We start from the raw sequence: 121,896 nt of genomic DNA on the forward strand, positions 1-121,896 counted from the left end.
CAGAAATCTGGTCTCAGCCTTAAGTCAAATTACTCACTCTAGAATGACTCATTGTGAACACACGCACGACTTTGTTACCAGGTGCATGGTGTGTGTCTTGGAAACAGGTTGGCAGCGTGAGACATGGAGTCGTGCAGCAAGGTAGTGTTCGATCTACTATTAATAACCTTTTTTTTTCCCGTCAGTATTTTTGATTTCATTTTCATTTGACATGTCAGATTGTTATTTTGCAGCAACGCTGGGACCCTTTGCACAGCTTAAAAAGTGTCCATGTCAGTGAACGTTATCTTGCAAGAAGGTAATACTCCGGTCAGAAAACCTTGACAGTATACACTCTGAAAAAGATTTACAATCGACTGTTCGGAAAGCATAACGATTATATGTTGAAATGATTCCAAGCGTTAACCATCCAAACAATCCTGGAGAAACCCTTATTTTTTAGGTCATGATGAGGTTAAACTTCGATCATTAGTGGAATATCAGCTTCAACTTTGTATGATTGTTTTATTCGTCATGCAGGCAGCTCCCAGATGTTCCAAATTTGTCCAGATTCACCCAGCTTAATAATAATAGGGTGGGGTTCACGATGTTCTTTAATAATGTCAATAATTCAGTTGAACTAATAGGATTAGATTCCACACAACACATGTCATGTTTTTGTATCGTGATACTTTTCCTGAAGGGCTTTAAAAATCTCATTTCTATCCTCCCAGATAAGGCACATTCGTGGCCCTGTATTTCACTGCTGTTTAACAGAGCTGTACCTCCAGAACAATGAGATTATCTCAATTGCAGGTATTTCTCAAGTATAGCATCACACCCATGAACGCCCTGGTTACCTGGTCAGGGTCTCTGAGCTCAGTTAGGTATCTGTGTGGAATTTTGCATGTTCCCCCCATGTCTGCTTGAGTTTTCTTCAGGTTTTCCAGTTTCTTCCTACTATCCAAAAACAGAGCTTGGTGTATTGGCTACACTAAAGTGAGTGAATGTGTGTGTATATGTGCATGATGCCCTGCAGTGGACAGACTGTGTCCAATGTTCCCAGGACAGATTGCAGATCCACCACAACCAAGATAAAGTGCTTACTGATGAATGAAGGATTCTAGTAGCATCGTCATTTCACCCCGATTGTAAAACTTTCTAGCAATGCATGTGCTAAAACCTCATGTTAGAAACCAAAAGCTTTAAAACATCTCATCTCATTATCTCTAGCCGCTTTATCCTGTTCTACAGGGTCGCAGGCAAGCTGGAGCCTATCCCAGCTGACTACGGGCGAAAGGCGGGGTACACCCTGGACAAGTTGCCAGGTCATCACAGGGCTGACACATAGACACAGACAACCATTCACACTCACATTCACACCTACGGTCAATTTAGAGTCACCAGTTAACCTAACCTGCATGTCTTTGGACTGTGGGGGAAACCGGAGCACCCCGAGGAAACCCACACGGACAACATGCAAACTCCACACAGAAAGGTCCTTGCCGGCCACGGGGCTCGAACCTGGACCTTCTTGCTGTGAGGCGACAGCGCTAACCACTACACCACCGTGCCGCCCTCATGGCAGTGTATGTTAATGTAATATATAGATTTAGGCACTGCCTAAAAGCAGAGCTCCCATCTGTTTCTGGGTTGTAGAATTTTCTTACGTCATAGCCAGCCTCTTTTGTCTCATTTCTTTACCGTTATAGTTACTATACTGTTTCCTTATGTTGTCCAAAACGTCGGGCGACAACAGCGACAAGTTACTCACTACTATACTGTCCCGACTACTAATCTACTTCACACTTCACTACTCACTTCACTAGTTGTTGGGTTTCCTGTGGTGGCAGGCACGCACAGGACCGAAACCATCAGAAAACAACTCGATGGGTTTCTTTATGTATCCACACTCTATGCCTATGGGGCTCCGCTCGTGAGGGCCAAAGGCCCGTGCAGGAGCTCCGCTAGGAAGTGACAAATTAATTAACCAATCAAGTATTGGTTTATAGTGGGAGGGACTAAAAATTTATCACCCTAGGCCTCCTCGAAGGCCAATGTGAACTTAACCGCGAGTCGGCACCATTGGTGCGGCAGTGAAGTCATCTTCTAGCCGCTATAGCGTTCATCAGTAGTGTTAGCGAATGCTAATAAAGCAGTGTTATCGAGAGCAAGTAGCACAGGTTAACAACCAAAAAACTAAGATTTCTGTTTCAAGACTCTTCTTCTACGCACACTCGCCACAGTATTTTTCACTCAGTATTCATTTCCCTGTGTAATTTACTTAGCTACTTTTAAAATCAACATCGACAACTACACACAACGGCGCTACCTGGCAGCCTGCCGCTAATTCCTTGCAAAATTCTTTGCCCTGTTGCTTTTTTAGTGTGTCTGCCTAAGTTTCGGCTGAGCTGAAGTCCCAGATCTAATAGTAACGGTTCGCCACTGCTGTACAGCGCTCCAAATAATCGCATCTGAATCTGTGATGTGTGTGGTTTTTTTTTTTTTTTTGGGTGGTGGTGTTGTGGGGCACTGGAAACTATTGGAAAACACCCAGAAGCAGTGTCAGCATGGTGTGTGAATTCTAGCTCTGACAGTTCCTCAACTCAAGACCATAATTGCTCTCAACTAGAAATGTGCATAGGACTGTTTTTTTCTTTCTTTTTTTCTTAAAAAAATAAAAATCCTAATTATCCAGTTAGCATGTTGTTTGTTCTTCCCTGTGATATTCTAACAAATTTCTCATCTCATCTCATTATCTGTAGCCACTTTATCCTGTTCTACAGGGTCGCAGGCAAGCTGGAGCCTATCCCAGCTGACTACGGGCGAAAGGCGGGGTACACCCTGGACAAGTCGCCAGGTCATCACAGGGCTGACACATAGACACAGACAACCATTCACACTCACATTCACACCTACGGTCAATTTAGAGTCACCAGTTAACCTAACCTGCATGTCTTTGGACTGTGGGGGAAACCGGAGCACCCGGAGGAAACCCACGCGCACACGGGGAGAACATGCAAACTCGACACAGAAAGGCCCTCGCCGGCCACGGGGCTCGAACACCGACCTTCTTGCTGTGAGGCGACAGCGCTAACCACTACACCACCGTGCCACCCTCTAACAAATATATGCCGCTTTTCCACTACCAACGCGACTGAGTTGGGCTGAGCCGTGCCGTGCTGAGTTGGGCTGAGTCGAGCTGAGTGGGGCTGTTGGAGTTGCATTTCGACTACAACCGCGCTGAACCGTGCTGGCTGGAAGTGGGCGGACACATTGGGTGGAGTTAGCGAAAGTGGGTGGACGTCATGTCGTTAGGCGGCGCAAACAGTGACATCAGTGACCTTTTAAGCGGTAGTCTCACGACCCGGATAGTAAACAATAAACATGGAGGACATGGAGTCGTTAGTGTTGCTGGTCTTGGTGCTGTGGCTTGTTGTCACCGACAACGCCAACAGATACTGGCAAGAGCGTATAGATGAGGCGAGGCGCATAAGGCTTCAGAAATTCTCGTAATTCGTAATTATTCTTCTTCCGGGTTTACGGTGTTTACAGATCCCAGCGTGCTCGCGGGGCGTGTGTGGGCAAGTGAGGACACTCCTCCTCACCAATCAGTGCACAGGGGAGTGTCTGCTCACGCCCCCTGCCTCACTCGGCTCGGTTTGGCTCGCTTCAGCCCCACTCCAAAACCGTGCGAGTTTTGGGTGCTGAGTAAGGCTGAAGCGAGCTGAGTCGTGCTGCTCTGAGGTAGTCGAAACGCGAGCCGTGTCAGGCTGAAGTGAGCTGAAAAAGGGTAGTGGAAAAGGGCCAATAGTTGGCTCAAATTTTCCCAAAATAGAAATAAACTAGCAGATGAACTAAAGCCACAGTTATCCTGACCAGGCAGTTACTAAGGATAAATGAATGAAAGCTATATGTTGATGGGAGCGGCACGGTGGTGTAGTGGTTAGCACTGTTGCCTCACACCAAGAAGGTCCGGGTTTGAGCCCAGTGGCCGGCGAGGGCCTTTCTGTGCAGAGTTTGCATGTTGTCCGTGTGGGTTTCCTCCGGGTGCTCCAGTTTCCCCAACAGTCCAAAGACATGCAGGTTAGGTTAACTGGTGACTCTAAATTGAGCGTAGGTGTGAATGTGAGTGTGAATGGTTGGTTGTCTCTGTGTATCAGCCCTGTGATGACCTGGCGACTTGTCCAGGGTGTACCCCGCCTTTCGCCCGTAGTCAGCTGGGATAGGCTCCAGCTTGCCCGGATGGATATATGTTGATGGTAAATGACTCACTGGCACAAACATGGAAGTAAAAGCCACGTTGTTGTTGTATGAACCTTTTGGCAAGTTTTTTTTTTTTAAAGAAAACCCACGGGTGGCACGGTGGTGTAGTGGTTAGTGCTGTCGCCTCACAGCAAGAAGGTCCTGGGTTCGAGCCCCGGGGCCGGCGAGGGCCTTTCTGTGTGGAGTTTGCATGTTCTCCCCGTGTCCGCGTGGGTTTCCTCCGGGTGCTCCGGTTTCCCCCACAGTCCAAAGACATGCAGGTTAGGTTAACTGGTGACTCTAAATTGACCGTAGGTGTGAATGTGAGTGTGAATGGTTGTCTGTGTCTGTGTGTCAGCCCTGTGATGACCTGGCGACTTGTCCAGGGTGTACCCCGCCTTTCGCCCGTAGTCAGCTGGGATAGGCTCCAGCTTGCCTGCGACCCTGTAGAAGGATAAAGCGGCTACAGATAATGAGATGAGATGAGATGAAGAAAACCCACACACATCCTACTCATCTGTATTTGTATCTGTTAGGAACGCATTATCGGTTTATTATGAATAATGTATTGGTATTCAGTTAAATACAGTATACCCAAAATGACTGCAGATTCATTCATAACAAGATGTTATTGCCACAAGAGGGCACACATTTCCCTCAAATACTAGTTAATCATCACCACTCTTCTAAAGATGATGATATATGTACAGTATATACGTAGACTGTACCCCAGCGCCAATGTCTCCATATTCATTTCTTCCATCCTATCATTCTCTCAGAACCGTTGTCATTTTAACGTGCTATTATGTTACAGTGATTATACAGTGACTCACTATAAGAACAAATGGAAAAACATGCACACAATCATATATCATATACTGAACAAAAATGCAGCTAAACTCGACTCAGATGCATCCTTACTATCAAATGAGTTTAACATGTTCTTGTGAGAAGTTTGCCCTGTAAAATGTTCTCCAAGGAAATAAATCCATGCTGGACCTCACACATTGTGTTTTGGGGTTTTTTTTTCGTTGTTTTTCACTCTCTTTGACTTTCAGGAAAATCAAAACAAATGCAAAGCAGTCACAGTGTGTTCACGAGAACGCGCCTAAATACCAAAGAAGCCACATTGCGCTGAACATATACACTCCTTGCCTGTTTTTTTTTTTTTTTAATTATTATAATTAAGCCTAAGTTTGGACTGCTAATCCTGTAGGATTATTAGATTGGTCATGCTGTACAGTATGTGCAGAGGAACACACAGGGCGTGCTAAGCAGCGTCCAAACTGAGGCTGCTTCCATTAAGCCTGTTTCTTTTCACTTGCATGTCCCTTTTACCCTGCAGAAAGTTTCTGACAGTCCATCTGTTAGTCATTCATTGAAAATCTGGTCTCGAGTAAGTTTACCTCTTAATCTCAGACATCTTTTCATTTTAGCTTCTATTTCCCTGAATTTTATTTTTACTTCTTTAAGGAAGAGGGGCTTTGGACACTGGAAAGACCTTGGCCTGCCTAAGATGTCAAGCATTTATCAGTGGAACGTTCGCCACTTTTAAGGAGCTCCAGGAAAGTTTTAAACTTTCCTATATCTTGTGTTAGTTTTATATTATGACTTTTATATTGCTCAGACCTGAAGAGTATGTCTGAATTCCTCTTCTCGTTCATGAAATGTCTTGTTAAAGAGAGCAATTTCAAGGATTATTAAAAATCAGCAAAACCTGTTTTTCCCCCCCTTTACGCTCCATCTGGGAAAAGGATCTGAATATGGCATTACAAGAGAATGTGCTGGACCTTAAAATAGGTACGGCATGAACTAAATTAGGAGTTCCCATGCTATCCTATTTGTCTCCAGTGTACATTGCAGATACAGTATGGTGTTTCTAAACACATGGAGTTGCTTAGTCACTACCAAGCATGAGTTAAGAAAAGGCACAGAATGACAGTTAAATATGGAATAAATATTAAAAAATATATATATATTTAAACGGGGCGGCACGGTGGTGTAGTGGTTAGCGCTGTCGCCTCACACCAAGAGGGTCCGGGTTCGAGCCCCGTGGCCGGCGAGGGCCTTTCTGTGCGGAGTTTGCATGTTCTCCCCGTGTCCGCGTGGGTTTCCTCCGGGTGCTCCGGTTTCCCCCACAGTCCAAAGACATGCAGGTTAGGTTAACTGGTGACTCTAAATTGACCGTAGGTGTGAATGTGAGTGTGAATGGTTGTCTGTGTCTATGTGTCAGCCCTGTGATGACCTGGCGACTTGTCCAGGGTGTACCCCGCCTTTCGCCCGTAGTCAGCTGGGATAGGCTCCAGCTTGCCTGCGACCCTGTAGAACAGGATAAAGCATCTAGAGATGATGAGATGAGAGATATTTTAAACTTTATGACTTGGAATTGGAACGCGGAGGCACTGTGATGTAGTGGTTAGCGCTGTCACTTCACAGCAAGAAGGTTCTAGGTTCGAGCCCAGTGGCTGATGGCAAGGGCCTTTCTGTGCGGAGTTTGCATGTTCTCCCCGTGTCCGCGTGGGTTTCCTCCAGGTGCTCCGGTTTCCCCCACAGTCCAAAGACATGCAGGTTAGGTTAACTGGTGACTCTAAATTGACCGTAGGTGTGAATGTGAGTGTGAATGGTTGTCTGTGTCTATGTGTCAGCCCTGTGATGACCTGGTGACTTGTCCAGGGTGTACCCCGCCTTTCGCCCGTAGTCAGCTGGGACAGGCTCCAGCTTGCCTGCGACCCTGTACAGGATAAGCGGCTACAGATAATGGATAGAACTGGAAAGCTTTATGTGAATGCATAAACAATGCTCACAGTTTTCTTTTCCTTTGCATCGATTAATTACTTAGCTTTTCTAATACAGTACTTTAAACGAATTCATGGATTGCTTCAACAAAAAAAATGTTAGAATTAATGTTCAAAACAAATTGGCAGTGAATATTGCTTCACTCTTCAAGGTATTGCTTGAGTTTTGTTACAGTCTAATTACTCCTGGTGTCAGAGGTTACATAATGATACACAAACAAATATAGTAAATATTTGGGGGAAGCCATGGCCTAATGGTTAGAGAAGCAGCTTTAGGGACCAAAAGGTTACTGGTTTGATTCCCTAGACCAGCAGGGATGGATGAAATGCCCTTGAGCAAGGCACCTAACCCCTAACTGCCCCCCAGGCTGCTCTGGGTATGTTGTATGTCACTCTGGATAAGAGTGTTAATGTAATGCAATGTATAGTAAACAAGAACTCTGTTATATACTTAAATCTTCATGTTTTAGGACTTAATACCTGGAAAGCTCTAAGATCCTAATGGGATTCCAAATAAATTGCTTTCCTAAAGGCAGGTCAATTACAGACTCACAGACAGCACACACGCTTTTCTTCTTCGTTCATGTACAACTTAGATTTTCTCAGCCAGCATTTATACGAGCCTTTTTATTTCATAAAATTCTAGAATTAGTATCAAAATATGTTTTAGCAGTGAATATTACTTCACTAGTTAAAGTGCCATTCCACCATTGGATGTATTCTTTGGCATAAAATACAATATATTTTGACAACATATATAAATGGTATCACTAGACAGAGAAATCTTTTAGCTTCAAAATGATATATCAAACATAATTTTTTGACAACGATAAGTATATTAATTTTGCGACCAAAGTCACCTACCCTTTTAATTTCCGCGCGTGATGTCATCGGCAGGTTCCCCTTCTTGTGTACCACGTGACGTGGCACATATTATCAGCAATGGCGGATAGAACGCGATAAAAATCTCATTCTCATTATCTCTAGCCGCTTTATCCTGTTCTACAGGGTCGCAGGCAAGCTGGAGCCTATCCCAGCTGACTACGGGCGAAAGGCGGGGTACACCCTGGACAAGTCGCCAGGTCATCACAGGGCTGACACATAGACACAGACAACCATTCACACTCACATTCACACCTACGGTCAATTTAGAGTCACCAGTTAACCTAACCTGCATGTCTTTGGACTGTGGGGGAAACCGGAGCACCCGGAGGAAACCCACGCGGACACGGGGAGAACATGCAAACTCCACACAGAAAGGCCCTCGCCGGCCACGGGGCTCGAACCCGGACCTTCTTGCTGTGAGGCGACAGCGCTAACCACGACACCACCGTGCCGCCTGCGATAAAAATAATACCAATAAATCTAGCTAATACCAATAAATCTAGCTAACTGAAAGATTAACTCACTTTTTCGCAATTTTTTTGGCCCCCATATACGAGGAGAAATGACTCTCTCACTTTGGGGGTTTCCTGGTCTAAAAATAGACCGACACGTGGTACACAAGAAGGGGGACCTGCCGATGACATCACGTTTCACTACCGCGCGGAAATTAAAAGGGTAGGTGACTTTGGTCGCAAAATTAATATACTTGTCGTTGTCAAAAAATTATGTTTGATATATCATTTTGAAGCTAAAAGATTTCTCTGTCTAGTCATGTTGTCATAAAATATATTGTATTTTATGCCAAAGAATACATCCAATGGTGGAATGGCACTTTAAGGTAATCATCATCAAAACATGCGGTTTGGTTAATATGGGACGGCCTTGGGCTGAGGTGCCCTTGAGTGAGGCACCCAACTCCCAACTGCTCCCCAGGTGCTGTTAGCATGGCTGCCTGCTGCTCTGAGTACGTGTGTGTTCACTGCTTCAGATGGGTTAAATGCAGAGAGGAATTTGACAAGCGTGTGATGAATAAAGTTCTTCTTCATTTAGCGTCACTGCTCTCGGAGGCTAGCTAACGTCATGCCTCTCTCTGTTCTCCATGCAAAAGCAATCCACTGACATTTCAGATCATGTCATGAAAACGTAGATGTTGTTCATGTTTATAAATATAATAATAATAAATAATAATAAATTTATATAGCGCCTTTCAAGAAACCCAAGGACGCTTTACAATTATAGACAAAGAAAAAATAAATAAATAAATGAATGAATGAATAAATAAAAAATAAAAAGTCCACCAAGTAGGGGTCAAGATGTAATTCCAGTGGTGTAGCAGCCACAGTCCCACCAAAAGGAGCATGAAAACGAGTCCCACATCTCCAGCACTGCCGCCGTGACACCGTCAGCAACATCACTCGAACACCATGCCATGGATCCACAAAGCGAGCAGAGAAGCTCCGCCACGCAGAGCGCTGGTGTGTCCCAAACCGCCTGCACAGCCGTCGCGACGCCACCGAGCAACATCGCTCGGAACATCACGCCAAGCGTTAAAAAGCGCAGAGCGCTGGACACCCACGAATGTTAAATGAGCAACGAGCTCACTGCAGTCCACAGCTGGGAGTGCAGGTATCGCCCACAGCAAACCAAGGCCTGGAGGGAACCAACGCCCAAAACTGGGTCCGGAGCTACACCACAACCGGCGGACAAAACACTCAAACAAACATCAAACTACACAAACACACAGAAAAAAAAATTGAATAAAATGAAAATTGAAAAAGAAATAAAATAAAAATAAAATAAAAAAAGCTCTGGTGAGAAGCGGCAGCCAGAATGCGCACGACATACTCTCAACCGGAAACGGAAACGAAATAAAAAATAATAATAAAAATATGTAAAGCAGTGGATTTCTACACCAGTGCAGTAGCTAATGAAGATCTTGTGCTTTAACATACTAGTTTTGCAGCACTTCTATAACTGTTGGCTCTTTAATAACTGCCACAGTTGTTCGGCTGTTGCTTTGGATAAAAGTAAACGTGCTATGTTAGTGCCTTTACAGAGCTCTGTTTTAACAGTTTTCTTGAACTATATAATGTACATATTTCTCCTAATCCCTTAATAGTGCTTCCTGGTGTGTTGTAAGCCAACATTCTTTAAGTAATTCACAGAGATGTACTTGCTCTCAGGTCACATTTAGCCAGGAGGCTTGTTCTTTTCCACTGGAAGAAAGACCGGCAGTGGGCGGGTGAGCTACTGCATTCTCTTTCACTTAAAAAGGCAAAGTTCACATTGAGGGGAGCTTCTGTATGTTTCATCCATCCATCCATCTATCCATCTCATTATCTCTAGCCGCTTTATCCTGTTCTACAGGGTCGCAGGCAAGCTGGAGCCTATCCCAGCTGACTACGGGTGAAAGGCGGGGTACACCCTGGACAAGTCGCCAGGTCATCACAGGGCTGACACATAGACACAGACAACCATTCACACTCACATTCACACCTACGCTCAATTTAGAGTCACCAGTTAACCTAACCTGCATGTCTTTGGACTGTGGGGGAAACCGGAGCGCCCGGAGGAAACCCACGCGGACACGGGGAGAACATGCAAACTCCACACAGAAAGGCCCTCGCCGGCCCCGGGGCTCGAACCCGGACCTTCTTGCTGTGAGGCGACAGCGCTAACCACTACACCACTGTGCCGCCCCATCGAATAAACTTTCATTCTAAATACAATCAAGCTTCACACAGATCTACTCTTTCAGAAAGAAAAAAAAGTTTGCTTGTCACTATGGACTACTTCTACACCTTTAGTGTGTATCCTTTCTTGGGAAAATGTAGTGTAATGAACATTCCTCATTCCTATCTACAATGTCTTGCATAATTATTCACCCCCCTTTAACTTTTCCATATTATACGCTGCAAAAAATGATATCTTAGCAAGTGAAAATAGTTGAAACGATCTCGCATTTCCTATTAGAAGAATACAAGACACTAATTCTGAGATTATTAAACCAAGTTCTAGATCTCAACCAACTTATTCTAAGATGTCTTATCAAGTAAAAATATCTGTCCATGCAGCAAGATAATTTCACTAGTGCGAAGTAATTTTCTCCTCAAATTCAGTTTTCAGTTTTTTTTTGCAGTGTAGACTACATACAGTCATAGAAACTGGAGTTAAAATGGATTTGATTGGGAATTTTAGCCTTTGTTTTATCATTGTTGTCACTGCCGAACCCGATCTGGGATTGAGGCGAACCGTGTTTGGTAGACTTGGCCAGAATTGGAGCAGTAGGGTGGCCGGTTCCTCTCTGTGCACTCACACGTGTTCACACCTATGGGCAATTTAGAATCGCCAATTAGCCTAACCCGCGGGTCTTTGGACTGTGGGGGAAACTAGAGCACCTGGATGGAAACCCACACAGACATGGGGAGAACATGCAAACTCCAGACAGAAAGGCCCTCATTGACCACTGGGCTCGAACCCAGAACCTTCTTGCTGTGAGGCAACAATGCTAGCCACTACACCACTGTGCTGCCTTAGATATTTAGCGATATATATATACACAACGGGTTTACTTTGATATTTTGCTCATGTAGCTACATTTTTCAGAATCAGAATTACTTTATTAATCCCCAGAGGGAAATTCAAATTTGCTACCAAGCTCCTGAATCAAGAAGAAGGAAACATGTCTAAAAATAGAATATAAAATCGTCTGAAAAAAGAATAAATAAAAATTTAAATAAGTTCAATAACAAGTAAAAAAAAAAGAAGTGATTTTATATACAATGATTCCTATATACAGTACATATATTGCACCTGAGTTAAGGATACAGTATACATGGTATATATAGTTTGCATTTCAAATTTATTTGGACTCAACAAGACATGCTACCATCTTTACGCTTTTATTAAACCAAAATCCAGTAAGGATGATTTGATAAAAAGGGAAACTTGGTAGTCTGAGTTCATTTAATTTGAGTTTTCGCTAAATAAGATTCTATGGACATCTCCTCCAGGAAGCTCTGCGTCAAGATAAGAACATTTTTATGTTCTCGTGTAACTCTTTAAAAGACTGTCTCTTGTGTAACTTAGGTAGGGTACACCCTGGACAAGTCATCCAGGTCATCGCAGGGCTGACACTTCGAGACAAACAATCATTCACACCTACGGTCAATTTAGAGCCACCAATTAACCTAACCTGCATGTCTTTGGACTGTTAGGGAAACCGGAGCACCTGGATGGAAACCCATGCAGACACCATGCAAACTCCACACAGAAAGGCCCTTGTCGGCCACTGGGCTCGAACCCAGAACCTTCTTGCTGTGAGACGACAGCGCTAACCACTACATCAACCTTTGCTTTATACAACATGCCTAACATTTGAAGACGCAAAATATTTTAATTGTGACACAAATACCAATTAACTGCATTAATATTCACCCCCCCACCCCATCCCCATACCGTACGGTATGTCCTACACATTTTAGTGTTTCCTGTCTTTACAACTCAGGAAGTGAACTCGATGATTATTCAACTAACGCGTGTTTGAGAATAGAAAACACTAAACTGTGCAGGGAACCTGTGTCCCGGGTCAATAGGTAAAACCACCATTGGCTGGAATTACAGCTAAAGTCTTCTGGGAGATGTCTCTATCAGCTTTGCACATCTGGATCGTGATAATTACAAGGCACTCTACACTACATCCACTTTCCCAGGAGAAAATTACATAGTAAAAATATAAAAGAGGTACCCTTAAGGGTGCCACCCAGGAGACAAGAGTGCAAAAGTATGGAATCAATTTTGTGCCAAAATGTTCATACAATACTTTTGAAATATCAAACAAAAACGACAAATCAAAATACAAAAAAAAAGTCAATTTTTTTAGACTGGCAAACAAATTATTCGTGTAATCGTGCAAAATATCAGTCTATTACTCTTCAGAAACCTTTTATTTTTGTTCCGCATCTTTCTCAGTTTTGTTTGACGTAATTTATTTTGGTTGCGATTCCAGCTTTCTCGTTTGCGCTCCCTGACTTTTTGCTTGCAGTTTTGGCACAAACTTCACGTGTGGGTGGGCTGTCCAGGAATGCATTCCCATTGGCTAACTTGCGTTTGACTGACAGCTACGCTCAGCCATTCCCCGGAGGCTGTTGCGGCCATTTCCTCCCCGGATTCTGGCGGACTGTTGCCCCTTTTCCACCAAAGCAGTTCCAGGGCTGGTTCAGGGCTAGCCTGGGAAATCCCATGCTGCTTTGCACAATCGTTCCGATCTGAAAAGACAGCATGGAAACTATGGTCTAAAGGCTCACCTGAGTTAGGGAGCCAATCAGAGAGTGGGGAGGGGTGGAATGACGGTGACGCGTACTACTCGACAAACGGAAGCTTGTAGTTTATTTGGGACTGTTTACGGATCACATTTAACATGGCGGCGAGCGATACGAACCAAACTTTCGATCAAGCTTTAGACACTGTTCTGAATAGTTGAGAGCGAAAGTTTGTTTTAAAAAAAGAACAGTGTTTGGCGTTACAGTCTTTCTTCGCCTCTTCGTCGCTCTAACTACGTCACCGGGTACAACTGCCATGATTGGCCATGGGCTACGTATACGCCAAATGATAGACATTCGCAACATCCAATAAACGGCCGTTGACAATCGTAAACCACACCTCCCCTATGAGAAATTCAATAGGCGGATTCCAGACAATATTTCACTTGTGATATGGTCTGGTGTTAACCAGACTAGTTCGGGGCCAGTGCTTAGTTTGGAACCGGGTTTTCTGTTTCCACTGACAAAAAACTGGCTTTGGGCCAGAAAAACCGGTTCCAGGCTAGCACCAACTCTCTGCTGGGCCAGAGGAAAGAACCACTTACGTCAGCGGGGGGGCGGAGTTGTTAAGACCAACAACAATAACAAGACCACGAAAGATCGCCATTTTTAAGCGACGAGAAGCAGCAGCTGTACAAACGCGAAGTCATCCATTATTATTATTGTTGCTGCTGCTTCTTCCGTGTTGTTTTTGCTTCGATATTCGTGCCAAGGTTTATTCGTAACTTCCGTATACGGTGACGTAACTGACGTTTATAGCGACGTAATGACGTGGCTCTGCTTAGCACCGCGAGCGATGGAAAAGCAAACTGGTTCTCAGCTGGGTCGCAAGTTGAACGAGTTGTGAACCAGCACCAGCACTGGAACTGATTTGGTGGAAAAGGGGTATGTTTGACGAGTGACCGATCCATTGACGGTAAACAAGGATCGAGTGGACTTCAGTGGCGACTATGATATTGAATTAATTCAACAAAGTGTAAGTGCGGGACAAATGTGTTGTATGTGTTGCAGTAGTGCACATTATGCAGGCGTGTTTAACGTTAGCAAGACAGCTATTATATTATTATACGGGTAGTGGAGCCAAGGCTAACATTTGACTTTCCACGAAACACCTGCATAATGTGCACTACTGCAACACATACAACACATTTGTCCCGCACTTACACTTTGTTGAATTAATTCAATATCATAGTCGCCACTGAAATCCACTCGATCCTTGTTTACCGTCAATGGATCGGTCACTCGGCAAACAGTCCGCCAGAATCCGAGTAGGAAATGGCTGAGCGTAGCTGTCAGTCAAACGCAAGTTAGCCAATGGGAATGCATTCCTGGACAGCCCACCCACACGTGAAGTTTGTGCCAAAACTGCAAGCAAAAAGTCAGGGAGCGCAAACGAGAAAGCTGCAATCGCAACCAAAATAAATTACGTCAAACAAAACTGAGAAAGACGCGGAACAAAAATAAAAGGTTTCTGAAGAGTAATAGACTGATATTTTGCACGATTACACGAATAATTTCTTTGCCAGTCTAAAAAAATTGACTTTTTTTTGTGTATTTTGATTTGTCGTGGGCGGCACGGTGGTGTAGTGATTAGCGCTGTCGCCTCACAGCAAGAAGGTCCGGGTTCGAGCCCAGTGGCCGGCGAGGGCCTTTCTGTGCAGAGTTTGCATGTTCTCCCCGTGTCCGCGTGGGTTTCCTCCGGGTGCTCCGGTTTCCCCCACAGTCCAAAGACATGCAGGTTAGGTTAACTGGTGACTCTAAATTGACCGTAGGTGTGAATGTGAGTGTGAATGGTTGTCTGTGTCTATGTGTCAGCCCTGTGATGACCTGGCGACTTGTCCAGAGTGTACCCCGCCTTTCGCCCGTAGTCAGCTGGGATAGGCTCCAGCTTGCCTGCGACCCTGTAGAACAGGATAAAGCGGCTAGAGATAATGAGATGAGATGAGACATTTTGGCACAAAATTGATTCCATACAAAAGTGGCTTCAATAAAGAGTGAGATAAAAATAATCCCAGAAGGCTATGTTGGATATCTGGAGTGGGTTTATGCACCGTGATTTTATTTTGCTTTACTATTTTCTGCTCCCATACATGACCTAGTTTTTTTTTTTTTTACGGCCGACGTCAAATAGCTCAGTCACATCAGGCCAGATGTCCAAAACCGCACACAGTATCCCATGGTGGCGTTTTGTTAATAGGCGTCCTCTGGATTTGGGCTTAGGGCGTGGCCTGGGTTCACCTCAAAGCATGGAGTGCCGGAATCCGAGTGGGCGTGGCCGGGTGCGCAATACGTCGAGCTGTTATTCACCTGAGCCGAGGCGTATATAAAGTCCAATACATGACGGGTCAAGTTGAGTCGAGACTGCAGCTTCATCATCATCATCATCATCCTCTTCTTCTTCTTCTTCATCTTGGCCAAGCGCGCGGCTGAATCCCTTTTCCCAGAGCCATGCGCGTGCACATGGATGAATCGCGCAACCTCCTGTTTCTGTTGTGCGTTTTAATGAAGACCAGCACTACTATGAAGAACGATGCTACGGAGATTGTGTATCCCCGCATGGCCGAGGATCCCGCGGAAGAGCCCGCGGATGAAGCGGCTCTGAATCGCGCGCGCGGTGGAGGCAGAGGGTCCGAGAGCGCGCCGCGGGATCGAGCCGGTGAGTGCACGCGCGTCTCATCAGTGCTCTCTTCACACACTCCTTAGGGCAGCGGTTCTCACAGTGGGGGCCAGGGACCCCCAGGGGTCCATAAAGCATAGCCAGAAGGGATCCGTGATTTGTTTGTTTGTTTGTTTGTTTGTTTGTTTGTTTGTTTGTTTTTGGAAGTGGTAGAAATCATAACCTACAAAGTTATGACTGTGTACACTACCGTTCAAAAGTTTAGGGTCACCCAGACAATTTTGTGTTTTCCATGAAAAGTCACACTTTTATTTACCACCATAAATTGTAAAATGAATAGAAAATATAGTCAAGACATTTTTCTGGCCATTTTGAGCATTTAATCGACCCCACAAATGTGATGCTCCAGAAACTCAATCTGCTCAAAGGAAGGTCAGTTTTATAGCTTCTCTAAAGAGCTCAACTGTTTTCAGCTGTGCTAACATGATTGTACAAGGGTTTTCTAATCATCCATTAGCCTTCTGAGGCAATGAGCAAACACATTGTACCATTAGAACACTGGAGTGAGAGTTGCTGGAAATGGGCCTCTATACACCTATGGAGATATTGCACCAAAAACCAGACATTTGCAGCTAGAATAGTCATTTAGCACATTAGCAATGGATAGAGTGGATTTCTGATTAGTTTAAAGTGATCTTCATTGAAAAGAACAGTGCTTTTCTTTCAAAAATAAGGACATTTCAAAGTGACCCTAAACTTTTGAACGGTAGAGTATATTTAGGGGTCCAAGCACCAAAGTCAACTCAAATCTAAATATCTTCCATCAGAGGAAGGTTCAGGTTTAGAAAGCTGTCTGGCTTCAAAAATAAATAATTTTGGAAAATTTTAATAATGTTCAAGAAATCCATACTGAAGGGGCGTCTGGCTACATAAATTTGACTTAAAGTAAAAAATATTAGATTAGACTAGATTAGATAGAACTTTATTGATCCCTTTGGGAGGGTTCCCTCAGGGAAATTAAAATTCCAGCAGCATCATTACAGGATAAACAGAGAATAGAAAATAGAGAAAAAACTTCTAGATAAATTAAATATTTACATATACAAATATAAAAAGAATAAGATATGGGGAAGAGAGGAAGTAGTGGGGGGGAAAGGAGCCAGCAGGAGAGATATTGCACTTTATATTGCACATTGTCCAGTATTGCTTTTTGTCAGGCTAGGCTGCTGCTCCTTCCCGTCCTCTGTCCTCCTGTTCCCCCTCCTCCCCCCAGAGAGGAGTTGTACAGTCTGATGGCGTGAGGGACAAAGGAGTTTTTAAGTCTGTTCGTCCTGCACTTGGGAAGGAGCATTCTGTCACTGAACAGGCTCCTCTGAACCCACAGGGGTCTATTGCCTGGAGGTTGGTGATATTGTTTGTTTTTGCTTTGCTCCCCCCTGCCCCTCTTTTCAAACTGGCCTTATTGTGGCGGAGATCATGATCAGTGACTAAGTCATTATCGTTATACGCCCAGCTGCTTCCTGGAGTTGAATAAGCGCAACGATGCAAGATAAACACAGTTTAAACATTTCCAACGTCGGTTTAAATGAAGTCAGTTTTATATGATGCAAATTGTTTGGAATGTACGTTTTTTGACGCAGCGTAACTGGGTTGGGATGGCGCCAATAAATAAATAAATATAATCGTTCATATTTGCCTGCGTACCTAATATCTGAACAGTTACATAATGGCGATAAAATAAATCTGTACTGTGATTTATAAGCGGGTCCGAGGACATTTTTTGGAAGGGTTCCCTAGTCGGAGGGTTTGTGAACCTCTGTCTTAGGGTGCTATGGACACAGGTGGAACTTGGATTAAAAGAAACTTGGAGGAAAGGAAGAAAAAAGCCAATTAGCTTAATCTAATTAGGACAGTAAGGTTTTTTTTATTTTTATTTTTTGATCGTAATACTTCGATTGTAGTCAAGACTTTCACTGTATCATTAATCTGCGATGATAAGTTCAGAGAATCTAACAGTTATTTACGAGCTAAAAACCACTCCTGCTGTTCTATCAAACCGACTTCGCTCATTTCTAATCGCAACGTTCAGTTTCTCCCACCACTTTTAAAGTTTACCCATGTTGTCAGATATAAAGTGACTATCTCAGTGAGGTTCTGAATGAGTGAATAAGTGTATATGGATGGATGACACACTCTTTTGGCATGCACCCATGTTCACTGGCAAAGATGAGAGAATTCAGAGCACAATACCTGCTGACTGAATCCTGTCAGGCTGTGTGAATGGTGCTGCATCTCAGTTGCTCATGTCTCCGGTCAGCACCGTGTTCGTCTTGAATCCCTGCTACCTGAAGCGGGGAGAAAGAAAGGCCTGTCCGCTCTCCATTCATCACACGCTGTCATAGAGAAGGGGGCTCATTGTTGCTGAGGTGTGTGTGTATGTGTGCTTGGTGAAAGCAGCTTGGCTTGGGTTGCGCTGTCAGGTGGTGTAGCCCGAGGGGAGAGGAATGTTCATAGTATCAACAGCAGCGCTAATCAAACAATGGATTAGACTTTTACACAACATTCCTTTGTGCGTTAAACCATTTCCTCATATGCTATAGAAAGGCATGTAGGTGGGGCAGTGATACAAAGTGAAACTGTATAATGAATGCATTCAACTTTGTTCATATGCATACCACGACTGTGCTTGATTTCTGTGTAACCCATAACAGCTTTTCTGTATAGCTAATAGGATCTCACTCACTGGTTATATATTGAATTCCAAGTGTATATGGGTAAATATTTCATAACATTGCACTATGATGGACTTCATATGTCATATGATTAGGCTAGTAGGTATAAAATGTCTAAAAATTGCTCCTCACTGTCTAATTCCAGATCCAGGGCCGATGGGTTGCAGAGAACTGCGCTCTACGAAGTACATCTCGGACGGCCAGTGCACCAGTATCAACCCCATTAAAGAGCTGGTGTGTGCAGGAGAGTGCCTCGCTGCCCAGATGCTCCCCAACTGGATAGGTGGATATGGTAAAAAGCCGAGGAGCCGCCGGGGCAGCCAGGACTGGCGTTGCGTCAATGACAAGACCCGCACCGAACGCATTCAGCTGCAGTGCCAGGATGGCAGCACCAGGACCTACAAGATCACAGTGGTGACCGGCTGCAAGTGCAAACGTTACCTGAAACAGCACAATGAATCAGCAAACAAGTCTGAGAGCATCACTCAACGTCAGCAGATCCACAAGCCCAAAAGCAAGCGGAAGCATCGAAATAGAAAAGTGAACGGGAATTGGCACGAGTCGGAGTCCTGAGCCATCGGGCTCTGAATGAAAAGAAAAAAAAAAAGACTCTGGACTACCTGTGAAAGAAGGACTGCAGAGCTGAAGAGCTCAGGAGTAGAGCACATTGATTATCAGGATAACATGTTGAATGGAAACTGATGGCTATTCCAGACGTAGTGGCTTCAGATCAAACTCAGCCTCCAGCAAAGTGCCATACAATCACTGCTCGTGCTTCCTATACTATCCATACCGACTTTATGCCAGAGTTTGGCATTTCAGTATATTGAAAATATCACCTGACCATGACTGTCTCTCTGTGAGAAATCATAGCACTGGCTATACTCTCCATCGAAAGCCAGATGACCCTGAATATCTCGTGTTTGAGAACAATATAGCTGTGTAAATAAAGTAAATACAGTCTGTGTGTGTAATGTGTGTAAATATAAAGCATTTAAATATGTAACTGCAAGATATTTAGTTACTGTTAGCAAGTATACATTGATGTAATATATTTTATATTGATGTTCTCATCATGTGGGTCATCTAATCCTTCATATACGTGTTGTAATTTTATACAGGCATTATATTGCACTATTTGATATGATGGCAATTTCACTGTTTTTGTGTAAAAGTATTAAATGGTCATAATTTGGATACATGTCATTTTTTTGGTCTGTTTTCTTTGGTCTTCTTCCCTTTTAAATTGTCAGTTTGCAACACATTAACGGTTGCCATTATGCATAACCTACACAAAGATCATACACACTTATTAAACATTGAATCTACATTACAGGCATTTAGCAGATGCTCTGATCCAGAGCAATGTAGAACATACGCAGCCTGGGGAGCAGTTCGGGGTTAGGTTCCTTGCTCAAGGGCACTTCAGACATTCCTGCTGGTCCGGGGAGTCGAACCGGCGACCAGCGGATCTAGACATAAGAGATCTGAATTCAGTTTGTGAAATATTTTCATCCATCCCGTCCTACAGGGTCGCAGGCAAGCTGGAGCCTATCCCAGCTGACTATGGGCGAGAGGCGGGGTACACCCTGGACAAGTCGCCAGGTCATCACAGAGCTTCATATGTACATCTTATACCTATTGAGAATTAACCAGCTATGTTTTCCTAAATACTTAGTGTTTGTGTATACAGTGGTGTAGTGGTTAGCACGGTCACCTCACAGCAAAAAGGTTCTGGGTTCGAACCCAGAGGCCGGCGAGGGCCTTTCTGTGTGGAGTTTGCATGTTCTCCCCGTGTCTGCGTGGGTTTCCTCCGGGTGCTCCGGTTTCCCCCCACAATCCAAAGACGTAGGTTAGGTTAATGTGGGACGGTCTTGGGCTGAGGTGCCCTTGAGCGAGGCACCTAACCCTGGGCGCTGTTAGCATAGCTGCCCACTGCTCTGGGTATGTGTGTGTGTTCACTGCTTCAGATGGGTTAAATGCAGAGAGGAAATTTCACAAGTGTGTGATGAATAAAGTTGTGCTTTCTTTTTCTTCTTCTTTACTAGTACACTAAGAGCTCATTCATTCGTTTTCTCATCTCATCTCATTATCTCTAGCCGCTTTGTCCTGTTCTACAGGGTCGCAGGCAAGCTGGAGCCTATCCCAGCTGACTACGGGTGAAAGGCGGGGTACACCCTGGACAAGTCGCCAGGTCATCACAGGGCTGACACATAGACACAGACAACCATTCACACTCACATTCACACCTACGCTCAATTTAGAGTCACCAGTTAACCTAACCTGCATGTCTTTGGACTGTGGGGGAAACCCGAGCACCTGGAGGAAACCCATGCGGACACGAGGAGAACATGCAAACTCCACACAGAAAGGCCCTCGCCAGCCACGAGGCTCGAACCCAGGACCTTCTTGCTGTGAGGCGACAGCGCTAACCACTACACCACCGTGCCGCCCTCATTCGTTTTCTATACCACTTATTCATTACGGGTCAGGGTGAGCCGGAGACAATCCCAGCTGACACTGGATGAGACAGGTTGTCAGTTTATTAGGGCGAACATAGAGACCTATGGGAAATTTAGAGTAGCCAGTTGACCTCATCCGTATGTATTTGGACTTGGAGGAAACAGGCACAAGGAGATCATGCAAACTCTACACCCTGGCAGGTTCGAACCCAGAACTTGCTTGCTGTGAGGTGACTATTCAGAGAGAATCCTTTATTTTTATTTTTTATTTTTGAAAGACGGCAACAGAACACTAACAGGCAGCACCATCTCACATCTTATCATTATCCACATTATAACATCACTGTGTTGGCTTCATCGTTGCTCTATAATTCATGATACTTAAGAAATCTAGGCAACATACCCTCAACATTATAATATTTATTAAATGAATATGATTTAACAGCGGGCGGCACAGTGGTGTAGTGGTTAGCGCTGTCGCCTCACAGCAAGAAGGTCCGGGTTCGAGCCCCGTGGCCGGCGAGGGCCTTTCCGTGTGGAGTTTGCATGTTCTCCCCGTGTCCGCGTGGGTTTCCTCCGGGTGCTCCGGTTTCCCCCACAGTCCAAAGACATGCAGGTTAGGTTAACTGGTGACTCTAAATTGACCGTAGGTGTGAATGTGAGTGTGAATGGTTGTCTGTGTCTATGTGTCAGCCCTGTGATGACCTGGCGACTTGTCCAGGGTGTACCCCGCCTTTCGCCCGTAGTCAGCTGGGATAGGCTCCAGCTTGCCTGCGACCCTGTAGAACAGGATAAAGCGGCTAGAGATAATGAGATGAGATGAGATGAGATGAGATGATTTAACAGCAGTAAGAGACCTCTGGGATGGCAGATGCCACTCTGTGCCACCCATGTAACCACGCCCCTTTTATAATTAATAATAATTCATAACAACGAGTAGTCATCTGTCGAAATTATATGCGGTTTGAGGACTAGTAGAATATATTTCTTTAATAATAATAATAAAACTCCATTAAAATGGCATGCTGGGACATTTAGCTCCCTGAGGTGTTATAACCGCTTGTGCTTTGCTACCATGCTAAAGCTAAAGTAGCACAGGCGTCTCTGTAAAGGCTGAATCCCAAATGGCTTCCTACTGCCTTTATAGTGCACTACACAGGCTGCAGATGGTATTATTTCATCGCTCCTGAAGTGAACAACTACAGGGAGTTCGGAGTTATATGGAACTAAGTTTGAATGCTGTCCGTTCTGGTTATTTAAAGCTATTTAGAGTTATGTTTGCTGGTTGGATTAGCCGACTAGCTTCGGGTTAAAGAGGGAAGAGCGGCGGCCTGGCGATCCGGGGCTTTTCCTGAAATTCGAATCCGACCACTGTGAGGGAATGACGGGGCGCGATGCCGTGGGTTTCCCGGTGGCGGTGGTTCTGCCGGCTGCAGGTTGTGGTGAAAGGACAGGGCTGCCGACCCCCAAACAGTTCTGTACCTTCCTCAACAGACCACTTATCAGCTTCACCATGGAAACTTTTGAAAGGTATCTCCATAGCAAGCTGATATTTCTCATTCAGACCTTCCTGAGCCACGCTGTGAGAGAAACCAGTGAGATGAGGTTATTAACACCAGCATCTCATTTCACATGTTTAAAGCATGTGTCTGTGAAATCCAGACCTGTGGTGTGTGTTTTAAGTTGATGTAAGCGCAATGCATTCTGGGTTACGTAGTTTCTACAGTCTGTGAGCCAAAATCCACAGCAAGGCATGCTTATTTGGGCCACATCATCACCTAGTGACTAGACTCGATTACTACTTTTGCAAACCACTAGTAAAGATAAGCAAATATGTGCCAGGAATCAAGTGTGGATATACGTAGTAGTGGGGATGGGTGTGCCGGGGCGGCACGGTGGTGTAGTGGTTAGCGCTGTCGCCTCACAGCAAGAAGGTCCGGGTTCGAGCCCCGTGGCCGACGAGGGCCTTTCTGTGCGGAGTTTTTGCATGTTCTCCCCATGTCCGTGTGGGTTTCCTCCGGGTGCTCCGGTTTCCCCCACAGTCCAAAGACATGCAGGTTAGGTTAACTGGTGACTCTAAATTGAGCGTAGGTGTGAATGTGAGTGTGAATGGTTGTCTGTGTCTATGTGTCAGCCCTGTGATGACCTGGCGACTTGTCCAGGGTGTACCCCGCCTCTCGCCCGTAGTCAGCTGGGATAGGCTCCAGCTTGCCTGCGACCCTGTAGAACAGGATAAGCGGCTACAGATAATGAGATGAGATGAGATGAGATGGCTGTGCCAGGCTAGTAATCTCTACTACACAATGAGGTGGTCATATTTGTCTGGGTCATACAATTCTATGTTATATAGCTGACCCGACCCCGGCCCCCCATCACAGTCAGGAACGACAATGTGGCCCCCAGAGAAAAAGTTTGGTGACCCCTGACCTAGTCGTTCAAAGATGAGAGGAAGACATCAGTGTAAGGGTAGTATCTCACTGGGCTGCGACTAGTTTGAGACACAACAATTGCGATAAAATATGCGAATTAGCGAGAATTTTCACTTGGAATCACGCTGAAATTGATATTCGCGTATTTTACCACAATTGTTGTGTCTCCAGCTAGTCGCAGGCTGTCGCAGCCCGGCTTTCCCTCAGCAGGCAGGGAAGTAGAGGAAGCCTCACGGGAACTGACTTGAGAAGGGTTCACGATGGTTTTGCAGCTATTTTGAGAGAAATTTTGTCGCACGAATTTTTTGAACATGTTCAAAATTTCAGCGACGAAGGAGCGACACTTTGCGACTCATGCGAGGAACTTGAGAAGCCCTGCGAATGTTTCAAGACACTTTTGAAGCTCTCTCGCGGATGACGTTCACAATTTGTCGTAAGCTGTCGAGCCTGCGACTAGTTGGAGACGCAACAATTGCAATAAAATATGCAAATTAGCGAGAATTTTCACTTGGAATCACACTGAATTGATATTCGCATATTTTACCACAATTGTTGTGTCTCCAACTAGTCGCAGGCTGTCTCAGCCCAGTGAGATACTGGCTCGCACTTCCTGTCTCAACTTGCACTTCCTGTCTCACGGAAACTGACTTGAGAAGGGTTCGCGACAGCTTTGCGACACCAGCGAAGCATTTGTGGCTATTTTGAGAGAAATTTTGTCGCACGAATTTTTTGAACATGTTCAAAATTTCAGTGATGAAGGAGCGACACTTTGCGACTCATGCGAGGAAATTGAGAAGCCCCGCGAATGTTTCAAGACACTTTTGAAGCTCTCTCGCGGATGACGTTCACAATTTGTCGTAAGCTGTCGAGCCTGCGACTAGTTGGAGACGCAACAATTGCGATAAAATATGCAAATTAGCGAGAATTTTCACTTGGAATCGCATTGAATTGATATTCGCATATTTTACCACAATTGTTGTGTCTCCAACTAGTCGCAGGCTGTCTCAGCCCAGTGAGATACTGGCTCGCACTTCCTGTCTCAACTTGCACTTCCTGTCTCACGGAAACTGACTTGAGAAGGGTTCGCGACAGCTTTGCGACACCAGCGAAGCATTTGTGGGTATTTTGAGAGAAATTTTGTCACACGAATTTTTTGAACATGTTCAAAATTTCAGTGATGAAGGAGCGACACTTTGCGACTCATGCGAGGAAATTGAGAAGCCCCGCGAATGTTTCAAGACGCTTTTGAAACTCTGTCGCGAATGATATTCGCAATTTGTCGCAAGCTGTCGCATCCCAGTGAGATACTACCCTTAAGGGTTCAGTCAAGTCAAGTTTGTTTGTATAGCACTTTTAACAATAGATATTGTCCCAAAGCAGCTTTACAGAATCTGAATAACCCAAGACATGAGCCAATTTTATCCCTCATCTATCCCCAATGAGCAAGCCTGTGGCGACAGTGGCAAGGAAAAACTCCCTCAGACGACATGAGGAAGAAACCTCGAGAGATCCCAAAAGGGAACCCATCCTCATTTGGGCACCAACAGACAACATGACTACAACATTAACAGTTTTAACATGAAGTCAGTTTCGTTGATGTTATAACTCTTCATTGATGGAAACTTGAGTGCAAAACTGTTCATGACAACTGCAGTCCTAAAGTTAGCAAGTCAGCTGTAGTCCTCAGCATTACTGTAAGTGTCCAGAGCGTCTTCCAAGTGTGACTTTCAACTGTCCGTATGGGGCCGTCCTCTACAGGAGCGATGTGATGAGACTCCAACCAGACACAGGGCATCAGGATGGATTAGGCAGGTCCGGGGAGCAGAAGAGGTCAGAATCTCGATCCCAGGATTGGCGTGTAACTCAGAGGGACAGATTTTTTTTGGGGGGAGAGAAAACACAGGTAGTTAGGTATGCCCAATGTCACCTGAATAAGTAGGAACAGTATACATATTGCACTGAGTACAAGCAGGGACTCCGGCAAAACTAACTATGACAGCATAACTAAAAGGGGAGAGCCAGAAGGTAACACAGGCATGAGGGAGCCCCGGGACATAAAGCAGCAGCCACGACACCATCAACAAACTCGAGTGAGCAAGCGAGTGCTCTATTTAGGGCATCCACATCAGATCCATCCATTATCCGCAACCGCTTATCCTGTTCTACAGGGTCACGGGAAAGCTGGATCCTATCCCAACTGACTACGGGCGAAAGGCGGGGTACACCCTGGACAAGTCGCCAGGTCATCACAGGGCTGACACATAGACACAGACAACCATTCACACTCTCATTCACACCTACGGTCAATTTAGAGTCACCAGTTAACCTCACCTGCATGTCTTTGGACTGTGGGGGAAACCGGAGCACCCGGAGGAAACCCACGCGGACACGGGGAGAACATGCAAACTCCACACAGAAAGGCCCTCGCCAGCCACTGGGCTCGAGCCCCGAACCTTCTTGCTGTGAGGCGACAGTGCTGTCCACATCAGATTATTAAAATAATATTTATTGGCTGGTGTTGTGTGTTTTTATATCAAATACACTCCATTCATCTAGCACGAGAGTTGAAGAAGAGTTCACTATCATGCTAGCTGAATGGAATATATCTGATATACCACGAAAACAGCTATTATTGTTACCTCGCCCAGGACGGAGTGAGGTATTGTTTTCGGTGGGGTTTCTTTGTCTTTTTTGTTTGTTTGTTTTGTTAGCAACATTACAGGAAACCGGCTGGACCAATCTTCATGAAACTTTCAGGATAGATGCACATTGATCTCAAATAGACCCTCCAACATTTTGAGGGTCATCCGGTCAAAGTCACCAAAAAGGTCTAAATCGTTTTTGGTGCAAATGGTGTCCCAATGTCCCGAATATGTCCCAAATCACTCCTTACTCACTACATGGTGGACTATATAGTCAGGTCGCCATTTTCTAATGCTGTCCGAATGTATAGTGAGCATTATTACACCCTATATAGTACACTCAGAGTATCTCACAATGCATCACGAAAAGTAGTGCCACGGCAAAGAAGTAGTTTTACCATGTAATTCATAAGCTTACTATATAGTCCTCTATATAGTAATTCCCTGTATAGTGAGTAGGGTGTAGTGAACGAGTGAGTGATTTAGGACACAACGTTTATAACCAATCAGCACTTGGACTGATCAAGTTCGATTACCCGTTCTATTTCTTGACAAACTTTTGGAATTAATCAGAACTAGAAACGAAATAAGAGAAACCTCGTTATAACTTCGTAGTATCGGGAGATAATCAACAGATCAAAAGATAAATGAAATTCACCTCGTGGTTCGCCAAGGCTACAGATTCGATATCAAGTAAGTGGTGTTTATTTTAAGAAAATTCACCTTTTGATTATAACAGCAGGGATGAGAGTTTTCCGGTTTTCGGCGGATTTCCACTTTTTCCGAGTAAAAATCGACCTTTTTATATTATGCCAAATCCGTTGAGAATTTTTTTTTCATTTATTGAGGGGGGGTTGGGGTATGTTCCTTCGTGATACTCAAGCGTAATTCATTCCTACGACAATGTTACATGTTTACATTTTCGCCATCTTTAGTCTCGCTAAGTCTCGCGGTAGAATACGTGTTCTCTACAATGTAATTGGCCAAAACATTGATGGCGAGAGCATGATAGCCAATCATAACAGTTCTTACAAAAGTACCCACATCCGTTCTATTTTATCGAAACTTGCACATGTTCATCGTCGCTGCTCTTCAAAAATACGTTTCTCTTTCGTGTCGGCTTTTTTACTCAAAATGCCGAATACAATTGACAAGCGAGACGAAGCGAAGGTACGTGAAATCGATGATGGTATAAAAAACAAGTTTAGGTGGGATTGGTTGGATTGTAAAGTTACGATAACTTCAGTAGATGGCAAGCATGAACCCGTGTCTGTTACCATCGGCGATTTCGTTAAGAAACTCGACATCGCAGGAAAAGCACTGTGTACTGTGTGTGATGATGGTGCGGTTAACTACCGATCAAGAAGACTGAAAGCATTTGAGAGCCACGCTGTAACCGCAAAACATCGGAAGCAGGCATTTTTATTGAAGAGCAATTATTCATTATCGAGTGCTTTTCAATTGAGGACATATGGTAGGGAGAAAAGGTCAGTCACCCTAAGAAATTTTATTTAATATACAACCCCGATTCCAAAAAAGTTGGGACAAAGTACAAATTGTAAATAAAAACGGAATGCAATAATTTACAAATCTCAAAAACTGATATTGTATTCACAATAGAACATAGACAACATATCAAATGTCGAAAGTGAGACATTTTGAAATTTCATGCTAAATATTGGCTCATTTGAAATTTCATGACAGCAACACATCTCAAAAAAGTTGGGACAGGGGCAATAAGAGGCTGGAAAAGTTAAAGGTACAAAAAAGGAACAGCTGGAGGAGCAAATTGCAACTCATTAGGTCAATTGGCAATAGGTCATTAACATGACTGGGTATAAAAAGAGCATCTTGGAGTGGCAGCGGCTCTCAGAAGTAAAGATGGGAAGAGGATCACCAATCCCCCTAATTCTGCGCCGACAAATAGTGGAGCAATATCAGGAGTTCGACAGTGTAAAATTGCAAAGAGTTTGAACATATCATCATCTACAGTGCATAATATCATCAAAAGATTTAGAGAATCTGGAAGAATCTCTGTGCGTAAGGGTCAAGGCCGGAAAACCATACTGGGTGCCCGTGATCTTCGGGCCCTTAGACGGCACTGCATCACATACAGGCATGCTTCTGTATTGGAAATCACAAAATGGGCTCAGGAATATTTCCAGAGAACATTATCTGTGAACACAATTCACCGTGCCATCCGCCGTTGCCAGCTAAAACTCTATAGTTCAAAGAAGAAGCCGTATCTAAACATGATCCAGAAGCGCAGACGTCTTCTCTGGGCCAAGGCTCATTTAAAATGGACCATGGCAAAGTGGAAAATTGTTTTGTGGTCAGGCGAATCAAAATTTGAAGTTCTTTATGGAAATCAGGGACGCCGTGTCATTCAGACTAAAGAGGAGAAGGACGACCCAAGTTGTTATCAGCGCTCAGTTCAGAAGCCTGCATCTCTGATGGTATGGGGTTGCATTAGTGCGTGTGGCATGGGCAGCTTACACATCTGGAAAGACACCATCAATGCTGAAAGGTATATCCAGGTTCTAGAGCAACATATGCTCCCATCCAGACGACGTCTCTTTCAGGGAAGACCTTGCATTTTCCAACATGACAATGCCAAGCCACATACTGCATCAATTACAGCATCATGGCTGCGTAGAAGAAGGGTCCGGGTACTGAACTGGCCAGCCTGCAGTCCAGATCTTTCACCCATAGAAAACATTTGGCGCATCATAAAACGGAAGATACGACAAAAAAGACCTGACAGTTGAGCAACTAGAATCCTACATTAGACAAGAATGGGTTAACATTCCTATCCCTAAACTTGAGCAACTTGTCTCCTCAGTCCCCAGACGTTTACAGACTGTTGTAAAGAGAAAAGGGGATGTCTCACAGTGGTGAACATGGCCTTGTCCCAACTTTTTTGAGATGTGTTGTTGTCATGAAATTTAAAATCACCTAATTTTTCTCTTTAAATGATACATTTTCTCAGTTTAAACATTTGATATGTCATCTATGTTCTATTCTGAATAAAATATGGAATTTTGAAACTTCCACATCATTGCATTCCGTTTTTGTTTATAATTTGTACTTTGTCCCAACTTTTTTGGAATCGGGGTTGTATGAACATTTTGATAATTAATAGAACTTAAGTTTAATGCGAATTTAGTTTGTCGTTGTTGTCGAACATGAATTATAACCGTACCCTTGAATGTAGAATGTGATTTTATTTTGAATTCAAACAATACTCCTATTGATTTGATCCACATTTTCATGTAAATATATAAAAAAGACAACAGATATTTTTTATCTACTACAGCTCAGATTGCAGGAAAAGTGGTTTGTAAGGCCTTATTTTTCAAAATTTTCCTGAGGGGATATCCCTCCCAGCAGCGCTCGAAACTAACGGTGTCCCGATGTCCCGGGGACCATAAAAAATGTCATCGGGACACAAAATTATCATATCTGGGACAATCCCGGGACAATGGAAAAAAAACAGATCTAGAAAAAAGTTCTACATTAATATTATTTACAAAGCCGTAACACATACGTAGACATTCACCTAATTTGTCAATTTTAATTTTAAAACGTTAACAGCGAAAAATACATAGTAGCTACACTTTCGATGCACCTGCATCCGTAGGCTACAGAGCAGCGCATTCTGTTCTAGAATCTTCGGCCGCATTATATGGACTTGGAATGGAATTGCTACCGCACACGCTGCGCCGACTCTTGCCAGAACAAAAATGCTGAAGTGGTTGAAGCGGACCGACCGCGGGGAAGAAACTGAAAGCCCAGACATAACGTCTCCGGGACCTTCAGGATCCAAAGCGTCATCGCCTGGTCTGCAGGCAACGCTATATAACGTGTCTAACACTGTTAGACACGTTATAAAATACAACAGGAATGATGTGGATGATATTGACGGAAGATAGCGTTCAACAGAATAAGTGAGTTTTCTTGGTGTCTTTCTAGTTCAGAAAGTTTAGTCAGTCAGCAGCACAACTAGGCTCGGACCCTGGCACTATGTTGATATTGCTAACATTTGCACCCACGCTTCGGCAGCGAAAGTTCATAAAATGGATAACGGAAAGTTCATAAAATGGATAACGGAAAGTTCATAAAATGGATAACGGAAAGTTCATAAAATGGATAACGGAAAGTTCATAAAAATGGATAACGGAAAGTTCATAAAAATGGATAACGGTAATGGTGAAAATTATAAGTTGGCCTTATAAGTGCCAACAGATATTCAAGGTATAAGTAGATGAAATGAACATAAAAGGGGTCTTATTTTCAACTAAAGTGTACTGCAGATGTCGGGAGTTGAAACATTTTCTGAATGAGCTAGTTGGCCCCTTTAAATAAACGGGTATCTATTCATACAGTGAGATCGCCAAAGTTTAATAAACTGAAAATGCAATAACTGTAATTTTGAAGTAGATGATGTATAGGACATGTGTCGCTTGTGTCTTGTGACTTATTGTAAAAATGATATAAGGGGTTCAAAATCGCATAGTTACAAATATAATAGTAACTTCATATGATGGGCGGCACGGTGGTGTAGTGGTTAGCGCTGTCGCCTCACAGCAAGAAGGTCCTGGGTTCGAGCCCCGTGGCCGGCGAGGGCCTTTCTGTGTGGAGTTTGCATGTTCTCCCCGTGTCCGCGTGGGTTTCCTCCGGGTGCTCCGGTTTCCCCCACAGTCCAAAGACATGCAGGTTAGGTTAACTGGTGACTCTAAATTGAGCGTAGGTGTGAATGTGAGTGTGAATGGTTGTCTGTGTCTATGTGTCAGCCCTGTGATGACCTGGCGACTTGTCCAGGGTGTACCCCGCCTTTCGCCCGTGGTCAGCTGGGATGGGCTCCAGCTTGCCTGCGACCCTGTAGGGCAGGATAAAGCGCTAGAGATAATGAGATGAGATGAGACTTCATATGATAATATTAACCACTGGTTATTTCAGAGAGGAAAAAAATGGGGACACTATTGCTTCCATTCGGGACAATACAACACAGAATTCGGGACCACTGGGGGACACAAAGAAAAAAAGTTAATTTCGAGCCCTGCCTCCCAGACCCCGTTGGCTCTGGGTGCCTTCATCGCCCTCGCATACCTTTATCCTGTTTTCTGCTTTTTTGATGACCACCCACTCTCGTCCCTGTAACAGCTTTTGTTTGGTCCTTCTGAAAAGTCAGATAAAAAGTTTTGTAAGGGCTTTTTGGCAGATATTTAGAGTCTTTACATTACACTTATGAAGCAAAATGTTCTCATTCGTATTAGTGACCTTGAAAGAACAGAGACCACACTTGTGAGATTGAATCAGTTGTTATAACACTAAAATAAGTGCTACTGGGCGAGGTTTGTTTGCCTGGCAACACTTGTTATTATAATACATTCCTTTCAGGTGTTCAACACATCTTTCTCTTTCAGAATTCTCTCAAAAGCTTCCGTATTTAACAAAGCAAACCTGGCAGCCGTATTTGTTTACAAATTGTCACAGTCGCTCGCTAGCGCGGAAGTTTTATGTCTCTGACGTTGACATCATGTTGTCTTGACAACCATGCAATATCGTAAACCATATTCAACGCTCGTTCTCCATTGGGTAGAGTGACGTAATACACGTAGGATAAGCGATATGCTAACAATATTGCATGCCGTCAATAGCCTGGCAAGCCAGACTAAATGTGAATATTTAGTCTGGCCTCAATCCATAGACATTTCTGACGGGTGTAGGAGGAACAAACCGCTGTCTTTCAAACTGTCTCTGTGCGTATAGGCCAACGCTCTGACCAATCAGCGCAACAGTGACTGTGACGTAGTCAGAGCGACAGAAAGCAGTGGGGGAGACCTTGAAATAAATAATTTTTCAAAATGCGTATTAATTAATAAACAGGTTCTAGATATTAAGAAGTTTGGAGATAATGACCACAAGTTTGGAGTCTGTACCACATACACTCTTTTTTTTTTCCAAGTGTTTTTCAAGGGTTTGCTTAAACTGTTTTTGAGAGTTTTTATTTAGTGGTGTTTGGTGAAATAATTTCCCTTAAATTTAAAATAACGGGAAAATAAGAAACAATCAAAAAGTAATGTTTCAAAGCTGTTTATTAATTCTTCGTACTGCACAAACTAGCCCCATCCTTTTGGCTACGAGCGGAGCCAGCTGGTAGATCAGACTTTTGCCATAGCCGGTCGGCAAAACGGCGAAAACGTCCTTCTTGAAAAGGAATGAGCGGAGAGCCTCTTCCTGCTCACGTTTCAACGAAAACTCCAAGTCTAATTCTTCTAAAACTGATTCCAAAGCGGAGTCAAACGCGCGCTGTTCACTAGCCGTAGCCATCTTTCCTGCTGCGCTTTCTCCAGCGTCGCACAGCTTTGTCGTCACTCCTGCAAAAGCCCGCCCAAAGAATCCAAACAAAAACCTTGCGTTGTGATTGGCGGGCACGATTTGATGCCCGGGGTGTTTTGTTGATATGGTGCGAGACTAGACCCACTCGCTAGGCAAAAATATTTTTGGCCGCTAGGCGGGTGGGTCTAGTTTACTAGGCTATGCTATCAAACCAAATGAACGGAACCCGCTAGAAGGGTTTTCGTTCCATCAAAAACATGTCCTGTATGGATAATAATTGTTGTTCGGCAATATTTTAAGGCAGATTATTTGAACTTGCTGGTCGTCTTGGGTCTTTCTGTGTGGAGTTTGCGTGCACTCCTTGTGCCTGTGTGGGTTTCCTCTGGGTGCTCTGGTTTCCTCCTACAGTCCAAAGACATGTGGATTATGTAACTGGCTACTCTAATGCTGTGTTCACACTTATACCGGTACGAAAGTGGTATAACTGTATCGATACAAAGTATACCGGTACAGTTTAGTGCATCTGTCCACACTAGCGAGAAATGTTTGCGGTTTTCTTTCACGGAAGTTGAAATGCGCGTGCGCGAAATGTTTCCGTGGTTACCGAGTAACTTCCTTCCGAGAATATATGGCGGATGAAACAACGTGTGTGTGCTTTTTGTTGTCAATGTACAGTCTGTATTTCTGGTGGGCATTTATTCAGTCGAATCGTATAAAACGCGCGAGGCAGTTCTCCCCCCTCACTTTCTCCCTCTTCCCTTCTCTTCCCCTCCCTTTCTCCCTCTTTCCTTCTCTTCCCCTCCCTTTCTCTCCCTTTTCCCTTCTTCCTCCCTCTTTCCCCCTCCCTCCCTCCCTCCCTCCCTTTCTCCCCCCTTTCTTTGCTCCATGTAGCTCCACGGTCATTTTGAGCCATTTTGACGTTTTATTTACAGCTGGAAAGCACGGGCGTATTGTATTGTATGAATAACCCGGAAGACGTAGGAATGGTTCATTGCGCATGTGCATTATATTTGTATCGATACAGAGCCGCTTCATCTGTCCACACTACAGCGAAGCTCTACAGTACCAATACGAAACCCATACATTTGTGGGTTTCGTACCGATACAGTTATACCGCTACAGTACCGGTATAGTTGCTAGTGTGGACAGGTGTCGCGGTACGAAAGTAGTTTCGTATCGGTACAAAATCCCTAGTGTGGACAGGGTATCAATTGCCCAGAGGTGAGAATGTGAATGACTGCATGTCTGTGTTCACCCCGTAGTAGATTGACCTGTCTAGGGTGTATTCCGCCTCGCCCATTGTCAGCTGGGATTGGCTCCAACCAATCTACGGCTTGAAGTGGTATAGAGAATGAATGGGACTGAGCACATCAGCCAGACCACGGTTGTTTAAAAAAAACAAAAAAACGCTGCATGGTATGAAGAAGCAAAGCTGAGACTGATTTCTTTCTAGCCCAAATTGTAGATTCATTCAACGTCATGTCAGGGGATTGATGGACATGACTGATAAAACTCATCATGGGCAGTGATTGAGAAATTACATGTTAGTGCTGGACGAAAGCACCTGATTTTATATATATATATATATATATATTTTTCTTTTCTTCTAACAGAATCCCGTGGATCGACAGCATCGTTGTTGTAGTTGCTAAGGAGAGCCATGATCTGATGCTGCACATCATCCATCAGTTTCATCATACTAAAGTGAAAGTGGTTGAAGGGGGACCCACAAGACATAGATCCATTTTTAACGGACTTCAGGCATTCGGCGAAAGCGCAGAGGGTCCTGTGCTTCCCAGGCCGAAGGTGGTCATCGTCCACGATGCTGTGCGTCCATTCGTAGAGGAGGACTTTCTACTCAAAATCACGCTGGCAGCCAAAGAGCAAGGGGTTAGAACATTCTGCATGCACAAAATGTTCATCTGTGTGGCTTCTCGTTTACTTTTACAAATACACTCACGGCCCACTTGAACAGGAATACCAGTACACCTGTGTGTTCATGCACTTATTCAGTCTGTCGATCATGTGGCATCAGCTCAATCATAAGATCATGCAGATGCAGGTCACAGTTAATGTTCACATCAAACATCAGCCATTTCAGTGACTCTGTGGTATGTAGTATGGATAAACAGAGTGGGATGAAAACCAAAGAAAGAAAGAAAGAAAACATCCACTGAGTGGAGTAGTTCTGCAGAAATAGAAGAATAGAATGGCTTTATTGTCACTGCACAAATGTACAACGAAATTTAGTTCATCATACGGGAGCAAAGCCGCTGTGTACCGTACGTGTACGCTGCTACTCTTGGGCACTTCAGCCCAAGGCCTTCCCATGTTAACCTAACCTGCATGTGTTTGGACTGTGGGGGAAACTGGAGCACCCGGAAGAAACCCACGCAGACACGGAGAGAACATGCAAACTCCACACAGAAAGGCCCTCGAACCCAGAACCTTCTTGGTGTAAGGCGACGGTGCTAACCACTACACCACCATGCCGCCAAACGCATTGTTGGTTTGAGATGTCGGAGGAGAACTGGCAGACTGGTTTGAGCTCAAATAATCACTCTTTACAGCTGTGGTGAGCAGAAATGCATTGTGCTGCTGACAGGACATTGGGTAATTGTATGAACAAGAAGGTGTACGGGTTATTTTTTTATTTATATTCAAGTGGTCAGTGAATGTATAAGGCAAAGCAGATTTAGTATGGCTTTAGCTTCCGTTACCTAAGCGACGCTGCGGTCAAGGTGCAGAGAGAGCAGCTCGAACCAGAATATCAGCTGCTTGGTCAAAATGGAGACGGATATCTAGTCATTTGACGAATCAAGGAATTCCCTAGGCCTGTACTTGTATACGGAGCAGAAACATGGCCGATGACTGACTAGGAACCTTGAAAACATGGTGAAGAGATGTGATTGATTGATTGATGATGCCCTTTATTGTCACTAGTCACATGTACCAGCGAAATTAGCCGTCAACCTGTCCGTACATATACAACATACAATTGACATAGGGTAGACAGGACAGGAAGACAGGGATGAAGATAAAAAGGAAACACAACATGAGGAGAGATAAGGAAAAAAAGAAACCCCCCCCCACTATGCTCCTGTCAGGAGTACAGTGTGGGAACATTTAAAAAACCTTTGCACATAAGCACACAACAACACAAGTACACTTTAAACACGGGACTTGAGGGGGGGAATCAGGGGTGGAGGGGAGGGGAGGAGGTAATCCAGTGCAAGCAAGCAGCCGTCTGCTCCTGCATCCACGAAGGCGCTGGTCACGCACCCGCTTGTCACACTGGGGGTAAAAATGGCGACTGCGGAAAGTTAGAGAAGGAATGCGAGAGATGTGATTGCCAGATGCTCCGATATATGGCAAATATACATTGGGAAGAAGGAATATCAAGTGAGGAAGTGATAGAGAGATGTCAAGTGGAAAGCATACGGAATTTAATGAGAAGGCAACGTTTGAGATGGTTCGGGCATATCAAAAGAAAAGACGAGAGTAGTGTGGTACGGAGAGCAGCAGAAGCTGTAATTGATGGAAGACGCCCCCGAGGAAGGCCCCTGAAAACATGGAAGAAGTGTATAGAGGAGGATCTGAAAGAACTTAACCTCGAAGAAGAGATGGTCTATAACCGACTGAGATGGAGAGCGCTCATAGCTCATCCAACCCCATGAAATATGGGAACAAAAGGACGTTAAACGATGATGATGATGATGATTAGCTTCTACCAGTTTTCATTCTTTTTTTTTTTTTGGAATGAGGATATGAGTGTTTCTTCGGTTCACTCAGCTTTAGATTAAGCCAAACCATGGTGCTAAATTTTATTGTTAAAAGAACAATTCAGCACTTTTAACCCTAATCTCTAGCTCCTGCATCTATAGTGTATGCATGGGCGGATCTACCGGGATGGCATAGGGTGGCAAATGGCACCCTAAAAGAAAGCCTTGCCACCCCTGCTGCCACCCCAGTTGGCAGCAACAAATTCAAAAAAAATTTACGGCCAATTTGACATTTACATGCGCGAATTTCCAATGCCCGACTGTGGCGAATGCAGCACGAGATAATGCCAGAGATTGGTTGTTTTGGAAAATTGAGAGGCGCGAAGCGAGGGAGCCAGGAGTCACGAGGAAAGGAGACACGGGAGGAAAGAGGTAAAAGCTGATTAACTATCTATCAAGAAATGAAATTATAATGAATGAACAGTGCTAGCACAGTTGCGATGCTGATTTTGAGAGGATAAAAATCAGGTTGGAGAACGTTATTTAGCTAACTATACATGTACTGTGAAGCGTTTTGCTGAGCAACGTGGAAATCGCCGCATTCAGCTGTTGTAGGCATGACAAGTTCATGCTATGCTCACTGGTGAGCCTTTACAAAGCGTGAGAAAAAAAAAACTATAAAATGTGACACTGGTGTAAATGGTTTAAATCATGCTGAACTTGAAGCAGTGTCGTTTTAGTTTTTTAGTGTCTGTTCTTTTGCATATACAGTATAAAACTGTCCAGAAACGGTATAGACCTCATCTGAGAATGTGTGTTCTTCATGAACAATAAAAGCATGAGATTAAGTTTGTCTGTATGAGTCTGTGAATGGCAGCCCGTGCCCTTTTGTAGTGTATACATACTATTTGCCATCAAACTGTGATAACTGTGATTAAATTCAGTATACAGTTAGGTCCATAAATATTTGGACAGAGGCAACATTTTTCTAATTTTGGTTCTGTACATTACCACAATGAATTGTGAACAAAACAATTCAGATGCAGTTGAAGTTCAGACTTTCAGCTTTAATTCAGTGGGTTGAACAAAATGATTGCATAAAAATGTGAGGAACTAAAGCATTTTTTAAACACAGTGCCTTCATTTCAGGGGCTCAAAAGTAATTGGACAAATTAAATAATTGTAAATAAAATGTTCATTTCTAATACTTGGTTGAAAACCCTTTGTTGGCAATGACTGCCTGAAGTCTTGAACTCATGGACGTCACCAGACACTGTGTTTCCTCCTTTTTAATGCTCTGCCAGGCCTTTACTGCAGCGGTTTTCAGTTGCTGTTTGTTTGTGGGCCTTTCTGTCTGAAGTTTAGTCTTTAACAAGTGAAATGCTGCTCAATTGGGTTGAGATCAGGTGACTGACTTGGCCATTCAAGAATATTCCACTTCTTTGCTTTAATAAACTCCTGGGTTGCTTTGGCTTTATGTTTTGGGTCATTGTCCATTTGTATTATGAAATGCCGACCAATCAGTTTGGCTGGATTTGAGCACACAGTACGTCTCTGAATACCTCAGAATTCATCCGGCTGCTTCTGTCCTGTGTCACATCATCAATAAACACTAGTGACCCAGTGCCACTGGCAGCCATGCATGCCCAAGCCATCACACTGCCTCCGCCGTGTTTTACAGATGATGTGGTATGCTTTGGATCATGAGCTGTACCACGCCTTCACCATACTTTTTTCTTTCCATCGTTCTGGTAGAGGTTGATCTTGGTTTCATCTGTCCAAAGAATGTTCTTCCAGAACTGTGCTGGCTTTTTTAGATGTCTTTCAGCAAAGTCCAATCTAGCCTTTGTATTCTTGAGGCTTATGAGTGGCTTGCACCATGCAGTGAACCCTCTGTATTTACTTTCATGCAGTCTTCTCTTTATGGTAGATTTGGATATTGATACGCCTACCTCCTGGAGAGTGTTGTTCACTTGGTTGGCTGTTGTGAACGGGTTTCTCTTCACCATGGGCATTATTCTGCGATCATCCACCACTGTTGTCTTCTGTGGGCGTCCAGGTCTTTTTGCATTGATGAGTTCACCAGTGCTTTCTTTCTTTCTCAGGATGTACCAAACTGTAGATTTTGCCACTCCTAATATTGTAGCAATTTCTCGGATGGGTTTTTTTCTGTTTTCGCAGCTTAAGGATGGCTTGTTTCACCTGCATGGAGAGCTCCTTTGACTGCATGTTTTCTTCACAGCAAAATCTTCCAAATGCAAGCACCACACCTCAAACCAACTCCAGGCCTTTTATCTGCTTAATTGAGAATGACATAACGAAAGAATTGCCCACACCTGCCCATGAAATAGCCTTTGAGTCAATTGTCCAATTACTTTTGTTCCCTTTAAAAAACAGGGTGGCACATGTTAAGGAGCTGAAACTCCTAAACCCTTCATCCAATTTTAATGTGGATACCCTCAAATGAAAGCTGAAAGTCTGGACTTTATGTCCATGTCCATTATATAACTATAACTTGAATATGTTTCAGTAAACAGGTAAAAGAACAAAATTTGTGTCAGTGTCCAAATATATATGGACCTAACTGTATATACGTCTGTAATACGTCGCCACCCCTTAAAAATTCCTGCCCCCCTCTTGCCACCCCATAAATATTTTTCTAGATCCGCCCCTGAGTGTATGTGCAATCACCCCAGACAAGAATTTCATTTCAGCACATGTTTTCAGTGCTGTGGAAAAAACCGGAGGCCTGTTGACCCAACACTCAGTTTTAATGTAAGGCTAAGGGCAGTTTCTGAGTCCTGTTAATTAATGTCAGAAGATACAGACAAGTAACAAATTAAAAGAAGAACAAATGAAAGGTATCATAATAAAGTGCTGGGGTATAATCCTATTCTCTTCTGTTTTTCACGACATCCCACTAATGCTTCATTACACTAATGGATGAACATGAGTCATTGAATGTGCGCTTTTGACAATTTCATTCCCTACTGAATAGTCTTACCCATAGATAAATAAAGATTGCTTTATTCACTGTGTTTCTATTGAAATGCAGCCAGTTAAGCAGGCTGTGTCTGAAGCTCCTCAAGCCAGGCCTCAATAATGAATCTTTTCTTGCTTTCTTTATTTAAAATTGAGGTTAAATGAGCCGTTTTTTGAAGCTGCCACAAAGCATGATAAGATTTTACTTGCTCGGTTGCATTACTCACACACACGTACACGCACGCGCACGCACACACACCTGTCTGGAAGCATCTGCTCATTATCTTTCTTCACAAATTTATTTTGATTTTTTTCTTTGTCATCTCATCCATCTGTATATATCAGTATAACTATAGAACACAAACTCAAAACTACCTAAGTATTAAGGTTTTAGAATGAAAGACTTCATAGACAGTCCGCCACCCCATGTGGTTTAATCCTAATGTTAAACACTGGCACAAACCACTGGCCCGTGGTTTCAGGCTGAAACCTTTTGACCAAAAAAATTCATGTAAGCGTCCTGTACATGTTTCGCATAACAGTTTATTGGCTGCCCTAACATCTGCCCTTAGGCTTTCGTTATAAATAGGCTTTCTAAACTGGTTTAATGTTCTTTTCTCAGTCTAGAGAAGCGTGTCGGAAAAATTGTCCACGGTAATCGCGCATACGTCGACAGATGTGGTCGAAAAACCTTGGCGTGTTCCTAATTCTTTAGCTCTTCCACTTGCAATGTTAAATCATTCACTGACTACGCTGGAACTAAAATATTGTGGACCCCTGTTTACAGCGTAATTTTGCAAAAATGTGAAAAGTTTGCGTCCTGTTTTATCTCAAATCCCAAACAGTAATTCGGCAGCACGCACATTGAGATTAATGTTTCGACCGACTTGCCGAAACGACCCACAGTCCCGTTGGGATTGTGTCATTTTTATGAGGTGAGTGAGAACCGATGAGAAAGACGTCAGAAAGAAGACTAATTCCTGCAGGTCACATCGCTACCCGAGTGTGTGCTTTATAGCATAAAGTGCTGGAAAGTCTGCCACTTGTCTGATTTTATTTCTGTTTCTTCTTTCTTAGGCTGTTGCCAGATGGCCTTCATTATCTCTCCATTAGTCCTGATTATAAAGGAATGTCAGATTGAGTGCAGAGTCGTCCATAAAACCCGAGCAGCTTGAACAGCATTACTTTACTTTACACAAAACGTACTACTAATTCACTCCTCATAGTCTCATCTCATCTCATTATCTCTAGCCGCTATTACCTATCCCAGCTGACTACGGGCGAAAGGCGGGGTACACCCTGGACAAGTCGCCAGGTCATCACAGGGCTGACACATAGACACAGACAACCATTCACACTCACATTCACACCTACGGTCAATTTAGAGTCACCAGTTCTCCGGAGCACCCGGAGGAAACCCACGCGGACACGGGGAGAACATGCAAACTCCGCACAGAAAGGCCCTCGCCGGCCACGGGGCTCGAACCCGGACCTTCTTGCTGTGAGGCGACAGCGCTAACCACTACACCACCGTGCCGCCCACTCCTCATAGTGATCAGCTAAAATGGATAAAATATAAAGCGCTCAGCATACTTCCTGGTTGGCTTATGGGTGCTATTATTTACAGGGGGAGCTATGTACTTAGGCTTAAACTGTGAATTACTAAATTCTTCCTCAAAAGCTGCTTCCTAAGAGAATCTCCAGGAAAAGAAAGGAAAATGGTAGCAAACGGTAGTTCAAGTGCACGTTCACGTCTTAGAAATCACCCTGACTTGCAGTGAGTTATGTTTAAAAGTATCTTTAATGACGCATTTAGGTTGGAGTCATTATTTTGATGGTGCTTTGAGAATCTGAAATTCACTCAGGTATTTCTTCTATTCCAAAAGGCTTCTGGAGCCATCCGTCCTCTGGTGTCCACGGTGATTGCTACCACCTCTGAAGACTTCCTGGACCACTCACTGGAGCGAGCCAAGTACAGGGCCAGTGAAATGCCCCAAGGGTTTCTCTACGATGTCATCTATCAGGCCTACCAAAAGGTAAGAAAATGTCTGTCTCGCATCACGTTTGAGTCCTTTTGTTCACACAAAAATGTACTATACCAAGAAAAAAAAAAGACTTGGATGATGTACTATTTTGGCTGTCCCATCATGCACCAGCACTAGGAAGGGACTTGTAGCAGTTAATGACAGAATTGTATCCGTGGTGCTGCTTCTATCTCTAACTGTAATTCTTAAAGGGCTCCTGACAGCAAAATTATTCTCTAAAATAGGTTTCTGTAATAAAACTACAAACAGCACTGATCACTTTCATGATAGAACTAACCACCAGCAGAACAAAATCAGTAGATTTGTCTTTGTGCGAAGTTGCGTCAATCTGGCCAAGCGCTAAGCTGCTGTCGGTGGCCGCCATATTTGCCGTGACGTCACATGCAGAACGACTGCTCGGCCTTCAAGGCAGCTATGGCCGACGAAACCGAGCGATTTTCTGACCAGTCTTCAGAAACTGAGGCCCTTTTTGAGGTTGACACTGGACATGTCGGATTACATGAAGACGAAGCAGTGGGTGGCATTTTGCCTTATCGTTTTGAGCCGTATCTGGACGATTTGCCTGCAGAAGGCAAGATTTCCGACTCGGACACAGACGACGATGGGCCCAATGCAGAGGACGTCGTGATCCCAACTGACATCGGGAGGCTCCAAAACACTGAATGGTAATATAATAATAATAAATCTAGTCCTCTGGGGGGGCATGCGGACAATATTACCGCACTGATTTCATTTAAAAAAAATATGCTCTCTTGAAAGTTCATGGTCTTTTAGATTTGGGCCGTTTTCTCACATTTTTATCTGATAAGAATAAAAACTTCTATGAACTGATGACATTCAATTGCATGTTAGGCCTATAAGGTCCAGCCACGGGCGCAGATAGAGGGTGGGACGGGTGGGATTCATTCCACCCAGATTTAAATTCACCTCGTTCGGTCCCCCTCACTTATAGGGAGGAAGAAACGTCTATGCTGTCTTTCTTTGCATAAGGCAAACCTCACGGAAAAATCAAAAGACTAATTACCATTTGGTTTATTGAGGTGCACAGCAGTACATACATAGTTGCAACAACTCACATAAAACAAAACAAAGACTGATATTCGGTTGGTTGAGCTGCGCAGACTGCACAGGTTGCGAGCTCGAGCTTGGTTGCTATGGTTACCCACAACAAGTTTGACAGGCATATCGGGGACAGCTCCTAGTTCAGGACCCCAACACAGCATGATGAAGGGTGCCAAACCGAAAAGGCAGAAAACGATTGCATCGTTTTTTCAAAAAACAACGACTGTAAGTAAACTGTGCCTTACTTTATCATATCACCTTGCAATTTTTTGATAGTCTGTTCAAAGTAATGTCGTAGTGAAAGTAAAATCGTACGGAGTAGAGATGCCTTTCTGGTAGCCTCCTTCTTTCAGTGGTAGCCTGTAGATACAGTGCTCAGAAGGCAGTTTTAATGTTTAATCTGGCGTTCCCTGCCATAATTTCAGCGAGCATATTGTTTCATAAGGAAACTTTGCGAAGAGTTGTTGACTGACTGCCGCTCACGCAACACACAGGCATAGTTAGAAAGTCAACACATGTTGACAACACATGTTGGGGGTGGGGTTGGTTTGCTGGCAGCTTTGTCCCCCCCAGTTCAAAAAACGTATCTGCGCCCCTGGGTCCAGCCAACACGGTATTGCAGCGGAACTGTGGCAGAGCATTGAATCATGAACAAATTCACCTATTGCTATTATTTATTAGTAAATATCTCATTACGGGGCAGCACGGTGGTGTAGTGGTTAGCGCTGTCGCCTCACAGCAAGAAGGTCCAGGTTCGAGCCCCGTGGCCTTTCTGTGCGGAGTTTGCATGTTCTCCCCGTGTCCGCGTGGGTTTCCTCTGGGTGCTCCGGTTTCCCCCACAGTCCAAAGACATGCAGGTTAGGTTAACTGGTGACTCTAAATTGAGCGTAGGTGTGAATGTGAGTGTGAATGGTTGTCTGTGTCTATGTGTCAGCCCTGTGATGACCTGGCGACTTGTCCAGGGTGTACCCCGCCTTTCGCCCGTAGTCAGCTGGGATAGGCTCCAGCTTGCCTGCGGCCCTGTAGAACAGGATAAAGCGGCTAGAGATAATGAGATGAGATATCTCATTACAAGATGGAGATCTACATTGAAAAATCATCAATCAACAACTAATCAAACAAGTGTCACATGTCTGTCAAACAGAGACCCACCTGTCATTGGGAGACCACATGTCCCGTGTCCGGCGCACTTGTTTTGCCCACTCTTCGCGTCTGATGGGATCCTTGGGAAAGGTATACAGACTATACCCGGCTTCCCTGGTGTTTGAGCAAAATCCAGCCACACAACGAGCAGGCATATTCACCAAAATAAACGACTCAGACGCAAAAATATTCACTTGCAAAGCACTGGTGAACAACGAGAAGCTGAGAAAATGTCTGTCCGTGGTTCTGCATGTGACGTCATATCCGCCTTCTTCCTCGGCCGGGGGTTGGCTCGCTATGATATCGATTTATCTGCGTGGTGAGCCATTCAAAACGATGTTTGTTACTATTCTGTCGCATGATGTGTGAAGTAAATATGTCATTTTATTCAACTCAATATGGCTGACATTAACAATTTAACATATTTTTTGCTGTCAGGAGCCCTTTACTGAACGTGTAAATTTAACTGTAAACGAAAAAAAAACCATAGTAGAGTGTTCTAGGACTTAGCTAGCCAGTGCAGTCCATAAAGTATAGTTTCCATCATGTGCATTTTTATCCCCCGCTGGCTGAAAGGCCCGAAGGCGGATTATGTCGTGATGATTTCCATCCGTCTGTCCAGGGAAGGGTGCTCACCTTCTGAAATCAACTCCTCTCACAATTTTTGAAGGAATTTCACGAAACTTGGCAGGATTCTTTGTTATATGTCAGTAATACGCATATTGTAATTTTGTTAAATTGGATCACATTTTACCAGAGTTACGGCCCTTGATTAACAAAATTATACTTTGACAATTTGATGAGAGTGTGTTTTTCCTTCTGAAATCAACTCCTCTCACAATTTTTGAAGGAATTTCATGAAACTTGGCAGGATTCTTTGTTATATGTCAGTAATACGCATATTGTAATTTCGTTAAATTGGATCACATTTTACCAGAGTTACGGCCCTTGATTAACAAAATTATACTTTGACAATTTGATGAGAGTGTGTTTTTCCTTCTGAAATCAACTCTTCTCACAATTTTTGAAGGAATTTCATGAAACTTGGCAGGATTCTTTGTTATATGTCAGTAATACGCATATTGTAATTTCGTTAAATTGGATCACATTTTACCAGAGTTACGGCCCTTGATGAACAAAATTATACTTTGACAACTTCATGAGTGTTTTCCTTCTGAAATCAACTCCTCTCACAATTTGTGGAGGAATTTCACCAAACTTGGCGAAAGACATTGTTATATGTTGGTAGTACGCATATTGTAATTTTGTTCAATTCGGTCGCATTTTACCAGAGCTACAGCCCTTGATTAACAACCTCGTATTTTCAGAATTTCATAAAGGTGTGCTTGCCTTCTGACATCAACTCCTCTCACAATTTTTGGATGAATTTCTCGAAGCTTGGCAAAAGGCCTTGTTATATGACGGTAATACGCATATTGCGATTTAATTTCGTTTGTGAAAATGTTACCAGAGTTTTGAGCCTTGATTAAATAACTTGTATTTGACAATTTCATGAGGGTGTATGTTCTTCTGAAATCAACTCCTCTCTCAGTTTGTGGAGGAATTTCACCAAACTTGGCAAAAGGCTTTGTTGTATGACAGCAGATTGAAATTTCGTTTAATTTGGGCAAATTTTTACCAGAGTTATGCCCTTGATTATTAACAAACTTGTACTTTGGCAATTTCATGAAGGTGTGCTTGCTTTCTGAAATCAACTTCCCTCACAATTTTTATTATCCTCCACTGGCCGAAAGGCCCGAAGGCGGATTATGTCGTGGCGATGTCCGTCCGTCCGTCCCAGGAAGGGTACTCGCCATTCTGAAATCAACTTCTATCACAATTTTTGGAGGAATTTCACGAAACTTGACAGGATTCTTTGTTATATGTTGGTAATACGTACAGTATATTGCAATTTCGTTTGGTTCAGTCGTATTTTACCAGAGTTATGGCAGATTTGCTCTCGGAGCACTCTTGTTAAGATCATCTCAAGTTGTTTGAATTAGAGATGTAACTGAACATGAATAGATTTGGAATGAACACGTATTGTGTTCTAAACAGATACAGACACTGTATGTATAGAGATGCACTACTCATTTATTTTTAGACTCCTTGCCAGAAAAGTTCACAGGGCATCTGGTTGAGACTACAGGTGTACGTCAGGACTGGGATCCTGCAGGACACAACAAAAGTCATGAATGGGAGGTTTTGGGACGTTTCATTAAAGGGATCCTCCAGCGGATTTATTCTCAAACTTATTTTAAGTAAAAGTAGTTGCAGATTTCAAAAATCAGACTTTCATTTTCGGAGACCAAATAGTGTTCGAGAAAAATGAATTTTCTTTAAAATGCCAGATGGGCTTCCTGCGGTGGTGACGTATGCGATGACGTCAGGTAGCGGTCGCTTGGAGCAACTAAGCTGTTTATATTCTCTGTCTACATCGTAGTTTTGCTAGTTTTACAAAGCATTTTACTGAATTTATCAGTTTTTAAATAAGTGTGCCTCATTGTGTAGCATATAAATCAGGGATGAGAATTTTCTGCGGATCTGCGGAATTCCGAGTTTTTCCCGCCGACAATGTCATTTTTGTGAAACGTGTAAATCCGTTGAGAAAATTTCGGGGGGGTAGGGGTCGGCGCGAGGCGAGGCTTGTGGTGGCACAAGCAGGCAGGACCGACCGACCGACTGCCCGCCAGCATCTTTCGGCAGCGCTCGTCGCAAAATTAGTTGCAGCTGTGATAACGGAAATCGTCATTGCTTTCTTCAATATTTATGCTAACGACAACTCACGACAATTTCCGGCAACGTTTTGGCGCTAGTTTCATCTCACTTCTACAATTCGCGGAGAAACAAGCTATACGTACACGGTTTTGATCACTTCTTAAAGGCGTCACGCAGTGGCAATAAAAGTCGCATTATTCTGCACCAGAATGCTTTCGAGATTCGAAATAAATCGACCGTCGATTTTTCAAAAGCTTCCCGCGGTTGTAATCGGTCCTTATTTGGTCATGCCCATCACTTGAAATTTCCCGCGTTCACAGCGCCCCCTCTCGGTCAATGGAACAGCTGCGTGACGTCATACCAGTAACCACTCGGTGCAGTTGCAACGGCGGACACACCAGAAAATAGGAGCGATGCTGAGGAAATTAGCTTTGATTTTACCGATACAGAAGAAGAAAATGGCCCACAAGTAGAGATTTTGACAGCTGAATGTCCTGGTGGTATCCGGCCTTACAGATTTGAACCTGAGCGCTCATCTTCAGAAGAAAATGAGGACAGTTCTGACGACGACAGAAACGAAGACTAGAATGAAGAAGACCGGCGACTTGAAGACTTGTTTTGGTTGGTTTCTCTGCCTAAATCACTACTTGTGTGTATTTTTAAAGACCATTTTCACTTGAATTAGAATGCTGTGTGATTAATCTGTGATTATGTGTAATACTGATAGCTGTAGGGGGTGAAAGTATAGCTAGAAAGATTGAATTCTAGCAACTTGACAGCTTGCGATCTCGCGAAATGCAGTGGGCCTTCTGATACAGTAGACCCCTTGATATTCCAGCTTTCATCATTTTCCTTTTATTGCGGTTGATTTTAACTTGATATTCAGTATGTTATAGGCTGGGAGTATTGAGCTTTGTATTGTATTGTTTAGTAAACGTACAATCGTCAGTAATAAGTGATAATTATTAGTTAAAGGCAGCTCTGTGGCATAAATCTTTCAATTAATCTTCTGTCATCCATTTGCTAAAATTATGTGCCACATATGTTATCAAGACAACACTTCATGTGACAAAGAAAGATATGACAAATACATAAATGTATGAAAATCATTTTGTGCAATTAATGATTGATACATAGAAACACTTAAAACATGTTTTTAAAAAAATTTTTTTTTCTATCAATACCTAGCCATGACCTTGAAATCAGATCCATTGATAACAACAGTCACAAATAGTGTTCAGTGTTCGTTGTTACAGCCAAACACAATACACCGATTAGGCATTTTGTATCACAGAATATTAATACATCATTTCATAGTGTTTTGAGTGTTCAAAACTATCCACAAACTGAATAAATCCACAAAATCCGCAATGTAAACAACTCTGGTAAACGCACGCCATAGAGAAAACATGGGGACAGGCCAGCATCACCCAAGGGAGGTTACTGGTATGACGTCACACATAAGTTGACCTAGTTAACGGCTGGCTGCCTAAATTTGTCTGTGCGCGTCAACTTTAAATGCTTGTAGCGGGCGCATCGTGACACTGAGATCGCGGGAAACCGAGGGGCTTGAATAACCCACCAAACCCGACATTTTGACACATTGATATAGCCTGATTGCTGAAATTACCGCACGACGCCTTTAAGTTCTAGTTATTTTGGTTAGTTTTCAAAGTTACTTCGCCAATATGGCGAAAGTTTTGGACCGCAAAAATGAGGATCGTGCCAGGGAAATCGATAAATCGAATGGGATAAAGAACTGTTTCTGATGGCCATGGCTCGATAGTAGCGTTACCGTCAGATAGGGACACAAACTGTGACGACGTGCCTGACGGAACATATCCAAAAAGTGGACGTGCCGGGAAAGGTTCTGTATATTCTGTGCTCAGATATGATCAATTATGGAAACAGAGGCGCTAGAAACATCCAGGAGCACATCAAAACAAAAAAGCACAAAGGTACGTTTTACTTAAATTGTCAAAGATAGAGTCAGGAGGAATCTAATATATCGTTACGGTTACCTCCATTATCGCTCACGATATATATATGTGTGGGAAAGTTGGCAGACATTTCAGAGTTTTTTTAAATGTCCCATTCTCATCCCTGATAAATGCCACAACGATGCTAAAAAGAAAGCACAAGCTGGAACTAAACTGCATTTTTGCAGAGAAAATGCAGAGTGTGCTTGATCAGCTGGAATGGAGCGTCACCGACAGAAACTGGATCAGACACGAGACCTCGCACTGCAAAATCTTTTTTCTACATGATCTACGGAAAGTGTGTGTAGTGTGTGTGTGTGCCTGCACTCTCTAAAATCTTGGTTTAAAATGGCTCAACTCGCAGCGTGACATGACACTTCGTGCTATAAAAATCTTTTTTTTTTTTAACATGATCTATATGGTCCCAGGTAGATTAACAGTGTATATGTGTAGGTTATTTTCTATTTATTTATTTATTTATTTATTTAAAGCCATCTTTCTGTTGTTTAGTGTTATGCCTGTACTTTAAGGAAAAATCCAAACTGGATAAGCTGGATGTCAGTATTTATAATCAATATGTGATCTTTTTTTTTTTTTTTAAGATTTTTTTGGGCTTTTTTTTTTCACCTTTATTGGATAGGACAGTGTAGAGACAGGAAACGAGTGGGAGAGAGACGGGGAGGGATCGGGAAACGACCTCGGGCCGGAACCGAACCCAGGTCCCCGGACCCACGGCACGGCGCCCCATCCACCCGAGCCACGACGCCCCCAATATATGATCTTTAGTGGTGCAAAATACTTAAATTTATGACTCAATTCTGAGTCATCAACATCTGGGCCTATTTTATTTGGCTAACCGTTTCCTACATTACTTACAATGCCACTCAAATGCACACTTATAGTGTCCCCAGTGGGAGCTCATGCCTGCATATAAAGAGACCAGTGCAACAGCACTTTAGTCCTTTTGTCTGACCAGCTCTCTCACTTCATCCTTTCTCTCTGTTCAAACACATCAGGTTCCATAACTTCAACTTTCATGCTAATACCATCTCCAACATAATCATGCTCATCTCATAGTTTACAAGTCGAGTCTCGGTTGTAATGACCCTAACCCATAACTGCGTCATTACTTGTTTACCGTAATACATTATGGGTGATACCTGGGGTCAGCTCCGCCGTATTGTTTACTTTCGCCATTGTTAAACACTGCGTTGTTCTGTCTAACCGGTTTTAACCGTGCCTAAAGTGAATTGCTGTGTGCCTTACTGTGTCCCCACAACAAAGAGAACTCCTAATTTGAGCTTTTATCAGCTGCCAGAAGAGAAGAAAGAAATGGATAAGTTTAATCCACAACGAAAACCTTCCAACTGAATCGAAATGGACGAGTGTTTGTAGCTTATATTTCTCTGGTGGGAAAAAGACGTACTTAAACTGTGACCCAGCGATATTTCCACGGTCTGCGGAACGGCCTTCGGTTATAGAAGATTATAACAATCGACACTGTTCATCGTCTGAAACTAGCGATATTCCAAAGCCTGTAAAACAAAGAAGCATTCTTCGGCCTTTGCCTCTTAACGTACCGAAGCACTCGGCAGCCAAACGAGCCTGCCGGACCGGTAAAACTCTCAAACTACAAAGGGTTCTCTTTCAGGTTATGTATAATGTTCAGTGTACCTCACTAGCGGCATTTCCTGAAAAAAATGCATTAATGCTGAACATGAGACGGCAGATCAGCAGGTTTCCAAAGTTTTTTTTTTTTTTTTTATTAATTTATTTTTAAATTTTTGGTAATGTTTCCTGATATCAAGTTTTATTTAACTAATCACTCATTTATCACTCGGACTGTTATTCGCCCACGAGCCCCCCGCGAGAGCGCTGCTCCACGCCAATTCCCGATATTCAGATAGATTTGTTTTCTTGATAAAGTTTAGCTGGTGCAATATACATCCTCAGAAATCAGACATTCTAGGATTTGATGATGATATTGTACAGTGTGGCAGACTCGGTCTAGACTCTTACCTTCTCACCGAGCTTGATTTGGATTCCAATTTCCCTGCCGTAAACCCTCGACACGTTCTCCACCTCTTTAAATCACCAGATTCACTGTCCTCCACGACAGAGCACGGCAAACTCGCTCCTCTCACATCGCTCTCATGTACAACCCCGATTCCAAAAAAGTTGGGACAAAGTACAAATTGTAAATAAAACCGGAATGCAATAATTTACAAATCTCAAAAACTGATATTGTATTCACAATAGAACAGACAACATATCAAATGTCGAAAGTGAGACATTTTGAAATTTCATGCCAAATATTGGCTCATTTGAAATTTCATGACAGCAACACATCTCAAAAAAGTTGGGACAGGGGCAATAAGAGGCTGGAAAAGTTAAAGGTACAAAAAAGGAACCGCTGGAGGACCAAATTGCAACTCATTAGGTCAATTGGCAATAGGTCATTAACATGACTGGGTATAAAAAGAGCATCTTGGAGTGGCAGCGGCTCTCAGAAGTAAAGATGGGAAGAGGATCACCAGTCCCCCTAATTCTGCGCCGACAAATAGTGGGGCAATATCAGAAAGGAGTTCGACAGTGTAAAATTGCAAAGAGTTTGAACATATCATCATCTACAGTGCATAATATCATCAAAAGATTCAGAGAATCTGGAAGAATCTCTGTGCGTAAGGGTCAAGGCCGGAAAACCATACTGGGTGCCCGTGATCTTTGAGCCCTTAGACGGCACTGCATCACATACAGGCATGCTTCTGTATTGGAAATCACAAAATGGGCTCAGGAATATTTCCAGAGAACATTATCTGTGAACACAATTCACCGTGCCATCCGCCGTTGCCAGCTAAAACTCTATAGTTCAAAGAAGAAGCCGTATCTAAACATGATCCAGAAGCGCAGACGTCTTCTCTGGGCCAAGGCTCATTTAAAATGGACTGTGGCAAAGTGGAAAACTGTTCTGTGGTCAGACGAATCAAAATTTGAAGTTCTTTATGGAAATCAGGGACGCCGTGTCATTCGGACTAAAGAGGAGAAGGACGACCCAAGTTATCATCAGCGCTCAGTTCAGAAGCCTGCATCTCTGATGGTATGGGGTTGCATTAGTGCGTGTGGCATGGGCAGCTTACACATCTGGAAAGACACCATCAATGCTGAAAGGTATATCCAGGTTCTAGAGCAACATATGCTCTCATCCAGACGACGTCTCTTTCAGGGAAGACCTTGCATTTTCCAACATGACAATGCCAAACCACATACTGCATCAATTACAGCATCATGGCTGCGTAGAAGAAGGGTCCGGGTACTGAACTGGCCAGCCTGCAGTCCAGATCTTTCACCCATAGAAAACATTTGGTGCATCATAAAACGGAAGATACGACAAAAAAAGACTTAAGACAGTTGAGCAACTAGAATCCTACATTCAACAAGAATGGGTTAACATTCCTATCCCTAAACTTGAGCAACTTGTCTCCTCAGTCCCCAGACGTTTACAGACTGTTGTAAAGAGAAAAGGGGATGTCTCACAGTGGTGAACATGGCCTTGTCCCAACTTTTTTGAGATGTGTTGTTGTCATGAAATTTAAAATCACCTCATTTTTCTCTTTAAATGATACATTTTCTCAGTTTAAACATTTGATATGTCATCTATGTTCTATTCTGAATAAAATATGGAATTTTGAAACTTCCACATCATTGCATTCTGTTTTTATTTACAATTTGTACTTTGTCCCAACTTTTTTGGAATCGGGGTTGTAAAATTAATCTAACATCCATCATATCTCTCAGCTCCCGACCTCGGCTATCCCCCACAATTAGTTGCGGTAAACAAGTGATGACGTAGTTCTGCTTGGGGGCTATTCGGTGCAGCTGCCTTGTATCGCTGCATTTCATCGTGTTCTGGAGTTCCGAGTCCAACGGTTGCTTTCCAAGTTGGATTTCTCCTTAATATGACAATCAATGTCTCTGGAAAATGGCGAGTGAGAAAAGAAACTGTTGGTCTTTTGTTTTTAGGAGGCAAGAGTGAAACCTGACTGTTCTCCCTAATGTTTGATGAATTTAAAATTCTTGTAAAGCGCCGTTGTCACTGCACTAGTGACGGGTTCTCTTGTGATATCAGTACTGTAGAGTACCGCTAACTTCTCACAGGATATTTGGGGGGGGGGGGGGGGGAGTAAACACACCAACCAGTTTATTAGCACTAGAATTGCTAAACACAGCACACGTTTTTAAATCTAAACATATTTAATGTGTTTCACTTAAAATTTTCAGGACAAGATACAGTGTTAAAGAGAGCAGGTTATGAGATTCAGGTTTTTTTTTTTTTTCAAACTCTCCAAGGGTTCACCTTTACGGCCATCTTTGCCTGTGGTGTAGAACATAAGAGTTCTTGAGTACTGATTGTCACATCGCTTTATAAATGAGAATGAAAGTCCCAAGATGTCTGACGTGGTGAAGAGGTATAGTCAGGCTATCGAGGTATGTACATGGCTGATATAATGCTGACATATGATCTAACACTCCTGGGCCTTTTTGCACTCATCTCCTCCAGTGGTGAATGTATAGCTCTTTGCTTTGAAAACCAAAGGTTATATACCGTATCTTCTTGCGGAAGGCATGAAATAGTGCAGACTTTGTTTTTAACTTAATTTTCTCTACTTTTGTTACTCAGGGTTACTGCAGTTTGTCTTTTAAATTAAATAATAATAAAAAAGTCAGTGACAGTGATTTTTAAAATGTGGCCAAGGGCCATGTGTCAGAGCTCTTATAGCAGTCCTTTCTGCATGAATGATGTATTCACGGTGTGACATCCTTTGAGAATGATGGAGCCATTGTAGAGGCAAAAGAGAAACCCAAACCCCAGTGTGTTATACTTTAGAGAAGGCCAAAATGCCAAGGGTTAAATGACTAAGACCTGGTGGCTATTTTTTGAGAGATTCTTTCTCTCTCTCTCTCTCTCTCTCTCTCTCTCTCTCTCTCTCTCTCTCTCTCCCCTTCCTTCCTTTCTGAGATATAAACATACGTCTTTGGAAAAAATTAAGAGACCATTGCAAAATTATCAGTTTCTGGAAGCAGGAAAAGTGTAAGGATCCGAGCGACTTTTGACAAGAGCCAAATTGTGATGTCTAGATGACTGGGTCTGAGCATCTCCAAAATGGCACATCTTGTGGGGTGTTCCCGTATGCAGTGGTTAGCGCCTACCAAAAGTGGTCCCAGGAAGGAGAACCGGTGAACCAGTGACAGGGTCATGGGGGTGGAAGGCTCTTTGATTCACACAGGGCACGAAGGCTAGCCCATATGGTCCAATCCCACAGAAAAGCTACTGTAGCACAATCTGCTGAAAAAGTTCAGAAAAAAAAGAAAAAGCCTTCAATATCCATGACCCTGCCACTGGTTCACCAGTGTGCAAAGCAGATTTTGTTTTTTTTTAAACACATTTTTTGTTTCCCACATAATTCCATCTATGTTCCAGATGTTATTTCATAGTTTTGATGTCTTCAGTGTTGTTCTGCAATGTAGAAAGCAGTCAAAATACAAAACGGTCTTAGTCGTTGCATCCAAACTTTTGACTGGAGCTGGAAATGGCTTTAGTCACAGTGGTGATCCAACATTGTTTGTGCATTATGACATAGTGATTGCTTGTTGTTAGGACCTGATGATAACAATAAGTTTCTTTGCAAAGCCAAAGGGCATGAATGTAAAATGGTTAATCAGTTTCATGTAAGTGGTAAAAACCCCATTCTGATAAACGGCCATTTACAGAAAACATACAGAAAAACCTATGACTGAGTAGGTGTGTCCAAAGTTTTGACTATGTATGCGTTTTTTCAAATGTACAGTTAGGTCCATATATATTTGGACACTGACACAAATTTTGTTTTTTTACCTGTTTACTGAAACATATTCAAGTTGTAGTTATATAATGGACATGGACATAAAGTCCAGACTTTCAGCTTTCATTTGAGGGTATCCACATTAAAATTGGATGAAGGGTTTAGGAGTTTCAGCTCCTTAACATGTGCCACCCTGTTTTTAAAGGGACCAAAAGTAATTGGACAATTGACTCAAAGGCTATTTCATGGGCAGGTGTGGGCAATTCCTTCGTTATGTCATTCTCAATTAAGCAGATAAAAGGCCTGGAGTTGATTTGAGGTGTGGTGCTTGCATTTGGAAGATTTTGCTGTGAAGAAAACATGCGGTCAAAGGAGCTCTCCATGCAGGTGAAACAAGCCATCCTTAAGCTGCGAAAACAGAAAAAACCCATCCAAGAAATTGCTACAATATTAGGAGTGGCAAAATCTACAGTTTGGTACATCCTGAGAAAGAAAGAAAGAAAGCAAGCAAGCACTGGTGAACTCATCAATGCAAAAAGACCTGGACGCCCACAGAAGACAACAGTGGTGGATGATCGCAGAATAATTTCCATGGTGAAGAGAAACCCGTTCACAACAGCCAACCAAGTGAGCAACACTCTCCAGGAGGTAGGCGTATCAATATCCAAATCTACCATAAAGAGAAGACTGCATGAAAGTAAATACAGAGGGTTCACTGCACGGTGCAAGCCACTCATAAGCCTCAAGAATAAAAAGGCTAGATTGGACTTTGCTAAAAAACATCTAAAAAAGCCAGCACAGTTCTAGAAGAACATTCTTTGGACAGATGAAACCAAGATCAACCTCGACCAGAATGATGGAAAGAAAAAAGTATGGCGAAGGCGTGGTACAGCTCATGATCCAAAGCATACCACATCATCTATAAAACACGGCGGAGGCAGTGTGATGGCTTGGGCATGCATGGCTGTCAGTGGCACTGGGTCACTAGTGTTTATTGATGATGTGACACAGGACAGAAGCAGCCGGATGAATTCTGAGTTATTCAGAGACATACTGTGTGCTCAAATCCAGCCAAACTGATCGGTCGGCGTTTCATAATACAGATGGACAATGACCCAAAACATAAAGCCAAAGCAACCCAGGAGTTTATTAAAGCAAAGAAGTGGAATATTCTTGAATGGCCAAGTCAGTCACCTGATCTCAACCCAATTGAGCATGCATTTCACCAGTGTTGGGCAAGTTACTTCAAAACTGTTTTGCATTATTTATTACTTGTTACTGTCATTTTAAAGTAATTAGTTACATTATAATATTACTGTATTTAAAATGTAAGGAATTACACTACTATTGCATTACTTTTAAGTTACTCTCACCAAAATAACTGGAAGTATGGATTTGGCAATCTAATTGAGCTCAAGCCGCTCAATTAGCTCATCACACATCCAGTGGAAGGTGATGTGGTATCTGACTGAGCTCGGCTTATGGTTAAAAACACTAGAATATAATAGCCACAGTGACGGCTCATGGCACAATACAAGGAACAATCATCACAAGAGCAGACAAAAGGTGAAAGTCTGGCAAATTGTGATAGAAATACTGTAACTTTAGGCCTATTCATATTAACATTAATTGAACTGTATTGTATTGTAATGTCTAAAGATATGACAGGATACAAAATTAGCATTTCTATGCCTTTATTGTTTTCAAGTTTACAGCATTAAGCATAGTTTATGCTTCATAAAAAAAAAAAAAAGATTAGCCCTAAGGGATATGACTCCATTTCAGAAATTTAACAAAAATGAACATATTTATGGCAAATCGTAGCCTACAATAAAACTGGCCTGAAAAAAACCCACAAGCCTTTTAAATCACGGCTAGACAATGACTATTAGCTATATGAGGCTACCCAGTCACATTTCGAAAAACGGAATTAGAAATAATAAAATCAAAGTGCTTTTAATGATATTGAAGTGCTTAGGCCTGTTAGCCCTCGAAGGAAAGGCAGCTCAATCACTTTAGTCTGACTTCCAACCAGAAAAAAACCTCAGTTATACAGGACAAAAATGTAAACAAACTGTCAGCATATCTTCAACAACATACCATACTCCGCCACAAGTCTCCGAACCTCTTGAGGCTGAAGGAGCATCTCAGAGCAGCAGAACGTTAATTTTGGCTGCTTTGTGATTTTATCGCCACTCTCATCCTCCGCTTGCTTCCTTGCTAACTTCATGTTACTATGGCACCTCTGTAAATACTTAGTTAAATTACTGGTGCTATTTCGGGAAGTGGACCGTTCTTTAGCACACAAAGTGCATTTGACTACGATGTTCTTCACATCCTTATTTTTCACAAACTTAAAGTAATGGGCGTGTGCCCATCTGGAGAATGTGCTATCCGCCGTTAGATCAGCTGCAGGTTCACTCATCTCTCTCTCTCTCCTGTCTGACTAGCCTAAAGGAAAAGGAAGTGAAACATTTTGCCCGGACGTTTCACCTCTGCTGATCTCGCGTGATTTTGGCGAATTTGTATGAAGGAAAAAAAAACCACCACTTCATTCCAGGTTAAAAATGCATTGTAACGCGCGTTACTGACATTTGTACCGAGTAAAATATTACCAAATTTTTTTCTGTAATGCCTTACATTACCGCGTTACTGCAAAAAGCAATGCATTACAGTAATTTGTTACTTTTGTAACGCGTTACTCCCAACACTTCATTTCACTTGTTAAAGACTAAACTTCAGACAGAAAGGCCCACAAACAGCAACTGAAAACCGCCTGGCAGAGCATTAAAAAGGAGGAAACACAGCGTCTGGTGATGTCCATGAGTTCAAGACTTCAGGCAGTCATTGCCAACAAAGGGTTTTCAACCAAGTATTAGAAATGAACATTTTATTTACAATTATTTAATTTGTCCAATTACTTTTGAGCCCCTGAAATGAAGGGATTGTGTTTAAAAAATGCTTTAGTTCCTCACATTTTTATGCAATCATTTTGTTCAACCCACTGAATTAAAGCTGAAAGTCTGAACTTCAACTGCATCTGAATTGTTTTGTTCAAAATTCATTGTGGTAATGTACAGAACCAAAATTAGAAAAATGTTGCCTCTGTCCAAATATTTATGGACCTAACTGTAGATGCCCTCCTGCCATTGAGCAATGCTGGTTGATTGGAAGGAAGTGTGTGTGTGTGTGTAAATATATATATATATATATATATATATATATATATATATATATATATATATATACACTAAGTAACTTTAAAAACGCACATTGATAAAACTTGCTGAATTCGTGCTGAGTTTATCTCAAGAAGAAAAGAAATATATCACAATGGAAAAATAACTTCGTTCCGCCCGAATAAATTCCAAATCTGTGCTCAAATCAGAATTTAAGGGAGTTGTACTCAGTAACGTACAATATGACTCGGGTAGTCAATGACATGGACAGGCTTTAATTTTCAAACAAATTTTGCATACACTGTACACACACAATCTTGCCTATAAATACCCGGGGGAAATGATGGGAAAATTGTCATTATTGAAGATGCCACGCCTAAGCCAAAATCAACGTGAACAGGCCATCGGGATGTTGCGTGCCGGAAATAAACAGACAGAGGTCGCCCGGCACTTCGGTGTTCATCATTCGACCATTTCCCGTTTGAGTCAGCGTTACAGACAGACAGACAGGGAGCACCAGGGATCGTCCACGCCCTGGTCAGCCTCGAGTCACGACGCCAGTTCAGGATCAGCACATCAGGCTAGCTCACCTCCGTGACAGATTCCTGACCCCCTCAGTCACTGCTGCTGAGACCCCTGGACGACACAGACCCAGAATCTCCAGCATGACGGTCCGAACATGGACCAACTGTCACTTTGAATTTTTTTGTTGTGAATTAATTCTTGAGTTTGACAATAAATGTCCTTTATCAATGTTTCAAGATGTGTGTGCATTACATACAATATCATAAATTTCAAATATATGCATGGATCTAAAGTGATATTGTGTTGAATTCCATTGTGCGTTTTTAAAGTTACTTAGTATATATGTGTGTGTGTGTGTTTTACATGGTTGCGTGAAGATATGAAGTTTATCTTCGAGTGGTGAATATATGCATATATTTGTTTAATATATCGTTATACATTTTTATAAACATATAAAATATTTTTCAACACGGGAAGATAAACTTCATATCTTCGTGCAACTCTGTAATGTTCTTTATATTATATGGACCCATTTACAAAAAAAAAAAAAATGCACAGGTTATTCAAAATTTTAATTTTGAACTGGTTCGCCATTTTGACAGTGCTGGTCTAGTCAGCAGGAAAACACCGGGAGTGATGTCGTCAGAGTGAAATATCAGAAAATATATCACTCAGATCCGCGATGTATTTCATATGAAAAATGCGAGTTTTTCAACACGAGAAGATGAACTTCATACCTTCAAGCCATCGTGTGATTTTCTTTTTATTACACAGACACATTCACAAACAAAAAGTACCCAAATTTATCAAAACAATTCCTTGATTTCCTTACGAGTGACCTATTGAGAATTTTGTCACGGTTTTGGTTCTCCATGTCCCGGATGTGGCACGTATGAAAAATTTGAGTGATGTATTTCTCAGTAAACCATTAGTTTCCATATAATATAAAGGCTGTGGGTAACTTGAGTCAAATAAAAATCTCATTACATGTGGTCAAAAGGCAACAAAACAAAACTCGGGGATTGACACAGAATGGTTTGAAAGCTAGCATGCTACATGTTTGTGGTAACTCTGGTTTTCAGACGAGTGAGTGAGTCTATCCTTCCATGTTTTTCATTTTGTTTTGAAGGGATACTTAATCCATATGTTTATCTTTTTCCTCTTCTGGGTTCTTCTCGGTCATCAATAATAGATAAGTGAAATAATTTCGCTATTTCCTGAACACAAACACATGGATCTGTTGTTGCTTTGCTTATGTCCTGATTTCTCTCCACAGTGCAGCGAGTTTGACTTTGAGTTTGGCACCGAGTGCCTGCATTTGGCCCTGCAGTACAGCGGCACCAGTGCCAAGCTTATTGAGGGACCACCGACACTGTGGAAAGTAAGAGACGAGGCCTTCACTTTACTGGAATTTAATGCACATCACATTTATTCATCCAGTCCACTTTGAGTGGATCTTGCACTTTTTTAATTTGAGTTTTGCTCCTTTTCAGGTGACCTACAAACGAGATTTGGCTGCAGCAGAGTCAATTATCAAAGGTATTATTTAAATTTTGTGGTTGCTCCAACAAACAGACTCTGGTCGAAATCAACGTGTTTAAACTACTGTAGTTTATTTTTTAGTAAACCAGAATCGTGGATCTGGAAAACGTCAGCCGTACGTTCTCGGTTTAGAAGGTGCTGTGTTTTATCACTGTTCAGCGATGGTTTGATTTGTGCGCATATTTACGTGATGGTGTTGGATCGATGCTTTAAGGGAACTTTCCATGCTGTCAGACTGTCCCCCTGGCTCTTCTGCCCAGGCATTACTCTGCGCTTGGAGGGCAGCCCTGTAACATAATGCCAAAATGGGTTTCGAGTGGAAAAACAACAAAAAATGCTTTAAGACCCCTTCCCCAGAGAGCTTCACTTTCAGCTCCCAGTTAACTGCTTTCTCAGGTCAGCCTTTATGGTGTTGGATCTGCGGCTGCATTTGATCTTTTCAGAAGAAAACAATCTATCTTACGGTGGAATTTGCATGCAGTTGCATTTATGTTAAAGCAAAAGGTTAGATGAGTCGGTTGCGCCTAACTCTGTCTGAATCCTGGGTCTGATTATCTACAGACTAAACTCTGACCCTTTGATATGTGGGAGGTATTTCGACCACAAGGAATGCTTGCTGGGTTTTATTACTTGACCCTCTAAAAGTTTATTTTCTACCCAGTCCTTGATTGCTTGCTTTATACTGTTGTTTAATGTTCTCGGAGAACCCCGGGAAAAAACAAAAAAACACCCAAAAACGTTCACTGCATAGATCAATGCAGCTTGTTAACGGACATTTCTGAATGAATATAGTAAGGTATTTAAAACGAGCGATGGTATGGCTTTTATTTATTAACTGGAAATGCACGTTTTTCTAAGATTTTGCTTTTCACAGGTGCATCGAGTCTGAATTAAGCACTCTTCTGTTTTGCATTATTCAAGCTCAACATTTGAGCCGTTTCTCATTTCCAGAGACTCTCTCGCTGTCAGCGTGCCTCATCTCAGGAGCCATGGCGGAAACCGTTGAGCTTTCCAGCAGGCTCCAGAAAAACCTGGAATCCCACCATATGGTAATGAGAGTGATTTTGTAATACGTCAGGGCACAATGATTATGATCATAATGTCTATATGACCTCATTTCCCTGCTCAGCAAAAGTAGCATCTGCTTGGGTGGCCTCGGTGTGTCAGATGTTCCGAGGCTAATGTATAATGCATGGAATCCCCCTCCCCAAAACACACGCTCAAACTCTGGTCTTATTCCCACACCCTCGCTGCAAATCCACACTAGTATACACAAATCTGTAATTGCATCACCTGCAGACATCGTGCTGAAATGGATACACGGACTAGTGAACGTCAATCAACCACCCTTCCATTTGTTGGACTTTAATCTTGGAGCCATCTGAGGTCCTTGACATTGTACTACAAGCTGTGGTTTTCTTGGATTTCCTGCGAAATCCGTCCGCTGAAGGCAACCTGAAATTAAAACTGACATTTTTTTTCACTTTGTTAGTTCATGTGCCTTGTTAGTTCATACTGTACACCAGTCAATACGTCAGAGTGGTTGTACTTCATAAACTTTCATTCGATTGCAATTTAATCGGAGTATTTTTGTCCAACACTCTGCTTGCTTACATGGTCAAAATTGTGTGGTCGTCTGAGAAAAACAGTCGAATGTCCCAAGGCTGAATTCTGCTTTAAGAAAGCCATTAATATACAGTATTTACCTAAAGCAATGCAGAAATGTTGTTATTAACTTGACTAGGCATTCAACAAACATGATTAAGAAGATAAGCATGCAGTTTAATAAAATCAGCTGTAAACATCTCATCTCATTATCTGTAGCCGCTTTATCCTGTTCTACAGGGTCGCAGGCAAGCTGGAGCCTATCCCAGCTGACTACGGGCGAAAGGCGGGGTACACCCTGGACAAGTCGCCAGGTCATCACAGGGCTGACACATAGACACAGACAACCATTCACACTCACATTCACACCTACGGTCAATTTAGAGTCACCAGTTAACCTAACCTGCATGTCTTTGGACTGTGGGGGAAACCGGAGCACCCGGAGGAAACCCACGCGGACACGGGGAGAACATGCAAACTCCGCACAGAAAGGCCCTCGCCGGCCACGGGGCTCGAACCCAGGACCTTCTTGCTGTGAGGCGACAGCGCTAACCACTACACCACCGTACCGCCCCCAGCTGTAAACATGTCTGTAGAATATAAAAATCAAGACATGGTTTGCTTGGTTGTGCTTATTTTATTTAGTAAATGATTAAATCCGATGCAAATTTTACAACCCCAATTCCAAAAAAAGTTAGGACACTGTGCAAAACATCAATAAGAACAGAATGTGAACAGAACGGAAACCCTGTATTTCATTGAAAATGGTACAAAGACAAAATATCATTTGTTGAAACTGAGAAATTTTGTTTTTTTTAAAAATATATGCTCATTTTGAATTTGATATCAGCAACATGTTTCAGAAAAGTTGGGACAGGGGCAACAAAAGACTGAAAAAGGTGTGTAATGCTTAAAACTAATTGGGTTAATTAGCAACAGGTCAGTAACATGATTGGGTAGAAAAAGAGCATCCCAGAGAGGCGGAGTCTCTCAGAAGTAAAGATGGGAATGGGTTCACCGCTCTGTGAAAGACTGTGTGGGCAAACAGTGCAACAATTTAAGAATACAATTTTACACTGACGAACATTAAAGAATTTGGGGATCAATCAATCAATCAATCAATCAATCAATCAATCAATCAATCAATCAATCAATCAAATTTTATTTATATAGCCCTTTACCCACCTTTACCAGGTCGAGCTAGCTCGGCTTTCCATGACACGCTCAGCCCAACTCTCTCTGTCGCTCATGGCAGTTGCCAGTTCGTCTGCCTGGCAGCCCGTGTCGTCAACCAGTTGGTCGATGTAGGTCTTTTTGGGTCGACCACGTGTTGTTCTTCCGTGGGTTGGTCTCCACAGGATGACTTCAGCAGCCAATTCATTTTTGCTGCGCCAGCAGTGTCCGGCGAAGCGTAGCCGCTGCTGCCGGATAGATGTAGTAATGGGTGGTATGTTGCCGTATAGCTCTTTATTGGTGGGATGATCTTTCCAGGATCGTTTGAGAGCGGCACGGAGCATGCGGGTATAGGCACCGTCGATCTTTCTTTCTAGTTTTGATGTCAGGGTCCAGGAGGTAGAGCCATATAAGAGGACAGTTTCCACAGTAGCTCGAAAGAAATTCCTCTTTAGATAGTCAGTGAGATTTGATTTCCAGATTTGGTCCATACCATTTAGGGCACCCCAGGCTTTCCCAAGTCTGATGTTCACATCCTGTTCGGTCGATGCAATATGACTACCGAGATACTTGAAATCATCCACCCGTTTAACCGAGTGGCCATTTAGGCTTTTCACGCCGTCAGATGCATTCTGGTTTAGGGATATGAATTCAGTTTTCTCTGGATTGACATGTAGTCCTATTACGTTGGCTTCTTTCTCAATGCTATGTAGTAGAAACATTGCGTCCTCCAGTCGGTCAGTCACGACTGCTAGGTCATCGGCGTAGTCGATGTCGGTGATATTGCGTCTAGCCCTTTACAATAACCAAAAGGTACCCAAAGTGCTTTACATCAGAGCCATAAAACAGAACACCAAAACACATAAAAACACAGGTTTTAACTGCGGAAGGTGCCACCGTGCTGCAGATTACCAAAAGCCTTTCAGAAGTACATGAAATAAAACAGACGAAACGAAGCACCCCTCAAAAACAAGACTCCCCTAGTCAGGATTGTATGCCAATCTAAAAAAGTAGGTCTTCAACTTTGATTTAAAAAGGCCGGGATCAATAGTGGTGCGAATGTCGGGGGGCAGATTGTTCCACAGTCTGGGAGCAGCGACCGCAAAAGAACGATCACCCCACTGTTTATATCTCAACCTTGGAACTTCTAACAGAAGCTGACCCGAAGAACGCAGGGCCCTACCATGATCATGAATAGTTAAAATCTCAGACAAGTAAGAGGGAGCCAGGCCATTGATGGCATTAAAAACAAACAACAGAAGTTTAAAATCAATTCTAAAACGGACTGGAAGCCAATGGAGTGACGACAACACAGGAGTAATGTGTTCACGTCTAGACATGCTTGTTAAAAATCGGGCCGCAGCGTTCTGTACAAGTTGAAGACGTAAAATTGAAGACTGGCTGAGGCCAACATACAGGGCATTACAATAGTCCAGTCTCGAACTGATAAATGCATGAATTGCCTTCTCGAGATCCTGCCGACTGAGAAACGGCTTCGCTTTGGCCAAGAGATGAAGTTGAAAAAGCTCGTTCTAACAACAGAACTAATCTGTTTATCAAATTTAAGCCCACTGTCAAACGTTACCCCAAGATTTTGTACAAATGGTTTAAAAAAGGGGGCCAGAGTACCAAAATTTGTTGTAAAAACATTTGACGTGGGTGACATGCCAAATAAAATACATTGTTTTGCTGTCGTTCAAATACAAAAAGTTCCGTGCCAGCCACTGCTTTACATCAGTAATACAATCCAGTAACTTAGTAAGTGCCATATTTTCATTGGGTCTCATGGGCAAATATATCTGCAAATCATCAGCATAAAAATGAAAAGACAGATTGTGTTCAATCACATCACCTGTGGTACATAATATCATTTAAAAGATTCAGAGAATCTGGAGAAATCTCTGTATGCAAGAGACAAGGCTGAAAACTGACACTGGATGTCTGTGATCTGCAGGCCCTCAGGCGACACGGCATTAAAAGCAGACACGTGTCTGTAGTGGAAATCACTGTATGGGCTCAGAAACACTTCAGAAAACCATCGTCTGTGAAAACGGTTCATTACTGCATCCAAAAATGCAAGTTAAAACCAGATATAAACAATATCCAGAAACACTGTCACCGTCTCTGGGCCCCGAGCTCTTTTATGATGGACTGGGGTGAAGTGGAAAATTGTCCCGAGGTCTGATGAATCAAAAGTAGAAATTCTTCTTAGAAATCATGGACACCGTGTCCTCCAGGCTAAAGAGGAGAGGGACCATCTGGCTTATCAGTGCACAGTTCAAAAGCCAGCATCTGTGATGGTATGAGGGTGCATTAGTGCACATGACATGGGTAGCTTGTACATCTGGGAAGGCATCATTAATGCTGAACGATATATACATGTTTCAGAGCAATATGCTGCCATCCAGACAAAATCTTTTTCAGGGAAGACCTTCCTTCTTTCAGCAAGACAATGGCAAACCACTTTCTGCACATATTAGAACTGCATGGCCCCATAGTAAAAGAGTTCAGGTGCTAAACTGGCCTGCCTGCAGTCCAGACCTGTCTCCCATTTAAAACATTTGGTACATTATGAAGCGCAAAATCTGACAAAGCAGACCCCAAACTGTTGAGCAACTGAAATTGTATATCGGGCAAGAATGGGACAACATTTCTTTTTCAAAACTACAGCAGTTGGTCTCCTCAGTTCCTAAACGTTTAGAGTGTTGTTAAAAGTAGAAGTGACGCAACACAGTGGTAAACATGCCCCTGTCCCAGCTTTTTTGAAACGTGTTGCTGACATCAAATTCAAAATGAGTGTATATTTTTCAAAAAACAATAACATTTCTCAGTTTCAACATTTGATATGTTCTCTTTGGCCTATTTTCAATGAAATATCAGGTTTCCACGATTTGCAAATAATCGCCTTCTGTCTTTATTTGCAGTTTACACAGCGTCCCGACTTTTTTGGAATTGGGGTTGTATAAACGTACAGCAGTTTCTTTTAGATGATCAGCGGTGCTTGTGATTAAGCTATGTGTAAAAGAGAAACGTTTTTCGGTTTAGGAAGGTGTGTAGTTTTCAAATCTACATACAGTGTAATAAAAACGACGCCGCGTAAAGGGTTTTCACAGGCGGCCACAAAAACAACATTAACCAATAATCTAAAGTTATTTTCACATCCACTTCCCAAGTATAAACAATTTTTTATGTTTCATGTTACAGGCAAAGAACGTGTTACGATTTGTTTAACTTCGTCTTTAATAGCAGGCTCTGGCAAAGAAAGACCTAGGCATCATTAGCATGATCCTGCACCTTCAAGTTGTGTGAAAGTTGATCCTCTTTTGTAAAACGTCCAAATTCTAAACCATTAGAGCCAAGTGCACAGCCTCCTTTTTTTTTTTTGATATTGCATACTGCACAGATCTTGGTGTCTAATAACAGGTTGGAAGCTGAACTGGGCCACTCCTCAGGTGGTGGTTTGGAGTTTCGTGTCCTCTGTGTGCCCACGATCCTTGATGTGGTCCTCAGGACACCGTGCGGATAAAAGAAAAGGTGGAAGTGGTGGAGGAGGATGTGAATTGCTCTCAAAACCATCAGTGATTTTAATCCATGTTACGCGATAGTGTTTGTCTGGAATGAGACGTCAGTGATGTGATCCAGGTTTTCTAAGGGCAGGTGGTGTAGTTTTCTCTGGGTATAATTTGCTTTGCCAATGTGAGTTTTGCAATAAAGGACCGAGGAAAGAGATGAGGTCATGATATCATTTTAGCAAGCTATGTCAGGACATGCTGGTATAGGAGAAGTGTGTTGCAAAGTGGTGTTAATATTGGCACCCTGAAGATGATTATTTTTCCAATAACACAATATCCAGATGTTTTATTTCTCTTATACCACAGCAACTTGCCAGTGATGACTTTTTCTTTTTTTTTTTTAATCCCCCACCTAAACAAAGTTTGGCGGGGGATATAGAAACGGGTTCCGTCCGTCCATCCGGTCACGTTTTTGTTTCCGGGCCATATCTTTAAAACTACTGAAGATATCTTCATGAAACTTTGTATACATGTCAAGTAACATGTGAACTGGTGCCTTTTTACTATTTTGGATTTTTCAAATTTTTACATAAAAAATAGATTTTGACTTAGTTTCTCAGAGCAGTGTTTGTTTCTGGAGCATATATCCAAAACTATTCATGATACGGATTTGAAACTTGGTATACATGTTAACAAGGTGATGTAGATGTGCCTTTTAGAAACGGGCTCCGTCCGTCCGGTCACGTTTTCGTTTCCAGGCCATATCTTTAAAACTACTGAAGATATCTTCATGAAACTTTGTATACATGTCAAGCAACATGTGAACTGGTGCTTTTTGCTATATTGGATTTTTGAAAAAAAAAAGTATTTTTCAAATTTTTACATAAAAATAATTAGAGTTTGACTTAGTTTCTAAGAGCAATGTTCGTTTCCGGAGCATATATCCAAACCTATCCATGATATGGATTTGTAACTTGGTATACGTGTTAACAAGGTGATGCAGATGTGCCTTTTCATACTAAGAAATTTGAGAAATTGTAATTTTTCATGTTTCCATGGAAACAAATTTCAGACTTAGTCTGTCAGGTTAGTCTTCGGGATAGGTTTGGTTTCTGGAGCAGAACTTGAAAACTATGAGTGGTATGGTCTTGAAAGTTGGTATATGTGTTGATTAAGTAATGTATATGTGCCTTTTGATACTAAAAAATGTGAGGAATTTTAATTTTTAGCTCACCTGCACCAAAGGTCCGGTGGGTTTATGCCATGGGCTGCTGAGGTCAGTGTAAAGAGGTAGGGTTGGTTTCCTGCAGCACAACTTGAAAAATGTGACAAATAATATCTTGAAACTCGGTATATATGGTAGGGTGGGGGATATAGAGTAGATGACTCTGTCTTCTTGTTATTAATGAAAGACACTTCATTCCATTTAATGTTGATTTGCTTTTAGATGAACATCATGTACGTCCTATTATTTAAATGTTAACAACTGCTCTTAGAGGCGGCACGGTGGTGTAGTGGTTAGCGCTGTCGCCTCACAGCAAGAAGGTCCTGGGTTCGAGCCCCGGGGCCGGCGAGGGCCTTTCTGTGCGGAGTTTGCATGTTCTCCCCGTGTCCGCGTGGGTTTCCTCTGGGTGCTCCGGTTTCCCCCACAGTCCAAAGACATGCAGGTTAGGTTAACTGGTGACTCTAAATTGAGCGTAGGTGTGAATGTGAGTGTGAATGGTTGTCTGTGTCTATGTGTCAGCCCTGTGATGACCTGGCGACTTGTCCAGGGTGTACCCCGCCTTTCGCCCGTAGTCAGCTGGGATAGGCTCCAGCTTGCCTGCGACCCTGTAGAAGGATAAAGCGGCTAGAGGAGATGAGATGAGATGAACTGCTCTTAGACTTTTATTATGAGTGAGCTTCTCTGTCAGTAGGCCTTCGTTTCCTTTGCAAATGCAGTGTAATATGTCAAAAATAGTTGTCATTGATCGTCTGTCATATGGTACAGATGTGGTAGATGGTAGAGATTAAGTTATTAAAACTATATTTCTTTTTTTTTTCCCCAGATCAGACTTAACAGATATTTTCCCTAACAGGCTATTGACGTTAAAGCTAACCATTTTCTCCAGTATATCTGATTGAACATCAGTCAGAAACCAATCCTTATAAACATGATTAATACTTTCATTTGCACAGCTATCAATATACGTAGCAACATCTAGTGAAGGGAAATAGCATTTCTCCCATGCATTCTTGTCAATTTTGTGGTGTAAGTGCTAAGATGTAGCAGCCCGTGACCCATCCATAATTAAGGAGGATCTCGTGTCTAAAAGCTTTAGCTCAAGTCAGCACATTTCATCTCTGAAATCTACAGAGCAGATTGAAATGCTTTGCTGTGTCAGACTATACTTAGCTATATTTCAAGAGGGTTTAAAGCACCAACATGTGTTTCTCATAACCATTACATATCTACAATTTATCCTCTTCTGTCAACATTGAGTTTGTACCAATCACAGCCTAGAGTTATCGATTTTATCTCGATGGGTATTTCTGTTTTCATAAAATGTAAGAAATGGATTCGTGTTAAGTGTGTGCGTGCGTGTGTTTGTGATGTCCAGGTTAGGGTTCATAATAAGTAACAGAGGAATTGTCAAACTGTAATCGCTGGAACTGAATACTTATCCTTTTGTGTTTTGCAGGCAGTGGATGTTATCCCATGCACAAAGGAAAATAATGAACTGCTGCTAAAGACCAGGAACTTCATCCAGATATCTGTACTGAAATATTGCACTTTATATTGTTCAACAGAAATGTGTATTATATATTAGATATACAGAAACTAATCCTGCTGTTAAAGGAACAGTCCACCGTACTTCCATAATGAAATATGCTCTTATCTGAATTGAGACGAGCTGCTCCGTACCTCTCCGAGCTTTGCGCGACCTCCCAGTCAGTCAGACGCAGTCAGACGCGCTGTCACTCCTGTTAGCAATGTAGCTAGGCTCAGTATGGCCAACGGTATTTTTTGGGGCTGTAGTTAGATGCGACCAAACTCTTCCGCGTTTTTCCTGTTTACATAGGTTTATATGACCAGTGATATGAAACAAGTTCAGTTAAAAAAATTGAAACATAGCGATTTTCTATGCTATGGAAAGTCCGCACTATAATGACAGGCGTACTAACACCTTCTGCGCGCTTCGGCAGCGCATTGATACGGAGCTCAGATATCAATGCGCTACCGAAGCGCGCAGAAGGTGTTAGTACGCCTGTCATTATAGTGCGCACTTTCCATAGCATAGAAAATCGCTACGTTTCAATTTTTTTAACTGAACTTGTTTCATATCACTGGTCATATAAACCTATGTAAACAGGAAAAACGCGGAAGAGTTTGGTCGCATCTAACTACAGCCCCAAAAAATACCATTGGCCATACTGAGCCTAGCTACATTGCTAACAGGAGTGACAGCGCGTCTGACTGCGTCTGACTGACTGGGAGGTCGCGCAAAGCTCGGAGAGGTACGGAGCAGCTCGTCTCAATTCAGATAAGAGCATATTTCATTATGGAAGTATGGTGGACTGTTCCTTTAAGTAAATTAATCACATCGGGGCTTAATATAATACATCCGTTTTTGCAGACCAGTGGTGCGAGTTTATCTGAAACTGCGGACATGGTGAAGGTTTTTGAGGAGACAAAGTATGCCCTTTTGTACCCGGTTGTTATTGTATGGGTAAGTATCTACAGACACTACAGCTTTGTTGTAGTTGATTTAAAAAAAAATAAAAATAAAAAATGCATTTTATTAATGCAGCTGTTTAAAAGTCATTACAATGCTGTGAAGATTACATTTCAGCACTCTGGCTCCATATAACTATGCACACAAAGTCTGATTTTTTTTTTTGCATTAATTGAATTCTCAAAGCTTAAAATTATGTTCCACGTTGTTGGAAATTGTGCAGAATTGCTGACCCATAATATACAGAAACAGAAGGTCAGTCTAACTTCTGCCGACGCTTTTTATCACCTTTGTAGCCAGATGGCAGCAACAGGAGCTGGAAAAACCCTGGCCAGTTCGCAGCCTGGTCCTTTTCCAGTCCGTCTACCTCAAAACAAATCTGTCTTAATCTTTGGAAATGTCATCTCATTGAAACTTAATTAAATCCCTACTGTGATTTGTGAAAGGCCTCTTAAATGTGTCTTGACGACAACCCCAGCCATTTGAATGGGACTGTGAGGCACAATGCCAGTGGATGAGAGAGAGAGAGAGAGAGAGAGAGAGAAAACACACACGTGCGCTTTCATTACAGCTATTCAGTCCGTTTGCACGCGGATGGCACCTGCTCATCATCACTGGGTTCCATTTCTAAACACAGGTCATGTGACCTGTTAGCAATGTGACTGGCCACTTGACCTTTGACACCAGAATTGGAAGAAATGTCTGACAGTTTCAAACCACTGCGAGAGTTGGTGGTGTGGTGGTTAACGCTGTCGCCTCACAGCAAGAAGGTCTGGGTTCGAGCCCCGTGGCCGGCGAGAGCCTTTCTGTGCGGAGTTTGCATGTTCTCCCCATGTCCGCGTGGGTTTCCTCCGGGTGCTCCGGTTTCCCCCACAGTCCAAAGACATGCAGGTTAGGTTAACTGGTGACTCTAAATTGACCGTAGGTGTGAATGTGAGTGTGAATGGTTGTCTGTGTCTATGTGTCAGCCCTGTGATGACCTGGCGACTTGTCCAGGGTGTACCCCGCCTTTCGCCCGTAGTCAGCTGGGATAGGCTCCAGCTTGCCTGCGACCCTGTAGAACAGGATAAAGCGGCTAGAGATGATGAGATGAGATTAGATTTGTGATCCAACTAGAATATACAGTACCAGTGAAAGTTTGGACGCTCCTTCTAATTCAATGTTTTTTCTTTATTTTTATTAATTAAATAAAGACACTGCTAATTAAGAGACCAGTTAAGACGCTTCATGTCTTAAAGTAATGATGGATGTCGTTTCTCTTTACTTAGTTGAGCGGTTCTTGACATAATATGGATTACTACAGCATTCTGGCTGCCACATTTCACCGGAGCTTTTTATTTTATTTTCTCTCCTTTTTTTTTTTTTTTGTGTGTTTGTGTAGTTTTATGTTTGTTTTTGTTTGAGTGTTTTTGTCCGCCGGTTGTGGTGTAGCTCCGGACCCAGTTTTGGGCGTCGGTTCCCGTGGGTGATGTCTGTGCTCCTTGCTATGGACTGCAGTGAGCTCGTTGCTCATTTTAACATCATGGTTGTCCAGCACTCTGTGCTTTAGTGCTTGGCGTGATGTTCCGAGTGATATTGCTCGGTGGCGTCGCGGCGGCTGTGCAGGCGGATTGGGACATACCAGCGCTCTTGCGTGGCGGTACGTCTGTGCTCGCTTTGTGGATCCATGGCGTGGTGTTCCGTGTGATGTTGCCCGGCGGCGGCTGTGCTGGTGGTGTGGGACTTGTTTTTGTGCGCCTTTTGGTGGGACTGTGGCTGCTACACCATTGGAATGACATCCTGACCTTTATTTGGTGGACTTTTTTTTTCTCTCCCCATAATTGTAAAGCGACCTTGGGTTTTGAGAAAGGCGCTATATAAATTGAACTTTATTATTACAGTTGTGGAATAGGGCTATTTACTGTGTTTATTATTTACTGTTTGATCTCAAATGCATTAAGAAGGCAAGAACTTGCACTAATTAACTGTTGATGAGGCACCTGTTAACTGAAAAGCATTCCAGGTGACTCCCTCATGAAGCTGGTTAAGATAATGCTAATAGTGTGCAAAGCGTCATCAAGGTGAACACTGGCTACTTTTTGATATATGTTTTTTAAACACATGTTCCAGATGGGCACGGTGGTGTAGTGGTTAGCACTGTCGCCTCACAGCAAGAAGGTCCGGGTTCGAGCCCCGTGGCTGGCGAGGGCCTTTCTGTGTGGAGTTTGCATGTTCTCCCCGTGTCCGCGTGGGTTTCCTCCGGGTGCTCCGGTTTCCCCGACAGTCCAAAGACATGCAGGTTAGGTTAACTGGTGACTCTAAATTGACCGTAGGTGTGAATGTGAGTGTGAATGGTTGTCTGTGTCTATGTGTCAGCCCTGTGATGACCTGGCGACTTGTCCAGGGTGTACCCCGCCTTTCGCCCGTAGTCAGCTGGGATAGGCTCCAGCTTGCCTGCGACCCTGTAGAACAGGATAAAGCGGCTACAGATAATGAGATGAGATGAGATGTTCCAGATGTTATTTGATAGTTTTGATGTCTTGTATTGTTTTACAATGTAGAAAATGGTCAAAATACAGAACCACCCCCCCGCGCCAAAACATATGAATGAATAGAGTAGGTGTGTCCAAACTTTTGACTGGAGCTGTTAATAGCTTTAGTCACAGTGGTGGTCCAACGTTGTTTGTGCATTATTGCATAGCGATTGTTGTTAGGACCTGATAATAGGAAGTTTAAAGCCAAAGGGCATGAATGTAAAACGGTTAATCAGTTTCGTGGTAGTGGTAAAAACCCCGTTCTAATGAACGGCCATTTTTTGATAGTAGAGTCATTTGGGGATTCTCTGTTAGTCATTGTTCATAAGATTGAGTACAGATGAATTCTAGTCTTTTCCATAAAAATCTGACGTTTTAATAAGAGCATCCAGATTTTTTAAAGACACTGCAAACAATGGAGCGAGGTCATGGAAAACACAGCAGCAGTTTAGTCACAGAATCCCAAGGCCTGTGTCAACGTCATACTTTTCGTTAGGAATTGGGTGGTGTGGAAACTTTACTGAGCATTTTAATTGCTGTCTTTGAAGTGGTTCTGTTGTTTACACGATCACCCGACTTTCTGAGTAGGAGGAGGATACTGTCGTACATGCTGAAATGGCTTACTTGGAAGATGGATTACGGTCTAGACAACCACTTATTTTGTATACTGCGTTGGTGGCAGTGCACATTTAACACATGGCTGTTTCTCATTCTGCACTGCTCAATCACCAAATAATGGACGTGCTGAAATAACGTTGGGTTTGGTGTTTGTTATTCTAGAAAAATAAATATGTGTGGCATCTTAACCCTGATTTTAATAGTTCTCTTCTCCATGTCTACAGGTTCATTTATGTATGCCAGATGAGATATCAAATATCCAGAATAACGATGAGCTGATGGCCATCATGGATCTTTCTATGAAGGCCAAACAGGAGAATATTTTACTCTACGGTGTGCAAATTATTTACTCCGAGGTAAGCCGGATTTTGAATTATACCTAAAATAATTACAGGAATTGCTTATTTTAGATAATTAGATAGACTATCTTCTTGAATCTGATTGGTCAAAAGGTGTCGGTGTCAACTGAAAGGCCGATCACAGGTTTATATTAATGCATTCATTCTGTAATGCGTTATAGTTTCTGTAGCAACCACATACACAGGCACGTGTACGTATGGTGGATGCTCTACAATAATGTATCCAATTAAAAATGTGTCTACTTAACAATTTATTCCACAAAATCGATCCGTACATGAGCTGATGGCGTTGTCTATAGGTCATGTACGACGTGATTGAATGGAATAACTGTTTTATTCTATCCACATTCACTGGATTTTGAGAAACGGAGCATTTTTATTTTTGCAAATTCGATAAATAAAAACTTTTATACAAAACGTCTGACAAAATAATTTCCGTTTAGAATGTAAACAAACCGGCGAAATGACGGTAGCAATTTGTGAAAAATGCTATAATAATTTTTCAAAAATTAAATATTTAAAAAATGTTCTTACCATCAAATACTTTTTTTATTCTATATTTTATTGCTTTTTTTGGGGTTTTTTGGGTTTTGTTCTCGAGTAGAGTTTTTATTTCGTCCTCGGTTGGTTCAGCAACACGCGCCGCCATTTTGTTTTTCTCTACTCACGGTATATGAGCTGATAGCCTTGTAGTAGAGCTCACGATTGCTCATATCCACTGAATATGGATAGAATAATTACTGATTTCCTGGAAGAGATATTTATATAGCATTTTTGGATGGAGTCTCCGAAGTCAGTGCTTTGTAACACTCGCAGGTGAAGCTGTAGCTTTGCATTTTTGGACACAGGAAAGCCTTTGCACTTTATGGTTTCTTGATAAAGTGACAAGGTTTTTTTTTTGTATCATTAACTTGCAAAAGAAGAAAGAGTTAAAAAGAGAGGTTGGTGAGAGAAGTACACGTTTTATACAGTGGGGTAAAAAAGTATTTAGTCAGCCACTAATTGTGCAAGTTCTCCCACTTAAAAAGATGAGAGAGGCCTGTAATTTTCATCATAGGTACTCTTCAACTATGAGAGACAGAATGGGGGGAAAGAATCCAGGAAATCACATTGTAGGATTTTTAATGAATTAATTGGTAAATTCCTCAGTAAAATAAGTATTTGGTCACCTACAAACAAGCAAGATTTCTGGCTCTCACAGACCTGTAACTTCTTCTTTAAGAGGCTCCTCTGTCCTCCACTCGTTACCTGTATTAATGGCACCTGTTTGAACTCGTTATCAGTATAAAAGACACCTGTCCACAACCTCAAACAGTCACACTCCAAACTCCACTATGGCCGAGACCAAAGAGCTGTCAAAGGACACCAGGAACAAAATTGTAGACCTGCACCAGGCTGGGAAGACTGAATCTGCAATAGGTAAGCAGCTTGGTGTGAAGAAATCAACTGTGGGAGCAATTATTAGAAAATGGAAGACATACAAGACCACTGATAATCTCCCTCGATCTGGGGCTCCATGCAAGATCTCACCCCGTGGGGTCAAAATGATCACAAGAACGGTGAGCAAAAATACCAGAACCACATGGGGGGACCTAGTGAATGACCTGCAGAGAGCTGGGACCAAAGTAACAAAGGCTACCATCAGTAACACACTACGCCGCCAGGGACTCAAATCCTGCAGTCCCAGACGTGTCCCCCTGCTTGAGCCAGTACATGTCCAGGGCCGTCTGAAGTTTGGTAGAGAGCATTTGGATGATCCAGAAGAGGATTGGGAGAATGTCATATGGTCAGATGAAACCAAAATAGAACTTTTTGGTAAAAACTCAACTTGTCGTGTTTGGAGGAGAAAGAATGCTGAGTTGCATCCAAAGAACACCATACCTAATGTGAAACATGGGGGTGGAAACATCATGCTTTGGGGCTGGTTTCTGCAAAGGGACCAGGACGACTGATCCGTGTAAAGGAAAGAATGAATGGGGCCATGTATCGTGAGATTTTGAGTGAAAACCTCCTTCCATCAGCAAGGGCATTGAAGATGAAACGTGGCTGGGTCTTTCAGCATGACAATGATCCCAAACACACCACCCGGGTAACGAAGGAGTGGCTTCGTAAGAAGCATTTCAAGGTCCTGGAGTGGCCTAGCCAGTCTCCAGATCTCAACCCCATAGAAAATCTTTGGAGGGAGTTGAAAGTCCGTGTTGCCCAGCGACAGCCCAAAAACATCACTGCTCTAGAGGAGATCTGCATGGAGGAATGGGCCAAAATACCAGCAACAGTGTGTGAAAACCTTGTGAAGACTTACAGAAAACGTTTGACCTCTGTCATTGCCAACAAAGGGTATATAACAAAGTATTGAGATGAACTTTTGTTATTGACCAAATACTTATTTTCCACCATAATTTGCAAATAAATTCTTTAAAAATCAGACAATGTGATTTTTCTGGATTTTTTTTTTCTCATTTTGTCTCTCATAGTTGAGGTATACCTATGATGAAAATTACAGGCCTCTCTCATCTTTTTAAGTGGGAGAACTTGCACAATTGGTGACTGACTAAATACTTTTTTGCCCCACTGTAGCTGCTGTATAATAGAAGTGATTACAAGAACTAACTGTTTTGTGGACCTTCCATGAAATATGATGTGGTGTTCTTTTATATATAAGAAAACTGTAATCACAGGCAAATTGCTGTGGTGTAAGAGAACTAAAACGCGTTTTGAAAATAGACGTCTAATATAATCAACTTCGAGATGGTAACTGTAATTCTGCTTCATGTCAGGCTGCATCACGCCACTCCATAGTTGCTTATGTCCTTATAACAGCATTCTCCGTCTATTATGTTATATTCCCTACACATTAAACCAGCCAAAACCTGAGCTATAATATAATCGGGATGTTTGTTGGAAGTGAAGTGATGGTACTGTTGTGCGTGGGAAAGTCCGTATCACATCGCCCTGGCTCCGAGAGCAGTTGGGAGCTGTTCATGATTAGTTAGGTGTCTTTCGACAGAGCCTGAGCTGGCCAGGATGTAAGACTGTGGAAGACGGAGCACTCGCTGCATGTGACGTCAAGCTGGAGTGTAATTAAAAAAAAAAATCTCCACCCTACATTTGTCATTGGGAGGCTTGTAATGTCCTTCCACATGTGAGCATTCTCACTCCAGAGTTCATGTCCTATGGAGCGCTATCGCAGTTTCCCCCTTCCAGCTGCAATCTCATTTTGGAAAAGGTCTGAAAAGGGAGTGGACGGAGATGATGTGTGTTCGGTATGATGGAACACATCGTGCACGCATCATCGCATGCAATAGTGGAAGGGTGTAAATCCTTCAATGAGCGTGATTCTTCCCAGATGCTTCTCAATCATAGTTTCGTGCCTCTTTATCCTGTTTGTATTTTTTGTGCCACTTTTGTTTGCGAACTGCTGTCTGCATCTTGTAAACTACGCTCTGAAGCGATCATGAGAAGGATGGAGAATGCAACATGGCAGATGGCAAAACAGTCAAATAATCTTTCATGAGAACTGTTAAAAGACAATCCAGAGTGTTTTTCCACCAAGCCAAATGTTTACACAGGAAGCTCGCCAGTCCTTTAGATGCCCTGCTGTTTTCCATATACTTATATTTCATATTATTATTATTATTTATTATTATTACTATTTAGACTCCTTAAAATGTTGCTCTTTGTTTTCTTGCGTCCTCATTTTATTTTCTCAGTTTTGTTATGGGCGGCACGGTGGTGTAGTGGTTAGCGCTGTCGCCTCACAGCAAGAAGGTCCGGGTTCGAGCCCCGGGGCCGGCGAGGGCCTTTCTGTGCAGAGTTTGCATGTTCTCCCCGTGTCCGCGTGGGTTTCCTCCGGGTGCTCCGGTTTCCCCCACAGTCCAAAGACATGCAGGTTAGGTTAACTGGTGACTCTAAATTGACCGTAGGTGTGAATGTGAGTGTGAATGGTTGTCTGTGTCTATGTGTCAGCCCTGTGATGACCTGGCGACTTGTCCAGGGTGTACCCCGCCTTTCGCCCGTAGTCAGCTGGGATAGGCTCCAGCTTGCCTGCAACCCTGTAGAAGGATAAAGCGGCTAGAGATAATGAGATGAGATGAGTTTTGTTATGAGGAATTCAAGGCTTGATTCTTGTCCAATTTGTTCCTAGGTAGAGACGTATTTACAGAGGTGGACAGTAACGAAGTACATTTACTTGAGTACTGTACTTAAGTACACTTTTTGAGTATCTGTACTTTACCTGAGTGTTATTTTTTTTTGGAAACTTATGACTTTAACTTCACTACATTTGAAAGACAAATAATCGTACTTTTCACTCCACTACATTTCTATCAAGGTATATTTCTACCTCGTTACTCGTTACTATGAAGCAGCTTTGAAAGTGGATGTTTTTTCTTTTCTTTTCTAAAACGTGATTGTTTTTTTCGCAGGTGAGGCTGAGACAGCCGATCAGTAATCACTAGGGTCACATCACGTCCATAGACTGGATAAAATCAAGTTCAGTGATTTCTCAGCAGCATTATTTAACTCGATCAGTTGATGGCAGAATGGAAGGAGGCGGTTCTTTTGGGGAACACACGCACCCATGGCCCATGAACCCATGTTTCAGTTTTCTGAAAGGAATAAAGATATGTTTCGTTTTAAATGTTTGCTTTGTTTGCCGAAAACGAACCACATCACGGCCTACAAAAACTCGCCATCCAACCTGCGGAAGCATATTGAGGGATATAAATGTTTTATTCCAAGAGAAAGCTTGCAGTGAAGTTGTCTGTGCTTTTAGAGCTAGCGATAACGTTGCAAACGTAGCCATGCAGTCTGGTTAGTCAAATGACTTCCTATGGATTTGCCCACCAAGTTGCCATTGCCTTGTCCATAGCTAATGTTAACGTGGACGCTGTTAGTTAGCATGTAAACACGGAGTTACGCTAACATGAATAACATTAACTTATCTAAAGTCCTTTCAGAAATGTGTTTTAGCATAATCTTGCCAAATAAACAGAATGTAGAAATCTTTCTTTTCTAGTAGTGTTAGCTACCCAATATGATTTTGAGTTTGAAAAGAATTTGCCAGCATGTCAACTGGAGTTTCACTGACTAGCTAGCTTAACGTTAAACCACCATGATGGCACAGCACGCGTTCATTTTGTGAATTCACATTTCTGTCTTTGGTAACGGCGTTAGGTTTTGTAAGCGTTGTGGCAATAATACAACGATGCGTTGACAGAAAATGTACTTTTAATACTTAAGTATTTTTAAAAGCAAGTACTTCAGTACTTTTAGCTTAAGTAAAAATTTGACTGGACAACTTTCACTTGTATCAGAGTTGGGTACTTTGTCCACCTCTGCGTATTTGCTGTATCTTCTAGATGCTGAAGTATTTAATTATTCCCATGCTTCTTCAACATGGTGTTCTTAACAAGGTTCATAAAAATGCTTGAAAATCTACCGCAAGTAAAAATGCTTTGAAATGTCTTGTATATTCAATAGACAACAAGATGATCGCTCAATTGACTTTACAATCGGACTCGGTCGCTTTTTTATCCCCCGCTGTCCGAAAGGCCCGAAGGGGGATTCCGTCTTGGCGAAGTCCGTCCGTCCTGGAAAGGGTTCTCACCTTCTGAAATCAACTCCTCTCACGATATTTAGAGGAATTTCACGAACCTTGGCAAAAGGCTTTGTTATAGGACAGTAATACGCATATTGCAATTTTGTTTGCAATATATCGTAGCGGGGGATATTGTACTCTCAGAGCACTCTTGTATATTCTTGCATCATTAAGTTTTCTGTATGTGTTTTGTATACCTCCAGTGGCAGATAATTTAATTTATTCATGATACAATTTGACTTAAATGTTATGCATTTAACCTTTTTACCACTTTTGGATATAAAGCATGTCGTCAGATATCTTATATAAGTATCAAATGAGTACCTGCTCGCTAAAATTACTGTTTCTTTTGGCTGGCATTTCAATTTAAAAAAAGTACATACCATGGTTAGCACAAGGGCTGGAAAAAAAAAAAAAACTTTCCAGAAGCACGTTGGAAGACATCTTGACGTTTATAGTTTATGCCAAATAGCTTATAAATGTGTTATCACTTCTGAGTATTGAAATACAATAAGGTAAATAATTAGCTGCTTTTTTTTAAACTGTCCCAAGTCTGTTAAGCTTAAATATTTATGCAAGTTATATTGGAAAATGGTTGGTTATCTACCATAAAAGTGCTTGAATTTCAGGGGAATGCCTGTATAAATCCTACCCTGTGGCTCAGCTTGCTAGCAGCTTCTTTATCATAGGTTTGATTCCTGTATATTTTTAGAAATTAATACCTACACCAGTGTGTGTTTTTGGCTTAGTTGGTTAAGGTTGCGAGATTGGCTGTGAGTTCAAATCGCAGGAATGTCATGGAGCTAAAGAAAGGCCTTTGACTGAGACTATTAACCTTTCAAATGCTTAAAGGGGAACAGAGGGCAATATATAGAGTAAATATAACAATAAAACACACATTAACGAACCTTATTCAAGACTTACAAAAGTTTTTTGTTCTAAGGTTGGAAAGTTATAGTTTTTTGAAAGTAGCTCGAGCAAACTATTTCCGCAGTTTGAACAGCCCGCCATGATATTAATTTTATCCAATTAGAATGCACGTTCATTTTCTCTGCGTAACACTCATGACGTATGTATGTGCCCAGCTGTGTTGGCTCATTGAGGTTGGGAATAGCACGTGTGAATCGGAAAGTAGGATGAATTGTAAGTGATCGGCTACACAATGCCACAGTGTGTTGCTTTCGGGTGTAATAACAGGACCGATGGAAAGCAGAACGATCCTCCAGACGTGTCTTTTCACTCGTTTCCGCTGAAAAACACCAAGCGAGTTCGAGCTTTCTTCTCTTCTTTCGTCATCACCGGAGTCGAGAGCACCTCTCCTAGGTTCAAACTGGTACCCTTCTAAGCCATAGCCTGCTTGCAGTGTGTCTTGCGGGATCTCTTCGTATGATTCGACAGAGCTGTCGCTTTCACTTGATGCGCCCGACGCCATGATTACACGCTTCTCTCCTAGTGCAGTGGGTAGGGCTGACGTCACGGTCTTTTAAAAATGGCGACTCTTGTGCCGTTTAGCGTACCGACTATTATATTTACAATTACCAAGATATTTCGTTGTTTTCTAGTATATAAATTTGATAGAATACTTAAGAATATGTTACTTTGTCACATCAGCAACTGTATATATTATATTTGGTACCCATTTAAAATGTATTCTCTTTACATTGTAATTCCGTGTTTGTTTGTTTTTTCCCCCATTTATTGGCCTATATCTTCAGTCACTTACCCATGGCATGAGCGAGCCTGCTGTGAATCTATATAAAATCACTCAAATCTACAGACCACAAGCCAAAGCTCTTCATGAAGTCTATAGGAAAAGGAACTGCCTATAACATCCAGTGCTCTGGCTTCACAACACCTGATCAGCAAGGTTGATTATTTTTGACCTGATCAACGATTCCAGTGATGACAGGAAACATCACCAGATCCTTATAGCTCAGGGTCCTGGTGACCCGTCACTTGCTGAAAAGAGTTGTCACGATGATGTATGGGCACACTAATCCCCTCAGCGAGAGCCCTGGTGTTTACCTCGGCTTCCTTCTCCTCAAAGAGCACAGAGGAATCCTAAACAAGGAATCCTAAACCTGAGAGGAGATTAGCCACCACTTCTTAAAAAAGAAAGAGAGTGAATAAGAGGGAAACTCTAAAGAGCCATTCTCAGCATTTCTGATCCACCAGTAAATGGCAGTTTGTGAAATTGGACACTTGGAAAGTGGGGTCTTTTCTCAGCAATGTGATGTATCTTGTGTTTTGCCAGTGTATTCTCACGGGCTTGCTTACACCTTCTGTATAGTATACACTGTATACATATGTACATCTCCAAGACGCCCTGCATAGACACGATCCGTAATGTCTGCCCATAAAGCACATAGATCACATATAAGCTCTAAGCTCCAGATATATTTACTACATAGCAACATGCATTTTATATTTAAAAAAAAAAGCAAAAGTGTCAATTTTGAAATATTTGCATGCACAGGTGACAATTTAAAGGAAAAAAATCCACTCGGAATGACTTGCATATTAATTTTTATAATTAATGTCAAATGATTCTCATCTCATTATCTCTAGCCGCTTTATCCTGTTCTACAGGGTCGCAGGCAAGCTGGAGCCTATCCCAGCTGACTACGGGTGAAAGGCGGGGTACACCCTGGACAAGTCGCCAGGTCATCACAGGGCTGACACATAGACACAGACAACCATTCACACTCACATTCACACCTACGGTCAATTTAGAGTCACCAGTTAACCTAACCTGCATGTCTTTGGACTGTGGGGGAAACCGGAGCACCTGGAGGAAACCCATGTGGACACGGGGAGAACATGCAAACTCCGCACAGAAAGGCCCTCGCCGGCCACGGGGCTCGAACCCGGACCTTCTTGCTGTGAGGCGACAGCGCTAACCACTACACCACCGTGCCGCCCTAATGAGATTCTGAGTTTTATTATTATTTTTAAAAAACATTTATTTAAACTTTTTTTTTTGTTTATCCTTGCTGGCCGAAAGGCCCGAAGGGGGATTATGTCATGGTGATGTCCGTCCAGCTGTCTATCTGTCCATCCATCCCGGGAAGGGTGCTCGCCTTCTGAAATCAACTCCTCTTACAATTTTTGGAAGAATTTCACAAAACTTGACAGGATTCTTTATATGTCGGTAATACGCATATTGCAATTTTGTTCAGTTCAGTTGCTTTTTACCAGCGTTCTGGCCCTTGATTACCAAACTTGTACTTCGACAAGTTCATGAGGGTGTGCTCGTCTTTTGAAATCAACTCCTCTCACAATTTTTGCATGAATTTTCCGAAACTTTGCAAAAGACTTTGCTGTATGTCGGTAATGCGCATATTCCAATTTCGTTCAATTCGGTCATATTTCACCAGAGTTATGACCCTTAATTACCAAACTTGTACTTCAACAAGTTCACGAGGGTGTATTAAGCACTTGTGCCATAGATATAGTTGCCAGCGGGGGATATTGTACTCTCAGAGAACTCTTGTTCATTGATATCTTGGTCTATTTTCACTTTTGTTAGCTATTTCCTCTGTTACCCTCAATTCCATTTCACTACTGGACTTGTTCAAGCAGATAACGTTCCAAAACTTCAACTTTCATGCTAATACTGCCGTCATTGTTATTGTACTCATCAACTCGTAGATCACTAATTAGTCGAGCAGAGTCTCTGCCATAACTCGGTGCAGCTGGATCACATTCTGGAACCTTCAGTCCGATATTTGTTGTCTTCATTACTCTCATCAATATGACATTTAACATTGGAGAGTGAAAAGAAGCTCTTGCTCTTTTGCGTGTAGGAGCCATGATCGAAACCTTTTGTGTGATCGGTGAAGATTTCTCATATTAAACGGCATTTTAACTGCATGAAGGTCACCGAGTGGTTTGATGAGGATGAAAATGATGCAACTCATATGCTACGGCCTTCACAGTCACTAGATTTCAACTGAATTAAACATCTGTGGGAGATTTTGGAGAGGCCTGTTCGGTAGTATTATCAAAACATCAAGTGAAAATAAAAACTGCATAAGTAAAGAACGGTGTTCATCCCTCCGGTACAAATCCAGAAGCTGTTCTGATGGCTTATCATGACCCTACACCTTACTAAGACGCCTTTTTCTTCCCCCCTTTTATTTGCCACCCATCTATAAATCCATCCAGCCATTATCTATACTGCTTATCTGTCAGGGCTGTGGAGGAAGCTAGAACCAGTCCCAGCTGACTTCAGGTGAGAGGCGGGGTACACCCTGGGCAGGTCACCAGTCTACTCTAGGGCTAATACAGAGACGAACAACCATTCACACTCATATTGGCCCCTCCAGGCAATTTAGAGTAATCCTCATGTCTTTGGACTGGAAGTACCTGGAGGAAACCCACACAGTCATGGAGACAACATAAGCCTAGGTCACAACCGGACGTACGATTTTTTGGCCGTGCGATTTTTGGCATTTCCCAAATCGCTGCGTTTTTTTTTGTTCATGGAGAAAGACGCATGTTGGCCGTAAGTTTGTCTTGCAACCTGAAAAAAATGTAAGCGCCCATAGAGTTTGTTTGACATGACAAAGAACCTCTGCGGCCGGTCTGCGGCTCGAAAATCAGCACGTCACACGCGCGCCCTCCGTGCGTTTCTTGCGTTATTTGCACATAGACCGGCCGTAGGAACACGTACGGCCGGTTGTGACCGAGGCATTATACAGAAGTCTGCACAGAAAGGTCACGAGGTTCAAACCCAAAACCCTTCTTGCTGTGAGGTGACCGTGCTAACCACCACACCACCATGCTGCCCCGTCGACATATAATATATTGGCATATACTGTATAAATTTACATTAACTAATTTATCGAACAAGTCTCTTTGTAAAGTGACTTACAAATGAAGGAGAATACAGGCCAAGGATAAACCTGGGTTTAATTTTTGCCCAACAGTGACGGTTAAGCAGTTTTCAAAAAACAGTCAACCTTTGCAACATATTTTTGAAAATCCCAATTTTTATTTAGTTATTAAGTTCAGTTTCTTATTCAGATTATGAAATTATAAATATTATTCAGTAACTATAGTGAAATTAATAGTAAGGCTAATGTGTGTTATTCCAGACTCATCAGTGAGCTTTGGGTTTAAATAAGGAGCTGTATTTTCTCATTAAAAAAAAAAAAAAATTACAGCAAACAAATTGTTGTGCAATAAGTGTATCTAAAATAATAAAGAATGACTTTGTTTAAGGGCGGCACGGTGGTGTAGTGGTTAGCGCTGTCGCCTCACAGCAAGAAGGTCCTGGGTTCGAGCCCCGGGGCCGGCGAGGGCCTTTCTGTGTGGAGTTTGCATGTTCTCCCCGTGTCCGCGTGGGTTTCCTCCGGGTGCTCCGGTTTCCCCCACAGTCCAAAGACATGCAGGTTAGGTTAACTGGTGACTCTAAATTGACCGTAGGTGTGAATGTGAGTGTGAATGGTTGTTTGTGTCTATGTGTCAGCCCTGTGATGACCTGGCGACTTGTCCAGGGTGTACCCCGCCTTTCGCCTGTAGTCAGCTGGGATAGGCTCCAGCTTGCCTGCGACCCTGTAGAAGGATAAAGCGGCTACAGATAATGAGATGAGAGATGAGAGACTTTGTTTAAAAACAAACAAAAGTATGCCTCCTGCTTCCTGATTTGTGGTGTTTTGTTTATAACTTCAGATGAAGCATTGGATCTAAATTTAAAATTTCTCTAGTATTTGGTTTATGGCCGTCCTCTATTCCCCGAATATTCCTACTTTTGTATTCATGCCTACTTGTTGCACATTTGTTTTCCATCAGTTGGAACAGCAAGATAAACCTCCTTGTTTTCTCTGTTTGAGGCTGATGTATCCATGCTGACAGTCTCAGAATTGGCCTCCCGTTCCCTGATGTGTTAACCTTGTGTTAAAGGAAAAAAAGCCACAGGAGGTCACAGAAACCCATGGCAACTCGTGCTGCATATCGCGCGTGATCTTTTTTATGCCTGCAGAGCACCAGATGTGCACTGGCATGTGCAAATGTGAGTCTGTGGGGAAAAATGTTACTCACTGAGCTGCTGTTTACCCAGCTTTGATTTGACAGATTACACAAAAACCACTGATGCTCATCAAGCAACTTTCACGAATACTTGTGCTGGGACGCAACACGAGACAACATTCTAACAAACAAATGGTATGTTATTATGGAAGGACGGTCCTTACCAGGTCATCTGAATTGGTTTGTAAACAGTAAAAGAACTGATTGTGATGTGCTTGGTCCATGAGCCCACACTCAGGGAACACTTGGTTTAAATTTGTGGGGACCACCCAGTGTGATGCTTTGCGTGTCCACTTCTTGGTCACCAGTGAATTAAGAGTTTCAGTGTTTTTAATGTGAGACGTACTTTTGGATCCTTTGAAAGGGTTTTGCTTTCACTCGACAATGAGACAACTGAAAAAAGTGTCAGTATAGAGCAGGGAGATTGCTGAAACCAGAATCCATCAGATTCGCATTACAGATAAGGCGGCGTTACCACCCCAAAGTAGATTATACTATGTAACATAATTTATTCGTTCGTTCATGGGAAGGAAGTGTTATTTCCTAATTGCCTATACTGCAAAAGTATAGAAAAATAGCTATTATTCCCCTCAGACTTTGCTTTCATGACCAGGACGTTTGGTATTTTGAAATTTATCTACAACCCCACTTCCAAACAAGTTGGGATGCTGTGTAAAACGTAAATAAAAAGAGAATGCGATGGTTGACTTGCAAATCATGGAAAGCCTATATTTAATTGAAAATGGTATAAAGACAGCGTATCAAATGTTGAAACTGAGAATGCCTGATATACAATTTCAGTAGCTCAATAGTTCGGAGTCTCCTTTATTGTATTTTGTGCCTTGTTATGTGCCAAATGTTTTCAGTGGGAGACAGGACTGGACTGCAGGCAGGCCAGTTTAGCACCTGGACTCTCTTACTATGGAGCCATGCAGTATGTGCAGAAAGCAGTTTGGCATTCTCTTGCTGAAACAAGGAAGGCCTTCCCTGAAAAAGATTTTGTCTGGATGGCAACCTGCTGCTCTAAAACCTGTATATATCATTCAGCATGAATGATGCCTTCCCAGATGTACAAGCTACCCATGTCATGTGCACTAATGCACCCTCATACCATCACAGATGCTGGCTTTTGAGCTGTGCACTAATAACAATTCGTATGGTCTCTCTCCTCATTAGACTGGAGGTCTGTTTCTGGATATTGTGTGTGTGTATATGGTTTTAACTTGCATTTGTGGGTGCAGTGACGAACTGTGTTCATAGATGATGGGTTTTGGAAGTGTTCCTGAGCCAATGTAGTCATTTCCACTACAGAATCATGTCTGTTTTTAATGCAGTGTCGCCTGAGGGCCTGAAGATCATGGACTTTCAGTGTTGGTTTTTGTCCTTGTCCCTTGCATACAGAGATTGCTCCATATTCTCTGAATCTTTTAATGATGATTTGTACCAAAGGTGATGTGATCCCCAAATTCTTTGCAATTTTACATTGAGGAACGTTATTCTTAAATTGTTGCACTATTTGCCCATGCGATCTTTTATGGAGTGGTGAACCCCTCCCCATCTTTACTCCTGAGAGACTCTGCCTCTCTGGAAAGCTTTTTTTTAAACCCAATCATTTTATTTTTCAAAAAACAATACAATTTCTCAGTTTCATCATTTGATATGTTGCCTTTGTGCTACTTTCAATAAAATATAGGGTTTCCATGATTTGCAAATCAGATTCTGTTTTTGTTTTCGTTTTACAGTGTCCCAACTTTTTTGAAATTGGAGTTGTATTTTCATTGAGAAAAGGGGCAAATTTGTGTCCTTTCTTTCACATAAAGACGGAAAAACAATAAATGAGTCAAAATTAATATGCATTTATCTCATCTCATCTCATTATCTCTAGCCGCTTTATCCTTCTACAGGGTCGCAGGAATATGCATTTATATCAAAGTTATACAAAAATAACCATGTAAGATTTAAAAGTGAGTAGTTGTTTGAGATTTGCAATTATATTGTAAATAACCTTCACAAAGCAGCCCCCAGGTGTAGTCTCCAATCATGTTCTCGTTGTGTTGTCCATGGTAGCCAAAGTGGTTACTGGTATTGTCCAGTATGCCCAGGTGGAAGTGCTTGTCTTGCTCCTCTTAGTACACTCCCATGCTCTACTTGAATTTATCAAGTTGAGCATCAAGAATATGCACTTTTGAGAGACATCCTGCTGCTCATTGTGCTGTAGCTCTTCACCAGAGTTTCAACCAACTCCACGTACGTAGTTTTCGACTTTGTGATTTCCCAGGAAGCCCTGAACCACTGCGACAAAGCTGTTCCAAGCCACTTTCTCCTTCCTAGTGAGCTTCTCGGGCAACTTCTTGCACTCCAAGATCCTCTATCTCTGGTCTGATGAAGACACCAGCTTTTGGCTTTTGCCTCAGACAGTTCTGGAAAGAAGTCTTGAAGTTACTTGAAGGATGGATGCCAACTCCTTATCTAGAGCTGTGACAAAGGCCCAGTTTGATGATGTGCACTGGTGGCATCAGTACCTTCCACCATTTTGAAGTCTCTGATGACCTTCCAGCTGTAGCCATCACACTTCAAGGCATCCAGCAATGTCTTGGTGCTGTTTTAATTCTCTTTGAGGTACAGCAAGTGAGCCAGGGGAAGAGACGGATACTTGTTCCCATTGTGGAGCAACACAGCTTCGAGGCTCCCGGATGAGCTTTCAGTGAAGAGATGCCAATTGTGTGGGCTACAGGCGATTCCGATTTGCCTCAAATAGACTGGCCACATTGTGGCAGAAAGAGCCTGAATAAATAAATTAAATTTGGATAAATTCACCGGTTTCCTAAATGAAGTTCCAAAAGCAAATCTTGAGGGGATTAATAGGCATTTTCTGTACTTTTGATGCATAAGCAATTAGAAAACAACACTCACTAACTACCCAGGGAAAAAAAAGTTTGCATGGTGTTCTTTTCCAATAACAGTATGTCCCAAAGTGATTTATTCCCCTTATTATCCACTTCACAATTTGCCAAAAATTACACATTTTGCTCAAAAGCAGATGCGCAGCTTGTGAACAGGCAAGGCAGGCAACTGCTTGGGGCCCCCTGGCCCAGGGGCCCCCCGAGAGTCGGGGCCTGAGGGCTTATTTATTTTGTTTTTTATTGTTTTTATTGTTCTTTACCATTGTATTTTCACATTTGGAATTTAAAAATACTTTGGTTTCATACATTTTTCGTTGGTGTCAGATTATTTATAACATATTGGTGATGAACACTGGTCAGAAGGGCCCACTGGAAATTTTTGCTTGGGGCCACAACAGACTTTAGAATCGCCCCTGCTCAAAAGGTATCTGAACCCAGAACATTAATGTCTGTGATCAAATCTCTGATTTGAATAATAGCCAGCACATAATTATTGTCAGAACTGTAAATAAACATTTGACAATGCTGATTTGTGAATTCAACAGCACTGTGGTATAATGGGATAAAAGAAACTAAAAGTAAAATGTATGGAGATGAGGAAAGGAAAGTCTGTCGGATGGTCCTAGGAGTTTAGTGGTCAATGGTGAAATGAGTGGTTAGATCTTTGGGTTGAGTTTAAATCCCAACATGACCAAATTGCCACTGCTGGGTTTTTGAGCAAGGCCCTTAACCCTCAACTACTTGAGTATGTCCTGTTTTAATTTAAATCCTGTTTAAAATAGTTTTGGTTAAAAGTGTAGGCCAAATCAGCATCAGTATATGTCAGTAAAAATGAGGATATGTAAATGCATAATTAAATTTTCCTATAACAGCAGCTCAGACAGTAGTTCTATAGTAACAACTTACCGAGTCTTGTATAATAGAAGGATTTTTTTTTTTAAATGTAATTGTTAATCTAAAGTATTTTGAGAGATGTTTGTTTAGCATTTTTTGGAAAGAATCTCAATGTCAGCACATTGAAACGGTCAGTGGTAAGGTTATCGCAGCAAAGTATCAATAACATGACAAGCTGCGTGTTTTTTTTAATTTTTTTTATAAATCTTATTCAAGGAGAACCCCAGGATTTTGTAACCTGGGTCCTGTAGTCGATTATCGCACGGAGGCTGTTTTCTGATGTTTACAAAAGGGATCCTTTCCATGTTTTCAGAAACCCATTTTGTTGTAATCAGCTAAATATTTTGGCATTACTTTGGAAGAGACATCTTCACAATTTCTGCGTGATTTCTCCTTTTGTAAACATCAGAAAATAGCTTCCATGCAGTAATCGGCTACAGGCGCTGAATGAGGTGCTGCGGCAAAAACCGGAAGAAGAGAAAGATAAAACAGTGACTGTAGAAATGTTGTCATTTTTCTAGTGTCGTCACAGTTATTGAGGTAAACAGACACTGGTACATTTCTGTAGGGATCCTTCCATGTTTACAGACACTTCTAAGTCTGTCATTGGTGAAACCAAGTGCTTTACTTTGACGCGGATGATTGTCCAATAGGATTACATTGTGTAGCTGTTTTGCAGTTGCTGGCTAGAGCGTTCTAACGCAATACTGCATCGATTTCAATCATTTTCGTCCGTGGTGAAAATTTGGACCTAAAGAGATGAGAAAATAGGGCCCAGGTTTTAAAAAAAAAAATCGTAGTTTCTCTTTAACTTCAAGAAAGGGGGGGGGAGACTGGTGAGGGGACGACTGTTTGTAGCTGCTGTAATGTAAGCGATAACAGGAACTAACATGCTTTGTTACCTCGCCCGGAACGGAGTCCACCAGGGGGCGAGGTATTGTTTTTCGGTGGGGTTTGTTTGTTTCTTTGGTTTTTTTTTGTTAATGATACTACAGGAAACCGGCTGGACCAATCTTCATGAAACTTTCAGGATAGATGGGCATTGGTCTCAAATAGAACATCCAATATTTTGAGGGTCATCCATTCAAGGTCACCAAAAAGGTCTAAATCGTTTTTTGCGATATCTTCCTTCATATTCATTCAGACGTGTTCTGATTGGCTGAGAGTAGTATGGTGTGTTCTGATTGGCTGAGAGCAGTACGGTGTGTTCTGATTGGCTGAGAGCAGTACGGTGTGTTCTGATTGGCTGAGAGCAGTATGGTGTGTTCTGATTGGCTAAGAGCAGTATGGTGTGCGAATGAGAATCAGAACCATGTTTATTGGCCAAGTATGTTCACACACATGGTCGAAATCATTTTTTCGCAGTATCTTCCTTCATATTCATCGCAAGTGCTACCGGGCGAGGTTTGTTTTGCCTGGCAACACTTGTTTATTTTGTTATTCCACAACATTTAATGTAACAATTCAACTTCAATAAAAAGTATGATGATCTTTATTAGCTCATCCGGCCAACAGGCGATCAGCTTACACTACCGTTCAAAAGTTTAGGGTCACTTTGAAATGTCCTTATTTTTGAAAGAAAAGCACTGTTCTTTTCAATGAAGATCACTTTAAACTAATCAGAAATCCACTCTATCCATTGCTAATGTGGTAAATGACTATTCTAGCTGCAAATGTGTGGTTTTTGGTGCAATATCTCCATAGGTGTATAGAGGCCCATTTCCAGCAACTCTCACTCCAGTGTTCTAATGGTACAATGTGTTTGCTCATTGCCTCAGAAGGCTAATGGATGATTAGAAAACCCTTGTACAATCATGTTAGCACAGCTGAAAACAGTTGAGCTCTTTAGAGAAGCTATAAAACTGACCTTCCTTTGAGCAGATTGAGTTTCTGGAGCATCACATTTGTGGGGTCGATTAAATGCTCAAAATGGCCAGAAAAATGTCTCGACTATATTTTCTATTCATTTTACAACTTATGGTGGGAAATAAAAGTGTGACTTTTCATGGAAAACACAAAATTGTCTGGGTGACCCCAAACTTTTGAACGGTAGTGTATGTCGTCATGTGTCGTCTGTCATCCATCCAACATCATCCACATTTCACAAAAATCGCTTCTTCTCTCTCAATTCTTCACTGACTTTTATTCTTTTTGGCAGGAAGGTAGGTCTGTCTGGGGTGCATATAGCTTCTACCCAGATTTGCCTAATTGCAATTAATAATGAAGATATGAAGTAATTAAGCCCTAATGAGCAGTTTCCACACAAATCGCCACTTCTCCCTCAATTCTTGATCGATTTTGATCCTTTCTAGCATGGAGGTCGGGCTACCTAGGGTGCATATAACTTCTACCCAGATTTACTTAATTACAATTATTAATGAAGTCATGGACTAATTAAGCCTTAATGATCAGTCCGACAAACAAACAAAAAAAAATCGCATCTTCTCGGTCAATTCCTCACCGTTTTGGATTCTTTCTGGCAAACAGGTAGGTATTCGTAGGGTGTATATACAGTAGCTTCTATATATAGCTTGCAACATTTATTGCGCAAGATGGCCCACTTTAGATTGTTCCTTCTGGACTAGACGGGGCCGGAGTGAGCTACGCCGTCATCGACGGTCTCGTTTAATAATAAAATGTAATCGCTGCCAAATTTCTGTTGTATAATTTGGGATAAAACACTTGAGTACTGTTATTGGAAAAGAAACAACTTCAGGGTAATAACAGTAACTTCACTTTGCATCAGACCAACCCGTTGTTGATGATTTTTCCGTCAACTGCATGCCCTATTGTGTTTTATCTAGTCTAGTAGGATTGTTTTTGCTTGTTTTATGTGGTCCATATATCTAGTAGTTTAATTTGCCAAGGGTGGACTCAGGTGGTGTTTACATTAGACCGTATCCGTATCGTTTTCGTTACAGATGCACTGTCCGTGCACATTAAAACGCCGGAAAACGACTCCACAGGCAGAACAGTTTGAATCCGCCAGGGCCCACGTATTCAACCCAGTACGTATCTGATCCGGTGCTGTGTAAACATTGAGGAACGAGGATGCGCAGTGCTGAGCTCTAGCTGACGTCGTCATTGGACAACGTCACTGTGACATCCACCTTCCTGATTCGCTGGCGTTGGTCATGCCACGTTGGTCATGTGAATGAGCAATACAGGAAGTGTGTTGAGGAAGTCATTAAGTGAATGAGCAATACAGGAAGTGTGTTGGTTACCGTAGCACTAAATAGTCTTGTTGTAATCGCAAAAAACGGCCGTTCTGCGAGGTGAAGAGTGTACCGAACACTGTTAGATCCTTCTAGCATAAACACGAAGGCCATACACGGTGTAAAAAAGGCGTCATTGTAGTACCGGTACCGCCGATAACAGACTGGCATACTTCATTTTTTACAACGACATCCTTCCACTTGCAAGTGGTGAGTGACTTGCGCATGACCGATATGCACTGGGATCATGTGACGTGCCGTCTAATTAGTAATGTGATTAGCGTATCCGTGTATTGGCGTTGCTGTGTGCACGGGGAACGGTTTTGTTGCGGGCACAGAAATTTTGTGTGTGTACGCGAATCGTTTTAAAAACGTTAATCTGATGATCCGCTGATTCGAAATAATGTAAACAGGGCCTTAAGCTGCCATTTCTGTAAATTGTACCTCACTGTACTGTTTTTAATTTTGTGGCAGATTACTCAACAGGCTTTTAACATAATGAGCCTTTAACCTATTAGTTCACCCTGTATTTGGCGTTATATTGGTCATGTGTATCATGTCTACTCTATTTCGACTCTCGCACTTTACAGAAACGAATTCCCATTGGACGTTCTCTTTCTGACACTCTGACCTCTGGTTGTCTGTTAATAGCAGCTGTTTAGTCTGCATTGTAGGCTTGTTTTGACATCCATGTAAAAACATGAACTGTATACTTTTCTGAGGTGAGGGTGCTCCTGTTTTGTTGTCGCACGCAATGCCATACGAACTGGTCTTTCGGCACTTCTCGAGAAGTTTTGTCACTTACGGAAATGATATACGTGACCCTATTGACCTCTAATGTGATATTTATAGCCAGTGGTCCATTGAGATTCTGAGCTGCGGAAGTTTTGTGTTTCTATGTGGGCTTGGGGATGTCATAACACACATTTCCTCCGTTCCTTCAGACCTGCGAATGTAAAGAGAGCATTGTATTCATTATTGTTTGCAGGTGTGTCTGTCGCCAAGCCGCGTACAAACACAGTAATCACTCACTTGTTCAAATAGAAATGCATTCACTCGTAATGCAACCAAAGCTTCCTGTATTTTCTTTGCTCCGGTGCTATGTGTGTGTCCGATTATGATTAAGGTGTTCTTTAGAAGAAAGAAGAGGATATAAATCCAGACAGCACAGACAGAGCTTTGTGGAATTGTGTTTAGTTAGACGGGGAAAACTCTATAGATAACCATGTTCTTTTCAAACTCAAAGCGGAAACTTGCTTTATCGCGTTTTTTTTTTTCTTGAACCTTAGTTTATCTGTGCTACTCTTAAATCAACATTGTGCAGTGCAGGGCTTCAATAGAAATGCTGGCTAGATTGAGGAGAAGCACTCAAAAGGAGAAACGCACAGTCAAACAAAACCGGATCCCTCTCTATGAGGTGAGTGGGATTAGGCATGACAGGGTGCTCATAAGATATTTGGCGTAGGTCCATACATTTTCCTTTCTACAGGAAAAAAAAAAAAAAAGTTTTGTAGGGAGGAAATTAAATATGTGCAAATTGAAATGAGTAAAGTGTATAGTGAGACAAGTTATTTAATCTTTCTGCTCCCTAAGCAGTGACCCGAGGCTAGATTCTAACTTGGAAGGCGCTTTAAGAAACTGGCTGATAATTTATGAAGTCAAATTAATCAAAACCACTATGACAACACTGCTTTTTTTTTTTTTTTCCAACAGCAAAAGGCTCTAGTTTCAGTTTTATTACAAAAAATATAGCGAGTCCCTAGCGGCTGGAATCAATCAAAACCACATTTGACAAAACAACTTGATTTAAGATTCGTTGTCATTTTCTATTCACCCATGCATCAGATATGAGCTCCAACCCTGTGTGATCCTTCTGACGCCTGATCCAGCTCATCTATGATGAAAATGGTCGTCTTCACATGAGAGGACACTTCACCGAGGACAACACCGGGATTTAGGCCCGTATCAAATCTCTAGAGTTGATGGTATATGTGCTGGAGATTTCTGTCATGGTCTTCCCCTCCAGCTACGACCTAATGAATGGAGGCTGGAGATGGAAAGGGGGATATTTCAGTCTGTACCCAGAGCTATCATAATACCCTAAAAGAAATGCACTGTCAGAGCAAGAAACGCAATACTGCTTAGGTAGGGACAGGACTGCTTTTAAGTCTATTGTGTTGGTCTTTCGTTCTCATGACATAGCTTAGAAGTCTCATTCTCATCATCTCTAGCCGCTTTATCCTGTTCTACAGGGTCGCAGGCAAGCTGGAGCCTATCCCAGCTGACTACGGGCGAAAGGCGGGGTACACCCTGGACAAGTCGCCAGGTCATCACAGGGCTGACACATAGACACAGACAACCATTCACACTCACATTCACACCTACAGAGTCACCAGTTAACCTAACCTGCATGTCTTTGGACTGTGGGGGAAACCGGAGCACCCGGAGGAAACCCACGCGGACACGGGGAGAACATGCAAACTCCGCACAGAAAGGCCCTCGCCGGCCACGGGGCTCGAACCCGGACCTTCTTGCTGTGAGGCGACAGCGCTAATCACTACACCACCCTGCCGCCCTAGCTTAGAAGTACGAAGCAGTATATGGCTTTATAATGATGGTGTTTTTCTCTTGCAAAAGATTCTTCTAGAATTCATCTGGCCTCAGTTCTTTACCTCCGACTGCTCTGAATAGTCACACTTGCATGTTCAAAATGATTCTGTTGGAAGCCATGGCCTGATGGTTAGAGAAGCTGCTTTGGTTGCTGATTCGATTCCCTGGACTAGCAGGAATGGCTGAAGTGCCCTTGAGCAAGGCATCTAACCCCCAGCTGCTCTGGAAATGTTGTACATCATTCTGGATAACAGCGTCTGGTAAATACTTGTAATGTAATGTACGACTTAATTTGTATTTCTTAATACGGTTTGTGTTTTACTATGTAGTACTCAAATCTCAATCAATTTAGCAGATGCTCTTATCCAGAGCGACGTACAACATACCCAGATCAGCCTGGGGAGCAGTTTGGGGTTAGGTGCCTTGCTCAAGGACACTTCAGCCATTCCTGCTGGTCCAGGGAATTGAACCAGCAACCTTTTGGTCCCAAAGCTGCTTCTCTAACCATTAGGCCATGGCTTCCCACGGTAAAGTGCAATGCCCATGTTTGTAACTTTACTACTTCTGAAATGGAGCGACATACAACCGTTGCCTTTGCTTATTCAGATAGGCACACATTATTCGTGAGCTCCGGCTCACTAGTGTTTTCATTTCTGACTCTTGTGAAGTTCAGATTCTATTTTGTGATGTTGGAATTTCTCAAGATATTAGTCTGGAAATCATGAACGATCATTTCGGTATTGAGTTTCCAAATACAGCATAAAAAGGATTCCAACACGCATAACGAACGTAATCAAAAATCCAAACAATAACAATTTGCCTGCAAGTCATTATTTTTCATGCTTCTTTTGAGGTGGTGCCCTCTTGTGGTAGCTTGGAAACATCACTCAAACACACTTTCGATCCGGTCAGGAGTGATTTAGTAATTTGTTTCAGAGAGCCAGTACTCAACTTATTAAATAGTGTCTCTTTTTTCCTCATCCATACAGAAATGGTGTCTGCACTTGCTATTATATTTCTTTCCCATTTTTCTACTAAAGGCGACGGTAGGAGGTTTAGGAAATTGCAAAGGCAATGAATCTGGCCAGAGAAGGGTGCAAACTGTCAGTGTTGAGTTCCTAATTGCTGAGGCTCCATCTTCAAAGCACGTGCTGGTGCGAGGCAGCGGTGGGTCGCTTGGTGCTGATGGAAAGGTTGATTGCAGCTCTGGAATTTCCAAGGACAGTTAGGCAATGACTTCTCACTGTGTGGGCTGGCTGGCATAAGGGCCATCCGTTTTTCTTCAGTAAAATTTTCCTTTCTCCAACAAAACCAGTCTGGTGTGTGCCACTGGATTGTGGTCATTGATTGAAATAATGCCAGGGTGGTGATGATTTTTTTTTTTCCTCAACTGAACTTCAAGGTAAGATATCAGAAATTACAGGTGTGCCACAGAGTCTGCCTTTCTTGGTGCCTTCTCGACACTTAAGAATGTCCAAAATCGGAAGAAATTTTAACTTGGGAATTATGTATTTTAAAAGACTGACTTTGGGAAAAGGTTAAAAGCATAGAGTCCATCAGACAAATGGCAACTTTTAAATTCAATCAATTGACTGATCTTTTCAAAATTGTATAAGCAACAGCGATATAAAATGGATGAAAAGGTACAAAAAACCATTCATTCAGTCATTCATTTTTCTTCTGTTTTTCATGGTGGGGTCCAGTCCAGACTTCTCTATCCCCAGCTACAGATTCCAGCTCTTCCTGGGAGATCCCCACACATTCCTAAGCCAACTGGAAGATCTCTCCAGTGGCTTCTAGGTCTGCCCGGGGGTCTTTGTCAGCCAAGGGAGCATCTCATTTCATTATCTCTAGCCGCTTTATCCTTCTACAGGGTCACAGGCAAGCTGGAGCCTATCCCAGCTGACTACGGGCGAAAGGCGGGGTACACCCTGGACAAGTTGCCAGGTCATCACAGGGCTGACACATAGACACAGACAACCATTCACACTCACATTCACACCTACGGTCAATTTAGAGTCACCAGTTAACCTAACCTGCATGTCTTTGGACTGTGGGGGAAACCGGAGCACCCAGAGGAAACCCACGTGGACACGGGGAGAACATGCAAACTCCACACAGAAAGGCCCTCGCCGGCCTCGGGGCTCGAACCCAGGACCTTCTTGCTGTGAGGCGACAGCGCTAACCACTACACCACCGTGCCACCCCCAAGGGGGCATGCCTGTCACAATTCTACCCATCAGGGGGTATCCCTATAAGGTGCCCCAACCACCTCAACTGGCTCCTCTTAATTTGGAAGAACAGTGGCTCTATTCTGAGGCTCTCCCTGATTGTCAAACTCCTCACCATGTCACAAAGATTAAACCCAACAACCCTGGGGAGGAAACTCTTTCTTTCCCGTCACCTGTATTTGTGACCTGATTCTTTTGGTCAGGACCCATAGTTCGTGAACATAGGTGAGGACGGGGATGTAGATTGACAGGCAGACGGAAAGCTTTGCAAACTGAGCTCCTGCTTTACCTCCAGTGACTGATATAGTGTAGCAACTGTAACGTATTTGTCACTGACCCTTGCACTGGTCGATTATATGATCTCTTTTTCCATCACCTGTGAATAAGATCCCAGGATTTTTAAACTCCTGGGGCAAGGTTGCAGCCTTCACCTTAATGGAGCCTCCTACTCTTTTCAAGGAAGGAACCATGGCCTTGGACACGCACAAACTGGATTAGCATACTCTCCTGACTCCTCACAAAGCTGTGCATTTCAACTATAAAAGTGTGATTTCCCTTTTGACCGGAACAAACCCTTTGGTCCCCATTTAAAAAATAAATAAATAAAATCTGCTAGATTCACAATACCAGGCTGAAGTGACTCAAATCTGATATATATAATTTTTATTTATTTATCCATCCATTATCTGTAGCCGCTTTATCCTGTTCTACAGGGTCGCAGGCAAGCTGGAGCCTATCCCAGCTGACTACGGGCGAAAGGCGGGGTACACCCTGGACAAGTCGCCAGGTCATCACAGGGCTGACACATAGACACAGACAACCATTCACACCTACGGTCAAGTTAGATCCTCCAATTAGCCTAACCTGCATGTCTTTGGACTGTGGGAGAAACCAGAGCACCTGGAGGAAACCCACACAGACACGGGGAGAACATGCAAACTCCACACAGAAAGGCCCTCGCCGGCTGCTGGGCTCAAACCCAGGACCTTCTTGCTGTGAGGTGACAGTGCTAACCACTACACCACTGTGCTGCCCCTCCATCCATCCACCCATCCATCCATGCCTTAATTTGACACAGAAATCTGGTCTTTTCAAATCAGATTTGCGCCACTTTCATGTGGTCCTAGATTGGATATGTGTCCGATTCATGGCCATGTGACGTGAATGAGAATGATCAAATCCAAATTCATGTGGCTTTTTGCCTGTACGCCTTTGCTGAGCGCGGTCTTCATCAGCCAGCACTGGCAGGGCAGCAAAGCAACAATGGAGGAGAGCTACAATGACTGCGAACACAGCAAAAGTTAGCTGTCTGGCTTCTTCTGCCTTCTCGACCTGATCATATACAGCTGACAAACTGTTTGCCATCCTCCAGGGCAAAATGTGATGCATACATTAGTTACTAGTGCGTCCATGTATTCTGTTTCAATACCATGAGTCGTGTGACAAATGTGATGTGTGTTTTATTACAATTTTGTTGTTGCAAAAACATACCAATGCACGCATTCATGCCCTTTCAGAGGACAAATTTGTTCACATTATAGTTGGATACAGGTCACCTGTAATTATGAATATGAGCCATCAAAATGGGCCAATTCAATCGGATCTGTGCAAAAAATCTGAATTGAACAATGAGGCTTGTAATGTGAATGTAGCCATAGCAACCACCATGCTATTCTTTTCAGTCCATGGGCACTGCCCTAGATCTCCATGCAATATTGTTTGGTTAACACACCTCTTCAAGACCATCCTTGTCCAGTGTCCTCAGCATTTCCAGCTGAATTTCTTCTACCCTGTAACCTTGCACTATTAAGGTTTCAGAGAAATGAACTCTAAAACACCAGAGACTTCTGACACTTTTTCTCCTGTAGGCAGGGCATGTCCATTGGGTTAAGGAGATCCTCAGAGTGCCCCTTCCAACTTTCAAAAATACCCTCAGTAGGAGTAAATACTTTAGTAAACTACTGTGATGCTGACCAAGATAAAGTGGTTACTGAAGATGAATGAAGGAAATATATTATTTACCAGCTGGGAGGTCCGTATCGTGAAATACCGGTACCGTGACCGAGGTCTTGAAAGTACTGACCGAGGCCCTCTGGGCCGAGGTTAGTATTCAAGGCCGAGGTCACGGTGTTTCACCATACGGACCGACCTTAAGCTGGTAAATAATATATTTATTTCTTTACCAAATTCTAACAGAAAACAAGAGCGCCCGAAAGGGAAAACCGAGCCGAGGTGCCATTTTGAATCCTCATTCACGGCTGTAATGCAAATAGCTTCCTCCTCGGTATACAAGTGCACTTCCATGGCAGGAAAAAAACTACATTTTGCCACCTATGTAGTCCCCTATTTATACAAATGGGAGTCTTTCAGGATTCAGCCATGTTTTTGCTCAGCATTAGCAAGTTACAGGTTTTAGCTTTCTCCTGAAATGTTTTCTTTTATTCCTTCTTCCCCAGGGTAGTAAAACTCGCTTTCGCTGTGAACACTGTCGTTATCGCTATCCATGCTGTAAAATTAATGCTATTCTCCTGAGAAATGCTGGCAAAAATTTACAAGATTTTTGATAATCTTATAAATAAATCTTATATAAAAAAAAAGATAAATGTTGACAAAAAATGCTACTATGTTTGTTGTTGTTGTGAATGAGTGAGTTGCCAGAGGTCCATAACTGGGGTCTGTAACTGGGGTCTGTATCGTAGGATACGGACCCACTCGCCAGCCAATCAGAGTGCAGGATTTGGACCGCAAAAAAAATAATGAATGTTATCCATAGTTATTCTATCCACATTAACTGGATATGAGCAATCGTATGCTCTGATTGGCTACTCTACTACGAGGCTATCAGCTCATATACCGTAAGTAGAGAAAAACAAAATGGCGGAGCGTGTTGCTGAACCAACCGAGGATGCAATAAAAACTCTACTCGAAAACAAAACCCAAAAAATACAAAAAAAAAAGCAACAAAAGTATTTGATGGTAAGAACATATATCTTTATTTTTCTAAGAATTATTATTATAGCATTTTTCACAAGTTGCTACTGTCATTTCGCTACTGTCATTTCGCTACTGTCATTTGTTTATATTCTAAGCGGAAATGATTTTGTCAGATGTTTTGTATAAAGTTTTGATTGATCGAATTTGCAAGAAATAAAAATAAATAAAAATACTGTTTCTCAAAATGCAATGGATAGAACAAAAGTTATTTCACCCAATCAGGTCGTACATGGCTTATAGCCGACTCGGTGCTATGCGCCTCGTCGTATCGGCTCACGTACGACTCGATTTCACGGAATAACTGTTAATTTTCTTCAGCAGATCTCACATGGAGAGCTGTTTTGTTGACATGAAGCACCATCTTCCAGAACCTATTGTGGCAAAATTGATCATATTTATGAACAGCAGGTTTCTACATCTTGGTAAAGCAGCTCCCAGGCTTATTCATTTTATTCCACCAGCAGTAAAACTGGAGTAATTTCTGCAGTGTGCCGTGTAAGAACACCACCAATCATCAGGGTTTTGAATACCTTTTCCTTTCAAGTGTACAGTGCATTTGCTTTGATCATTTTGTTTTGTTTCAACCCTTAGATTTTATCATGTTCCCCAGACATGTGTAAGAGCAATAAAAAAATATTGACCAGTACACCTTTAGGCTTGACTAATATATAAAGATATTAAACATTACTTAGCTTTGATCTCCTGCAGGACTTTATACCGTTCACTTACTAAAGTTATGAGTCTGAACTCCCAACTGAATCAACCTGCACTATGAGGACATGTGCCCCAGCTTGGAGCTGCATGGAGCACCAGTGACTGTTTTATCCATTTTATAAAAAGCTGGAAAAGACAGCAGGCATCTGTGGAAAGTTCTCTCATTACAAGTGACAAGTTATTGCGTCTGCTCGATGGAGACTTTTAAGAGGAATTAAGATGCGCATATTGCATTCCCTCTTTTCTTTAAGTGTGAGCCATAACAATAGACAGAATCGAGCTCATTAGCCGGGTTTCTGCCGCTTCCCCTGGACTCGTGTCAGTTCACAGTGGAAACGTAGTGAAGCATGAGAGTATTGGGTGCTTCACACATCACTTCTTTTCCAACTCTGGCTGATTTATGGGGCACTGAATGCTCAGTGCTGGGTCATTTCAGATTAGAGTGTTTTTCACCACTAGCACGTTTCTCTGACTCCTGTGGGGTTCGAGTTTTCTTTTATAGTGTAGTAAGGCTCTATAAGAGAACCGGTGTAGAAATCCCACCAGAGAATGACATGAGATCATTTGCTCATTGTGGAAAGTACACCTTTAATTTGGTGATGGATAAACATAAAATGTCGGCATGACAGAAATACTTTAAGATTTTCCGCTTGATACTGAATAACACATTTTCTATATTTCTGCTCTTTTTACTTGACTGCGATGGCCTGGTTAGTTTAGAGGAGAGTTACAGTCGTAGCGTTAAAGGAATTGGCCATTCTAAAGGTCAAACTATTACTTTTGTTTACATTTAATTAATAAATTGTCGTGGGCCTACCACTGAACCTATCCTTAACAAATTCAGTGGAAAACTAAGGCAATAAGGTAAAGTCATTCAAAAAGGCAAGTTTGAACCAGAACCAGGAAATTCTTACTGACTCTGACCTTTTCTCAAGATACATGATTCATGTTCCACCATCAATATTCCTCAGTGGAAACCGTTCAATATAGGATCTTATGCAGGCGTTGAATCTTTCATCCTCCTTGGTGATCTTTTGCTGGCTTTCATGACTTGACTTATTTTCATTTTTTAAAATTTTCATTTAGCCAGTGTTGATGTCAGCCCAGTAACAAAACCAACCACATGAACAGTTTTGTGTTTAGCTGCGGTTAATATTTGCAACATTATAGACGGGACCGAAAAACATTTTGTGGGTGGGCGGAAAACGTCGCCCTACGCAGATATGACGGATTTTTATTTTTAGTACAAAGGCCCTACTAAAAAGTTCTGTAAATCCAATTTTCTCCCCTACATTTTTGATGTATGGAAAAGTCTCGAGTTGAAAATTTCAAACAGTTCTAGCTGTCAGATATAGAATCTGTGTAAGGAGTTTTGAGGTAAGATGGCTTGAGTTTTTGAGTTTTTCTTTTGACTGCATACAGATGTGGTGGCTCTGTAGCCAACGCTTTTTCAAAATAATTAAGTAAAAAATATAGTGACTGTTACATGGTAAGGAAAAACAGGAAACCTTTTGGACGTTTTTGATATTCGTGCCAAAAGTAAAATTTAAACAGTGTTGCATTGCATGAGAAATGTCGGGATTAGATTTATGATTTCAGCTCATAATTTGATGTGCTTAGAGAAAGCAATACTTTAATCAATAAGTGAGCAGTGAATCATCTGCAAGCTCACAAACAGACCCTCTTGTGGAAAGTCTGTGTCATGAGGCATGGATTTTAGGTCATGGAGAGAATCTGCTGTAGGTGCATTTGCTACTCGTTTAGTTCCCGTTGTGTTTTTTTTTTTTTTAAAGAGACAACGGAAATCAAAACCCTTAACTTTGTGGTTATCTGAGCGACTGAACAATGTCAGAACCACAATGTATGAGTCGTAACCTTATAGCATGGTCTCCTATCTTATTTGCAAAAGGATAGTGTGGCTGCAGGTTTTCATTTCAATCAGTCTTGGCCTACAAGTGATTCACTGTGGCTTTTATCTATCAGGGAGGACAAATCAGCATCCCAGTCCAGGACAAGGAGATTGCATGTCCACGTTATGAGGGTGTTTTAAGTTCATAGTTGTTGACAGACAAGTTGGCCGAGTTGGCTTGTGGTCAACGTTATTTTTTCTTCTTAGGTCTCAGGAGGCTTCATAGGAGATTTTCACGCTGGCTGCTTTGTCTGCCAAGAAGTGTTCAAGTTAAGTGATTAAATCCACGATCGATTAAATGATCACCAAGATTGAGTAGTATAGACACTCTTGTAAACATTTCATTTCTGAGCACATAACACCTGTCATGAAACAACTCCACTGGTTGCCTATACATCAGCGGATCCAGTACAAAGTCCTGGTCATGATGTTCGAATCTCAGAATGGCCGTACCTTGAAGAACTTGTAACGAAGAGGCCCCTAAAGAGAACTAGAGCAGACTTCAACAATGACTTGGTGGTTCCTAGTATCAAGAGAAGTTCAGTTGGTGGAAGAACGCAAGCCTACGCAGGTCCCAAGTCATGGCCGAGAGAACTTGAGTCATGTGTAAACATGAACAATTTCATGAAACAATTGAAAACCTTCTTACTTTCATCAGCTTATGCTTCTTAGGGCGTATTCACACCTACGTTGTTTGGTCCGGACCAAACGAACCAAATTTCCCTTGGTCCAGACCTTTTGGGTTGGTCTGAATACAAACCACCGAACTCTGGTCCGGACCAAACAAGCGGACCGAGACCGAGCTGCAAGGTCGGACTCGGTCCGGATCAAAGGAACCCTGGTGCGGATCTTTTGGAGGTGTGAAAGCAGACCGGACCTAATGCGACAGTTTTGCTTTTTTGTACCTCGGGAGCTTCCGTCGTTTGTTGAGCATTATGGGAAACAGAGTCTTGACACTCCACCGCAAAGTGCAAACACTGTTTCGGTTGTCAAGGGAACCTTACAACAGTCGTTCAGTCATTCAGACCAGTGGTAGGCTAGACTACAGAGTACAAAAAATGAGTAGGGGCAAACGTGGGCCGAGGAAGAAGCGCGTACCCTTGTGGATGTATGGGCAGATGTCCACATATCTGAGCTTTTGGAGAGAACACACAAAAATGCCGACGTGTTTGCTGTATTCAGTGAGAAAATGAAGGAGAAGGGGTTCACGCGCTCCCCAGAACAGCGCTTTGTGCACGTGTCGTCTCTGACCAATAGCTGAACGACCTCAGGGCGCGTGGCTTTGTTGACAGATTTTGGTCTGCTTACTAAAATGTACAGTGTGAAAGCGAACCGCACCAAAATGAAAAAATAAAAAAAACATTTGGTTCGGACCAAAGCAAGTGAACTATCGAACTATCCTGGTCTGAATACACCCTTAGAGTCTGAATTGTTGATTTGAAAATTAATGAGTTTTTAAAAAATGTTATTCTGTAGTGATTTTCGGCTTGAAGTATAATTATTGTTTGCATCTTTTGAATCGCAAAGTGCTATACTTGTTTGTTTATTTTCTTAAGCTGTGCATACACTGCGATTTTTGGCCCGATTTTGACACGATTTTCACTCGCGCGATTATTTTGGAGATCGGGCCGAGTTTTGGCTCAATCGTGCGTCTCGGATCGTGTAGTATACTGTACATGGGGTAACGACAAGCGATTAACACCTCACGACCTCCTCCCGATCGATCGGATGAAAATCAAACCTGTTTGAAATCCTGAGCATCGCATCCGAGCATCGGATCGTATAGTGTGAGAACAGGAATCGTAAGCTGCGTGCTGTTTACCCCTGCAATTCACTCGTACAGTGTGAGCAGCAGCTGAATACCGCGATTGAAAAAATCGCACAGTGTATGCCCAGCTTTACTTATATGAATGAATGAAAAATTTTAGAGGAAGCCAGGCTTCCTGTGTACTCTTAAAGCAGTTGCCTGTGGTTAGCTACCGTTGATTAGGCTAGTCGATCAGGATTCTGCGCAATCAAAACAAGAGACGAGACAGCGCATTAGAGCCTTCACTTGTCTGGTGGAATAGTTAATAAATTTATGATTAGTCCACCCCGATCGATAAGACTTTGGACCCCTGCCCTAGCAGATTGCCAATAAGCTTTGCAAACAACACGTTATGCTTTAAACGTGTAAATCGTGTCAGAGACGTAGCTATGTGTTCTCTTCATACATTAGAGGTACTACGTGCTGTTTGGAATCAATGCTTCAGCGTTCTTTGAAATCGAAACATTAGTGTCAGCAGTGGGATTTCCAGCATGAGCCACATAAGACGTCACACAATTGGAATTCATTAAAAATAAACTACGGCAGGGTGATATAGTTCAGTCCTGAGTGAAAGTGACTTGAAAGTACACGTTCCCTTTGAGTTCAACCGAATAGAGAAAAGTAGATTACGTGGAAAACCCAATATTGTGTCCAAATGGAAGTTCCATTTGATTTCTGCGTTTTCATTTTGATCTCGTTTCCACACAGTAAAGCAATTCAGGTGACAAATTAGGAGCACGATTGACATTTATTTGTTGCATGCCAATTAGCAGCTGGTGCAGAGCACGGAAAGGGAAGGGAGCACTCATTAAAAACACATATGACACATGAAATAAGACGAAGACAAAAGACAAACGCAAACACCAAGAGGCCATGAGAGCAGGATAAGCATTTTCAAGAGCCTGCCTGACTTAAAGAATAAAAGCTCTTTTGGTGTCTTTGATGTGTGGTTTCTTCTTTGCTGCCTAATATCACGGCCTGTAAACCGTTAAGAATCCTGAGGAGCTATCGCATCGGACATCTTCTAGTCGAAGGCACTGGTTAAACTAAATAATAAACATCTGTGTCACAGTAATGAACCTGCCCAGATAATGTAATAAAATACATTCCCCATCATTTTAACTGCTCGCTCACAGTGACAGGGTGGGTCCACTGACTCATTCAGGCTTTATCCAAGTCTCTATGGTTATCTGTGCACTTTTTTTGTGTTTCGTTGCTGGGTTTTTGTGTCTTTTATATTCGTGACTCTTGTCATGAACGGAACTACAAAATGTGGTTTGTGCTGTGTATTTACACCCCATTTATCCTTTGCTGAAGGCTGTTGGTTATGACACCTGCATAATTGTGTGTGTGTGTGTTTTCGTTCGTTCCTGTGTTCCTTCAGGTCCCTGAGCTCTGGGAGAAGTCCGTAGCAAGACTATCCGAGATCACAGAATCCCTTATCCGAGACAGGAACCCGGTTCTTACTGGACAGATGCTACGAGCTTGAGACACCAGGGTCGGCCCTGACCTCCATTTTAAATAAAAAAAAAAAAAAGAGAGAAGGAGAGATTTTTCCAGTGAAATATGTGCCATTGTATCTAAACAATGCTGTGTTTTATCTTAAAAAATATTTGCCACATTTTTTTTTCATTTCTTTTTAAAATAAAAGCTGCAGTTTCTGTTAAACCAATAATAAAAAAAAATCCTCATGGGAACCAACCAACTGTCCCCACAAGGGCAAACCTGTCACATCTACACTACCGTTCAAAAGTTTGGGGTCACCCAGACAATTTTGTGTTTTCCATGAAAAGTCACACTTTTATTTCCCACCATAAGTTGTAAAATGAATAGAAAATCTAGTCAAGACATTTTTCTGGCCATTTTGAGCATTTAATCGACCCCACAAATGTGATGCTCCAGAAACTCAATCTGCTCAAAGGAAGGTCAGTTTTATAGCTTCTCTAAAGAGCTCAACTGTTTTCAGCTGTGCTAACATGATTGTACAAGGGTTTTCTAATCATCCATTAGCCTTCTGAGGCAATGAGCAAACACATTGTACCATTAGAACACTGGAGTGAGAGTTGCTGGAAATGGGCCTCTATACACCTATGGAGATATTGCACCAAAAACCACACATTTGCAGCTAGAATAGTCATTTACCACATTAGCAATGGATAGAGTGGATTTCTGATTAGTTTAACCCTTTGGTGACTGACCCCTTGAAAATGGTTCCTCCAGGAACCATGACGTTTCAGTTGTCAAGACAACGGAAAAACTAAAATACAAATACAAGAGCATTTTGTTTTGTGCACAAGAGCATTGTGACGTATCTTTCTGTTTTTGTATTTTAGTTTTTCCGTTGTCTTGACAACTGAAACGTCATCGTTCCTGGAGGAACCATTTTCAAGGGGTCAGTCACCAAAGGGTTAAAGTGATCTTCATCGAAAAGAACAGTGCTTTTCTTTCAAAAATAAAGACATTTCAAAGTGACCCCAAACTTTTGAATGGTGGTTTACATTTGGTCCTCATAAAAATATACAAAATGGTCCAAACACACAGAACCACCTCTGTCATGGATTAAATCCACTTTAATGTCTAGCCATGACACGTTATAAAACCCTGCTGTGTACGATGTTTTTAATAAAAAAAAATTATATATAATATTATATATAAATATTTAAATTGGTGTTTGTCCTTTCTTGACACTTCTTCATGCTTAGCCTTTAACTAATGAACCACATTAACGCATTATGTGATAGATTTATGTACACTCTGGCTAAACAGACTAAATAACGCTTTCATGTTCGAAACCTGTATTTTCCACCTGAACAGAACCGTGTGGGTGTCGGATCACGTTATGACTGATGTCAGGTTGTCTGGGGAAACAACATCAACGGTGATAGAGAAGTGAGAGGGATGACAGAGCCTTAACATTTGTGTTCGTGCAAGTCAAAAATGGTGCCAGGTGCATTCTGGTTTGTATTCAGCGACTTTAATAAGCTTCCATGATTAGCAGAGGACTTTATCGATAGCGTCACTTCAGTGCTGAAGTAATGTGGCTAGTGCTTCCTGTTTAAAATTAACTTTTAACTCACATCCAGCTGCCTGCTATCACCCTGATGGCAGGTACAGGATAATTAGGCACCCGAGAACAAGTCTGCCATTTTACAGCACACATCTAGATTAATAGACTCATCTGATTAGCTTGTTGTAGCAGACAGTTGGTCTTCCTTTTACAGCTTAAAAAATTTGAAGCCAGAACTACTTACATGAGATGATAAAATATGGTCTCATCTCATTATCTCTAGCCGCTTTATCCTGTTCTACAGGGTCGCAGGCAAGCTGGAGCCTATCCCAGCTGACTACGGGCGAAAGGCGGGGTACACCCTGGACAAGTCACCAGGTCATCACAGGGCTGACACATAGACACAGACAACCATTCACACTCACATTCACACCTACGGTCAATTTAGAGTCACCAGTTAACCTAACCTGCATGTCTTTGGACTGTGGGGGAAACCGGAGCACCCGGAGGAAACCCACGCAGACACGGGGAGAACATGCAAACTCCACACAGAAAGGCCCTCGCCGGCCACGGGGATCGAACCCGGACCTTCTTGCTGTGAGGCGACAGCGCTAACCCCTACACCACCGTGCCGCCCACCAAAATATGGTAGATCGGTAAATAAATAAAACACCCGAATCCTTAATTAGTTAATCATACTGTAACTACTTGAAAGTAAAAAGTTTCTCAGGTGCTTATAGTACTTGGAGGATGATACTGACTTACACTGCATTACTTAGTGCATTACATTTTTCAGAACAAGCAGCAGGGATGATGATAATGTAAATAAATGGAGGCAAAAAAATCACAAACTAAGGCCCTGGTCACATTACAGCTCGTGATGGGTTTTTGAATGTTCTCCAAGCTTCGCGAGTTGTTTTTAGTGTGTCTCTGCCTCATGAGTGGTCAAAAACATCGCTAAAAATTTCACTGCATGCATTGAAATTTGGTGTCAATGTTTTCGTCAGCAAACTAAACAGCGAATACTTGTAGATGGGTTTGGAAGTATTTCCTGAAGCTCAGGTAACCTTCACTGAGCCTCTTGAGAGGTATTTGTCTCGAATCCATATCCCAGATGCTCGCAGGGGCCTCGACGACACAGCAGCTCGGCATAGCCTAACCTTCACCGGGACTTACAAAGTGCATTGGCCGAGGTTTGTAATTGGTCGCGCGATGGGTCCATCAATATTTGGCGATGGGCGGCATAGTGGTGTAGTGGTTAGCGCTGTCGCCTCACAGCAAGAAGGTCCGGGTTCGAGCCCAGCGGCCGGCGAGGGCCTTTCTGTTTGGAGTTTGCATGTTCTCCCCGTGTCTGCGTGGGTTTCCTCCGGGTGCTCTGGTTTCCCCCACAGTCCAAAGACATGCAGGTTAGGTTAACTGGTGACTCTAAATTGACCGTAGGTGTGAATGTGAGTGTGAATGGTTGTCTGTGTCTATGTGTCAGCCCTGTGATGACCTGGCGACTTGTCCAGGGTGTACCCCGCCTTTCGCCCGTAGTCAGCTGGGATAGGCTCCAGCTTGCCTGTGACCCTGTAGAACAGGATAAAGCGGCTAGAGATAATGAGATGAGATGAGTACAGAGTCAGGATATGTTAAGAAGAAGAAGCCTTTATTTGTCACATACACACTCAAGCACAGTGAAATTCATCCTCTGCATTTAACCCATCTGAAGCAGTGAACACACGCACACACCAGCCATACTACAGCGCCCGAGGAGCAGTCAGGGGTCAGGTACCTTGCTCAAGGGCACTTCAGCCCAAGGCTGCCCCATGTTAACCTAACTGCATGTCTTTGGACTGTGGGGAAAACCGGAGCACCCAGAGGAAACCCACACAGACACGGGGAGAACATGCAAACTCCGCACAGAAAGGCCCCCCCATCAGCCACTGGCCTCAAACCCAGGACCTTCTTGCTGTGAGGCGACAGTGCTAACCACTACACCACCGACTCCGTTAGGAGTCAATGGCTTAAAAAAAGGTTGCGAACCACTAAGCTTGGTGACATGGCCATAAAATGAGCAGTGTTATAAACAAGCACTGTCCTATTTCTGTCAGTTTTATTTAACTACTGTACTGCATAAAATTATTAGCATTCAAATACATTCTAATGGTAAAGAGCTCATAATTTTATGCTGTCACAAACATTGTGAACATTACTAACAGCAATATAATAATAATAATAATAATAATAATGGTTTAATATCAGAGTTTCCACAAATATGGCTCTTCACCTGATATAAAAGCTAAATATACATACTCTACTAATGTTACAAATCCTAAATACTAATTATTAAATTTATAATACTAAATATAAAATATATAAGAAAATTTCCTTGCCTGCGATACAAAAAAACAACAACCGTATAATCCTAAAAATTGGAGATATATGAAAAATAAGTCAAATTTGAAACTTGAGCAATACTATAATATGAATAGAGGAAAAATTATTTGAGACAAAATGAAGGAAGGGCGGCACGGTGGTGTAGTGGTTAGCGCTGTCGCCTCACAGCAAGAAGGTCCGGGTTCGAGCCCCGTGGCCGGTGAGGGCCTTTCTGTGTGGAGTTTGCATGTTCTCCCCGTGTCCGCGTAGGTTTCCTCCGGGTGCTCCGGTTTCCCCCACAGTCCAAAGACATGCAGGTTAGGTTAACTGGTGACTCTAAATTGACCGTAGGTGTGAATGTGAGTGTGAATGGTTGTCTGTGTCTATGTGTCAGCCCTGTGATGACCTGGTGACTTGTCCAGGGTGTACCCCGCCTTTCGCCCGTAGTCAGCTGGGATAGGCTCCAGCTCGCCTGTGACCCTGTAGAAGGATAAAGTGGCTACAGATAATGAGAATGAAAATGAAGGAATTAAATGATATGGTTACCTAATTGATAAACAAAAAGTGTAAATGGAGCAGTGATAGTATAATGAGGAAAAGTAAAATGAATAAAAAAGGACTGTATAGCAATAAACAAATAAATAATAATGAAAGCACTAAGATACTAATGGGAATTGTACTGATAAAATCAAATTAGATTATTAATTAATATACCATATACCATGTGATATACCATGTATTCATATCACATAACAAACGGAAGGCAGAGAACATCATAAACAGGAAATAGTGTCCTTTTTTCGTCATTAATGTTTTGGGTTCCATTTTATTTAACCAAAGTGATAAACCCTCTTCAACTCATTTTACTAGATATGATTTTTACATAATCTATTAGAAAAAGAGCTCTTCTTTCTATCTAACTAAGGGGTACTAAAAATACTGTTCATATGAAATCCTTTCGGTTAAAAATTCCCTTTACAGGTTCCCCCCAAGAGGTACAGCAGTCTCTTACATAACCCTTTATTCTTGATATGACTTTTTTTATATAGGGTAGTATAACAACATGGCACCATTTGGGATTTAAGTATCAAGCCTTGTGTCTTTAAACATGTCGAGTAAAAGTGAAGCGTATCCCCAATAAAGCTACTCTTACAATTACAAGTGCAATTTAGAGTTACGTAACCAAATGACCAAATGGAATATAGTAAATGCAGCATGTTAATATTATACACCTCATGGCCCAAAGTGAGCTGAGCTGTGTGAGGTGATAAGAAGTCACTCCAGTTTCTGCAGTAGGCATAAGCATAATGCTCAACTCCAACCAGCCAGAAGGAAATTATATTAAAAAACAAAACCAAAAACCAAATCTCTGAGGTAAAAGACAAACATGACCCTTTCTCAAGCAACCAGCAATGAGGCTGTTACAGAATCTGCATTTATGAAAATAAGTATCAGTGATTATTATTATTATTACCAAAATATCTCTCAGTTTCAAAGCACTCCTACGGTGGTGCTTGAAAGTTTGTGAACCCTTTAGAATTTTCTACATTTCTGCATAAATATGACCTAAAACATCATCAGATTTTCACACAAGTCCTAAAAGTAGACAAAGAGAACACAGTTAAACAAATGAGACAAAAATATTATACTTGGTCATTTATTTATTGAGGAAAATGATCCAATATTACACATCTGTGAGTGGCAAAAGTATGTGAACCTTTGCTTTCAGTATCTGGTGTGACCCCCTTGTGCAGCAATAACTGCAACTAAACGTTTCCGGTAACTGTTGATCAGTCCTGCACACCGGCTTGAAGGAATTTTAGCCCATTCCTCCATACAGAACAGCTTCAACTCTGGGATGTTGGTGGGTTTCCTCACATGAACTGCTCGCTTCAGGTCCTTCCACAACATTTCGATTGGATTAAGGTCAGGACTTTGACTTGGCCATTCCAAAACATTCACTTTATTCTTCTTTAACCATTTTTGGTAGAACAATTTGTGTGCTTAGGGTCATTGTTTTGCTGCATGACCCACCTTCTCTTGAGATTCAGCTCATGGGCAGATGTCCTGACATTTTCCTTTAGAATTCGCTGGTATAATTCCCCTTACAGAAAAAGCACATGAACTTCACGTGATTTTTCACGTGATCACGTTTTCCACAAGTGGTAACATGTTTTCCACATGTGCTCTACATGGTAACACATGTTACAAAATCTGATACCATGTATTCCACATGTTACCGCATGTGGTAACATGTGATCACATGTGAAATACATGGGAAATTCATGTGTTTTTCCTGTAAGGGTCAGAATTCATTGTTCCATCAATGATGGCAAGCCGTCCTGGCCCAGATGCAGCAAAACAGGCCCAAACCATGATACTACCACCACCATGTTTCACAGATGGGATAAGGTTCTTATGGTGGAATGCAGGGTTTTCCTTTCTCCAAACATAACGCTTCTTATTTAAACCAAAAAATTCTATTTTGGTCTTATCCATCCACAAAACATTTTTCCAATAGCCTTGTCCACGTGATCTTTAGCAAACTGCAGACAAACAGCAATGTTCTTTTTGGAGAGCAGTGGCTTTCTCCTTGCAACCCTGCCATGCACACCATTGTTGTTCAGTGTTCTCCTGATGATGGACTCATGAACATTAACATTAGCCAATGTGAGAAAGGCCTTCAGTTGCTTAGAAGTTACCCTGGGGTCCTTTGTGACCTCGCCGACTATTACACACCTTGCTCTTGGAGTGATCTTTGTTGGTCGACCACTCCTGGGGAGGGTAACAATGGTCTTGAATTTCCTCCATTTGTACACCATCTGTCTGACTGTGGATTGGTGGAGTCCAAACTCTTTAGAGATGGTTTTGTAACCTTTTCCAGCCTGATGAGCATCAACAATGCTTTTTCTGAGGTCCTCAGAAATCTCCTTTGTTCGTGCCATGATACACTTCCACAAACATGTGTTGTGAAGATCAGACTTTGATAGATCCCTGTTCTTTAAATAAAACAGGGTGCCCACTCACACCTGATTGTCATCCCATTGATTGAAAACACCTGACTCTAATTTCACCTTCAAATTAACTGCTAATCCTAGAGGTTCACATACTTTTGCCACTCACAGATATGTAATATTGGATCATTTTCCTCGATAAATAAATGACCAAGTATAATATTTTTGTCTCATTTGTTTAACTGGGTTCTTTTTATCTACTTTTAGGACTTGTGTGAAAATCTGATGATGTTTTAGGTCATATTTATACAGAAATATAGAAAATTCTAAAGGGTTCACAAACTTTCAAGCACCACCTTTCAAGTACCCGTACACTTGGTTGTGGAACAAGAAAGTAATGCAATACTGACCTCTTGTGGGACACCATTAGTTATTCTTTCTCTATTAGTACACTATATTATCACCACTAGGAGCAGTATGGTCATTTCTTTACAGAAAACTGGTAACTTTAAGACTTTGCAGTGACCTCCACTTTGCTCACACTGATATAGTGTATATAAAAAAAGTGCTTTTTGGACAGGAAGGCCTAATTCCATCATTTGCAGGTGCTACTTGATGAGTTTATTTCTGTCCAGACTGACCATAGTGTTTTCTTTACTCCCTCCTCAATTACAGACAATTATTGTGCTGGTCTGATTATTTTAATCCCATCCACACAGACACCTGTGATTTTGCAGACAGATGCTGCCTTTTCCACTGGAAAAAAAAAGTTTTTGACGACTTATACACATGGTGTTTAGTCACCAAGCACACATATCTGCTTTAAATAGTTCCTATTATGAAATCAGAAGAGCCTGATCCTGCAATCTTATTTAAAAAGGGCTATTATAATGACAGCTACAGGCATAAATCCTGTGAGATATATTCACTTATCCTACTACGGTATATTACACAGTTTTTAGCTTTCTAGAACTAAATGAATGAGCAGTAGTTGTATTGCGACGAGTTTCTCATCTAAAGTTAAATAACTATTATTGTTAATAATTCTACCATATAATGTTTTCTATAGTCCAACTGCTGAAGTATATACACTACCGTTCAAAAGTTTGGGGTCACTTTGAAATGTCCTTATTTTTGAAAGAAAAGCACTGTTCTTTTCAATGAAGATCACTTTAAACTAATCAGAAATCCACTCTGTACATTGCTAATGTGGTAAATGACTATTCTAGCTGCAAATGTGTGGTTTTTGGTGCAATATCTCCATAGGTGTATAGAGGCCCATTTCCAGCAACTCTCACTCCAGTGTTCTAATGGTACAATGTGTTTGCTCATTGCCTCAGAAGGCTAATGGATGATTAGAAAACCCTTGTACAATCATGTTAGCACAGCTGAAAACAGTTGAGCTCTTTAGAGAAGCTATAAAACTGACCTTCCTTTGAGCAGATTGAGTTTCTGGAGCATCACATTTGTGGGGTCGATTAAATGCTCAAAATGGCCAGAAAAATGTCTTGACTATATTTTCTATTCATTTTACAATTTATGGTGGTAAATAAAAGTGTGACTTTTCATGGAAAACACAAAATTGTCTGGGTGACCCCAAACTTTTGAATGGTAGTGTAAAGCAACATATAAAAACTTTATTAGGTACACACATTCATCTGCTGTTTTATGCAGTTATCTCATCAGCCAATACCTTGACATCAGCAGCACAATGTATAAAATCATGCAGATACAAATCAAGAGCTTCAGTTAATGTTCATGTGAAACATCAGAATGGGAAAAACTGTGATCTCAAAGTGTGACTTTCACTGTGGCATGGGTGTTGGTTTGAGCCAGATGGACTGGTTTATTTGAGTATTTCAGAAACTGCTGATCTCCTGGGGTTTTCACACACAACAGTCTCTAGAGTTTACACAGAATGGTGCAAAAAAAAAAATTTGAGTGAGCGACAGTTCTGTGGGTGGAAACAAATGCCTTGTTGATAAGAGAGATCAGAGGAAAATGGCCAGATTGGTTCGAGCTGCCAGGAAGGATATAGTAACTCATAGCAACTCTTTACAACCGTGGTGAGCAGAAAAGCATCTCAGCATGCAACAGCAGACGACCACATTGGGTTCCACTCCTGCAGCCAAGAACAGGAATCTTAGAATCAAGAACAAGTTCCTATTAAAGTGGCCGGTGAGTGTATATAATAGCTAGAGTTTAAACTGTACTTTGAACCTTTGAAACTTATAATATTAGGACACTGCTATGACAATTATTTTGACTTGCATCACCATTAATTTTTTTTTAAATTAATTAATTAGTTAATTAATTAAACAGTTATTCCATGAAATCGAGTCGTACATGAGCTGATAGCTGATGAGGTGCATAGCACCGAGTCGGCTATAAGCCATGCATGATGAGATTGAGTGGAATAACTGTTTTATTCTGTCCACATTCACTGGATTTTGAGAAACAGAGCATTTTTATTTTTATTTTTTGAAAATTCGATAAATAAAAACTTTATAAAAAACATCTGACAGAATAATTTCTGCTTATGCGGATTTCTTAAAAACCTATCGATGGCTGCACGCATTGACTTTAGTGTTGTTTTTTTTTTGTAGAAACTGTCATCTTGCTGCCGTGCCGAGGTATAGAATAGCTGTAGACACTTCTTTAATTCTTCCGTGAACATTTCAGCGATTGTAATTTTCAAACTTCTTTGAGCTTTTTGAACCAGTCTAAAAAAAATCAACAAACAAATTAAACACATTTGTTTAATTAATTTACTAATTAATTAATTAATTAATAAAAAAAATTAATGGTGATGCAAATCAAAATAATTGTCATAGGAGTATCCTACCATCAAATACTTTTTATTCCATATTTTGTTGCTTTTTTTGGTGTGTGTGTGTGTGGGGGGGTGTTTATTTCAGGCGAGTTTTTATTTTGTCCTCGGTTGATTCAGCAACACGCGCAGCCATTTTGTTTTTCTCTAGTCATGGATAACACTAATGGATTATTTTTCTTCTGAATGTGTGGTGCGCCGTGACCGCTGCTGGTGTAATTGGGCCCTACTTTTTTGACACCCCAACAGTGATGTCAGACGGCTACTTACAGATGGTGCAACAGTACGCCATTGATGAACTTCCACTACAGATCCGATTGGTTTCTACCATTTAAGTGTTAACATAATTTTGACTAACCCTGTATATAATTTGCTTTTTATTTCTTGTCAAAATATTAGTGTCAGAAATGGTGTTTTTTTTCCTCAGGAGCCTGTGATATTTCACACAGTTGGCTGTTTTTTCTAACCTTAGACTGCTCTGATGACAGCAGGGTTCTGGACTCGCCCCTAAACTTGTGTCTGCACACTGGGGCCATGCAGGGACTCTCGCTCCTTCTGAGCCAACCGCTGATTACTAATTGATTAAGGCTTTGGGTTTCCTGTCGGCCAAGCCAGTGTGTGAGGTAATTATGGATGGCGTGAGGCCAGAAGCTCTTATCCTTCCCCACCTCTTATGCCTCATACACCCTTATCCTTCAGACTACCCAGGGGAAATAGCCATGAGAACAGAAAGGAACCAGAAGCAGACAGGCTTTAGGACCCAGTCCACACATCCTTTGGTGTACCAAGAGCACTTTAATGGCTATAACGTGGTCTCAGAAGTCACTTAAATGCCTTCTGTTTTATATCAGAGGCCCTAACCAATGTTAGCTTGGGGAAAACAGAATCTTCATTGCTCAATGTTAATGCCAAAATGGTCTGATGTTCTTGGTCAGCCTGTGCTCCCTCACTGACTCAGATTGGTCAGTTGTTGTGTATGCACTGGTTTAATTTGTTCCACATTTCCACGTGACATGCATGTGTGAAATGCGGTTTGTCTTGCTGTGGTCCTGGGAATCAGCAGGATTTGGTGAAAGAAGAGAACGAGTCTCGGTGTGAAGCCACAGCTCGTGATTGAGATTGATTAACCAGTTCGAAGAAGCTCTGCTTCGTGAGCTGTTGAAGGTTCATGGTTACTGCCAGTATCGGTATCAAAACTTAGCAAGAAAATATTTTATCATAATTCAACGCCAAGGCTTTGCGTTAATAATAGCTCATTGATGCTTCCAACATTCAAACACCTGACTAAGTGTAGAAGGCGTTGCTTGCATTAATGGAGCAGATGTAAAATACATATATTGAAAAAAAACCCCATACATTTAAGTAAATCCTCCTTAGTATTATTGCAGTCACCTGCTGAGTAGAAACGTGTCACAATCTTGTTAAGGCAATCGGATTCTCGTGTTCTCACATTCCCCAGCTGTGTGGGTTTTTTTGTGAAATTTACTGTGATAGCTGTTAATTGAGAACAGCTCTGAAGCAGACGCTGAACTGCTCGTGATATTTATTCATGAGAGCCGCTTTGGTCATTTTCTGACGTTAGAGCTGTGCCATGTAAAATGCATGGTGAAGAATTCATATAGTTGAAGTTCAGCTCAGGTTTTTACCCCCTGTGGACTGATGTGGTTCACCTTCAGGTGTTTCAATCCATTTATGTTTTGCAGGACTTCCTGCAAATATGTATGTATTTTGCAAGCACATAGTAACTAAAGTAAAACAAAAAACAAACAAAAAACAATGTATAGAACTGTATTTGATACCAAAAGCAATATAAAAACATGATATTATCCATCCATCCTTCCATTATCTGTAGCCGCTTATCCTGTCCTACAGGGCCGCAGGCAAGCTGGAGCCTATCCCAGCTGACTACGGGCGAAAGGCGGGGTACACCCTGGACAAGTCGCCAGGTCATCACAGGGCTGACACATAGACACAGACAACCATTCACACTCACATTCACACCTACGGTCAATTTAGAGTCACCAGTTAACCTAACCTGCATGTCTTTGGACTGTGGGGGAAACCGGAGCACCCGGAGGAAACCCACGCGGACACGGGGAGAGCATGCAAACTCCGCACAGAAAGGCCCTTGCTGACATGATATTATCACTAAAGTTTAATTTTTAGGTGAAGCCTTATAGCTCCTGGGTTCTACCTGTGTCTGTGTGGAGTTTCACATGTTCTTCCATGTTCCTGTGTGGGTTCCTTCCAGGTTCTGCAGTTTCCTTCCACCTCACAAAAAACATGCCTAGGTGGATTTGTGACACTAAATTGCCCTAGATTATCACTGTCGCCTCACAGGTTCTGGGTTCGAGCCCAGCTGTCGATGGGAGCCTTTCTGTGTGGAGTTTGCATGCTCTACCCATGTCTGCATGGGTTTCCTCCAGGTGCTCGGGTTTCCCCCACAGTCCAAAGACATGCAGGTTAGGCTAATTGGTGACTCTAAATTGACCATAGTTGTGAATGTGAGTGTGAATGGTTGTGTGTCTCTATGTGTTAGCCCTGTGATGACCTGGCGACTTGTCCAGGGTGTACCCTGCCTCTCACCCATAGTCAGCTGGGATAGGCTCCAGTTTGCCTGCAACCCTGCACAGGATAATCGGCTATGGATAATGGATGGATGGGATAGAGTGGTGAGCATTATAGGTTGTATTCAGTCACATGACTTTTGTTTGTGAGTTTACGTTTGGTGAATGAAGTGGTGGTCAGGCAAACCAATTTGGCTGCTGTTATACAGAGAGCTAGTGAAACTGTCTTTGACGATTTTCAAAGCTTAGAGGCCAATGCATGGTCAAGACACCTTAAGAAAGTTGCTCTTTGCAATGGGATAGATCCTTACATGTTAACAAAGAAGGATTTTTTTTCTATGAGTTGGAAAATTTTTCCATAAGTTGAATTCCCTGACATCTCAAACTACCTGGTGCTGCAGACATCATCCTACACGACAAAACAGATGAAAACCTGGAAGACCATGGAGGCATATAACTTATTTTTATATGTGGCTGGGTTAAAGATCTGGGGATTAAGACACTACAAGATAAATCCTGTATCGTTTTTGCCTGGGTAAGTGCATTTTTGGGCTTTTTGTACGCAGCTTTGCAATGTTTGCTAGGAAGCCACAAGTTTTAGTATTGGGTGTAAACAAGCCACATCCGCTCGATTCTCAATCCTCCCTGCTCTTCTCTCCAGGTAAATCATTCACAAAGATCACAGAAACCCCTTTAAAGACCTGGGTATTGGTGAAACAGGATGGAGAAGTTATCACGGCTCACTGTAACTGCATGGCTGGGGAAACAGTTTTGTCCTGTTAACTCTTGAGTTCTGCTTTTTTGTTTCCATGGATCGTCTCGAATAGCTTATTTCTGTAGTTCAGTGTAGGAGCCCAATCTACATTATTGTCCTTGTAAAGATTGCTAGGACATCCTGATAAATAAAGTGAAAACATACGTGTTAGTTTACAATATAGCGATCATGATCAAACAATAAAACAAAAGCACATCTGAGGACTTAATTATCTCCTGAACTTCGAAACATCATGAAATAATAGAAAATGGCAAGAAAGGTGATTTGCGAATCCAAACAAAATAAATCAGAGGAACTTACAAACCATTCACGAAGTGATCACTGCAAACTCGAGTGTTCTTCGACTCGGCTCCCTTCCATCACAGCGAAAGGTTCAAAAGCGACCTTTCTTGTTGTCTTTTGGTAAAATCCTTTGCTCTTTCACCATTTTTTATCACTTCACAGGGAACCTGGAAGAAACTTGTCAGTTTTATAGTTTGTTCAATTCGAGCAGCCCAAAGCAATGCACGCGCAGGGCATTTTTACAACTCACAAGGTGCCCCAGCAATAGTAACGCTTTGTGAACAGTGAGCTTAGCTGACCACCACTTCATGTCTTGCATATCTAATGAGGCGGATATAACATCGGATGCAACCCACTGGTTAGGTATGTGTTACTTTCATCTTCATGTCTTCTCATGTATTTATTAAAGCGCTTGGTAGTACTGTACTTATGAATAATACACTACCGTTCAAAAGTTTGGGGTCACTTTGAAATGTCCTTATTTTTGAAAGAAAAGCACTGTTCTTTTCAATGAAGATCACTTTAAACTAATCAGAAATCCACTCTATACATTGCTAATGTGGTAAATGACTATTCTAGCTGCAAATGTGTGGTTTTTGGTGCAATATCTCCATAGGTGTATAGAGGCCCATTTCCAGCAACTCTCACTCCAGTGTTCTAATGGTACAATGTGTTTGCTCATTGCCTCAGAAGGCTAATGGATGATTAGAAAACCCTTGTACAATCATGTTAGCACAGCTGAAAACAGTTGAGCTCTTTAGAGAAGCTATAAAACTGACCTTCCTTTGAGCAGATTGAGTTTCTGGAGCATCACATTTGTGGGGTCGATTAAATGCTCAAAATGGCCAGAAAAATGTCTCGACTATATTTTCTATTCATTTTACAACTTATGGTGGGAAATAAAAGTGTGACTTTTCATGGAAAACACAAAATTGTCTGGGTGACCCCAAACTTTTGAACGGTAGTGTATGTTATTTCTTAGCATGGATATGCTTATCATTACATTGCAATTTTTTATTTCTAAGTGCTCATTTCCTGTTAGTAATTACTAGTAGTTATTGCCAGTGAACCTGATTTCCTGTGAATGGTGCTCTTCGAGGTCCCGTACAATCGATACTCTCAGGCGAGTGGGGGAGGGGATTCGCCGAGGCTGCATGCAGTGTGTTAGCGCGAGCATATAGCCTATGGGAAATGAATAGTGTGTTGGATTAGCACTAATCCCATGTTTTGGAAAATCGAAAATGTCGTCTTGGGCCCCTCTAGGGTGTCACCAATCCGTGTGCCAAGTTATGGAGTGTGTGCGTCCAGCCGTGTCGATTTGCATAGTTGAACAGACAGAGAGACAGCCTTCCTTTAGTAGTATAGATTATTACTAGTAAAATAATTCTTGGGCACCATGGGCATGTACAAGAAATTATTTGGCATAATCACCTATAGCTACATACCATACTGTAAAATATAGCAGTGTGAATACAGGTTTCCACTCTTCATCCTGACACATGTGCATTTTCATAAATCTAAGCTTTGTGGCACGCTCTTTGTCTGAAATATAAAAATGTGGAGCAGAACATGTGTGGAACGAGAGGCCGCATGTATGAGAGATAGTCTCTGTGCAGAACATGACCATTTCTCCGTGCTTGGCAGCCTCCCACTATCCTGCTGGAATGATTTATGACTGAGAATCACTCACACTCACCACTTCCTCCAAGCAGAATCTGCAGAGACATCACTCACAGTACGCCATGTTCTCTGCACACACCCACACATGCACACAAACGCACACTTACCCCTTTTCTTGTTTTGGCCGGTATTTCAGCACGCTGGATTTGAAAATGACTAGGTTAAAGTGCAGATTGTCAACTTTAATTTGAGGGTATGTACATCTATATTGGGTCAACCATGCAGGAATTACCGCTCCTTTCCATATACGGTTCCTCACTTCAGGGTGTTCATAAGTAATCGATTACTGGCTGCTCGGCTGTTTCTTGGCCTGCTGAGTGTCTTCAGCTCGGGAACAGATAGCATAATGGTTGATTCTCGATGTGGTATGTCATTTTTTTTGTATTACAACATAAGAAACAAAGAAGTTGACTTCAGTTAAGAGCCAAAAAAAAAATCAACTTAAAATAAATAAAATCTGTGTTATCATTTTTCACCATCAGCTCTTGGCCTCTCAGTTGTGTGGCTCGATGACTTTCTTCGTGATAGTCTAAGTTTGAATAGATTTAATGTTAGCACCATAAAGTTGATGATTTTCCTACAACTGCACATTCTGAAGTGTTTTATTTCTCTAGACCACAGCAATTTGCCAACAAATACAAGTGTTATTTATTTATTAAAGAAGGACACATCATATTTTTTATTCATTTATAGTTACTTTTAATGTTGTGGCATTTCCATGAGACAAGCTATTTCCTGTTATCACTTTATCGCAGCTATAGACCGTCATTCATTCATTCTTCTCTTCTCTTCTCTTCTCTTCTCTTCTCTTCTCTTCTCTTCTCTTCTCTTCTCTTCTCTTCTCTTCTCTTCTCTTCTCTTCAAGTTAATGATAATGTTACAGAGAAACCACAAAGCACAAACCCGTCTGTCTTGCAAGCAAACACTTATAATACTAGCTTGCATGTACACATTGATACAGTCTATGCATGAAGCAATATGTAAACAAAAAAAATACTGTACATAACATATAACATTTATAGTCCATTACAGAATACAGACAGAAACTGCCTCTGTAAAATTCAAATAATAAATAAGTGGAAAAAAAATTTCATTGAATGCCACCACTTCTTACATTAAAAATAAATTTTCATTTAATTCTTATTCAAAAAATAATTTTGTCCTACAGGTGTACAAACATTTCTATAGATTAAACAGTTTTAGTATAAGTACGGAGGTGATTATAGGAAATCGTGTGCGCTGATTGGTCGAGAAATCCGGATTATTTCTTGATAATCACCTTGACGACTCGGCAAAATGGCGGCCAATCGCTTTGCCACTCTACGAGTAAGTGAGGAAGAATTAGAAATTATGAAAGAAAATGCTGTTCATGAAAGCGCTGCAAAGTTTGGTCTAAAACTATTCAAAGGTAAGGTGGAGTTGTGATTTATTTTATCTGTTTCAAAACAAAGTATTTTATGTGACTCGGCATAGATAAGCGACAATCGTCTGTGTGCATTACATTTGCATTTTGCTTTTGAGATTGAAATAAATTATTTTTTTTAATATGATTTTTTTTTTAAAATAATCACCGGTGTATTTATACTAAAACAATTATCCTCCTCAGGCTCAGTGAATATTGGTGAATAATGACCTCAACTTTGTCCTGGTTATTCTTAACCTTGCCTTCAGTGAATAATTGTTAATTATGAATTATTTTTTAGAAAAGCCTAACAACTCATTCATGCACTTAACCAATCAGTCGATCATGTGGCAGCAGCACGATGCATAAAAACATACAGATACAGGTCAAGAGCTCTAATTAATAGTAACATAGAATGGTGTAGACAAACAAAAAACATATAGAAGGGGA

General features: G+C 42.1%; 2 protein-coding genes across 2 annotated transcripts; both read left to right on the forward strand.

Annotated features, from left to right (window-relative positions):
• Nucleotides 1–15,549: 15,549 nt before the first annotated feature.
• On the forward strand, nt 15,550–19,690 carry sostdc1a (sclerostin domain containing 1a). Its single transcript, XM_060898141.1, has 2 exons — nt 15,550–15,881; nt 18,720–19,690. Exons 1-2 carry the CDS (start codon nt 15,674–15,676, stop codon nt 19,145–19,147), a joined length of 636 nt encoding a protein of 211 aa, XP_060754124.1. The 5' UTR covers nt 15,550–15,673; the 3' UTR covers nt 19,148–19,690.
• A 2,487-nt stretch (nt 19,691–22,177) lies between these two features.
• Nucleotides 22,178–105,485, forward strand: crppa (CDP-L-ribitol pyrophosphorylase A). Its single transcript, XM_060898142.1, has 10 exons — nt 22,178–22,566; nt 34,063–34,339; nt 41,040–41,189; nt 58,921–59,025; nt 59,138–59,183; nt 60,138–60,235; nt 68,158–68,232; nt 69,094–69,186; nt 72,548–72,679; nt 104,976–105,485. The coding sequence occupies exons 1-10, from the start codon at nt 22,418–22,420 to the stop codon at nt 105,078–105,080; spliced, it is 1,230 nt and encodes a 409-aa protein (XP_060754125.1). The 5' UTR covers nt 22,178–22,417; the 3' UTR covers nt 105,081–105,485.
• Nucleotides 105,486–121,896: the final 16,411 nt, after the last annotated feature.

This window comes from Neoarius graeffei, chromosome 17 (assembly GCF_027579695.1).
Source record: "Neoarius graeffei isolate fNeoGra1 chromosome 17, fNeoGra1.pri, whole genome shotgun sequence".
NCBI lineage: Eukaryota > Metazoa > Chordata > Actinopteri > Siluriformes > Ariidae > Neoarius > Neoarius graeffei.

What these genes read in the sequence shown, in the direction of transcription:
- sostdc1a (XM_060898141.1), top strand. Translation starts at nt 15,674, where the DNA reads ATGCGCGTGCACATGGATGAATCGCGCAACCTCCTGTTTCTGTTGTGC. An exon ending in CGCGCCGCGGGATCGAGCCG is followed by an intron (nt 15,882 to 18,719) that starts GTGAGTGCACGC and finishes GTCTAATTCCAG; the next exon opens with ATCCAGGGCCGATGGGTTGC.
- crppa (XM_060898142.1), top strand. Translation starts at nt 22,418, where the DNA reads ATGACGGGGCGCGATGCCGTGGGTTTCCCGGTGGCGGTGGTTCTGCCG. An exon ending in ACCATGGAAACTTTTGAAAG is followed by an intron (nt 22,567 to 34,062) that starts GTATCTCCATAG and finishes TTCTTCTAACAG; the next exon opens with AATCCCGTGGATCGACAGCA. An exon ending in AGCAGAGTCAATTATCAAAG is followed by an intron (nt 59,184 to 60,137) that starts GTATTATTTAAA and finishes TCTCATTTCCAG; the next exon opens with AGACTCTCTCGCTGTCAGCG.